General features: G+C 37.3%; 3 protein-coding genes and 1 long non-coding RNA gene across 6 annotated transcripts; 3 read left to right on the top strand and 1 right to left on the bottom strand.

Moving 5' to 3' along the window:
- The first annotated feature begins 2,039 nt into the window (after window positions 1-2,039).
- LOC123875252 lies at window positions 2,040-4,236 on the top strand. Its single transcript, XM_045920992.1, has 2 exons — window positions 2,040-2,734; window positions 3,463-4,236. The coding sequence occupies exons 1-2, from the start codon at window positions 2,209-2,211 to the stop codon at window positions 4,209-4,211; spliced, it is 1,275 nt and encodes a 424-aa protein (XP_045776948.1). The 5' UTR covers window positions 2,040-2,208; the 3' UTR covers window positions 4,212-4,236.
- An 11,932-nt stretch (window positions 4,237-16,168) lies between these two features.
- On the bottom strand, window positions 16,169-26,317 carry LOC123875240. The gene is made up of 3 exons (XR_006798105.1): window positions 26,307-26,317; window positions 18,861-18,873; window positions 16,169-16,273 (listed from the first exon to the last, which is right to left on the bottom strand). It is a non-coding gene; the product is annotated as an uncharacterized LOC123875240 (long non-coding RNA).
- A 1,678-nt stretch (window positions 26,318-27,995) lies between these two features.
- LOC123875316 lies at window positions 27,996-29,765 on the top strand. The gene is made up of 3 exons (XM_045921068.1): window positions 27,996-28,009; window positions 28,140-28,862; window positions 29,753-29,765. Exons 1-3 carry the CDS (start codon window positions 27,996-27,998, stop codon window positions 29,763-29,765), a joined length of 750 nt encoding a protein of 249 aa, XP_045777024.1.
- Window positions 29,766-40,451: 10,686 nt separating this feature from the next.
- LOC123875239 (sodium/calcium exchanger 3) lies at window positions 40,452-137,281 on the top strand. Of its 3 annotated transcripts, XM_045920969.1 has the most exons (9): window positions 40,452-42,158; window positions 119,564-119,655; window positions 120,241-120,273; window positions 133,099-133,256; window positions 133,635-133,734; window positions 134,359-134,451; window positions 134,868-135,026; window positions 135,317-135,488; window positions 137,072-137,281. In XM_045920969.1, exons 1-9 carry the CDS (start codon window positions 40,498-40,500, stop codon window positions 137,274-137,276), a joined length of 2,673 nt encoding a protein of 890 aa, XP_045776925.1. In that variant the 5' UTR covers window positions 40,452-40,497; the 3' UTR covers window positions 137,277-137,281. The 3 variants fall into 3 exon arrangements, with proteins under 3 accessions (XP_045776925.1, XP_045776927.1, XP_045776926.1); XM_045920971.1 differs by lacking the exon at window positions 120,241-120,273 and having other exon boundaries at window positions 133,132-133,256; XM_045920970.1 differs by lacking the exon at window positions 120,241-120,273.
- The last annotated feature ends 6,898 nt before the right edge of the window (window positions 137,282-144,179 follow it).

Raw genomic sequence — 144,179 nt, 5'->3', positions numbered from 1 at the left:
GCTACATCTACGATTAACGGCCAATCTGCCTACTTAGATAGTGGGGTTAAATACATACCATTCACATGTATATTCACATACTAGCTGATGCCCGCGACTTCGTTCGCGTGGATGTAGGGTTTTTAAAATTCCCGTGGGAACTCTTTGATTTTCCGGGATAAAAAGTAGCCTATGTGCTAATCCAGGGTGTAATCTATCTTCATTTCAGCCCAATCCGTCCAGTAGTTTTTGCGTGAAGGAGTAACAAACATACACACACACATACAAACTTTCTCCTTTATAATATTAGTGTGATACATATTCATTCTTTTATACCACTACCAAATTATATAATAGGTAAAGATGGATATTCAATGCGAATTCTATTTTATTTAAAGTGCAGGATTTTGAGTTTGATTTATAGTGGCTGGCTCATGCATAATGCAAAACAGTTTTATCTGCCCCAGCTCACGGGATCACTGCGGCTGACATTGCGTACACTACGTATTGAGTGCTTGTGGATATCAAAAATGGTTATGCCAACCGCATTTTAATGATTTTTAAACGATCATTTTCGTGCTCTATATTACTAAGCCTCCGCTGTCCGTCCGTCCGTCCATCTGTCTGTCTGACTGTCTATCTCTCTTCTTTCTCTCTTTCTGTCTCTGGGCTGGTTTCCGCACTTATAAACGTTTCCGTCTGTGGTGCGTGCGTTGCCCCTCCCCGCCGAAGTCTTCACTCCACCCATCCAAGCTCGCTCCAGAAGCCGAGTAGACCGCCCAGGTTGCCGAGGGCTTCATGGAGTGAGATAGTTAGCACTCTCGTTGTTCTGCCACGCTCGTGCACTCTAGGAGCCCGTGCGTCGGTGTTTCATCGACCTCCATACAGGACCTACACAGAAGACTGTCCGTGACTCTTATAACGAAAAGGTGTTGGTTTGAGCTGTCTGTCTCTCATACAAGCTGTAGACTATCATATGAACCGTAATAGGTAGAGAGTTGAAATTATCACAGAGTTACTTTCCTCGGGTTTCGTACCGAAGGGTGCCAGCAGGAGTCTATTACTACACTGTCCGTTAATCCGTCAGTCTGTGCGTGTGTTTGTCTATCTGTCTATCAGTCTGTCTCTCAGCGAATGGCGGTCACCCGCTGGTAGAGACCGAAGAGTTGCCGATCCCTTGTGCTCGTTGTCAGCGGTAAAATGGAATTTCGTGAGGTTTTTAGTCGGTAGGAGTCCGACACAACCACTGCTCCCCCCTGGCCGGTGGTATCCATGACGGATATTCCTCACGAAAAAAATGACATCACCGCTTAGCTGTAGTTCAACAGCAGTAGAATTTAAGTAAATCTATGGTAGATAGTTATACCTGCCTCAAAGCCAATATTAAAGTTCTTGGACGCGATTCCAAGCTTTTATTAGGTGATCAAGTTCTTTAGGACTTTCAAAAACTTTGATCCCTTCTTAAATAGTTCTCTACTACTTTTAGTTTCTTGTCGGTATCCGTGCTCTATCCTAGGTACCTACTTCTTCTAAACAAAGTTTTTTGAAATAACTTAAGGCATTATCATATTGATCTCTGTACCTACCTACTTAGGAACTATGAGTAGGTACTAATTTTATTTTATTGGGGCAACTTTTTAGGTACTAACTACCTCAGAATATATAATACCTACTATATAGGCTTAGAATTAGGTAACATAAGGTTCCACAATAAATGCTTCTTCGCATAGCACTAGATTTTATTTGCCAAAAGTAGTGTTGCTCGGTTAGCCTAGTCACATAAAGTTACTAAACGTGTACCTAAGTATAGGTATTTCACTGAAAGGACACCTACTCATGTTTTTTTTTATTCTTGATTTTTGGGAGTTTTTTCCATTTGGAAAATGCCACTCCGTAAGGCCATTATATACTTAACCACTTATTTGCGTAAGGCCTTCTTGTACAGCCGTAACAGTGCTCTAGTCTCATCCGACAGAGGTTGGGATAGGGCACCGTTACAGCTTACTAATGTGACATTACATTAAAAATATATAAGTACCTACTCAAGTATATTAAAAATAACCTGGGCAATAAAATATACTGCTAACGAGGTATATACATGCCTCGCACAGGAAATGAAATAACCACACGTTTCGAAATTTTATAGGCGCTACTATAAAACACTTTTATGACATTCTCATTCGATTCCTAACTCATTTTTACCGCTTTTTAGAGAAATGTAGACCCGAAATGAGAGTTGCTTTATATATCATCGTAATTTATACAACTATTATACATACGACATCGTATATTAACGTTAGAGATGGTGAAAAGTCTTCAATATACAGATATGATCAGAAAAATCCTAATAAAATTACTAATAATGACAAAAACGTACTACATTTTGGACTTGGGAAAAGAATAGAAGATCTTAAAGATGCAAAGGCTGCGAAAAGAAAATCCGAAGTATTGAAAAGATTAAAGGTTTATGAAAAACAACTTAACATGGCGGGCGATATTGAAAAAATTGTAAAAGATCCGGACTTAGAAAAGCAAGTGTACCACAAAGACCCTGTGTTGAACTACATGAAGGGGAGAAATTTTAGAAGAGCAAGACGATCCTCGGAGTCTTCTTATTTTGAGAGTGACTCTTCTAGTTCAAGCAGAGAAATTCCGGATTGGAAGGAAGAATGGAAACAGCATTGGCTGCAGAAGAAGTTAGAAGCAATCAACTCTTCTGTGCCTAAAGGCGATATAGTTAACATGGTTGCTGCAAGTAAGAAAAATTCAAATATTTCATTTTAGTTTCAGTTTAGTTCGATGAAAAAAAGTACCTACGTACCTCCATGGTGTGGCAGTGGCCGTTTCTTATTCGAATCTGCGATTGCGCGTTTCGAAAGCCTAAAGCTCTTCCATTATCTATTAGGCAGCTAGTATATACCTATAATTGTATGAAGAATACCAATTGAAACCATTTGCTATGCCCAAGCTATATACTAAAACTCTTAATATGCTAAGAGATATATTATGTATGCGAAAGTGTGTCTGTCTGTTATTTTAGAGACAGCTTACGTTCTGCAGACAACAGGCTACATTTTATCCCAGAAAATCAAAGAGTTTCCGTGTGGTTTAATAAAAGCTTAAATCCACGCAATGTCACAGGCATCATCCAGTATTCATCATCATCATCAAAAAGCCCTACCCGATCCTCAGCCTTCAACTTCATTCAGCCACTTCCTTATTATATAAGTATTATATTTGCATAAAACATAAAAGATAAAGGGTATCTATTTACTCGAACCACTTTAGCCAATAACTGGCTAACTAGATATGATCGCAATGTAATCTTAAGTTTAGTGCTAGGAGAGCTAAGTAATGTATAATATTTTATAGGCCGATATTTATGTCCAGCTGTGGGCATCCATTGAAACGACGTCGACGAATTTTATAAATTACAATTATTGGATTAGATTTCCTTGGTTATATTCAGTATTAAACTTTTAGGGCCATGGGGTGTGCCTTGTGGAGATCCAAATCAACATGATGCACCATGGGGATCTTGCATGTTACCGATGGAGTGTGAAGCCGAATACAGAATATATCGAGGAGATTACTTCTGTGGCCGTACCAAATTCATATGCTGCGCTCTGGAGGTGACAAACTACGATCTATACGCAGGATTTGATGTTTCATTTGCCGATTCGAGCTTAGCAACTGATACAGAAGAAAAGAAAGGTAAAAACAAAGGTTCTAAAGAGCGTAAAAGACGCAAGAGGGCAAGAGATAAAAAACGTAGACTGAGAGAAAGGTTGAAGCGTAAACGTAAAATAAAGAGGACCATTAGAAAGATAATGAGAGAAATAAGAAAGATACTGAATAGGTCATATCGAAATGGAACCACCGCAAGGAAGAAGAAGACAAAGCAACTAAAGAAATTCATCAAAGAGTTGAAGAAGCGTTACAGGAAAGAAAGAAAGTCTGTCAAAGACATCCATGAAATGGAGTTGATAAAAATTGATGCAGCGTTACAAAACAGATTAAACGAAATACGAGGCATGAACCGAGATTTCATAAGTAACCAAACTTTTAGGGATATCATTGTAAATGGAACGATAAATAGACAGAATATGAAAATGTTGATGAAAGCGTATCCAGATTTGGCTGATGTGTTCAAATCGAGGCGGAGTGGGACTGTCAGGAGTCCCCGGGATTATTTGGAATACGATATCGAATATGGATATCTTTATTACTGAGCAATAAAACCTTTTTTGGCTCCTTTTTATTTTATTTAACTTATCCATTCCAATTGAAGATAATGTAAATGGATTGTCTAGATTGACTAACTTATGGCCGCGACTTTGTCCGCCTGGACTACAAACATTTCAACCTCTACTTTATTTTCAAAAATCCTCTGTTAGCGGGTGTGACCTACGTAATATTAGTTATCTGCATGCCCAGCCCGATTCCTCCAGTAGTTTGAGCTGTACGTTGATAGATCAGCCAGTCAGTCAGTCAGTCAGCGTTTCTTTGATATTCCGTTTTTGACCATCACAAACAAATTTTTAAATTCATTTACCTACCTTACTTTAAAAATAGTTAATTTTGCGGAAATCTGGCAAACCACAGACATACTTGGATATTAGTTTCTAAAACGTGTCTACAAAATCACAATTACTAGCCAATAATTTGATTGGCTAGTATTCAATTGAGAGCCAAACTATGTTTATATGGAGCGAGTGACTCGAACCCAACGTGTGCCCAACGTTAGTTTGATTAGCTTTTCTATTATTTTTCTTCGGTCTATGATAGAGAGTTGCACTGCTGATATTGTATGCTGTGTTCTTTACGATAAAATATATCTAAACGTCAGTAGCCTGGCAACAATGTACACTGCACTGTTGGAGTGTTGCCAGCGACCGCTCGTACTACTGGAAAGTTGGGCATTTAATCATGTGGGGGTACAGATTTTTGGCTAGAGACTGCGCGTTTCAATATCTTGACGACGAGTTTTACATTCCCCGTATAAAGCAAGTTCAAGAAACTTTACTAAATTATGTGTGGGAATTTGTTACTTTGACTGTACAGCTTTTGCACATAAATAAATATGATTTTTACGATGGGTAGTCCTTATCCATACTAATCCATACTAGTTTATAATATTACTAGGGGATGGCTGCGGCTTCGCCCGCGTGGATTTCGGTTTTTTTAAAGGAACTCTTTGATTTTCCGGTATAAAAAGTAGCCTATGTCCTTCCCCGGGATGTATCCCAAGTTTGTATCTTTCATTAAAATCGGTTCAGTGGTTGGGCCGTGAAAACAGACAGACAGACAGACAGATATTATTTATCCCGGAAAATCGAAGGGAGTTGTCCCACGGAAGTTGAGATGAGGTATAGGAATCTACTCTTCACACAAAATCTCCTGCACTCCTGCACATCATCGATTTTTTTAAAAATTAATGTGAAATTTACCTACCTACTCAATAGTAGTCTCAGTTCCCTGTAGTATGCGACAGGTCGAGATGGCAATCGGGGTGGGGACGCCCCGCACACTCGCAAGCGAGGCCTGCAGCACTGCGCGCGACTGCAATTGCTTGTATAGTAGGTATAGTATGACATATTATTGTAAATTGAACACTTGAAAAGAGCAACCGCCGAGTTTCTTGATGGTTTTTCTCGGTAGGAACGGCATTCCGAACCAGTGGTAGTTTTTTTGACGATTCACAAGCACTTGTAAAAGTTTATTTGAATAAGAATCTATTCTATTCCATATCCTCATCTCGACCTGTCCGTACTGTACCTGGCTTGTTTCCAAAATAGTTGTACCTACCTATGTAGAGTATTGAACATTAGCAGCTGATCGTATCGGCACCGGGGCTATTCCGCGTGATTTATGTTGAGATAACTGCACCCGGCTCGTTGCTTGGTCTAATTACACTAACCACGAAAACAGTAGGGGTTGGAAATTAGTATCACTTTTTAGGTCTCGCTGGCGCATTGGTGGGCGATGTGGTCTTATTAGTGGAAGGTCTCGGATGAGATTCCCGACAAGGCTTTGGGATTTCTAAATTTTTGGTCTGAACTGGTGGGAGGCTTCGGTCGTGGCTAGTTACCATCCTACCCGCAAAGCTGTGTCGCCAAGCGATTTGGAGTTCCGGTACGATGCCGTGTGGGAACCAAAGGAGTAGGGGTTTAGTGAAAACTGCCATACCCCTTCCGGGTTAGTTTGCTTCCATCTTGGACTGCATCATCATTTACCGACAGATGAGATTGCAGTCAAGGGATAACTTGTAACTACTATCCCCCACCCACCTACTACTGAGTCCCGTACTCAGTAGTAGGTGGGTGGGGGATAGTAGTTACAAGTTCCTCCTCTCAGAATGAATAGAGTTTAGGCCGTAGTCTGCCACGCTGGCTAAGTGCGAATTGGCAGACTTTAGACTACTTCGAGAGCATTATGGAGAACTCTTAGGCTTGCAAGTTTCCTCACGATGTTTGCCTTTAGATGCAGTTTCAATGGACGTGTGCGATGTCTACGACGATGTAAAATTCCCCGTGCGAATATCCGTTCGCGATTTTTCACCAGATTTGTCCCTGTATAATAAAAGGTGGTTGGATTTTTCCAATTATTCGTAATTTGAAGCACCCGCAAACCGATTTTATATTCCGGGAAGAACATTATCACGGAAAAGCTATTGACTCGATTCGTATTTTTATTCTAATGTTAGGTCACACTAGCAACTTTTTGTTGCAAAATATTTTGCTGTCGCATGACGTCTTGCATGTATTTTAAACGTGTATAAAAATCGTTTCGCAGGAAGCCCTTGGATTCCGGCGCCGGCACCGTTAGACCGTGGCGTGTAGAAGAAGCGATAGATATATACATAGAAAGATAGATAGATAGATGTCTTTAAATTGTACACAAAAACAGGTAAAGGAACACAACACAGAAGGAAGAAAACACAAAAAACAATTGTGTGCAAAGGCGGCCTTATTGCTTAGAGCAATAAGATAGATAAGTATAATAAGAGGCTTATATCCAACTGTGGACGTCTATTGGTCGATAATGGATGATAAAGCCGATTAGTCGATCCACATGTCGCTAATGTGCGAAAGTCTTTTACGCCAATGTTGTTAGCACAAAAATGTCGTTGGAAATTAGTATAAAATGCAACAATTCTCTGTATTCCAATTGCACTCGAGTAAAAGGTGAAATGAGAGCTTGTAAATCGCTTGGCAACTTCTTGGCATGGAGTCAAATATCGACTTGGAAGGAATAAATTGTTTCCGTACTACTTCGAGTCTCGTCTCTCAGTAAAATGTGCAGAATTTTGAACCTTATTTTAAATTGGCTGTAAATTAATACAAAATACATTAATTTTGCGTAATAGGTTATGGTATAGTTGTATGTACATTTTTAGTACTTATTTTACAAAATATCACAATATTTTTCCAGACAAAACCATTTGGCATGCAAATGTGTTATATTTATTTAAGTACAACTGACAACCCGCCCTGGCTTTGCACGGGTGCAATGTACTGGCGGTAATCACTTAACATCAGGTGACCCGCCTGCTCGTTTGATCGCTATTTTTATTTAAAAACTAGCTGACGCCCGCGACTTCGTCCGCGTGGATTTAGATTTATCGAAATCCCGCTAATCCAGGATATTATCTATCTCCATTCCGAATTTCAGCCAAATCCGTCCAGTAGTTTTTGCGTGAAGGAGTAACAAACATACACACACACACACACACACACACACACACACACATACAAACTTTCGCCTTTATAATATTAGTGTGAAAAAAAGGTAAAGATTAATAATAAAAATTCATTTTATGTATAAAACTCTTAAGGAACTCCTTTTTCTTTTCGAATTCAAAATACAGTAACTATTTACGAGTTCACTATAGTTGCAATACATTCGTGCTGTCTCGTAAACATCGATATACGATACAACCCATAGATATGCTGCAGAAATGGACTAAGATATTGGCCATTTCCGTGCACTACGCTCGGCCAACTACAAATCTCATCTTCAAGATCGATACAGAAGCTGTTGGAATATGCTGGTTAAATTATGGAAACAATTCTCTAAGGTTCACTTGCATGGCAGGCGTTTAAAGTTACGTTATGATTACTGTTAAATTTTGACCTCCATTATAAACCAAAGTATGTAAGTAGTTTACGCAAGTATAATAAATACCCCATGATTAAGGTTAAATGTAAAATTTTAGTCAAACGTTCACAAACCCTGACTTAATTTGCTTATCATCATCATTATCAGCATGATCAACCCATCGCCAGCGCACTACTGAGCACAAGTCTCCTCTTAGACTGAGAAGGATTTGGCCATAGACTACCACGCTGGCCAAGTGCGGATTGGCAGACTTCACATGCCTTTGAGAACATTATGGCAGGCATGCAGGTTTCCTCACGGATGTCTTTAATTTCTTAAACGATGATAGCCTAGGAAGCGGTCATAGCTGAGGGATTAAGGATTCAGAGTATCCGAGCTCTGATCTCGGCTACGCATCTTAACTTTACGTTTCAAGACTGACGTTTGCTTAACATATTTCTCTGCTCCATCAATCATATTATGTACGAGTATAAGTAAGTATCATTGATATACTGATGAAGAACCTACCGTCTGAGGGACGACTATGTGTTTCGTTAAGTTGTTCGTCGTTTCGTTATCAGATGGGCTGGAGATTAAAATTAAGCCTCTAATTAAGAGAGATAGAAGCGCCGGTGATAGGGAAAGCCGATAAAGCTTCGCCCGAGCTGTTAAGCTTGTGGCTTAGCTCCCTTATTTAACAGGTATGTAGGTAGGTAAACATGCGGTGATAGCTTAATTAAGAGGTCGGCCTAGATTCGGGGTTCCGGCTTCGATCCCATCAAAAAACACGCATACTATGACTCCAAAAAATCAAAGGTGCGTACGTTTTTCGGAGTCATATCACTTGCTTTTTTAACGTTGCAGGAAAATAACGTGAGGAAACCTGTATGCCTGAGAGTTCCCCCTAGTGACAAATTTGCCAGTCCGCTCTTGGTCAGCGTGGCGGACTATGACCTAAACCTTTGTCATTCTGAGAGAAAATTCGTGCAGAGCAATAAGTCGGCGATGGGTCGAGATGAGAAGAATGACTCCTAATAAGAAAGGATTTTTAGCAATTCCATCCGAGCCCAGCCAGGGTGGGTCTATTCTGATAAATAATAATAGCAGGGTAAGCTTTACTTTAATAAAAATATTGTTTTCATCATTGACGGTAGCTAATCACACTTATTAAATCCAGGAACATGCTATATCAATATAGAAAAACTATGATTTTTTTGTAATATCAGCAGAGACATTGCAATCCAAATTCTGAGCTCGCTAGCCCATAAAATCGTTTTGTGTTCTCCTTTGAAGTAAACAATCGTGTGTAATCGTTCGACAGTGTTGCAGCGTCGTTTGTTCAGACAAGCTTGTGAACTTGCCAAAATATTATACATATAATACCTGATAATATTAGTACATATTAAATTTTTAAGCGTTCGAGTACATTCTTGGGAAGCTGGAAGCTTTTTTTTAAAGTAAATACGCATGCGTTAGTTTTAGAATAGAACGCGTCTTCCTAGATGGCGCCTATCGGAAAGAAAACGGCTTTTCTTTTCTATTAAAGAAAGGCTGTTCCAGTGACCTCTTTATTTGTCTAACTGTGTACTTGTTAAACTGTGTAAAATTGCATAGATTAAAAGCATGGAATTATACTCGATTTTTGCTAATTAAACACGCCTCGAAAGGCTCGGATATGTTGAGCTTTCAGGCTTTTGGTGAGCTAGAATTTGAGAAGCACGTACCTATTGCATTCATTCGATTTTGCTTTGAATTCAAAGTTGGCAAATTAGATCTGCGATTTTTGTTGAAACCGGGTAGATTTCACGCAATGGTTATCGAGTTTCATCACTATTTTCCAGCTACATTTCAAAGGAAAGCTGATTGGCTTTAGGTAGGTACATATTGAAATGTTTTCGTATATTTCGTTGGTTCTTCTACGGAATACATCTCTTCTGACTCCAGTTTGTTTATGAGATGATAAGTTCATAGTAATAATATTATTTAAATATTAGCTTAAGCCCGCGAATTCGTCCGCGTGGACTACACAAATTTCAAAGCCCTATTTTACCCCTTAAGTGTTTTTTTTTTACTAAAAAGAATATTAGCCATGTTAAATGACTAATATTCCCCTTTTCCTCTCCAACTAAGCGTCAGGCTTGTGCTAAGAGTAGATACGACAATAGTGCAACGGGTGGGGTTTGAACCGTCGACCTTTCGGTTTTCAGTCCACTCCTTTACCGGTTGAGCTATTGAGGCTCATCGAGTTTTCGAGTTTGAATTTTCAAAAATCCTTTCTTAGCTAGTCTACGTTATAATAGCTATCTGTATACCAAATTTCAGCCCGATAGGTCCAGTCGTTTGAGTTGTGCGTTGATAGATCAGTCAGTTCTAGATGGTTACCTACAGGGCACTAATACCTACCTTAAGTACCTAGCCTTAATGGTTAGTCACTTAAATAGCGGGTTCACCTGGATTGTTTAATCTAATGAGGAAGCCTTATATTTATTTTGTACGCTAAATTCCTTGGCGGTTTACGACTTTGTCGGTAGGGTCGTAATTAGCTACAACCAAAGCCTCCCTAACAAGCTCTACTAAAGTTGTATGATTAAAAAATTAAAAACAAGATTGCCCTGCCGAGAACTAACTAAAAATTAAATAAAACCGGCCAAGTACTTAATCTCACCTGGTGGTAAGTGATGATGCAGTCTAAGATGGAACTGCGCTAACCTGGAAGGTGTATGGCAGTTTTCATTAAACCCATAATCTTTTGGTTTTTACATCGTACCAGAACGCTAATCACGGCTGAAGCCTCCCACCAGACCAGACCAGACATTTAGAATGCCGGGAATCGAACCTGGGACCTGCCACTAATAAGAACATAGCCGCTTATCACTGCGTCAGGTAAGCCTCCTTCCAAAATCCTTACAATCTGTAGGTACTGTAAGATGTCCAATCGGTAGGTAACTTCAGAACTAACTCAATGCAAGAGAATTTTCTTTAATCATCGAATCGGAATACGGAAATAGGCAATAACTTCGGCCATCTCTGCAGTCTATCGATGTTTGCTGGACAGAAGTTGCAGTTTACTCGTAATATAGATCTGAATTTTCTTTCTAGACATAATATGTACATTAGGTAATACCTAGGTTACTAGGTAGGTTATTAGGTAGGTCTGGAAATGAAATTCAGGTAGGTATAGTAAAGAAAAAAAAAATCACGAAAACTGTGGCGGGAACGGAGCGGAGAGATCGCAAGGACATAAGAACTGGTAGCACTAAAAATATACTGAAATGTTAAGAGATATAAAAAGAAAAGTCCTTACTAAATCTCACCTGTGATCTCACTCATCAACGCTCATTCTTAGATTCTACGCCAAACCCTTGGACATAAAAAAACTCCAATTTTGCACAGAGGATCTCTATAATGTAGACAGGCAAGGAATAAGAACGGATACTTCGAAATTCCATTAAGAGTGAATCCACGGGCGATCGCTAGTAAATAAATAAATAAATAAATAATAATAGGAGCTTGTTCATATTCACGGAAATTGAAAATGCATTACAATGTATGCAATGGCGCCATATTCATAGTTGAAAGCGTTTGATGTATCGCTATTGGTTTTGTTTCGTTTATCGTATCGTGTCTCATCGAGCAATGAATGCACTGACCAGCTTTTGCCAATTACCTTCTGTATAGGTTTAGAAGTTCTATTTCACGATGATCGCTCAGTCTTGATTGTAGTAGTGAGTGTACCGAGCGTTAACGCATTTGTGTGCGTAACGTAAACCGCGTCGTCGAAAACGCACACTATAACAATGTGTACGTATGCACTCACAAAAACATACCAAACGGTCTTCGTGAAATAGAACGTCTGTACTGTGAGCCCTAATTCGCACGAGCGTTAAAAAACCGTTGCGTTAAAACCCGACGTTGCGCTGAAAATACAAAGTGCGCGTTAAAAAAGCGTTGACGTGTGAACAGATACTTGGTGATACTTAATGCATTTGTTCTATTTGAACGCTTTTTTAACGGACGTTAAAAAAGCTCTCGTGCGAATGAGGCCTGTCTATGAAAAAAAAAGTTCGATCCCGGGCACGCCCCTGTGACATTTCGTGTGGATTGGTAGACTTCACACAATTTTGAGAATATTATGGAGAAATCTCAGGCATGTAGGTTTCCTCACGATGTTTTCCTTCGACGTTAAAGCAAGTGGTTTTTAATTACTTAAACGCACATTTAACTCCGAAAACTTAGGGATGCGTGCCCTTGCGTACTGTGCCGTGTGTGCGTGGATTGAACTCCGACCTTCCGAATAGGAGGCGCCTATTGCTTGTTTGCTGGCTTGCTTTTCCTGCATGTTTAGCAGTGAAAAGGCTAGCGCGGCAGGTCAAATCGGATGTTGCCCCATACAGATATTTTGTCTTACTTATAGAAAACTAGAGGATGCCTGCGACTTCGTCCGCGTGGATTTAGGTTTTTAAAGATTCCGTGGGAACTGTTTGATTTTCTGGGATATTTTTATTTATTTTTATTTATTTAGTAATAGACTTAATTTAAAGAGAAACATTTTTCACCATTTTTTATAGACCAAAGCACTAGATAAAAAACAGACTGGTGTTTGGAATTTTGCAGCCCAAATAGACCGTAGTCTGTGCTAGGGCTGATAAAAAGTTAATTACAGAAATGCAAGCTACCTCGGTACGAAATTTCATACAAATCGGTTAAACGGATGGGTCTTTAAGAATCCCGTGGGAACTCTTTAATTTTCCGGGATAAAAAGTAACCTATGTCCATTCCCGGGATATAAGCTAACTCTATACCAAATTTCGTCAGAATCGGTTAAACTCTTGGGGCGTGAAAAGGTAGCAGACAGACAGACAGACAGATAGACACACTTTTGCATTTATAATATTAGTATGGAAGTATGGATTAAAAGCTTATGGTTCCTAGCCACTTTCTGTCTGTCCAGGCCTTTACCGCTATCAACAACAACGCTAGTTATCACGTAACAAATGGGCGAGGATCGCGAGCGCGGTTCCAGCCACGGGTAGATTTATACACGTTGGCGATCGAGTTGGCAGCCCACCAATTATTAGGTATCAAAGTTTGGCCCGGTTATCTCTTGAAAGCTACAACAAAATGCTCGTGTGAAAATGTCAGTTTAAAAAAATGTTGACAACCTCTGTGCGCCAAGTCCTTACTTGTAGAGATTATTTTTAACCCCCGGCCTAAAAAGAGAGGTGTTATAATATGTTTGACGTGTGTATCTGTGTATCTGTCTGTGGCATCGTAGCTTCTAAACTAATGAACCGATTTCAAGTTAGTTTTTTTTGTTGAAAGATGGCTTGTTCGAGAGTTTTCTTAGCTATAGGTAATCCAAGAAAATCGGTCAGCCGTTTAAAATTTATCAGCTCTTTTCTAGTTATTGTAACTTCACTAATTGTCGGGGGTGTTATAAATTTTTAATTTACACTTGTATACTTAATGATTAATAGAAAGAGAATAGGAATAATTGTATCTGTTGACTTTGGCTGTGGCAATTCGCACTTGTCCAGCGTGGTAGACTATGGCCTAAGCCGTTCTCATTTTCTCACAAGATCGATGACGATTATGATGATGGACGGTGAAGGAAAATATTGTGAGGCAACCCGCATGTCAGACTTTTCCATAATGTTGTCAAGGGTCTGGCCTTGATCCAGCGTGGTGGACTGTGCCTAAACCTGAGATATAGAACCTAAGTTCTGAGATATAGAAGGCTATAACTCAGAAGGGACCAACGTGGTTTACATGGGCATAGTTAAAGACCTGGAATGTGACATACGCTACTTATTATCCCGGAAAATCAAAGACTTCCCACGGGATTTTTAAAATCTTAGCTTACAAAATCAGACTACTAGACCTGCACTTTTGATAGATCGAAATCATATATTTTTTAAATTATTGTAGTTACGTAGCTGATAGTGATCAAAATATTTTACGTAACAGCCTAATAATAAATAATTAGACTCCAATTGAATATTGACTTTTTGATATCCTGGCAAATAACCTTTCAATACACCTAAGAATTATTATTTCATCCATCCATTTGTTCTGGTTTCTGTAGTAACAACACCTATCCTGTATCTCAATCAATTGAATAGGTACGATACGATAGTTGATAGGAATTCTTCGGTAATAAAATAATTTGTCGAAGCCCTATCCTACGATGGTAGAGCGGACTGAATTTCAAAAGGCCAGAAGCCAAATAAGTTTAAACTTCGGCTAATGGACACTGTACTGTCTTAGAATGCGTTGTAAGCACTTTATCCTACCAACATTAATATACTTACCTACGTACGAGTAAAAGAGAAATAAAGCGCTTAAAAACCTACTATTTTTTTTTAATAGAATGTTAGCCAAGTTTATTATGCTGACTAATATTCCCCTTTCCCCTCCAATTAAGAGTAAAGCTTGTGCTAGGAGTAGATACGACAATAGTGCAACGGGTGGGGTTTAAACCGGCGACCTTTAGGTTTTCAGTCTGCTTCTTTAACTATTGAGCTATCGAGGCTTAAACTGAGATTAGACTATCAATTTGATGTTGTGAAAAAAAAAACCAGAATAAATATTTAATAGCTAGATGATGACCACAACTTTGTTCGTTGTGGATTTAGGTTTTTTAAAAATTCCGTGGGAACTCTTTGATTTTTTGGAATCACACTAATATTATAAAGGCGAAAGTTTGTATGTGTGTGTGTGTGTGTGTGTGTGTATGTTTATTACTCCTTCACGCAAAAACCACTGGACGGATTTGGCTGAAATTCAGAATGGAGATAGATAATATCCTGGATTAGCACATAGGCTACTTTTTATCCCGGAAAATCAAAGAGTTCCCACGGGATTTTGAAAAACCTAAATCCACGCGGACGAAGTCGCGGGCGTCAGTTAGTAAAAAGTAAAAATGACCGTCCTCGGCGAATGCAAACTATCTGTGAACAAATTATTTCAACAAAGCAGACAGACTGACAGATAGTCAGACTTTCGTATTTTCGCATAATCTTCTGAGCACTTTGCCTTTAGGTAGGTACCTACTACATACCATGATTTGCTTGTAAGTAATTGTACTACCTCCTTATCATCATCATGATCAACCCCCGCCGGCCCACTACTGAGGGTCACATCTCAGAACAAGAAGGGTTTAGGCCATAATCTATCACACTGGCCAAACCTTATACACCTTTGAGAACATCACTCGTTGGTCCTACTCCTAACCAACGATTGGAAAGTTAGGAGCTAGTGGGTGGGCACGCAGCTTTAGATTGGAATATTTTTATCCCCGACGCTGTGCCTAACGGATAAATCAAATGTTTATTCTATAACATTACCACTTATATAACTTAGGGAGTGTTTGCGTGAATAAACAGTTGGTCGTTAAGGCGTTTTTACGGGCGATTGCCAACACTACGTTATCGCCCCAACGACGAACGGTCGGTGCACCAGCGACAGTGCGAGACAGGAGCTATAAGAGTGTAAATTAAAAAACCGGCCAAGTGCGAGTCAGACTCGCGCACTGAGGGTTCCGTACTCGGGTATTTTTCCGACATCTTGCAGGATAAATCAAAAACTATTATGCATAAAAATAAATAAAAGAAAATTTTGACGGCCCCCCATTTCCTTATTTTTTAAGATAAAAAAAAATTAAAATATTATCACTGAGCTCGTATATCATTAGTTCATTCGTTTCATCAGGTATCATTGTTTAGAGCTAAATGCTACGCTTTCTCCGGAAAACTAACCTTAGTGGCCAAAAGCGATTCCCAATGGGCTGTTTATTCGGCGAGGAAAATGTTCGAAGGTTTCCATGGGGATTAGGTTTATAGCGTGCGAACTGACCGCTTTATATCACAGCTTCGATATTTAACACATTTTTCTAATAAAACCCTCAAAAACTTATTTACGACTTCACTAAAAAATAAAAGGTGGGCAATATATGCAAGTAAATATATGAGCAAGTATAGTATATAAACAGAGTCCCTTCCCTCTGTAAGCTTAGATCATTTAAACTACACAACGGATTTTCATGCGGTTTTCATCAGTAGATAGAGTGATTCAAGAGGAAGGTTCGAATACGTCGCTGATCGTTCATCCCTGTGTTGTGGACAATACGCGGATAAACTTTCAGCTTTTATAAATTGATGAAGGTCTGGCACGCGCTGGCTCTTAGTCCATAAGACTACAGTGGCTAAAGCACTGCGCCAGTGACGTCATCTATACTAATATCATGAAGAGGAAACCTTTGTATTTTTGTATGTTTGTATTGAATAGGCTCAAAAACTACTGGACCGATTTCAAAATTTCTTTTACCATTACTTAGAGGCTTAATCCGTATAGGCTATATTTTATCCCGGAAAATAGATAGGATTTTTCGTGGTAGTGAAAATTGTGGCGTCGAAAAAACTGCCGTACGTTAATGATTCTCGCGAACGCTGCCTAAATGGTTAGAGATGTATGGCTGACTTCTATAGAAATAAATGTCCACCCGTGCGAAGCCGGGGCGGGTCGCTAGTCTCCTATAAAATAGTTATATTAATTTAGTTAGTTATTCATGACTTATTAATAAAATGCTTAATCACGCATGACTAATTTCCTAACACCAAAATTACACAGTAATCAATAGCTTATACAATAATAACTCTTATGTCACAGTTTAAATAGACAGACAGTAGTCCGACGCCTTTGATCTCGTGGTGAATAAATAAAATAAAATAAAAATTGTTTATTTCAAGTAACTTATGTTTACAGTATCTCTAAGAGGTTTGGAGCCTTCTTTTAGGAGTAGGAGAACTACTCCTGTCTCAGAAGACACCGCTCTTCCATAACAATATTATCAGCATTATTATCATGTATACTGTGTGTGTGTGTGTCGGTGTGAGTGAGTAAGTGTGTGGTGGTGGTATTTTTTTTAAAGAATATTAGCTATTTTAATCGTAACTAACACTACCCTTTCCCCTCCAACTAAGCGTAAAGCTTGTGCTAGGAGTGGGTACGACAATAGTGCGACGGCTGGGATTTGAACCGCCGACCTTTCGGACTTCAGTTCACTCCTATAACCGTTGAGCTATTGAGTTGAGGCTTAAATGACGACTATGACTACCCCTAAGGGACCTAACTACTACGTAGGGTCAAGTCGCTCCTTCGTCCCGCACTTACCGCACGATTGCTTTGTCCATAGTCGGCTTCGTCGAACCTCTGTATTTAATATCACATGCTTACTCAGCGCTAATGTCATGCAATAAATCACATCAGCACACTCACTAAATTGTGGTTAAGTACAAACAATATTTTAATATTCATCATTGAATATCCCGAATATTAATATTCCGAATATTAATTTTCATGAATATTCGTGTCGCCTGACGCGATGTACTCGTCGGCGGCTTAATAACAGATGTCATGTTGGCTAAATGTTATTTTAATATCGGAGAAATAAGGTTTCCAATATACATATAACCATGCTACATAATATTTTAGCTCATAAGTGCTATCCTTGTATCTTTCTCCTAAAACCGTTAAAACTAGCAAACAGACTGGCAAATACGCTTTTACATTTATAATATTAGTAGGTACAGATAAACTTATACCTATAAGACAATAAAATCTATTTACAAGCATCTTATATACAGGTTGGTCTTAAAAATAAAATCACATTTCAGTATTCGCCTATACATAAAAAATATGCAAATTATATAGTTACCATGCATAGAAAAGGAGTGATTTTGTTTTTAAATCAGTAAAACCGAAAATGGGAAACAAAATGCAAAGTTTCCACCCTATTTCTACCCTACCACGTGATGCGAAATTTCGCAAATAGGGCATGAAAGGGAAAGATTTTATATGTTTTCCCTTTCAACATCATAGAGGTGTCATATACTAGAAGCCGTGAAGTCCCAGAAAAAGGTGACAACCTGACTTGTCCCGTAGCACCAAACTGCCGTCCTATATCCAAAAATCCGTAAATGTGAAAAATAATTTAATAGTTAGCGCCAAAAACGGAAATTAAAAAAAAACTGAAAAAGTAGGATCAATTTTTTCATTTTTTTTTAAGGTTTTAAGTAAGGTTTTCACCTTGGTCTCACGTATCACTTTTTTTTAGAAACATTAGTCTTTAAAAATTCCATGTTTTTTGGCGATAACTCAAATTATATTTATTTTATCTAACCGATTTTGATGATTTTTCTAATTCAGTAACGTTGTCGTCGCTAGATCTGCGTTTACTCTGACAGTAATTATGCTATTTTAGTCATAATATGGCAACTCTTACAATAAGCATAAGGGATGGTATCTTTATGGCATCGCACTGAGAAATTAGGGTATTCTGTCTTATATTTAAATTATTTTGATCATTCAAAAGTACTTGTAAAAGTTTATTTGAATAAAAATCTATTCCATTCTATAAGATGTCTGCTTCTCTATGGTCTATAACTCAATGTTACACGTGCTGTTAGGGGAAAACGTGTCGGTGAAAAAATAATAATACAAAGGAATTGGTTTGGAGCGTGTTTCTGACAAATTGACAACGGGTCTATTTTTGATAACGAATGTTGTTTCCTATTTCCAGGATATTAATTGATTCATTAACAAGTGTAAATTAAAAATTTATAACACCCCCGACGATCCAAAGTATCAGAGTTTTCCAAAACATCATTTTCAAATAAATAATTATGTATTTAGGCAATAAGGGGGGTAAGGGGGAGAACGACAACAACATCTAGTCGGCCCCAAATGTCAACCTCACCTGCACGCGGTACCCCCTGCTGGACAACGGACGAGGCACTGACGACCGAGCTGTGGCGGGATAACCACTCTCACCTGATGGGGCAACCTGTCAGAAGAGGCTTCAGCAGCCTAGGGATCCAAATAATCCCGAAAAGGACTGGTGCAGAAGGCAACGGGAAACCACTGCAACTAATCTTCCCAAGAAAGTTATCATGAAAGTACAATCAGAGAGATCACGGACGCCATGTAATCCGCCTAGCAACCGGCGCCGCTTTGCTTCCGGGGCAAACGGTGGGAAATGTGCTACCGGCCATGGGGTAGCAGGAGACCAGGCTTCCCATGGAAATTCAGCTACTGGAATACCTGTTAAGTTACGCCAAATCCAAACGATAGGGACGTGGAATGTGCGTGGCTTACTTAGCACCGGAAAGCTTAACATCTTGGCAACGGAGGTCACCAGATGTGGCCTGAACATTTGTGGACTTAGTGAAACCCACTGGAAAGGTAATGGATACTTCCTCACTGACTCCTATGCCGTATACTTTTCTGGCAATGACAGCAGTAGCCAGAACGGAGTTGCTCTCTTAATACCCGCACACCAGAGGAACTGTGTGATAGGTTTTGAAGCAGTCAATGACCGGATTATCAGTGTCAAACTAAAAGCATCGCCAGTGAATCTCACTATAGTGCAAATATATGCCCCCACCAGCACTGCCAGTGATGATATTATAGAGAAGTTCTATTCTGAACTGGAGACCACCATCGCTAAGGTCCCCAATAGAGAAGCTCTGGTAATACTGGGTGACTTTAATGCTAAAATTGGAGTAAACTCTAATCAGCTTGGACAATGTGTGGGCAGATTTGGTCTTGGAGCACGCAACGAAAGAGGTGAACGTCTCATACAGTTTGCAACTGAAAATGACCTGGTGATAGTTAATAGCCTATTTCAGCACCATCCACGTAGGTTGTATACTTGGACATCGCCAGACAGTAAATATCGCAATCAGATAGACTATATCTTGATAAGATCGCGATGGAAAACATCTATCAGAAATGCTCACACTCTTCCTGGTGCAGACTGTGGATCAGATCACCAACTACTGATCTCGAAGTTCAAACTGAAACTAAGAGCAGCTCGAAGTCTCATTAAACAGCGGAGAATCGAAGTAAAGGATAGCTCAAAGTTTTACGCTACTGCAAAACAGCACTGGGCAGAATGGGGTGATGCAAACTCCGCCGAAGAGACGCCAGACGTGTTGTGGGAACGAACCAAAAAGCTAATTACAGAGTCTGTTGCAGCTTCTGGATTACCCAACATAGCACACAAACGACAACACTGGATGACGGATGGCACACTGGAATTAGTTCAACAGAGGCGCGCATTGAAGGCAACAGGGGCAGCGGTTGGTGACTTGAACAAACTGTCAGCGCAAATTCAAGCGGGATGCAGGCGGGATCATAATGCCTATCTTCGTAAAATATGCAACGAAATCGATGCTCACGCTAACAGACATGAGTCCAGAGATCTTTATCACAAAATCAGATCCATCACAAAATCACTCACCTCCAAGACCTGGGCTATTGAAGATAGTGATGGTATAATGGTTACTGAGCTAGATCGTATAACTGAGGTTTGGAAGAGTTATTGCCAGTCCCTGTTCCAGGACAATCAGTCGGAAAACTTTCCCAATACAGAGCCCGGATATGAAGACCTGGAGCCAGACATACTTAAATCTGAAATCAGAGCCGCCATTATGCATCTCAAAAATGGGAAAGCTACCGGAAGAGATGCAATCCCGATTGAAACAATAAGGGCTTTAGGCGATGTAGGTGTCAATATCTTCCACACCATCTGCAACAAAATATGGAGTTCGGGATCATGGCCAACAGAATGGACTCACACGGTTTTCATTCCTTTACATAAGAAGGGTTCAACCAAGAAGTGTAGCAATTACCGACTTATAGCACTTATATCTCATGCTAGCAAAATCTTGTTGCACATTCTAAATGAGCGACTGAAAACTTTCTTGTCTAAGGAGATAGCACCAGAACAAGCCGGTTTTGTTAAGGGAAAGGGTACACGTGAGCAGATCCTTATTGTTCGCCAGATCATAGAAAAGGCACGAGAGTTCAATAAACCAACTTACATTTGCTTTGTTGACTTCTCGAAGGCGTTTGATTCTGTGAAATGGCCTAAACTGTGGAATGTTTTGCTAGACATGGGTACACCGCAACACTTAGTTCATCTTCTCAGACGCCTTTACGAAGATGGAACGGCATCGGTGCGGACGGATGACGTTTTATCACAAAACTTTCATCCCAGCGCAGGCGTTCGCCAAGGATGCATAATATCGCCGCTATTGTTCAATGCTTACACTGAACTCATAATGCGCATTACTCTTGAAGACTGGACCGACGGTGTTGCTATTGGAGGCTACAAGATATCAAATCTGCGCTACGCCGATGATACTACCTTGTTTGCGACCAGTGCTCGTCATATGGAAGAGCTACTTCTCAAAATGGAGCGCGTCAGTCTCGAGTTCGGATTAAAAATCAACCGCAGTAAAACTAAGATGATGGTTGTAGATCGTGCCAACAATAATTCGCCCGAAGTCACTCGAATTGCGAACTGCGAGGTCGTCCAATCCTACATATATCTTGGTGCTTTAATCTCGAACAATGGGGGCTGCGTAGAAGAAGTAAAGCGGCGTATGGCGATAGCGAGAACTGCAATGGACAAGCTAAAGAAAATATGGAAAAACAAAAACATCACAAAAGCTACGAAGATCAGGCTCGTTCGGACACTTGTTTTTCCCATTTTTCTATACGCTGCGGAGACGTGGACTTTGCGAACAGTCGAGAAGAAGAAGATTGATGCTCTGGAGATGTGGTGCTGGAGGCGGATGCTAGGAGTCTCATGGACTGAATTTCGCACCAACGTCTCTATACTCCAAGAACTCGGCATTAAACAACGTCTTTCGGCGTTAGTACAGGGTCGCATACTAAAGTTCTTCGGACATGTCTCCCGGCGTGAGAGTGACTCCATTGAGCGTCTTGTCGTGCAGGGCAAGGTGGAGGGTACCAGAGGGCGAGGAAGGTCGCCTACGCGATGGACCGACCAAATTAAGTCCGCTGTGGGCGGTGCCGTGCACGAATGTACCAGAATGTCGACCAGCAGGGAGAAGTGGCGAATGCTCGTGAGGCGTGTAACATCTGCCCCCCAAAACGTCACTTCATGATGACCACGACCACTCTGCCAAGAGTGTAACGACAAAGAAGAAGATTTAGGCAACGTCCATCTTGACAGCTTGACATTTGTCTATTGACATAATATTATGAACCTAACGGTTATCTAACCTTCTTTTCTACAAGAAAACTAGAAAAGAGCTGATAACTCATAAGCGGCTGAACCAATTTTTTTAGATTATAGCTAAGAACACTCTCGATCAAGCCACCTTTCAAACAAAAAAAACTAAATTAAAATCGGTTCATTCGTTTAGGCGCTACGATGCCACAGACAAATACACAGATACACAGATACACAGACACACAGATACACAGATACACACGTCAAACTTATAACACCCCTCTTTTTTGGTCGGGGGTTAAAAAAAAAGATTCCGACGAATTGAGTACCTCCTCCTTTCTTTGAAATCGGTTAAAGAGGATTTAATTATTGCGCGAAACGCGCGTCAAGTGGTTTGGGACTTGTGTGGTGATATGGAGTTAGAGATAGCTTGTTGCATCATGGAGACAGACTTTCATCTAGGAAAATCAATGATTTCCCACGAGATTAGAATATCTAAATGAATACCCCTCCTCTCGGAACTTCTCTGATTTCCCGGGTAAAAACTAAAAGCTGCCCTATAACTGAGTACAGGATACAATTCTATTGTCTGTAGTAAATAGATGATGCCCGCAATTTTACTCGGATTTAGGAATCCCGGGACACAATGATTTTCCGGGACAAAAACAGCCTATTCCTTCCCTGGGTTGCAAGCTATCTCAGTGCCAAAGTTAAAATCGGTTGTACAGATGGGCCGTAAAAAGCTAGCAGATAGACAGACAGACGCAGACACACAGACAGATTATTATTTTCACATTATAATATGTAAAATTAGTATGGACTTAAGTATAAGATTTTTTTCATATCTTTCTTTCATTTAAATGATACACCCGGTCGATATATTTTATTTATTTGGATTACTTATACAAATTAATGAACAATATCGGGTAGCAAATAGTAATGTCGAATCGTGGGATCCCTAGGGTCTTTAATCCTTGTAGGTGTCTTAGGTCCATAGGTCATAATATGCAGCACCTGGGTTTTATAGGTTTAGAATAAGTACACCCAATTGCACTGGTCAAACCTCTTGTATTCGATTATTCACATCATATTTTCATTTTACATTGTCAGTCTACATCACACATTTCATATATTACATGTTTGGTAGCTTCGCAAAGGAGTGTTATGTAAGCACCGCACGTTTCGAACGGGAATCGAGAAGCAGACGAAGAAGGGAGCCTTTCTATATCTTACAAGTGTCTCATTGCGACATCGTGTATTGATCCTGATGCAGTTCCTTGTTTAGGGCCTGAAAGGCAACCATGTTTATTGCATTAACGGATAGTTTCGCTAAACTTTAATGAGATTTAAGGTCGTCATTGCCGGCGCATTACTGAGCACTTCTGTCAGAATGGGAAGGGTTTAAGCCATAGTCCACCGGGCCCCAGTGCGGATTGCCAGACTTCATGAGTTCACCATACCTACGTTTGAGAATATTGTGGAGAGCTCTCATACTTGCAGGTTTCCTCACGAAAGCAAGTGACATAAAACATATGAAAAGTTACAGGGGCCTGCCCGGATTTGAACCTGGGACCTCTTAAATTGGAGATCGGCGTCTTAACCAGTAGGCTATCACCGCTCAGTGTTTCGCCATCATCCAATCACCGACTAACTACTGAGCACTGGTTTTTTCTTAGAATGAAAATGGTTAAATAGTTTTTTTTTTAATTTATAGACTAGCGCTTGGCTGCAGTCAGACCTGCTAGCAAGTGATGATGCAGCCAAAGATGGAGCGTGCTTGCCTAGAAGTTGCCTATTCATTCTTGACTTGAAGGTACCCATACTAAAAGTGGAAGGGAAAACTGATTGCTCTTGTTTAAGAGCAAAATAAACAAAGACTGTTTCAATCATACCCCTTCTTGCTTTATCGTGGTCAGTTAAAGAGCCTTTTTTTTTTCGAGGGGGAAATCTTCATAAGATACCCGGGTTATGTGGGATTTATACCCACTAAAACCCCCTCGGTGGCCCTCCTCAGCACATATTGAGAGGCTCTGGGAACTCTGACGAACGTGCGCCGGTGCCTCTCTCGTGCGACGCCCATTGGGCTCCTCCTGAGCGATGCACTTCCCTGCCCTCATGCAGGCACGGCAGCTTGTGCCACGGCAAGCTACCGACTTCTCAGGGTCGCCGGCTAGGGCAGTTAAAGAGCCTAGAACGTACTCACTAAGTCGCTATCCACTCGCCAAGCGTATTGGGCTAATGTGTACTAGAGCCGTAATAAGGATGCGTTGTAATGTAGGCGTAGCGCATATTGAATTAGTTGTAGACAGTAGGTGCGGACATAGAGCAGTGATATTAATGTGCATAGGGCTTCGTTGAGGGTCGCGGAGGGCTGCGGTAAAGGGGAGGAGGGAAGGCTTAGCTGGGTTTACGATACCTTTGTAAGGGTGGGTGTACATACATGCCAATTAACTTGTAGTAGAGTTTTGCGATGATGTTTTATTCAATGACTAGGGGATGCCCGCAGCTTCACCCGCGTGGATTTAGGTTTTTCGAAATCCCGTAGGAACTCTTTGATTTTCCGGGATAAAAAGTAGCCTATGTGCTAATCCAGGATATTATTTATCTCCATTCCAAATTTCAGCCAAATCCGTCCAGTAGTTTTTGCGTGAAAGAGTAATAAACATACACACACACACAAACTTTCGCCTTTATAATATTAGTGTGAAGTGTGATTAGCTGTTGACCCAGTACGGCTTTGCTCTAAAGGAATTCTTGAAAATCGGTGATAGGGTGGAATTTCAAAAAAATCCTGTAACATCGATTTCATTAGGTATTTGGAGGTTTATAACCAGCTTTTTTGGTTCAGTAAACTGTAAGTAACTATTAATTTTTTATTGTCTGTTGTCACAAACCCCTTAATGAATCCATTAAGTACGCACGCTACACATAGTATAAATGCGAAAGTGTGTTTGTTTGTTAGTTTGTCCTTCAATCACGGAGTAATGGATTGATATAAGTTTATGCATGGGTATAGGTAAAGACCTGGAGAGTGACGTAGGCTACTTTTTATCCCGGAAAATCAGAGTTTCCACGGGATTTTTGAAATTCACGCGAACTCCTGGGCATCAGCTAGTAACAACATAAGATTGCGGATAAGAGATTGCGGTTTTTTCTTGAATAATATTTTGCGGTTAGCCGCAACAGCTAACCCCGCCAATGTATACGCCTCTTAACTCATACAGGGTTGTACTACGTCATCTCACAATGTTATTAATAACTTAATTTGATTTGGGAAATTAAGATGACGTACATCCGTTCGTCCGTACAGGACGAGGACTTGGTTATCAAATGTTACGATATCTAAAGATTTTAGGCCTTTTACATATAAATAATGGCTACATACCATGATTAACTTGAGGATTTTGAAATTGTCGAGTTTTTCGAAGACTGAAACAATATTTCCAGGTTAGTTAGATATTAATATTAGGTTAGTCCGAAGTTTGCTAACTAAGCCTCCGCTATCCGTTCGTCCGTCCGTTAAATAAATAAATAAATAAATCAAATCTCAATAAAATAATTAGAGTTAAAAATGTCACAAACACTAGTGTGTATTTTAATTGCAGCTATAACAATGAATAATAAAATTTCAAAATCATCACCATACAAATTAAGACAAAATAAAAAATGTTATTCCTTGTACGATGGTACTAAATAAACACTTTATGTGAGAGTCCGATAAAAAAAAATCTTTATTGACAAAGAAGTTTTACAGTCATTTTGCCTTTGGCCTCCACACTAAGGAACCTATATGTATACGCGCTTGATCGATTTTTTTACTAATTGAAAGTTTATTAATCCCTCTGCTTGTACAAAGGCTTGTAAAAATGTAATAAAGATTATTTATGGGATCATAAAAAGAGGTGGGGAGCGATTTGTTCGATTTTCATCGAAAATACCCGTGCGATATAAAGCAGATACCGTAATCCTGCATGGATGAGACTTCCGAGGATACTCGTAGCTAGCATGATAGGGTTGCCACTCGATAGGATTAGATGAACTAATAATTCACTTAAATGACCTGATCCTCACAGTTTAAGCGTGGTTTTAACCCACTTTTATCACAGTTCACACTTTTATTATAAAGGCGAAAGTTTGTGTGTATGTGTGTGTATTTGTGTGTGTATGTTTGTTACTCCTTCACGCAAAAACTACAAGACGGATTTGGCTGGGAATAGAGATAGATAATATCCTGGATTAGCACAAAGGCTACTTTATATCCCGGAAAATCAAAGAGTTCCCACGGGATTTCCTTCTAAATATTTTATATTCCTACCTAAATAATTTAAGCCTATCCTGTTTAAAAAGCACATTACACCAAAAAGTTAGAAGACGTGTTTGCCCAGGATCTAACCGCGGACCCTTCGAATAGGACGCCGAAGTCTCAACTGCTACGTACTAGGATACTATTTGTAGGGAATAAAATTATGAATAAAAATAAAACAATAATTTTCATTCATTTCGCTTTCAAAAGCAATCTTCAGATCGCCCACATTTCAAGAGCTATTTATTTATCATCGACAATTCAAAGAGCTTATAAAAATTAATCAGAATAAATTGTACGAGTAATAAAAATATTTGTACAGGTTTTGATTGATCTGATGAAAAAAACAGACTTTTGACCCGAAAGAGTAGGTTGAATTGACCCAACTTGAATAAGGTTAATTATATTTTGATTCAATTTCATTTGGCAGGGGTGTGTAATTCGCAACTTTAATCGAATTTATATACAAGTGTAAATTAAAAATTTATAACACCTCCGACAAGTGAAGGTTACAGTAACTAGAAAAGTGCTGATAACTTTCAAACGGCTGAACCGATTTTCTTGGATTATAGCTAAGAACACTCTCGATCAAGCCACTTTTCAAACAAAAAAACCAAATTAAAATCGGTTCATTAGTTTAGGAGCTACTATGTCACAGACAGATACACAAACACACAGATACACACGTCAAACTTATAACACCCCTCTTTTTGGGTCGGGGGTTATAAACCGTATCAGATCGCAAGCTGTGACAGCCCTATAAAGAATTGAGGTAGAATGGTACTTATCGGTGTGCGTGGGATAAAACTGGACTCTTTAGAAAATAAAGACAACATTTACGATTTCATACAGCCTGGAAAAAAAATTCCAAAAAGCACGCACACAAATAAGGTTTCACCTACACTGGCGTACCTAATGATGTGGTTTGAGGCAGCGAGAGTTTTAAATACTTACTATAATAATCGTTAATTAAATTATATCCTATATTACGTACTCTCACACCCGGGTACAAAATAGATATACAAGTGTAAATTAAAAATTATTAACACCCCCGACAAGTGAAGGTTACAGTAACTAGAAAAGAGCTGATAACTTTCTTGAATTATAGCTAAAAACACTCTCGATCAAGCCACCTTTCAAACAAAAAAAAACTAAATTAAAATCGATTCCATTAGCTTAGGAGCTACGATGCCACCGACAGATACACAGATACACACGTCAAACTTATAGCACCCCTCTTTTTGGGTCGGGGGTTAAAAAGCTAAAGGAAATATAACATACTTACATACAAAAATAAATAAATCTACATACACATTACATAAATACATATTTGTACCGGGCGGAGGATTACACCCCGGCAGGGGAGACCAAACGGCCGGGGGTCAGGGCGACAGGTTGACAAAACGGCGGACTATCCTAGCCGAGTCTAGCAAGACCGCCTTTTGCATCCTGGCTGCGAGCGAACTGCCACGGAACCCCAGTCGCCTCAGATGGTGAGCGAGGCTGACTGGGATCAACCCGTTCGCAGATATGACGATTGGGATGATTTCAGTGGACTCCACATGCCATATGTCGGAAACCTCGTAAGCCAGATCGAGATACTTGCGTTTTTTCTCCATCTTAGCTCTCACGAGGTTCTCGTCATATGGAATGGTGATTTCCACCAAAAACATTAATTAAATTAACTATATAAATAATTTATTATTTATATAGTTCGTATTTGGCAGAGGCTAGAGAAGCTTTCAATTTGGCATGTCCCAGTAAAGAGCCGGTATCTTTGTTTTCTCAAAGACAATGGGATGACGCACTTTGTGCGAATGTTTTGCAGGAGTTGATAAATTCATCAACTTCTGCAAAGGACCGCGCGCGTCTCCTCGCAGTGTCTACGAGAGAATCAAGCTACTGGCTTCAAGCTCTCCCTTCAAAACATATCGGCACTCTGTTAGACCACCTAACACTTACCATCACGGTTGGTCTTCGGCTTGGCGCTAGGATTCAGCAGCCACATCTTTGCCACTGTGGCGAGACAGTGGACGTATATGGTCACCATAGCCTTGCATGTGCCAAAAGTGCCGGTCGTTTCTCCCGTCATGCTTCCCTGAACGGAGTCATACGTAGGTCTCTTGTCACAGCTAAAGTGCCTGCAGTATTAGAACCAAATGGTTTGGCACGTAGCGATGGCAAGAGACCAGACGGTATGACTCTGGTTCCGTGGAAACAAGGAAGGTCGCTTGTATGGGATGCCACGTGTGTTGATACACTGGCGTTGTCTCACATACAGGTGACCTCTGTGGCGGCCGGAACGGCAGCCACTAAGGCAGAAAGGGCCAAGAGGCGCAAATATGAAAATATAGAAAATAATTTTATATTTGTGCCTTTTGGAGTGGAGACCATGGGTTCGTGGGGCGAGGATGCCAGATCCTTTTTTAAGGACCTGTCATCCCGTCTTGTGGAGTCCACGGGTGACCGGAAATCTGGCAGTTACCTTGGTCAGCATATTAGTCTGGCCATTCAACGAGGTAACGCAGCCAGCGTTCTGGGCACCCTGCCTCGTTACAGTAATTTGGATGATATTTTTGTTTTATAATTTTTATATTTAAGTATTTTTAACATTTGTGAAAATCTGTATTATTACTTTCTGAATAAAAATTTTCTCAAACATTTATTATTACATTATATTATAATATTATTATACTACTCAGATGAAGTTAGTTTTAAGTTGTAGACGAAGCCGAAGTAGCAATTATCTCAATCTCTCAATTGACCCGATTTGACTGATTGATTGAGATTTCCTATGTATTACTGAAACTTTTATTTTTTTGACTTTGTGTAATGAACTCCTTAAGTCAATAATGTAATGTTTTATCCATACTAATATTATAAATGCGAAAGTGTGTCTGTCTGTCTGTCTGTCTGCTACGTTTTCATGGCCCAACCGCTGAACCGATTTGAATGAAATTTGGTACAGACATGGGGTACATCCCGGGGAAGGACATAGGCTACTTTTTATCCCGGAAAATCAAAGAGTTCCCACGGGATTTTAAAAAACCGAAATCCACGCGGGCGAAGCCGCGGGCATCCTCTAGTATTATATATTTGGTAGAAAAGAAGCAGTCAATCTGTTGTTTTCATTAAATTTTCTTCGCCTTGTAATAGAACAGTTGGCGCAAAATAAACATTTTTCAATGTCTCAAGAATGCATCTCGGAAAAAGAAAGAAAAGTTCTTTGAACGCTGTTTAAATGATTTCATCTTCTTCGTTTGTTTATTCAGACTTCACTATCTTTCATTTTAACTATTTAATAAACATAACGGTGTCGTTACTAGGAGGAGTGCATAAACTTTGCTACGACTGTAATAAATAATGCAGATCTTGAAAAAAGAGCTTTCTTTATTTTTTACCCCCGTCGCTTAGATATGGGATGTTATAATTTGTGTAGCTGCAGGGACGGACCGTGAATTTGTTGGACCCTGGGCTGATACTAATTGGGGGTCTATCTAATTAGATAATCAACTAATTGGCATTTTAAGTACTAGGTATAGATACACGATATTGGGAAAATTTTATAGCAGCCTTTTTGCATTTTTGTGCTGCAAATTCCTTTCCTGGTACTTTATACAAGTAAACCAGTTGGTGTCAAAAGGTCTCCGACCTTGAACTTGTGCAGTGGGTGACTTATCAATGAAGGTATGGGAGAGTGAGCTCACCCACAGCGCGCGGTAGCGTATCACTGTTTCATTTCCACACAATCGAAGTGATAAGTAGAGTGTTTAATTTGGGAATATAACCCATTCATAGTTGATTCTATCGCTCGGGAGGTCAAACATCTCGTCTGAAATGAATCGATTTATTCTCTTGTTGGAACAATCCACTATTAAATATTGTTTTCAACTATCTTTACATTCCAAAAGAGTCATTTACGAAACGTACAGTGTTTCACAACGTCTGGAGAAGACACTAAAGAATACATTTCACTAATGAGAGAGTGAATGAAATGAGCGATGTCTTTGAATGTTTTTAAAACGATTTTATCTTTTTGATTTGTTTATTCAAACTCTTATGTTCTTGATTATTATTTGCCTTAGTCTTTATAGAATTTACGAATTATTGAAAAACTTTGGTATTTTCCAACCCATCTCTATTTCCAAATTTTCCATTTTTTTTTTAATTTTTATGTATCAAATTGGGTTATATTAGTTCAGAAAGATTTAGTAGCTGTGGTAGTAAAAGGTACGTAAAGGTAAGGTAAAAAGGTAGTAGCGGTCACATCCTTCCATGTTTTTATAAGGTTTTAAGGTCCATGACATCGGATTTATGTTTTTGGAAAAATGTTTAGGAATCCTTAGTTTTCCTGGGATAAAAAGTATCTTGTTTTCCCGGGATAAAAAGTATCTTAATAATATGTTCTTTTCCAGATTGAGTTTAAGTGAAGCGGAACACGGTGTAAATTTCCTTATCTTGGCGGGTGTCATTTTAAAAGCACTCAATTTGCAGGGGAAAATGGAAATGTTTGTCGATCCATTATGAGATTTTGTTTTACTTGTCTTGTTACTCTACCTACCATGATATTATTTTCATTGCTTTCATGTTATTTCATTTGGCCGTTCCAATAGATGATGATGCTTGAAATGTACTTGAAAGTTGCTAAGAGTAGATATGTGCGGCAACAGTCCAATGGATGTAAGGATTTGAAAAAGAAGAAAGAAAGAAGAAAGGAAACTTTCTTTTTGATTTGTTTTTTTTTTTAAATTTGATTTTTGCAGCTACGCTCTTTTGTATCTCAGTACTTCTTCAAAATCTGTGAGTTACTGTTAAAAGAAAAATACCTAGTAGTACTTTATTGCAACAGAACACCCAAAGTTTCTTAGGAGACATTAAAAAAACTTAAATCAACGTGGATGTAATCGTGCATATCATTTATTTGGGAGACGAACATAGGCTACTTTTAATCCCAGAAAATCAAGGAGTTCCCATTATTAAATCTAAATCCACGCGGACGAAATTGCCGGCAAAACCTAGTCACTCCCCATATTATATTACATACAGTGGTTGTGTTTGTTGATTTTTTTTCAAAGTCAAAGTCAAATAGGTATAATTTATGTACACTTTGTTGTTGGTTGGTTGAGCAACGGATTTTTTATTTTTTTATTTTAATTTTAAAAAAAGAATATTAGCCATCATGCTGACTAATACTCCCCTTTCCCCTCCAATTAAGCGTAAAGCTTGTGCCAGGAGTTATTACGACAATAGTGCAACGGGTTTAAACCGCAGACCTTTCGGAATTCAGTCCGCTCCTCAACCGTTGAGCTATCGAGGCTCTATCTATTTTGTATGGATGTACTATGTAGTTTAAAACCTGAAGAGTAATATAGGCTACTTTTTATCCAATAGGATTTTTACTCAGTCCACGCAGATGAAGTTGTGGGTATAGGCTAGTTGCTTATAAATGAAAGTGGCCGTGTATAAGAAATCCGGGTCATTAGGCACTGTTAACGACAAGCAGCTAATTATGTTGCGGCGCGGCTAATTTATGACGACGGGGCGTGTTGGGCCTGTTCCCGAATTGGGGTCAAGGGCGTATCGTGACAAACTTGTTGAGGACACCCAAGCATGAGTGACCAGAATGCGACATTTGTCTTGAGGCGGTCGTCATGCTACGTCTGCAGTAGTAAAATAAAACAGTACGACAGTGACGATAGCACGCTTTATTGTGTTTTTCCATCTAAAAAGAATAACAAAAGTCCCAAGGTTCCGCACGAACCTTCGCGCCGCCGCACGCCGAGGCAGTTGCAGAAGGATTGTACTACCACTACAAACAAGATAAAGTTGAAAACTAAAACCCAACTGCATTATAGTCTTAGTAAACGCTGAAATTATAGAGTTAAGTTGTTTTTCTGTCGCTAATGTATGTATTTTAATGTTATTGTATATTTATATACATGAGCTCAGAATTTTTGGAAAAAAAAATTTTTGGAGACCTCCACTTTTTTTGATGTACCTAACATCCGTTAGATCAATTTTTTTCGCATAAAATATAGCCTATGTCGCCCGGACCTTTACACCGAATCAATTGACACCTCATTCATCAAAATCGGTCCATTAGTTTAGACACTACGGTGGAACACACAGAATCTGGATACAAACATACATACATAGACTGCTAAAATCATAACCCGTCCTTTGGGCTTTGCCGCAGTCGGGTAAAAAATGATAAAAGTTACATGCATGACCAATGACCATGTTCCAGTAGAAACAGAATTAATAAAACAATGTTATAATAAAATAAAACAGGTTAAAAAAATGATTTTAGCGGCAATAAAGATAGATACACACTCTATGAAATTATCACCTCTCTACCCATTTACGTTTCATGAGATACAGCCCGCTGATGAGACAGACAGACGGACAGCGGACAGACAGCGGAGGATAAGTAATAGTGTCCCGTTGGCACCTTTCGGATTCAGAACCCTTAAAAGATAGATGGACTGAAAAAGACAGATTTAATCCAGTTTTTAACCCCAGACCCAAAAAGAGGGGTGTTATAAATTTGACGTGGGTATCTGTGTATCTGTTTGTGGCATCGTAGCTCCTAAACTAAACTTATGAACCAATTTTAATTTAGTTTTTTTTGGAAGGTGGCTTGATCGAGAGTGTTCTTAGCTATAATCCAAGAAATATCGGTTCAGCCGTTTGAAAGTTATCAGCTCTTTTCTGGTTACTGTAATCTTCACTTGTCGGGGGTGTTATAAATTTTTAATTCACACTTGTATATACCAAGGTACTACTTTTGATAACGAGGCTTTGTCAGAGAGAACTAGAGTTGACATAAATATAAGTTGAGACAAGGGCGAATAGTTGACAAACTTATCCTTATCACTAAAACTGCGACGCGGTGTGACGCATTTTATCGCAATTTTGCCCAGATATATCAATATACCTCGTGAAATAAGTTTTGTCACAGTATTTATGGTTGTGCTAGGTGGGCAGGGAACAGATGGTCGACACTCCATAATATTTTTTGTCAATGTTTTTGTTTATATAATAGATGAAAGTTCAACGCTTGACCACGATGTGACATGATTTATTTCTAGGCGCTATCGCTATTTGGTCTCCGATTTAGTGAACAAAATATAGGTAAGGCACCGTCAAGGATAGCTGTGATAACCTAGGCCTTAGAGTGGTTATAGTTAAGACCTTCCGCTTCCTACGCTGGAGGTTCGAAATCGATCCCGGGCATTCACCCCTAACTTTTCGGAGTTACCGCGTTTTAAGCAATTAAACCTGCTTTAACGGTGAAGGGAAACATCGTGAGGAAATCTGCATGCTTGAGAGTTCTCCATAATGTTCTCATAGGAGAGTGAAGTCTGCCAATCCGTACTTGGCCAGCGTGGTGGATTCCCAAAAAAAACAACCATTCTGAGAGGAGTATTGCTCAGTACCTAGTGAGTCGACGATGGGCTGATGATGATGATGACTGTCTATCACGATGTCTTCATATCTACAGAGAGATAAAAATTTAAATCTTTTCAAAGGATATTAAAATTCAAAAGCTGAAAAGGCAACCATTTGGGAAAATGAAATACAGCGATTAGGTAAATGGATTAGGTACCTAAATTTTTAAATACGATGTTATATTAGGCTATTAGGTCTTTTATTAATGTTCGATTTATTGTTTTACTTACTTTGTTGGTGAAATTCTAGCAACTAACTGCGATTTAACGACTTTTGGTCTGGTTTGGTGGGAGGCTTTGGTCGTGGCTAGTTACCACCTTACCGGCAAGACCGTGCCGCCAAGCGATTTATTTTATTTATTTATTTATCTCATTGCTTTCATGTACATTTTTTAGTTTACTTAAAGCTAAATAAGTATAGGTACATGATGCCCTGTCAGGGCATCGCAATTTACAATATTTACAACAATCATTAGAATATCTACGACAGTTATAAATTAATATTAATTTTAATGTTACATTATTATTAAATTATTAAATAGTAATATTATCAATTTTATTAGTAATAGTAATATTATCAATATTAATTTCCAGTCGATTTATTCTTATATACTTGTGTTTTTAATAAAATTAAGTTTGTTAATAAAATTTATAATATTACGTTGGTCATTATAAAGCGTTGCGGTACGATGCCGTGTAGAAACCAAAGGCCTATGGGTGTAATAAAAACTACCATATCCCTTCCAGGTTTGCCCGCTTCCACCTACCTGCCAAATTTCATGATTCTAGGTCAACGGGATTGATATGACTATAGATTGTCATGACAGACTCGACAGACGAACAGACGGACAGACAGACAGACAGACAGATAGATAGACAGACAAAGAGACAGACAGACAGATAAACAGACAACATAGTGATCTTATAAGGGTTCCGTTTTTCCTTTTGAGGTACGGAACCCTAATAACAGCACAAACGGATTGGACGTAACTAGGTATAGGTACTTGCTTGTTTTGCCACAGAACCCTAAAAAAGATATTCGTATTAGATTACGTAACGTAAAAGCTGCTGCACTGGAGTTTATATTTCCATTCTTTTTCACGTTGCGGTGCGATTTCGGTCGTTAGCGCTGTTATGTTACAAAACCGTTACTCTACCATTTGGGAATGCATATTTATCAGCTTTGCTTGTATATATATATATATATTTATTTTTCATGTACCAAAATTGTAGTTACAAAGTTAAGATAAATTAAGCTATGTACATAGGAAATGCTTATCTCTAAACAGAGATTTCTTCCAGCTTCCCCGTGCAGGTTGTGAGTAAGGTGCATAAATACGTGGAATAGGTCCCATGGTACTAGATTTATAAAATGGTTAATACAAGTGCTACACAATAATATTTACACAAATATCTTCCAATAAATACCAAAATAAAATACTTACATACAATAATAATATAATAATAAATAGTTATGCATAATATAATAAAATACGAATAAATATAATATATATAAAATATAATAAAATACTCTATTTACTTTTTTACCCACAACTTTTTTAGAGGAAAACACAGGTTTTGATACTTTAAAGTGCAAAATTGTAGTTTTACGTTTAGGAATAGATTTTGTCTAAGGCCTAGTCGACTCTAGGCTGGTGTTCAATATACTGGACAGATAATACCTTCTAGCGATGCGGAGGGCATAAACTAATTTTGCAGTCAAATTTATGACTCCAGTGGTTATTATAGGTATTAGGGATGGAGCATTTAGCATATGAAAAATCACGCAAAACCATAAATGTAGCTGTGAAAAGTTACGGAGGGAAATCTACGGAGAAAAGTTTGAAGGTTACTACATTTAATCTCGCTTTCTTTTTTAAATTTCGCACACTTTGATCATCGACCAGAGCTAAGATGGTAAAGAGTATGCGAGCGAGAACGATAGAAAGAGAGAAAATTCTAGTTTAATTTAACGATTGTAAGTGGGAAAATTCAATTGATTCTTTTCAATTCACGAGATCTTGATCATAATTCCAGCAAACGACTGCAAGTGCGAAAACTAAAAAATCACTTTCCGTTAAAAATTGCCTGTAAAATCACTGTGAAGAAAATAAAAATTCACTATATGAAAATGATTTAAAATGATTTTTAAGTAGCGATACTGCCCATCTCTAATAAGTATCAATATTTAATGGTTTTCGCGCTAAAAGTCCCTCGTGTTAGGTGGGAATTTACACAACCTTCCCGCCATTTTCCCACAAAGTAATTCCGATATATCACCAGAAAGTTTCTAACACTGAATTACCGAATACCGATCGATGTTAAAGTGAGAAGTCCTTAGGGAACTATACTTTTGTAAAGTAAATACTTTGCCGTGTTTTGAGGGTCATAAAAATCGGTGAAGTGCAAGTCGGAATCGTACACAAAGGGTTCCGGACCTACCATCGTACAAGATAATAACATTGTTCTAATATGCTTGGGGATCACATTGTTTTTTTTATTATTTTCTTGTTAAGTAAAGCGGCAATAAAAATACACGTTCAGTGGAAATTTCAACTTTCTACCTCTTCATGAGATAAAGCCCGCTGACAGACAGACGGACGGACAGACGGATGGACAGACAGGCGAACAGCAGAGGCTTAGTAATAGGGTCCCGTCGGCACTCTTCAGGTACGGAATCCTAAAAACTGGTCAGAATCTTCCCAAACAGGGTTTTCTGAAATAATTGGGTAACTATTTTGAATACGGAGGGTGCTACGTGGTGCTACAAAGGTGCTACGCGATGCTACGCTTGATATTTTTGGTTTTTGGGCAAGAAAGAGTAACAATAGAGCGCAGCGAACGTATATAATATGGTTATCGCCAGTCTATAATAATTCAGTACATGTGATTTATCAAATACTAGCTGATGCCCGCGACTTCGTTCGCGTGGATGTAGTTTTTTAAAAATCCCGTGGAAAATCTTTGATTTTCCGGGATAAAAAGTAGCCTATGTGCTAATCCAGAGTATACTCTGGATAGATTATAATCTATCTCCATTCTAAATTTCAGCCCAATCCGTCCAGTAGTTTCTGCGTGAAGGAGTAACAAACATACACACACACACACACACACACATACACTTACAAACTTTCGCCTTTATAATATTAGTGTGATCACCTACAAGAAATAAAGTGCCGTATTAGCCAAGCCAAAACCATGTTCCACAAGATGTCCAAAATCCTCTGCAGCAACAAAATACAGCTTGAGCTGAGATGCCGCCTTGTAAAGTGTTATGTCTGGTTCACCCTCTTGTATGGTTGTGAAACTTGGGTTCTCAAAAAGGAAGCAACTAACCGCCTACAAGCTTTCGAAATGTGGATCTACAGGAAAATGCTCAAGATAACCTGGAACAGTTTTACACCGAACACTAAGGTACTGGAATTGGTCCACAAAGAGAGAGAACTCATGTCCACCATCATGCGAAGGAAGCTCGCTTTCTTTGGGCATTTACAGAGAAGAGGACAATTCTCATTCCCAAGATTAGTTTTGGAAGGGAGAATTGCAGGCAAAAGAGCTCAAGGTCGCCAAAGACGTAAATGGTTGGACGATATAAGGGGGTGGACAGGGCTTAGTTACCCGAAGTTGAAAGAGGCGGCTTTTAATAGAGAAGCTTTTCGGATGATGATCGCCAAACTTCGTTTCGAAGAAGGCACGCGATGATGATGAATATTAGTGTGAAGTGTGATGCTATAGACTACAAATACATACTACTGCGATAGGAATACTGCTTTCCGTCATCATTCCATATACTGAAATATTCTTCCGCGATCTGTGTTTCCTGTCCATTATAATTCGTGTAACTTTAAAACAAGAGTGAATAGGCACCTACTAGGCAAACGCGTCTCATCTTAGGGCACATCATCACTTCCCATCAGGTGTGATCGTGGTCAAGCGTGCGCCTACAGTGAATATAGAACATTGATATAGAACAGAATTGGCTAGTAATTGGTCTTGTGCTCGGACGGGCTGGCGTTTTGTAAAATGGACTTTTCCCAATTCATTCCGTACCGGATATTGTTTAGATGAATAATGGTTCAGTCGCTTGAAAAATGACGAGGATCAAAAAATGGAATGGAGGAATCAGGCTCATATTAATTTTTCAATTTATTATCATTTTGATGGGGTACATGCGTTTTTTATTTTTTCTTTGGGGTATTATGTTTCAGGCTTCTTCTTATCATACTTTCATATTGTTATGTTAGGGTTCCGTCCCGAAGGGTGCCAACGGGATGTCCTATTACTAAGTCCGTCCGTCTATCGTCCGTCCGTCCGTCTGTCTGTCAGCGGGCTGTCTCTTATGACTCGTAATACTCGTATAGTACGCAACAGGTCAAGATGGCAATCGGGGTATGAGGCGGGGGGACGCCCCGCACAACCGCACGTCACCCGCACTATCCCGCACCGGGTGCGCAGGGTGTACCCGTACGTATAGGTACAGAGTTGAAGTTTTCACAGAATGTGTATTTCTATTGCCACTACAATAACATAATTAAAAACTCAAAATGGCCGCCATGTTAAAAAAATAATTTAAAGTACATAATATTCTACGATGGTACGGAGCCTTTTGTGTACGAGTCGCACACACACTTGACCGGTTTTTTATATTTCTTTAGGTATTATGTTTCTTATATAGGTATTAGGTTCTTTTTACCATGCTTTCAAAATTTTGCACGTTTTACTTACTTATTTTCCTGAAAAAAGATGAACGGGCATCATATTCTAGTATTTACTAGGTAAGTACAGTTTTTAACCTCCGACCCAAAAAGAGGGGTGTTATAAGTTTGACGTGTGTATCTGTGTATCTGTCTGTGGTATCGTAGCTCATAAATTAATTTGAAAGGTGGCTTAATCGAGAGTGTTCTAAGCTATAATCCAAGAAAACCAGTTCAGCCGTTTGAAAGTTATCAGCTCTTTTCTAGTTACTGTAACCTTCACTTGTCGGGGGGGTTATAAATTTTTAATTTACACTTGTCCTGAAAAAAGGTGAAGACGTTATGGGCATCATATTCTGGTATTTACTAGGTAAAGTTTTAAATTAAGTCTTCAACAGTAAATATTACATTTCATAAACAAGTTAACAATATTAGATCACGTTTTTCCCTGAGCATAACAATTTAAATAACAAAAGGGAAACTAATGTTAAATGTTGTATGAAGTCACCATTGTAGTGAACAATGGTGTTACTTTAACAGTTGTGTTTTACAAATGCTAACAATACAACAATAATATATAAATAACTCCGTCTCTACATTTCAATCCGTCTACTGAATATATTTGCAAATATTTTTGTTTTCTTAAAATAAGGTTAACTCATTTTTTTATATGGTTCTTTTTTTCTTCTCTCGCCTGGCTTTACAAAGATGCCAGTTAGCCAATGTCAAGTTTGTAGTTATTTACAAGTTACAAGTATGGACTTCGTCTGTGCCGGCGCTCACCGACACACGCACGGCGCTCCTTTAGAACTCTTCCCAGTCAGTTCCACCACCACCAAAAACACCAGTGAAACACAAAAACCGGCCACTTTTGACAAAAAAACACTTCAAAAAGGCACCGCACGCAAACGTCAACACAGACGAAGTCCGAGCATGGTTCTCGGAGAATGAGAAAGAGTTAGGCTATAGTCCACCACGTTACAGCTGTCTCAGTGCGGATTGGCAGTCTTTACACATCTTTGAGAACATTACGGAGAATTCTCAGGTGTGTGGGTATCGATGCATAAACGATGTTTTCCTTCATAGTTAAAGCAAGTGTTATTTAATTACTTAAAACGCACATAACTCCGAAAGGTTAGAGGTGCGTGCCCGGGTTCAAATGCCCGTTTCGCCCTAGGAATTTTTCCATAACAGGAAAATCACTAAGATTTTAAGAAATTCAAATAGGAAAACTTAATACCATGCAGACGAAGTCGCGGTAAACAGTTTGTAGTAGTAAAAATTATTAAATAATTCTTCAAAAAATTATATTTGTATCTTTATAAATATAAGTAGGTAATTAGGTACATAATAAACACAACTTTACCGTTTAGTTAATTTGGTATCGTTTGTCGTTTAGTATCCACGGAGTTCACATACCTAAAACTTTGAATTTTTATCGATCTATTTATTACGCAAATGGCTGTGTAAATGATTCATGACCCGAATTTGTTTATTGATTCAAAGTGATTGGGTACTTTTAGGCGGCGCGAGTGATCAATTACAACAAACCTCGCATGCTACTTTGCGTGACCCAAACAAATACAAAGTAGCCTTTATTGGCACGTTCCTAGCTCTACTGAGTACAGTCCTCGAAATGTGGTTTCTGGGAAAGGTCTCAAATCCCCGGCTGCTTAGATTTAAAGCAAACATACGCGCACCCAACTCAAAAGTTTAATAACTCAGTGGGGCGTTAATAAGTTTTTCCTCGCCGCCCGCCCAACTTTATGACCCACGACGCCAATAAAACTTGATCAGAGGTACGTGCGAGGACTGATCCGCAGCGGCTTTGAAGCCTCGCGAGGGGGACGAGGCGTCGCGACGCTCAGTCGGGCGCCGGCCGTTGGCAGCGCCGGTCGCACACATGGCACGCGCCAGGTAGAGGGCATGCGGCCCGCGCTCGCCGCGCTCGCGGCATGCTGCGTGGTGGCGCGCGCCGAGCCCGCCGCGCGCCTCGCCGCGCACAACCTCACCCCCACGCACGTGCTCAAGTGCGAGGACGGGCTCGTGCTGCCCGTCTGGCTGCCGCTCGAGGACGTGCCCACGCTCCACATCGCCATCCGCGGGCTCGTCTACTTCGTCACGCTCATGTACCTCTTCATCGGAGTCTCCATCGTCTCCGACAGGTTCATGGCCGCGATAGAAGTGATAACGTCCAGGGAGAAGGAGGTGCGCGTGCGACGCAACGGCAGCGACCACATCATAGTCGTACGAGTATGGAACGAGACCGTAGCCAACTTGACGCTCATGGCCCTCGGGTCCAGCGCCCCGGAAATATTGCTGTCGGTCATTGAAATCGCCGGTAAAAACTTCGAAGCTGGAGAGTTGGGACCCGGTACCATCGTCGGATCGGCCGCATACAACTTGTTTGTGATTATTGCAATATGTGTTGCAGTGATACCTGATGGAGAAGTGCGAAAGATTAAGCATTTAAGAGTGTTTCTAGTCACCGCAACTTGGTCAGTATTTGCGTATGTATGGCTCTATCTCATACTAGCAGTGATATCGCCCAGTGAAGTGGAAGTTTGGGAGGGCGCTGTCACGTTCTTGTTCTTCCCTGCCACGGTGTTGACGGCGTATATTGCGGATCGAAGGCTATTAGTTTACAAATACCTGAAGAAAGGTTATCGAGTTAACGAGCGTGGTGTGATCGTAGAAGCTGAAGGTGACGGTTCAGTTGAAATGGCATTGAAACCGAACGCCGATGAGTTTGCCTCAGACGATGAGGAGGGTCGAGAGTTGGAGAAGTCTCGCAAAGAGTACATCAAAGTTTTACGTGAATTAAAAAGACAACACCCTGAGGAAGATCTGGAAACAGTGGAGAGAATGGCATTAGAAACATTGATGGCTCGCGGTCCAAAGTCACGCGCGTTTTACCGAGTATCAGCAACACGAAAAATGATAGGTGGAGGAGATTTTACTCGAAAGATACATGAGCGAGCCCAGAGTGATTTGAGTGAAGTTAAAGCGGAGTTACAGCGACGAGAATCAGCTTCTATTGTCGCTGAGCCCAAAGGTCCTAATGTTCGTTTCGATCCGGATCACTACACTGTGATGGAGAATTGTGGATCTTTCGAAGTGAGAGTGGTCCGCCGAGGAAATTTAAACGGGGAAGTAACCGTGCAGTACACCACAGAAGATGGGACGGCAGAAGCTGGATCGGATTACGTTGCAGCTCAGGGTTCTCTTACATTCGGTAGTGGGGAGACGGAGAAGAAGTTTACCGTCCAAGTGATTGATGATGACGTATTCGAGGAGGATGAGCATTTCTTCGTGCGTTTGAGTTCACCAAAAGGTGCTTGTTTGGCATCACCGTCCACAGCTACAGTTGTGATTCTGGACGATGATCATTCCGGAGTGTTCTCGTTTCCTCAGAGGGACTTCGAGTTGACTGAGTCGGTTGGGACTTACGATCTGCGAGTGGTGAGGACGGCTGGTGCTCGAGGGAAGGTGCGCATTCCGTACTGGACGGAAGATGGCACTGCCAAAGGTGGTGCTCAGTATGAGACCGTGCAAGATCACGTCGTTTTCGAGAACAACGAAACTGAGTGAGTACTAATGAATAATTCAATTAGTAAAGTAAGTTTGAATAAGACTAATTTTCTGTTTCGAAGTTACTGTTTGATTAAAATTCCCTGAGATAAAATTCGGCACTAGCTTAGGAGCTGGTGTAAAGAAAATAAAATTTTACAGGAGCAGCAATAACTTTGACTGACTTTCCAAAGAACTTTGGGCTCAATTTTAGCACAGTTTTAGGCCATTTTGCTTGGAAATGAGTTCAAGTTGTATTCAATGATCGAAACCGAGAACTTAGGACTCAATTTCAGTATAGTCTTAGGCCGTTTTGCTTGGAAATGGGCCATAAACGTCCTGATTAAAGAAAGAAAAATATTTTAATAAAACCTGTTTTTATATCGTTTATTTCGCCAGTTCCTTAACTTTACTTGATTAAATCTTTATTACGTAAACTTTTTAAAATTGAATTTACCTATCTACGCTCAGTATCTTTCATGGAAATACCGCTCAATATTCTGGCGACGTTATACCTATTAAAACATAAATATTTATTAACCAACAAGTTTTCGCAAATTTCATTAAATGGAAAACTGAGGCCCGGTCAATTTTGCGCGCCCGTGGTGCTAATAATAAGTTTTGGAAGTAATTTGTTTTGCAAGTTCTTTTAATGAGAAAACTCTGATACTGATATTGGGCTTTCCATAGAGTTAAGACTTAAGAGTACGCTTTTTAAGTTCATTAACAGGGGTTTCAAGGCGCTCCAAAAGTAGTTTGGCTCTCAGTTGAATACTAACCAATCAAACTCAATGAAATTTTGTGGATACGTTCCAGTACGTTTAATGCCTATGTTTGTAATTTTTCAGATTTCCCTTAAAATATTCAGTTTCAAAGTTACCTACACGGTCTCCAAGAATTTACATACAAATCTTTAAACCCGTGTAATTTTAAAACTAGTTATTTTCAAAGAAAACACGGATGGAAAACCACGGATCGTGTCTAGAAAATTACATTGAGTTTGATTGGTCAATATTCAAATGAATATCTAACTACATTTGTATGGAGCGAGTGACGGAGAGACGACAAACTTGCGCGAACTTGTATCGTTAATATTGAATACGTGAAATACGCGAATAGTCAGCTCATCTCATGAAGTTTAGACCAATGATTATATTTTGGATTTCAGTCTACCTCATACTATTAACCAGAACTAAGTATGCAGTAGAACTAAGTATGCAGTTATGGTCTACTGCATACTGAGCTTTCTTCTCTTTCTTCTTTGTATAAGTATATCATCAATAGTATTGTATGTACTTATCATCGCGAAACCGTAAGCACAAAAAATTTGTAATATTGTTTCCAAATGTCTAACCAACATAATTATTTTCCTTGAAAACCCTGCAATTAATTATTTTTACATGACTTTGTAAGTTTCCTCGAGTCAAAATCGAAATTTCTGAGTACGTAAGGTACAATAAGCTGAAGTCGTTTATCAAGCATTGCGATAACATAGTAAATCGGTTTTAACAGACGACCCAATTACGTTGGCATCATCAATTTTGCCAAGACATTTGTTAATTTGAAATGGCTAAGGCTACAGAACATTCAAAATTACCACACATTCTTTATTAACTCACTCAATTACTGATCCTGATAGCAACTAAATTTTGAAGTAGGTATACCTACGGCATTTTGTCAGACAAACTTGATTAAATTTAATACTGTGAAAAGTCCTGATTTAAGGTATCAGTCTTGAACGTAGTGTTTTAAGTAGAGCAGAACTTCTAGAGTCGTTAATTTTTTTTCCCTCCTTTTTTAGCACTATCATAAAAACAACAAGTAGCAATATTAGAAAGAAAAGGATGCAGATAGATATTCTCTTAGTCTAGAGAAAGACATCAGAATTGACGTCATTATCTTCATCTGGTTTTGGTCGGAGGTTGGCTTCAACTAAGTTGGGTCGTCTGTGAAAAGCGTTAATCATCGTTCATTTTAATTGACGTTTGGAAAATGTACTCGTACGTTATTTGCCGTCGACTCGGTTCGCGAAAACAAATAACGCTTCCACTGGAATTACGTTATTTCAACATAATAAATTATATCTACTTATATACTCTACTAAGTACATATCTACTTAACAGTAAAAATGTGTGTTTGTTTTTCCTTTAATCACGTTGCAACGGAGCAAGGGATTGACCTGACTGAAAACCGCGAATTTGTGGTTACGTCATAAAAAAAAATTAAAATGTGTTTCAATTTTCAAAATAAGATAACTATACCAAGTGGGGTATCGTATGAAAGGGCTTTACCTGTACATCCTAAAACAGATTTTTATTTATTTTTATGTATTATAGTTTTTGATTTATCGTGCAAAATGTCGGGAAAATACGCGAGTACGGAACCCTCGGTGCGCGAGTCTGACTCGCACTTGGCCTGTTTTTTTGAGACCTGACATAATATGATCTTTTACTCCAGAAAATCCAAGTGTTACCACAGGATTTGTGAATAAGTAAAAACCTACATCCACGCTGATGAAGTCGAATGAGAAGGGTTTAGGCCATAGTCTGCCACGCCGGCCCAGTGTGGTTTGGCAGACTTCACACACACACAGTATATGCAGGTTTCCTCACGATGTTTTCCTTCACTGTTAAAGCACATGATATTTGATTGCTTAAAACGCATATACCTACCTAAATTCGAAAAGTTAGAGATGCGAGCTCGGGATCAAACTCTCGACCTCTCGATTAGTAGATCGACGTCTTAACCACTAGCACTAGGCTATTACCGCTTTATTCGTATTATTAGCTGATGCCCGCGACTTCGTCCGCGTCGACTTAGGCTTTTTAGGATCCCGTGGGAACTCTTTGATTTTCCGGGATAAAAAGTGCACCTTTGCCACTTTCCAGGTCTTTAACTATATCCCAGTAAAAACACGTCGATCTTTTGCTCCGTTGCGACGTGATTGAAGAACAAACCAATAAACCAACAAACTAACACACTCACATTTATAATTTGAGTAATGATTATACCTAGCACCTAAATAGTCCTGTACTCTACTCATAAAATTGGTAGGTTACCGTTACTTTATTTGAAGTAGGTATTGTATCTTATACATAAAGAGTTCTCATCCCTTTTTCAAGGTTGTGGAGAGCTCCTTGTAATATTTATTTTTAGAATACTTCGGAAGTGATTGCTTTCTGATTATAATATTTTTGTCTTTATATCACCATAAAATATGTTTTTTAAGATAAATTAAGGTAAGTATACGATTGTATAGGTATATAGTATATAAGAGCAGGCATTATTTTGCAGAAGTTATATACAAGGAATCAAAAGTTCAATTTGCTATAGTTCGCTGCAATAGATAAATCTGTTTGATGTTACATGCAGCATGCGATATGCACCACCCGCCCTTTCACTACTAAACATACGGAAAAAGCCAGCCGCCAAGCAAGTAATACGCACCACTACCACGCGACACCACACAGATTCCCAACCCCAACACACATTAGGCCAAAAACTTAACTACTAGCGCCGCTTTTACAATCCATATCCATAGGTACTAATATTATAAATGGACATAGGTTACTTTTTCCCTGAGAAATCAAAGAGTTCCCACGGGATTCTTAAAAACCTAAATCCACGCGGACGAAGTCGCGGCCATTATCTAGTATTACAATATCAGCATAATTAAATCCTCACATAAGTGATCGTGTATCTAATTTCATCCGCTAAGCAGGCAAAAGTCCATTACATAATTATATAAAGTAGGTTTATTTAATATTGCCGTTTCCAGAACATTGTATAATCGCGATGATATTGTGTGGTTTCCCTAACCTTTAGAATGCCAACTAGTCGGGTTTCAGTTACTAGCGTGGCCGTAACTCTACAATGGATCTGTTATTTATTTAACGACACAGCCCCGTATTTGAGTCCAAGGATATGCCATAGTTCATAGATATCTATGTAGTACCAAAGTACCAGAGTGAACTTTATTGAGTGAAGTACTCGTTCACTCTGGTAGTGGTTCTAGATCTCAACGACTTCCGAAGTGCTACCGAGCACCGTCCCGCGCATGCAAAATCCACTATGTATTCTTTAGGATTTTCATTTTTGATCTCATATTGTTTGGTTTTGAGAGGCGTGTATATGCTTTATTGCACCACTAAACACAAATGACAGGTTACAAAAAAGAAAACTTAAAATGTAGGTACAACAGGTGTAAATTAAAAATTTATAACAGCCCCGACAAGTGAAGGTCACAGTAACTAGAAAAGAGCTGATAACTTTCAAACGGCTGAACCGATTTTTTTGAATTATAGCTAAGAACACTCTCAATCAAGCCACCTTTCAAAAAAAAAAAATAAAAAATAAAATCGGTTTATTAGTTTAAGAGCTACGATGCCACAGACAGATACACAGATACACACGTCAAACTTATCACATCCCTCGTTTTGGGTCGGGGGTTAAAAAAGAATATTTAAAATGTAGGTTCAAAAAGGCGGCCTTATCGCTAAATAGCGGTCGCTTCCAGAAATCGTAGAAAATGGACAGTGGAAGTGTGTACATGTAGAAACCCGTTCTTTAGCATGTATTCTAGTTCAAAAGATAACCTTTTTATTTGATACTAGCTGTGCCCGCGACTTCGTTCGCGTGGAATAGCTCTCAGCGCGCTTTATATAGCCACGGACGCTCAGGCGCGAGGCGTGTAGAACGTACTCTGTACGTTAAAAATGGTCGCCGTGATTCTTTAAATTGACATAACTTTTTTATTTATGAACCGATTGACATGAAATAAACACTAAATGTTAAGTGAAGCTTACTACAATATATTAGTGAAAACCGTATCTAAATCGAATAAGCTGTTTCTGATATTAGCGTGCACAAACACACAGACAAACAGACAAAAAAATAATAATTACAATTTCGGGTTCGGCATCGATATAATAACAACCCCTGCTACTTTTTTTTATATATTTCCATTGTACAGACACCACTTTTCTACAATTTTATTATATGTATAGATATTTTTTCAAGTTTAAGTTTAAAAGAGTCTCCTGAAAACTTGTGATTTTCCGCATAGCGGAAGTTTCATTCGCAGCGACGATACCTACATTTTGAGAACGTACTCGCCACCACTGCCACCACCACATGGTCCACCTCTAATAAAAACGGTTACAGTTCATTCAGTTACGTCAGGCATAGTCACCATTTTATATTTTTACTCCTAAGACCGCTAAAACCATTCCGTATGGTTTCACCGAAGCCCCAAAAGGTACACGATTATCCACGGCCGAGCAGTTCCGACCTTCTTTATAATATAACAACTTAATCTCGGAATTTCGGCCATCTTTGCCACCTTAAGCGCCTTACTATGATCGTTGATCAAAGGGAAACCATTTTAGGTGTCAGGATTTACGGCTGTGTATTTTACCTATCCACCTTTTCGTAAACGATATATAGATTCGGTAATAGAGAAAGGTTGTGCTCTTTTTAGGGTTCCGTAGAAACAAAGAACCCTTCTCCTTAGTTTTGTCCAGTCTCTTTGTTCATCTATCCGTCTATCACAGTCATTTTAAAAATTAAAGAGCTGTATAGTTGAAATTTAGCACAGTTATAGACTATATGACCGCTAAATATACAAAGGAAAAAAAAATCACGGTAAGTAGGTACCAACTGCAGGGGAAAAAAATTTGGTTTAACCCCTCGAGGGTCACTTCGTTTAGTAAATATTTTAAAATCATTGTGAGGTTTTAATTAGTTGGATAAAAAACTACTGTTTAAAAAATGATGACTGTCAAACTTTTTACCAAAATTAACATTACTACGGAACCCTACCTTATGCACGTACTGACACGCACTTACCCAGTTTTTTTTAAACTGAAAATGGGAACTATAAATCACGTTCCAGAGAATTTTCCTTTCCTGTTCCCTGGGGAAAAAAGGTACATATTACAAGATTTTTTATTTATTTGGGCAAAAAAGTTGATAGCATAGTGGTTAAGACTTCGGCCTACTATTATCGGGTTCGATTTCAACCTTTTGAAGTTATGCGCCTTTTTAACCTCCGACCAAAAAGAAGGGTGTCATAAGTTTGACGTGTGTGTCTGTGTATCTGTTTGTGGCATCGTTGCTCTTAAACTAATGAACCGATTTTAATTTAATTTTTTTTGTTTGAAAGGTGGCTTGATCGAGAGTGTTCTTAACTATAATCCAAGAAAATCGGTTCAGCCGTTTGAAAGTTATCAGCTCTTTTCTAGTTACTGTAACCTTCACTGTCGGGGGTGTTATACATTTTTAATTTACACTTGTATGTAAGTAAATATCACTTGCTTTAACGGTGAGGACACTTGCATGCATAAATCTTTCACAAATGTTTGAAGTCTACCAATTCGTTTACCCCTTTCCTCCTGAGAGGAGACCCGTACTCCAAGGTTGCCAGAAGGGTACGAAATGTACGAAATTGGTACCTTTTGTGCCGTTACATTTCGTGCCTCCAAGGGATTTAGGTACCGTTCGGGTACATGCGGTGTAGAAACCAATCAGAGGTATAGGTTTAATGAAACTGGGGTAGGTATGGCAGTTTCATTAAACCAAGTTAGCCCGTTTCCAAGTTGGACTGCATCACCGCTTAGCACTACGTGAGATCGTAGTCAAGGACTAACTTGACACTAGAATAAAAAAAATCGGTCAAGTGCAAGTCGGACTCGCACACGAAGGGTTCCGTACGATTAAACAAGAAGTAAGACTTTTTTAAATTTTCATGGCGGCCATTTTGAATTTTTTGTAATTTTTTTGTTATAGCGGCAACCAATTCTGATGCATATTCTGTGAAAAGTACTCTTCGCCTATCAGGGTTCACGCGACACAATATTATGGAGGGACGGACGGCGAGGCGTAGATATAGGGTTGATAGGTAGATGATAATTTGTAGGATATTAGGTAATTAGATTCAGCCAGCTATTGGTAAGTTATATTTGAACGGTTTTAGTAAAAAAATACGTAGTAACCAATATAATATTGTCGTTCCATTTATATTGTGATCGGGCGGAGTTTGCTAGCTTATTGGTATTCCTGCCTCCTGGAGCCGATGCCATAATGAAATCAATTTAGACTTAACAACTTTGAGCGCAAGTTTATGTAACTTACGGACTCTATTGCGGAAATGAGATTGTCTTCTTTCAGAGAGAGTTTATTGAGTGCGCCGCATATTATATTGAATTCTTAAGTTTTTCCGGCTTACGTGTTTCCTGCACGTTACTTAATACCTTCAAGGCAAGAGCGAATAGGCATCTTCTAAGCAAGCGCACTCCATCTTAGGCTGTATCATCACTTGCCAGCTGGTCTGATTGCAGCCAAGCGCTAGTCTATAAATTAACTAGTGTAAATTAAAAATTTATAACATCCCAGACAAGTGAAGGTTACAGTAACTAGAAAAGAACTGATAACTTTCATACGGCTGAACTGATTTTCTTGGATTATAGTTAAGAACACTCTCGATCAAGCCACCTTTCAAACAAAAAAACTAAATTAAAATCGGTACATTAGTTTAGGAGCTACGATGCCACAGACAGATACACAGATACACACGTCAAACTTATAAAACCACTCTGTTTGGGTCCGGGGTTAAAAAATTGAAGTAGCACAAATATGGCATGCCCATTGTTACTTTGTACACCTTCTGATGGTGGATCCAGATATTTGATATGCAACTATCTGTCATCTTATTAGATGGTAGGGATGGTAGGTTCATTCAGTAATAGCAGTTATTATAGCAAGATTGATAGCAAAACCTATCGTCTAATGGACGCCTTAACAACATAGCAACATTGACACAAGCGGTCACCGCACAAAACCCATTATAAACTTTGTGTTTTTACGCTTCACAGAGTAGAAAACATTTAGACCCCAAAATACGCAATTTTAAGCTTGGTCGAAAACACGCAATTTTCAGCTCGACTGAAAACCATTCCATCAACAATCTGCCTTAAACTAAATGTTAATAAACATAACATCTGTTAGAGATGTAACATTTATTGTATTGTCTGTTGTTACTATTCTACATCAATGGTTGTATACTAAGAATTAGTACTTCCATGATTGTCTGTTAGGCAATACTTATATACTTTTATTATAGTATGACAGTCACTTTAAATGTATTCTTTTTGGTCATTCGTATACATTTTCCATTGACCTTTAGTGTCTACTGAGTCAGTGTTTCTTCGATGCGTGCGATGCAGCTGAACCTGCTGACTTTAAACATATTTTCAGTACCTATTGAAAATTGCGTTGTGTTACGGCCGCGCGTGGGCAAGGTTAGACAAAGTACGTCCATAGTTGTAATTGTACTCGTAACAATATCAATAGTGTCTTGTATGTCTGCCAAACGTACATTCAAAAATAGCCCCACTTTAATTAGAATTACCTACATTGATATCTTACGGGACACGATCGCTAACTATTGGCCTCATAAAAAAGCTTAAAGTCGCTTAGCGGGCGATGGATAGGTATTTGGAGCTGCTTCTTTATGTGATCAAATCAGAAATGAGGAGATCCGTAGGAGAGCCAGAGTGACTGATTTTGCTCAACGGGTTGCGAAGCTGAAGGGGCAGTGGGCAGGGCGCATAGTTCGAAAATCCGTTAGAAGTTGGGATCCCAAGGTACTAGAATGGCGACCTCTTACTGGAAAGCACAGCGTTGGCTAATCCCCCCACTAACTAAGTACGTGGACAGACGAAATCAGGCGGGTTGCAGGGAGCCGCTGGATTCGGGCGGATACAAGAGACCCTAGAAGTGTAGTATAAAATTCTATTCCTGGGGCCCTAAAACTGTTTATTATGCAACACTTCTCCATCTCTTTTTTGGTACTGTGGTAACTATCCTTCTCACATTTTCCAAAAAAGTTAGTTTCGATAAGGACCATTAACAATACCGGCCAAGTGCGAGTCAGACTCGCGCACTGAGGGTTCCGTACTTGGGTAATTTTTTCGACATTTCGCACGATAAATCAAAAACTATTATGCATAAAAATAAATAAAAATCTGTTTTAGAATATACACTATACAGGTAAAGCCCTTTCATATGATACCCCTCTTGGTATAGTTATCTTACTTTGAAAATTGACTAACTAAAGTACAAATTCACGGTTTTCGGATTTATTCCTTTAAGACAGACAGACAACAAAGTGATCCTATAAGGGTTCCGTTTTTCCTTTTGAGGTACGGAACCCTAAAAATGGCTTATTAAAATTACCGCGACTGTACATTATAGCCTAGTGACTAGTCTATTGTTACTATGGCATTAACCTAGTGCAGCAGCTCCGTTCATCCATAAATAACTATCAATATTTACGTTCGAGTTCGCCTTGAAAACACTGTGGACGTCTCTTGGGCATCAACACGAGCGTTTAATGGTTGTCGTTAACTATAACTACTTAGTAGGTCTTCTATAGTTTAATACTGAGTGACTTTGAAAGTGTAGAGAAGTGGAATTTTGAAAAACCCTGCATGTCTACATGTCTCTAATAATGTAGTTACGGAAATAAGGTGAAAAGCGAAAGCATACCTAAGTCCTCTTTATTCCTTACTAGCTGATACCCGCGACTTCGTTCGCGTGGATGTAGATTTTTTAAAATTCCCGTGGAAACTCTTTAATTTTCCGGGATAAAAAGTAGCCTATGTGCTAATCCAGGGTATAATCCTTCTCCATTCTAAATTTCAGCCCAATGCGTCCAGTAGTTTTTGCGTGAAGGAGTAACAAACATACACACACACACACACACACATACAAACTTTCTCCTTTATAATATTAATGTGATACTCAGCGCCAAAAAAGGCGAGAATCAAGTTGTTTCCAAAACAGGTCGGCAATCGCAGGCCCAGCACACTTATTGGCAGTCACGAGGTATACCTACTTATTTAAATAACTCTAAACAATGACTCTTCACATGCTATGGTAAGATTTTTCTTACGGCTTTATTTTCCTGTCCCGTATTTTCACTAGTTTTTTTTAAAGGCAAAATTTTCCTATCAAGAAGAACCAGCAAGAAACTCGGCAGTTGCTCTTTTCAAAGATTTGATATACAATATTATGGCATGTATAAAAGTAATTGAAGTTCCGCGCATTGCTGGAGCGAGCTGCAGGTCAAAGCCACAGCAACGCATACAATTAAACTATTCGACCGTTGCTGTAGAAGGAATCTCTGTTCAACCCTTTTAAGGTCCAGGGTTGCTTTTTAACCGACTTCCAAAAAAGGAGGAGGTTCTCAATTCGTCGGGATCTTTTTTTTTTTATTTTTTTTTATTTTTTTTTTATTTTTTATGTATGTTCCCCGATTACTCAAAGACCCCTGGACCGATGTGGAATCTTTTTTTTTGTTTGAAAGGGTATACTGTGCAGGTGGTCCCATATAAATTTGGTGAAGATCTGATGAATATCTTCGGAGATGGAGAACAGAACTCCTCAATGGATAAGAGCAAATTGCTCGCGATCACTGTAATAGCTTAGTAAACAGTAGGGTTTTAACTGGGCATAGCATATTATAGTACAGTGGGGCCACTAAAAATTGTGAAATAAAAAATTTTCAAAAGAAAAATAAAACCGACTTCAAAAACCAAAAACACTAAAAAGTAGAAAATAATTTTTGTTTAGCTACACATGTAATGTACCTAGGTATGAAGTCGGGCGAGCTTCACTCTTGGATTTCTAATTTTGTTTTAATATGCTCGCTCGACTTCATACCTAGGTACATTACATGTGTAGCTAAACAAAAATTATTTTCTACTTTTTAGTGTTTTTGGTTTTTGAAGTCGGTTTTATTTTTCTTTTGAAATTTTTTTATCTATCTTATTGTCATTTGCCAGGCAAAGCAATTTAATATGGAATCGCGCCTAGTTCGACATCTTGGCGCTAAAGCTTGACGATAACGCTATAATCATAAAAAAATAATAATATGTGTAAGCTTGACATAAATAAACATCCCCTAATGTTATAAGTCGTTACCACGCGACGGTACGAATGTTCACATAATATTGCCGTAAATTTTTATTGCATTCGTGCCAAATATGTTTTCGATATCATAAACGCATGCAACAACATTCTACTTCTACAATGATACAATGTGTATTCAATTGGGATAAATTCTCTTTTAAGTACCCATTAAGTTAGATGAGTTATTTTGATTTCATTTGAATGAAAAAATGTGAAGAAATAATAATAATAATTAGCCAAATCAGCGTTATACTGGAACTTGAGATAATTTGACTTTACTTAATCGCACCGCTAATTCAGTGATCATCACGGTTCATCTGGCAGCTTTCTAGGTTCAATAATTTTGACATCGATTCATCTAAGCACATACAGGTGTAAATTAAAAATTTATAACATCCCCGACAAGTGAAGGTTACAGTAACTAGAAAAGAGCTGATAATTTTCAAACGGCTGAACCGATTTTCTTGAATTATAGCTAAAAACACTCTCGATCACACCTTTCAAACAAAAAAAAAAACTAAATTAAAATCAGTTCATTAGTTTAGGAGCTACGATGCCACAGACAGATATGTCAAACTTATAACACCCCTCTTTTTGGGTCGGGGGTTAATAAAACATACGCACTGACTGATAGTCATTTTATATGTATTGATGAATCGATGTAAATATCATTACAGTATTATCATCAGCATCAACCCATCACCCGGGCACTACTAAGTACGGGTCGCTGCTCAGAATGAAAAGGTTTCAGGCATAGTCTACTGACTAAGTGCGGATTGGCAGATTTCACACACCTTTAAGAACTTTATGGAGAAGTTTCAGGCATGCAGGTTTCTTCAAGATGTTTTCCTTCACTTATCCATAAATTACAGTTACATCCGCAGACATTATATTTAGGATGATTCATTCGCCTTTCGTGACCCATTCGTAAGTTGGAAAATGTTATCAGCAAATAAATTGAAGCCTTGCGGACTCACTCGCATCGATTATACATTAGCAACAATGTACAAGTTTCGCCAGTCGCCGGTCACTACTGGTAGCAAAGACTTATCACTTGGTAGGTAATTGCTACAACCGCATGTGTTCAAATTATAGGGAAATGCCTGTGGTTACTTACCAACCTGCCTACATAATCTTAGTGCCATGGTTTCGTACGGAGCGATTATACATTAGCAACAATGCTTGCACAAAGTTACTCGCCAGTCGCCGGTCACTACTGGTAGCAAAGACTTATTAATTGTTAGGTAATTGCTACAACCGCACGTGTTCAAATTATAGGGAGATGCCTGCAATCACTTACCAACCTGCCTACATAGTCTTAGTTCTATTGATTCGTACGGAGCGATTATACATTAGCAACAATGCTTGCACAAAGTTACTCGCCAGTCGCCGTTCACCACTGCTGCACTGGTAGCAAAGACTTATCACTTGGTAGGTAATTGCTACAACCGCACGTGTTCAAATTATAGGGAGAGTCCTGCGGTTAATTAACCTGACTACATAGTCTTAGTTCTATTCATTCGTGCGAAGCGATTGTACATTAGCAACAATGCTTGCACACAGTTACTCGCCAGTCGCCGTTCACCACTGCTGCAATGGTAGCAAAGACTTATCACTTGGTAGGTAATTGCTACAACCGCACGTGTTCAAATTATAGGGAGAGTCCTGCGGTTAATTAACCTGACTACATAGTCTTAGTTCTATTCATTCGTGCGAAGCGATTGTACATTAGCAACAATGCTTGCACACAGTTACTCGCCAGTCGCCGTTCACCACTGCTGCAATGGTAGCAAAGACTTATCACTTGGTAGGTAATTGCTACAACCGCACGTGTTCAAATTATAGGGAGAGTCCTGCGGTTAATTAACCTGACTACATAGTCTTAGTTCTATTCATTCGTGCGAAGCGATTGTACATTAGCAACAATGCTTGCACACAGTTACTCGCCAGTCGCCGTTCACCACTGCTGCAATGGTAGCAAAGACTTATCACTTGGTAGGTAATTGCTACAACCGCACGTGTTCAAATTATAGGGAGAGTCCTGCGGTTAATTAACCTGACTACATAGTCTTAGTTCTATTCATTCGTGCGAAGCGATTGTACATTAGCAACAATGCTTGCACACAGTTACTCGCCAGTCGCCGTTCACCACTGCTGCAATGGTAGCAAAGACTTATCACTTTGTAGGTAATTGCTACAACCGCACGTGTTCAAATTATAGGGAGAGTCCTGCGGTTAATTAACCTGACTACATAGTCTTAGTTCTATTCATTCGTGCGAAGCGATTGTACATTAGCAACAATGCTTGCACACAGTTACTCGCCAGTCGCCGTTCACCACTGCTGCAATGGTAGCAAAGACTTATCACTTTGTAGGTAATTGCTACAACCGCACGTGTTCAAATTATAGGGAGGTGCCTGCGGTTACTTACTAACCTGCCTACATAGTCTTAGTTCTATTGATTCGTACGGAGCGATTATACATTAGCAACAATGCTTGCACAAAGTTACTCGCCAGTCGCCGTTCACCACTGCTGCACTGGTAGCAAAGACTTATCACTTGGTAGGTAATTGCTACAACCGCACGTGTTCAAATTATAGGGAGAGTCCTGCGGTTAATTAACCTGACTACATAGTCTTAGTTCTATTGATTCGTACGGAGCGATTATACATTAGCAACAATGCTTGCAGTAGGTTACTCGCCAGTCGCCAGTTTTAACTCGTAGGTTATTATTTGGTAGGTTGGTACAACCATTCGTTATGTGTTCAAATTATAGGGATATGCCTGCGGTTACTTACCAATTAGACTACATGGTCGAGATTCCATGAACTCGTACGAAGCGATTAGCTTTCTTGTTTTTAATATGCACTGCTACAACATGGAATGCCTTTCCGGCTTCCATTTTGCCCGCTAGCTATACCATTGGATCCTTCAACCGAACAGTGTATAAGTAGGCACCTTCTATGTAGGTAGCTGCGCTCTACCTAAGACTGCATCATCAACTACAGGTTGATGTGGTTGCAGTCAAGTGCAAGCCCGTACAACGTGTTTAACAAATCATATTATAACACGACACAAGTGTAAATTAAAAAAAATTTAACACTCCCGACAAGTGAAGGTTACAGTAACTAGAAAAGAGCTGATAACTTTGAAACGGCTAAATCAATTTTCTTGGATTATAGCTAAGAATACTCTCGATCAAGTTACCTTTCAAACAAAAAAAAAAAACTAAATTAAAATCGGTTAATTAGTTTAGGAGCTACAATGCCACAGACAGATACACATGTCAAACTTATAACACCCCTCTTTTTGGGTCGGGGGTTAAAAATGAGGCATGTAGTATTAACCAAATAGTGCCACACACTCTTTTGTTGTTTTGCGACTTGACCAACGTTCAAACGCTTCTCTGAGTCCATAGAACTTTTTCGCTCAAGTCCCAAAGAATGGGATATCTTTGATTTTCCGGGACTAAAAGTAGCCTACGTCATTCTCGAGGTATGCAAAAATCATTTCATTGATTGAAGAACAAACTAATACACCAACGAGAAAACACACTTTCCTATTTATAATATGGTTAGTGACTCAAGTTTAATAACAATAATTTGTAGCAACCCTATTGCGGCAAGCCCTAATAATATGCAACCTATTGCTGCGAGTGCAGCCCGGTGCCAATTCTCTTGGTCTCCGATGCATATCTAATCAATGCGAGCGGCGCCAAGTATTCGACCATTCATTACTCGTTTGGACAATGCTTATTAAAATGCTTTGAAATGTCGTCTACCATATACTTTTTAAGTTTCTTGTAAAAAACACCTTGCGCCTATATATGTAAGTTTTGCTTTGCTAGTCGAGAAAATCTGACAGACAGACAATCGTATTTACAATATTAGCACAATATATATTACAGACACCAATGGCAAATGTAACAGATAGCAATGACTAACATCAAAAGCACATTACAAGCTTTAATAATATTTAAAAAATATTTAATAATAATAATAATAAATACACTTTATTTGCACAACCACAAGAAGGATTACATTAAAGAATACAAAACACAGACAGAGGGAAGATACAAAAGGCGGCCTTATCGCTAATTAGCGATCTCTATCAGGCAACCTTAAAGATTGGAAAGGATATTTCTAAAAAATACAACTACAGAAACAAAAAAAACAATAAATATTACTAAGGTTTGAATTATTGCAAAGATGCATAAAAAATCATAGTGTTTATTTATGTATCTTGGTTAGACTGTTGCAATTGTGTAATCTAAGCTGATTCCTAGTTCCTTGCAATTGTAGTTGGATAAGTACCTACTTGAGGACGATCATATAAACGGCGCTATTATGTCTGGAAAGAATGGCAACTGTTGATGCATAATCGATAACCGCCATTTGCTGCCCCCAAATACGTCAAAGGAAATGGCCGTTTGATTTGCTAAAGATAACTTGTCCATATAAATCTAGCTGAAATATACTTTATTTAATAAAAAAATAGCGAGCAAACGAGCAGACGGGTCACCTGATGTTAAGTGATTACCGCCGCTCATGAACATTTGCAGCACCAGAGAAACCCCGATGCGTTGCCATCCTTTCAGGAATTTGTTGGTCCGCCCCTTGAATAACCCCATGTTGTAATCTAGTGGAAATACTTGCTGAATCTGTAGCCGTTAAGAGGGATGCTTCGGCCGGTACTAGCTTAGCTACCATATCGGCAAAGCTTTGCCACCTACCGATGCGTTCCAGTACGATGCCGGAATTGATTAAGATCATAGGGTTGACAAATATAAACACTGCTCCCCTGGCCCTGCCTGGGAAAGGAAGAATCAATGGCTATGATTTGAATAAAACGTTTTAATTTTTTTATTTTCATGGCGGCCATATTGAAATTATTTGATGTTATAGCGGCAGTAAAGATACGTCATATTCTGTGAAAATTTCAATTCTCTACCTACCTTTCATGAGGTTCAGCCCACTGAAAAACAGACAGATGGACAGACGGATGGAAAGCGGAGGCTTAGTAATAGGGTCCCGTTGGCATCCTGCGATTACGGAACCCTAAAAAGGACTTAAAGCAAGATGTCAGGTTGAGTCCTTTATGGAGAGTATAAATTGAAAGAGGGCGTGGTATTTCATTAAGTCCAGACGTAAATATGTAGCCTGGACGCAGACAGATTAAAGACATGAGCCCGGAGAGAAATGCGCAAATTACATCGTGAGGATATAAAATGTGTGGAGGAGTTTCATGGTTTCCTTATGTTCTTGAGTTACAAAATGGTTTTTATAAGGTCCATAATCCATACTTAATATTATAAATGCGAAAGTGTGTCTGTCTGTCTGTCTGTCTGTCTTTTCATGGTCCAACAGTTTAACCGATTTTGACGAAATTTGGTACAGAGTTAGCTTATACCCCGGGGACGGACATAGGCTACTTTTTATCCCGGGAAATCAAAGAGTTCCCACGGGATTCCTATAGAGCCGTCCGCTCAACCGATTTGTGTGAAATTTGGTACCGAATTGATATAGACATATTTTTATCCCGGAAAACCAAACAGTTCCTAAAACCTAAATCCACGCGGACGAAGTCGCGGGCATCCTCTAGTAATTAATAACGTTATATACACATCTAAAAAACAGGAAGTAACTGTACGACTTTAAATGATTTGCGATGGCTATAAATTAATTGCAGTTCCAAGTAGTTATTGTAACTTTAATTTAAGTAATGATAAGTTAAAATTAAGTAAGTTAGCATAGAAAATATTCCACGACCTTTTTCCGTTTAAATTATACAAAATTAAGTAAGTACTTTTAAGTCGTGTCTTATTATTTGCAATTCTCTCCAACTAGAAACAGCCTGTGAGGAGTTTATCTGTATCTGCATCTGTTGTTTGTAAAAAAAATTTGTTGATATATTCAAATGAGAACCAAATTACGTTTGTATGAAGAGTGCTTGGGAGCACTAGGGAAACTTCTCTTAAGCCTCACAGTGCAAGCTGCTAACCTACTTATAGAAAGAAAATCCAAAGAAAGGGATTTAAGAAGACGAAAGCTTTTCTTAACAATAGCGTCTCTATTTTGCAACTTCATTTTAACGTTGGTAAACGGTCTTTTGAACAAGCGATTGTGAATCTTTGACAAAGAAATCATGCTTTTGTGCAATTGTTTTATAGAGAAAGGTGTCTCAGCAAAAACTTGAATTTGAAATGATCGCTATTATTTTCGACTATAAAATGATATTTGAAGTGAAAATTTCTTTAGGCAAGATGGGTGATTTTGGATTGGGTAAAAGAATAAAAGGTATGAAAAGGTCGCTTCACCGAAATACTAATGAATTATCACTCTAATAAAAATCTACAATTTTTGTGTAACCTAGTTTGTGATAAAACTTACCGTTTAACTGAAAAATGCAAAACACCCATTTTGTGAACTTTGACCTTGAATATATATTTTTTGCAAATGTGGGATCGATGGGGACTTTTCACAGTTCTTTTATATTATATTGGTGTTCCCAACAATTATACGATTTTTAGCTCTATGCGAATTATTGTATCCTGAATGTCTATTTTGATCGGACTATAATATAATATATATCCCATAGTGAAAAATTTGCTTTATAGTTGGCGGAGAAAACGGTAGCCGGAAGGGCGTTACATAATCTAGCAGTGTGTATTAAGGAATACGAAAATTATAAAGAAAATTATCACACTTCACACTATCTAATATTATAAAGGCGAAAGTTTGTGTGTATGTCTGTGTGTGTGTGTGTGTGTGTGTATGTTTGTTACTCCTTCACGCAATAAAAACTACTAGACGGGTTTGGCTGAAATTTGGAATGGAGATAGATAATATTCTGGATTAGCAGATAGGCTATTTTTTATCCCGGAAAATCAAAGAGTTCCCACGGGATTTCGAACAACCTGAATTCACGCGGGCGAAGTCGCGGACATCGGCTAGTAAAAAATAAGGAAGCAAATCGCTTCGCGCGAGTCCGTGGAATTTCGACTAGACCTTTACAATGCCACCCGGTCCGATCGTAGAACTCACCTAAGCCTGTATATTATTGGAAAGGAGAGGCACTAAAATTGTCGGGCGCAATCCCCAATCAAGAAAGACGCTAAAAGTTCGAACAAAAGTTTGACACGAGTTTCCCGAACAAACTCGCAATCCAAGAAACGCGTTAGGAATAAGTGAGTCCTATTTACGCTAAGTTATATGTAATAGAAAAAGAGAAACTTGGAAAAGAAAAATCTATAAGTACGTATAAAAACACTTGTTCTGACTGAGTGATTTATCAATGAACAGGGAACTCTTTAATTCTTTGGGACAAAAGTAGTAAGGTAATGTCTTTTCCCGGGTTGCAAACGATCTTTGTGCCTTTCGTCTAAATCGGTTGAAAAGATAGGCTGTAAAAAGTTAGTAGACAGACAGACAGACACACTTTAGCATTTGTAATTTTACTAGCTTATGCCCGTGACTTCGTCCGCGTGGACTACACTCAAACCCTTATTTTACCCCCTTAGATTTTCGATTTATTAGATTTTAGATCATCTAACTATAATATGATACTTTGCATCCCATGGTCGCCGTAAACATTGAAACTGGCTAGGGACATTCAATTCAAGGATCGGTCGAAATCGCAAACACTCTAAACGCTTTCCCATGTGCCTCTGATTGCATTTTGATGGATATACCTACTCAATTTAAGGATGGGTGGTTACAAATATGCGTTCACATGCACAGTTAAAATCATGAAATAAACGTCCGTGATTTTTTAGAGTTCCGTACTCGAAGGGTGCGAATGGGACGCTATTATTAACTCTCCACTGTCCGTGCATCCGTCAGTATGTCTGTAAGCAAGCTATACTTATCTCTTGGACTGTAATAGGTAGAGACTTAAAACTTTCATAGAATTGTTTATTTCTATTGCAGGTATGTTTGAATAAGAAAATTTTCAAAATAGCCGCTTTGAAGACTTGTGCGATGGTACGGAACCTTTGATGTGCGAGTCTGACTTGTACTTGACTGATTTTTTCTATACCGTAAGCCCTAATTCGCACGAGCGTTAAAAAAGCGTTGCGTTAAAACCCGGCGTTGCGCTGAACATACAAAGTGCGCGTTAAAAAAGCGTTGACGTGTGAACAGATACTTGGGAATGCATTTGTTCTATTTGAAACGCTTTTTTAAGGGATGTTAAAAAAGCTCTCGTGCGAATGAAGCCTAAGTTTGTACTGATTTGATTTACATAAAAATACGCCGAAAAGTTTGTTTTCCTGATAATGTATTCACAGCCTTCTTGAAATCTGTCAAATAATTTATCTGATTTATGGATTTTCTGCAGTGCGAATGTAAAGTTGTCAAAACAGGTTATGAGATTCATCACCCTACCAACGACTAAGTATATGTCAAATATTTATATACATGGTTTGTCTTTTTGGTGAAAATTCAAGGAAAGAAGGGTATATGATCTTGTGTTTTTGAATCGAATAAGAAACAAAATAAAATTTTCGCGAATAAAAAGTTTCTCGTGTATTGGTACAAGTAAAAGCGATTCGCTTCAGATGTTAGTAGTGCAATGCATTTGCCAGCTGTGCATGCTGCAGTATTGCAGCTTAGTACTCACATGAGATTGTACCAACTTCACATTAGGTACTTACTTATTTTATTCCCCAAACTAGCTGATGCCCGCAGCTTCGCCCGCGTGGATTTAGGGTCTGAAATCCTGTGGGAACTTTTGATTTCCCAGGACAAAAATAGCCTATTCGTAATAGCCTGCCCCCGGGATGCAACGTCTTTCTGTACCACGTAAAAACATTTAAATGCATGATCCTTTAAAAATCCTGAGGGATCACCAGGATTTAGGAATGCAATTCCTTACAGCATCAGGGTTGAGGAGTTGGGTTCTCGAGGTCAACTACAAAGTCTTTACTTGGTACAGACACCTTCAATATCAATCAATTTATAACCGACAGTTTCTAAATCCCATCAGTATTAATGGTGAGGTCCCCTGCAGCATCAGGATTGAGGAGTTGGAATCCAATTTTTTTATGAAACAATATCACAAAGTTCCCCTATCGATTTGTTATCTGGCAAGATAGAACGCGTCTGCCCAGTAGATGCCTATTTACTGTTTACTTGAAGGTGGACTGGAGGGGACGCTGATGCCAAAACGGCGTTCCATCTTCTAGCCTTTCAAATTAGAAACGGGGAGGCAATTCGCTTCGTATATATTCGTGGCATTTCGGCTCCGTACGGGTGTAGAACTGACGATGGCTTGCTATTCGGTAGAAAGGTGAAGTAGGATCCAGAACAAAAATTTTTGGGCACACTCTCCAAAACATTTAGTTAGTCTTTCGGAATAAAAGTGAGTTTTATTAACTTTTGCCTACTGTTACTATAATTTTTCATAAAAAGAAGAAAGAAAAGAAGAAAATAATATACAACAATAGTATCAGAACCAAAGATGGCAGAAGCAATTCACGTGCCATTACGTTTTTATAACTCCGTTCCGAAGCAATACGTTACCCTTCAGTATCATGATGTGTTTGTTAACTCAACAAAAAGTGCCTCCCATCGTACGTAGCACGCTGGGGAGTTGCGATTTAGAAATTCATATCTTAATGTTTGCAGAATCGGGAGCGAAATGTTTTTTATTGCAAGAAACAAGATGTTCAAAAAATATGTTCGTTCCTTCCGCATACGATTCGACTAGTACGATGTCGACTTTTAGATTACATTGTAGATTTTAGTGATAATAATCGGCATAGCGGTGATAGCTAGTGCTTAAGATATCGGCCTCCTCTTCGGAGGGTCCTCGGTTCGATACCGGCCACGCATCTTTAACTATTCGGAGTTATGTGCGTTTAAGCGATAAAATATCACTTAGTTTAATAGTTAAGGAAAATATTGCGAAGAAACCTGCATGCCTGAGAGTTCTCCATAATGTTCTCAAAAGTGTGTGAAGTCATGTGAAGTCTTGGCTGGTAGACTATGATCAACCCCTTTTTATTCTGAGAGGAGACCCGTGCTTAGTAGTGAGTTGGCGATGGGTTGATGATGATCACACTAATATTATAAAGGCGAAAGTTTGTATGTGTGTGTGTGAGTGTGTATGTTTGTAACTCCTTCACGCAAAAATCACTGGACGGATTTGGCTGAAATTCAGAATGAGATAGATAATATCCTGGATTAGCACATAGGCTACTTATTATCCCGGAAAATCAAAGAGTTCCCACGGGATTTCAAAAAACCTAAATCCACGCGGACGAAGTCGCGGGCGTCAGCTAGTGATAAATATGCTGGAGCTATTAGGCCAGCCTCACAGGTTAATGTCAGATCTTCAAAAATATGTATTTGACGGACATGTCTTGTACCTTCGCAAATGTTGGCACAAAACCTTCCAGGAGTAAAATTATTGACTGAATCTGAGTCTTGAAGGCTTAAAGGAGTAAAACCCAAAACAATTTTCTGTATGACATATTGACCCATCAAATATTTGCAAAACCGGGCCCGAGATTGGCAGCAAACAAGGAATAATGGGTGTTGCGCACAGCCCTGGTATAGGCGTCGGATTAAGCGGCAAATCCTTTTAACCTTGAGTCTTATAGGGCAGTATATTCTATTAGGGCTGTCACGTTTGTATTGAGAAAGGTTAGGCCGTTTCATCGGTTGTTCGTGAGAACTCTGCCGATTAGGCCCCCGTTTCACGTCGTAATTAATTGAAATAACTAATACCTATCTGTTCAAATAGAAACTCGACCTAGCTTATTCTCATTTTTTTTGGTTCCGTACCTAAATCAAAAGGAAAAAGGAACCCTATTAGGACCTGACTTATTTGTCTGTCTGATCTTACTGTCAAAACTCTTTTTTTAGAAACGTATCAAGTTGAGAAATAATGTAAGTAATAAGATGCAACAGTTATGTAAGATACGCGCATCCGATTCAACTTGGTGGTAAGTAAATTATATTAGGGTGTGAAGTTAATCTAAACATATTACTAATTAATTTATTTAAAGCCATTTAAAGCATATTACTATTTACAAAATATTTTAAAATATCACTGAGACTGGTTGACAGACAATGCGCAGCCCTGACTGGTGGACCTAGAAATTTAAAATTAGAGGACATAACAATTTTTGAATTGGTAGGTACTACTCTCTACTGTGTAGTATGGAAGAGTTTTGAGAAATTCGAACGGGATTTTAAAAAATAACGTAAATCCACGCAGACGCGGGAATAAGCTAGTAAATAATTAATAATAATTAATTATTATAAAATCTAAGTACATATTTATTATATTATTTGACTTACTTATAGTTATTTAGCGATTGCCATCAAACCTTTGAGAGTAACCGTGTTACCCAGATTTGAATAATCTGATGTAGCTTGGAGCACTAAGCTAGACCTAAGTTTTAATTGGGGTTTTCGAAACAGAGAGTTTTGATTAACTTGATAAAGTGCCTAACTAGGAGGATTGACGTACCTACCTAATCCTTTTTAACGATCTATACGGGGCGATTCGCTAACTCAGTGATCTATATACTTACTAATAAATAAAATTGGAGTGTCTGTCTGTAATTTCGAAATAACTACCTCATATTAAGCTCATAGGGTTATTTGAACGATACCTTAACTGAATCACACGTTTTTAAAATTTTTGTCTGTCTGTCTGTCTGTTTGAAAAGGCTAATCTTTGGAACGGCTGAACCGATTTTGACGGGATTTTCACAGACAAGTGGAGGATTGACCAGGGTGTAACATAGGCTACTTTTTTAACCGACTTTCAAAAAGGGAGTTGTGTTTTTCTACCTATGTACACCGAAATCTCTGAGATTTCTGAACCGATTTGCGTAATTTTTTTTTTAATCGATAGAGGAACTTTGCGACATTGTTTCATAAAAAAAATTGGATTCCAACTCCTCAATCCTGATGCTGCAGGGGATCTGACCAATCCACGCGAGCGAAGCTGCGGGCATCAGCTAGTTAACAATAAATGAGAAAACCTTCAATGGGTCACTACTCAGCATCCATATGTTGGTTTATTGGTTTGTCCTTCAATCGCGTCGGAACGGAGCAACGGATCAACATGATTTTTTGCATGGGTAAGTATAGTTAAAGATTTGGAGACTGCAGCGCATTGAACTGTGAATTTGCTTAGCTTATTATAAGTGCAGCCAATTACAACTTGCAAATACACCCTGCAGGCTAATGCATGCAAGGATGGAAAAAGTGAAAAAAAAAGATTGTTTTTCTTTAATACAATAGGTATTAAAAACATATTGTTTAAAATATCGTAACATTTTATCCACATACCATCCTTTTTTAAAAAGCGGTTAACTGCAAAAAGTAGTTTTTGCAGTTAACCCCTAGTTAACAAATAACTATGTATATTAAGTAGTTAGTTTTTAGCTACGTGGTAAACTTATTTGGGAAACATCAGTTTTTCCAAATCCCCATATTTTTTGGCATTCATAAACTACTTTTTCAGGCTAGCCTCTTTTTAGCAAAACGCCCGCAGTATTATTTACTTGCTCTCCTATAATATAGTGAATAATATAAATAGTACGCATCCGTCGTGCCCAAAATAAAAATCTCAACAGTATAATAAAATTTAATATTCCATACCAACATTCATGCAACACACAGGTACACACCAGGAATTTAATATAATATTCTCACAAAATAATTTTCCTGTATACATTTTGGTAGCGATTTAATAAGTAGATAGCTCATAATAATATATAAGCCCTGTCTCAAAGAGATCTCCGTGTGGCGTCCAAATAGTTTTGTATGCAGAGCCGGTGTAGAGAACGAGTAAAGGTTGACGCGCACTAACTGAATATTTCTTTATTAGAAAGAAGACTAACATCTGTTGTTAAAGAATTAGAAGACATTAATTATCATGGAATGAAATGAAAATATTGAATGCCAATACAAGAAGAACAGTTCTACAGCGATCAGGAAACGTCGTTAAAAATTTTGAATTGACTAAAAAGTCTAAAAAATATTTTTTACATAGATAAGAAAAAAAAAATTGTGGTGAAATCTAATTAGTTAAAGCTTTATTACTTACTAGCTAAAGATTAATTTTAAAAATTAATGTTTTTAACTGATGTACTTAAATACGTAATTCGTATCTAAGTATACATTTCTCGCTAGGAAATTTTCTTCATTAGCTCAACAGGTTGTAAAGCTAAAGTAGCAATGGGCAGGACACATAGTTTGAGAAACCGGTAGACGTTGGGTTCCCAAGGTCTAGCACTTTGGGAACCCAACGTAACACTGTAATGGCGACCTTACACCGGAAAGCGCAGCGTGCAGGGTTGAAGATCGTGGATAGACGATATAAAACGATTTGCAAGGAGCCGCTAGATTTAGGCGGTGCAAGACCATAGTGTGTAGAAGTTTCTATAAGAGGTTTATGACCAGCAGTAGGCGTCTATCGGTTGATAATGCTCAATATCAATTTTTGACGTGACAACGTCTTATAATTCGATAGAGCCGGCTGCACGCACGAAAAAACATGACTCATGCGGCGTTACCTCGCTCTGAGGCGTTCCATGTAAGGCTTGAAGTGCAAGCGAGAGCGCGGAACGAGCGACAAAGAAGCACAATCGGCCTTTGTTGTCACGTTCAACTATCGTCAGTAAACCGACTTTACAGACAACCAATTTTTTTTTCTTCCATAAAACACGTGTAAGTGGGCGTCAACCTGAAAAAACAATACACAGCACAGTTTATAGAGCTCTGAAAACATGGCTTCTATATTTCTCCAGAGGGTTAGCTTAAACTTAAAGAGATTATCTTTTATATTTATTTTATTCTCTACCACTACTACCGCTTTATTCGGGTTTCTGTTATAGTAACAAAGATATTTTATTTTATTTTATCGTTCTTACTCGTATATTTAGAACGTCCGAACTGAGATTTTTATTTTATTTTTCGATCTGCTCTTTTAACCCCGACCCAAAAAGAGGGGTGTTATAAGTTTGATGTGTGTATCTGTGTATCTGTCTGTGGCATCGTAGCTCCTAAACTAATAAACCGATTTTAATTTAGTTTTTTTTTAAAGGTGGCTTGATCGATAGTGTTCTTAGCTATAATCCAAGAAAATCGGTTCAGTCGTTTGAAAGTTATCAGCTCTTTTTAGTTACTGTAACCTTCACTTGTCGGGGGTGTTATACATTTTTAATTTACACTTGTTTCTCGGATTATGGGTGTTGGATTTAGGGCTGATTCGAATTTTACTTTCGAATACCTAAATCTTGTTATCCTGACAGATATATAATTACAAAAACTTCTTTATTACCTACATACTCAGATGTGTATCTGTTATCTATTAACAGAGTGAACTAGAGCGAGGGATCTCTCAGTTTGATCCTGAATCGACGATATGTCAAATATTAGCCTATGGGTGACGATAAATCAAAGAATAATATGGGCGATTCCTAGGCTAAGGTATATGTGAGAACATTTGACGCCTACCAGTGACGTCGCAGCATTGACGTTTTGTGACAAGTTCTCTACCTGTGGTCAGAGTGAACTAGAGTGGGGGAACTCTCGGTATGATCCTAAGTCAACGATAGGTATGTTAAATATTAAGCTATGGTGACGTGAAATCATAGAAATACCACATAGGGCTACCTACGTAAAATGTGCGACAGCTGCCAGTGACACAGTTGACACAGACACTCAAGTATTATAATATTGTTGTAAATTCCTCCCCTAGGGGATTACACAGGGGATGAAAGTTTGTATGAAAATCCGTCATTTTTCAAGTTATCTCCATGAAAATTAGTATTTGGCCTCGGTCAAAATGAAGAAATAAGTTTTTGAGGATTTTTGGAAATTCAACCCCCTCACATATTTTAAAAAAAATCGACTCAAATAAAGTCAGGGTGGGTCAGCTAGTTAGAGATATTTTACGAAAGAATTATTTTAAGGAAATCTCTATTGCTTTTCGTGAGAGATTGCAATTTGATAGCGTTTTAGCAACACTAATGTAAGGTACCTACCGTTGAGTTGAACGCTGATATTTGACACGCGACGTCAAATGTAATTTTAGTCTAGCAACACTGAAGCTCCCTCTAGGTTTACCCGAGAACTAAATAAGGTTTACCTGAAAATGTCAATCCAAATTATCTGCAAAAGTGATAGATACTAACTACAGTCCGTTCAGAGTTATTTACCAATAGCTATCGAGTTAGTCAAATTGGATAATAAAATTTATTACCATATTGGTGCACGAGTCTTTAAGAAGTTTGAGGGCTCTCTCCGTCACTCATTTCATACAATCGTAGTTCCAATTTCATTTGAATATTAAGCAACCAAAGTCCATGAAATTTTGCAGACATATTTTAGAAACTAATATCTATGTCTGTGGTATTCCAGATTTCTGTTAAAATATTCGGTTTCAAAGTTACGCGGTCTTAAAAATTTACATACAAATCTTTGAGCCCCTGTAATTTTAAAACTACATATTTTTAGAAAAATCTAAAACACCACAGACACAGATATTAGTTTCTAGAATATGTCTGCAAAATTTCATGGATTTTGGTTGCTTAATATTCAAATGAAATTGGAACTACGATTGTATGAAACGAGTGACGGAGGGAGCCCTGTTAATCGTAGTGCGCTTCAAAGGAACGTAGTTTTGGTCATATTTGAATAGCCGATTAAACGAACCAATCAAACTAAATATTTTTTTTGCAATAGTTCCTACTAAAATCTTTGCCTGTATTTTTCCAGATTTCCGTTAAATTAATATAAGTACCTACCTACAGTTTCAAAGTTCACAATATCAAGAATTTAGATACAAATTTAATTTAGATAAAAACCCGCGTAACTTTAAAACTAGTTATTTTTACGGAAATCTGGCAAACCACAGATATTAGATGCTCGATTCTAGAATGTGTCTACAAAATAATGTACATCGCGTTTGATTGGTTAATATTCAAATGAGAACGAAACGTTTTACGTTTGTGTGGGCCGGGTGACGGAGAGACCAGCGTTAAGAAAGTTTTAAAGAACTTTACTTTTAATGGCTTGAGTTTCTAAATAAATGTAGATATCAATCATTTTAATCAAATAAATCAAACGCAAACTCAATCCGTACTAAAGCGTTCTTCCAAGGTTTTACAGCAATCGTAAATTACGTGATTAAGTGGAAATTTTCACTTCATTTATTTTTTGTCTGACTCTCAATTTCCTTCTTTGTTCCCTTTATCAGAAACACTTACTTTATTCTTTTCTTTGTATCTTTTTATACCGTGAATGTAAAAAGGCTCAAAAGAACTTTTCTTTGAACGTGAGATAGGAACATGACCCGTTTTAACTATATAGCCGCGTTCACAAATGTCATAGCCTCAATAGCCTGACCAATTTAGAGAGCGGAATTTCATACTGTGCGTTCTGGTTATGCTGAGTGAACGTCTACTACGTATACCTACTTAGAAATACAATGCTCAAGAATAGAAATAAGTACTTCAAATGCGGCCCGAAAAATAGGAACCAATCATGGTCCTTATTTCAAATTACTCAAATTTTAGTATTGCTTAGATGTTAAGTGTTATTTTTTAGAATAAAAATTTACCTATGTTCTTATTTAAAAAAAAAAAAAACAAAAATTCGATTTTTTTAACCCCCGACCCAAAAAGAGGGGTGTTATAAGTTTGACGTGTGAATCTGTGTCACTGTGTATCTGTCTGTGACATCGTAGCTCCTAAACTACTGAACCGATTTTAATTTAGTTTTTTTTGTTTGAAAGGTGGCTTGATCAAGAGTGTTCTTAGCTATAATCCAAGAAAATCGGTTCAGCCGTTTGAAAGTTATCAGCTCTTTTCTAGTTATTGTAACCTTCACTTGTCGGGGGTGTTATAAATTTTTAATTTACACTTGTGACTTTATTAAATTTACTGTCGATAATAAGATGTCTGAAATATAAAAATGCAATCAATATTTAACTTTATATTCAAGTGTTAAGGTTTATAATAAACTGAAGTTGTTGATATTATAAAACTTTTTTCTTCATTTCGTAATAAGAAACACTTATCACTCAAAATGCATCGCTCACTTGCTTTTTTGTCTTCGTCATTTGTATGGGATTATGTAACAGAGAGACAGAGAGAGAGCTATAAGAATTTTCTCATAAAAAATTCTAACAAAATTGTAATAATGGTTATTATTATTCCTTGACAGTATAACAGTTTCAGCCTCCAAAGACGCCTAAGGCTGATTAAAATTCCCTTTCAGTTTGATGAGTTTCATTGATTTTAATTGGCTAAGTAAATGGTGGTGTAATTTCAGGATATTTCGGGGTGGAATTGAGATATTACCGTTTTTGCTTGTATTGTAGGTACTGAAGCGGTGCTAGCCAAGTGGTTAAGGTATTCGGGGGGTCCGGGGTTCAATCTCGGGCAGAAAATATCGTGAGGAAACCTGCATACTTGAGTGTTCTCAAAGGTGTGTGTGAAGTCTGCCAATTTAGAGCCTCAATAGCTCAACGGTTGAGGAACGGACTGAATTCCGATAGGTCGGCGGGTCAAACCCCACCCGTTGCAATATTGTCGTACCCACTCCTGGCACAAGCTTTACGCTTAATTGGAGGGAAAAGGGGAGTATTAGTCATAATTAGCATGGCTAATATTCTTTAAAAAAAAAAACCGAACTTAGCCAACATGGTGGAAAACAGACAACATGGTGAAAAAAATCTGTTTAGAAAACTGTGGTCTAAACCCTTCTCATTCTGAGAGGAGATCTTTGCTCAGTAGTGGGCCGGCAATGGGTTTATCCCGTTGAAGTAAATTCAGGATGTTGGTCGGGATGAAATTGAGATTTTACCGCTTTGAGGTCCAGGGTTCTATCCCTGGTACTCTTACATGTAAATTAATGTGCGTTTTTTAGCAATTAAAATATACTTGCTCTATCGGTGAAGGAAAACATCGTGAGGAAACCTGCATACTTATGAGTTCTCCATAATGTTCCCAAATACAGGTAACCAGAACGCTATCAAAAACTTTTTTTTATGGTACCTTATGAGTAATTTATCAGTACTATCAACTATCTTAGTTTTTTCTTATTATTAATTAATTAATTATTAATTATTAATCTTAGTTTCATCCTGTATATGTAAAGACTGCCAATGCGCCCTTGGCCAGCATGGAGGCCTCTCAAAGGTAAGTGAAGTCTGGCGTCCATACTAAGTCAGCGTGGTGAACTATGGCCGAAACCATACTCATTATTCTTTTCGATGTAAGCCTAATATAGCTTGCGTTGGAGTGCGTAGGATTAAGTACAAGTTGTTAAACGGTTGCAATTTATTTGAACCTACGACCTTTCGGATTTCCGCCCTTTATCTAATCATAAGACATTACTAAATGTATCAAGAATCTAGATAACGCTATAACTCTGTCAAGTATCGAGAACACTCGTGGGCCGTTTTATAAAGTGGCTAGCTTATGCCCACGACTTCGTCCGCGTGGACATTTTAGCCCCTTAGGGGTTGAATTTTCAAAAATCCTTTCTTATCGGATTCATAATTATAGCTATCTCCATGCCAAATTTCAGCCCGATCCATCCAGTAGAGTGGGATGTGCGTTGATATATCAGTCAGTCAGTCAGTAAAGTTAGTTTTTCCTTTTATACATAGTGTGAAGTGTAGAAATAATTTTTCAATTTTTGCACTTAGAATCGTTTGCTAATACATATCAACTAATGATCATGGTCAAAAATGCTAATATTTCACAGATGCTTTTGAGATGATCAAACGTAGCGAACGATTGTTTTCTACAGCAATTAATTGGATTAATAGATGAACTTTCTAATACGCAGCGATACCAGTGTTCTCACTCGCACGTTCTTTAGCGTCTTGGCTCGGGTCGATGACCGTGTACGTGCTTTTAGGTAAACAATATCGCATTATTGTTCAAATCTTTCAAACTTTGTGAGATTTTGTTTTCGTGATTTTTCACAGGCTACTTTGAATAAGGTAGCAAGTGTTACATGTGAAAATGCTTTTCATGTGATTTTTTTACTTGGAACCTGTGAAATGGTCCGTGTCTATCTACTTAGCGCTATGTCGGTTACTCCGGACCTTCTTTGGATCTCATGGATCTCACCATTTCTGATTTGCTTATTTAGAGAAAATTTCAAGGGCAGCTCTCTCTATCGCTTGCTGAGTTTCAAATAGTTGCAAAAGCAAGTGCCTACAAGCATTATAGTCATCATTATAAGATAATCCAGACCAGCCGTGCATCGCCCTTTGAATTGACAAGTCTATTTGCAGAGCCGTTCGTCACCTTCCAACCACGTGGTAATCACTGGCAGTAATGGCAATATGTCGTTTTATCCTATTAGTACTTAGTAATAAGGTAATCGTTGATAAAGGAAGCCGAGAATTCCATGCAATGTCGTAGAAAGAAACTAGGCGTGACTCTTTCTTGTCACACTTCACATACTAATATTATAAAGGCGTAAGTTTGTATGCCTGTGTGTGTTTGTTACTCTTTCGGTTTGACTGAAATTCGAAATGTAGATAGATTATACCACGAATTAACACATTGGCTAATTTTTGTCCCGTAAAAATCCATGGATCCCACGGGATTTCGAAAAATCGAAATTCACGTTCCCCCATTGATGAACCGATCTGGCTGTGGAGATAGATCACTTGCTTTAACGGTGAAGGTAATAAGTATGTTCTCAACGGCGGTGTATTAATGTTATTTTACAAAATACATCAATGTAAATGATCAATATTAATTATTATTAATGAGTGAGTGAGCGATACTGTGCAACTGATCAAGCGAATATAATTTCACTAACTTCATTGAACTCGACCAAAAGGACAATCAGATGCATTAATTCTAATTATAACGAACAGCTGAGTTAATTTGGCTCACTCGTGATTCGAACTGATGCCAAACTGAATTTACACGTACTCATATCTAATGCGTATCACTGCTGATATAATAAACACGCCATTTGGCAAATATTTAGCATTGATTGCAAATTAAAATGTCTACATCACATTTTACAAGCAAATTAAACTATGCTACCTTGTTTTATTGTCAGCACCACAGAAATCGTAATATTATTCCTAATTCTGTGGTCAGCACCCAAAATCTTATTAACAAAGCTGGTCAAGTGCGTGTCAGACTCGTCCACCGAGGGTTCTGTACCTTGGAAGGATATTCGTAGTTATTTATTTGCTTAAATTACAGGATCGTTTAAAAAACAAAAATACTTAACATATTGTAAATGCAAATGTGTGTTGTTTGTAGGTTTGTCCTTCGCGGGCATCATCTCTTAGTAAACAAAAATTTAATCTATGTTATAAATATTATGTAACTATTTTATGAAATAATTTAATAGTTATTCCATTCTGCACAAATAAAACGAAATATGCGTTGAATATTTGGATGAATTCCGGATTTGCACTAAAATACAGTGGGCAGCTTGGAATTCGGTACGCAGCGTCCAATAACGGCAACATGTCCCGATATGTCGGAGTCGAGATTTGGGACGAACGTGGACATTTCAGAATGAATTTCAAAAAGGCGGACAAGACAGAGCAAGGATGTTATTCTGTGGGCAAGAATACTCGGCTAAGTTTGTTGTGGGATTCTTCTCAGACCAGCGCGGCGGGATGTTTCGCTAACTCAGTGTTCATCCATTTTGGCCGGAGCCAAAAGTTTGGCTGAATGTGGCCGAATTTGAAGACGAACGCTAAAGGACATGGAGTATAGCTGAATAACTTACTACTTACTAATAGTAACTTTGCTTAACTAAATGTCATAGCTCATTATAGTCATCCGACACCCTACCAGCACCATCTCATCGTACGTCGTCCACTCGTTCTCGACAAGAGGTCCACGAGTGGACCCTGCATTGCCACCAGTGAACCTCGCGTGGTTAACAAGAGAACGTAGGGTGTTCCACAAATTTTGGATTAATTTTGGATTTGTCAGTACTTGTCACTAGGTATTGTCTACACTCTACACGTGTGTTTCGTTATGTAGACAAACCGTAAATTACAAACACAGCTGTCGCACTTGAAAAAAAAAAAATGAAAAACGCAACAAAAATTCACTCTTGCAATAACTCGATGTTCTTTTTCATTATGAGTTGCCAATAAATAGGTTATCTTCTTAGGTCTTCGCACCTTGGACACTGGGCCACTGGGCCCCTTGGGCCACTGTTCGCAAGGCAAGCATGCGAGCAGACTCGCCGTCCGTGAGCGTATGCCCATAGAAGTCCATATAAAGAATACTAACCACACGAGGCGAACTTGGCACCCGACCTGCACCGCTTCACTTCGTCCGGTTGACTCTAATGAGCTATGACCTTAATCCAGCCCAATCGACTAATATACGTTACCACTTGTCACCGCTACACCACACCCTCGACACTATTCTGGATTGAACTTCAAAAGGCGGAGCAGGTCTATGTGAGGTCTATTCAGTGCGATCCAATTAGTGCAGTGCCACGAGAGTGTGTAGTTAGGTGTTACGCATTTTCTCGTATTTTTTTAAATGCGGCTGTGAAATGTTTTTTCGCGTGAATCAAAGGACTGTGCACTGTTATACAGGTGTGTAGAAATTTTTTTTGCGACGTCAATGAAAGAGAAGTAAATATATATTTATGACTTACTAAATTACTCACACTCACGCTATCACACTAATATTATGCACAAACACACACTCATACGCACACACACGCACACACACATACACACACACACACACACATACACACACACACACACACACACAAGCACATACATACAAATACACATCACCCAACATAACAATCTTGTGTGTGATTTGATTTAATCAATCCATTTGTATGGGAAGGCAGTGGCCGCTATAATACGGGCTGTCCTAGTGAAGGGCAGGGGCCAGAACTCCATGAAACTCGAATGTAAATAATAAATTTTCATTTAACTTCATTAAAAAGGCGACAGTTTGTGTGTATGTGTGAATGTTTGTTATACTCTTTCATGTTTTAGTTATAGATATAGTACAGCAAATAACAGAATAATAGGCGAAATACGTTCGTATGTGTGTGTGTTGTTATACATATTGGTAAATGTGTTGATTGCGTAAGAAGTATGTATAACCTTAATGAAAGTAATCATTACCTACTCCCTGAAACTTAAGCGTGCAGAGAGAGAATGAATTAATGTGAAGTGTATAAGCACCCTTATTGTAAGCACGAAGGGAAGTTTTTCTCTGAGTTTTCCGACACAATATTTGGCTTACAATGTTTGCGTGGCTTATTAAATTTCATTATTGGACGACCTTTTACGAGTTGTTTCTCTTGTTTGGCGCATTTAATGGACGGGATTCACGATATTAATTACAGTCCATACGAATATTTTATCTCTCATCCTTATTTCATTTAGACGAAAAACTTTAACTATCTCTTTGTCTCTACATTTTTGTTTTTTTTTTTTCTTCTTCTCTGATCTGGCTTTAACACTGATTAGCCAATGTCAAGTGTGTAGTTATTTACAAGTTAGGAAAACTATATGTATAAGTATGGACTTCGTCTGTGCTGGCGCCCGCCGACATACACGCGGCGCCCCTTTAGAGCGCTTCTCAGTCAGTTCCTCGGTCAGTTCCACCACCAATAAACACCAGCGGGACACAAAAACCGGCCACTTCTAACAAAAAAACACTCCAAAAAGTCACAACACGCGCGCCAACAAACGCCACCACAGACAAAGTCCTACATTTTTGTTTGTATTTGGTTTAAATAACCGCGTAGTGCGTATAGTGCGTTTCATCGAATAGTACCTATAGCGTTATGTTGGCTCCCCTGTCTGTTGGGTGGTCATTGGCACCATATTGGCATGAGAAGACGCAGATTTTGTTTATTTTCATTTGATTTTCATTTCATTCATTCAGGAAAATCAAATGAAAATAAACAAAATCTGCGTCTTATGCAAATATGGTGCCAATGACTTGGACAGATAGGGGAGCCAACATAACGCCATAGGTACTATTCGTTGAAACGCACTATAGTAAGACGAGTTATACAGGGTTACTGGTAATATGTCGGCAATCCGTTAAGGGGGTGTGGGCGAAGTAATTTGCAATCAAATGACCCCTAATGACCCCTAGGCAAATGTCAACCATTTTCGAGTAATTTGACTTTTTGTGTTTTTTAGAAGAATTTGAGGTATGCAACTTTGAAAATTTATAAAAAAAAAACCAATGCATGAATTTTTTTATTATTATTATTATTTGCTTGCTAACACTTCAATACATAATAATCAACCATAAAATGACACTTACCTTTAATAGTTTACAAATCACAGCTACAAATCTGTACAAGTTTCATAATTTACACCAGGTGGTCTGACAAAAATGGCCGATTTATGTAAAAAATTACTGAAGAACTTTATCGGCAGAACACATGAAAAACATGTACAACTTCTTAGCTATCCAACGAGATACAATATGGTACCAGAAATCAGAAAATGGCCGAAAAAAAATACAATTATTGTTAAAAAGACGTAATCGTCTGCAATCAAAAATTACAATAATCGTTTAGGAAGTTTAAAATAATTACGTAGATAAGTTACACTAAGCCATTAAAACTAAATTCTAAAGTTCATTTTCAAAATGTGATCCTCTATTTCTTATGCACAGGCGCATTCTTTTTCTTAATTGAGATTTTACTACATTACTTGTCAAATTGGTTCTTATTGAATTAACTGCATTTATTATTCTAATTTTCAATTCTTCGACTGATGGCACTGGTGAGACATCGTACACTAGGTTCTTCATATTATGTCCCCAGACATAATAGTCCATAGGTGTCAGGTCTGGACATCTTGCTGGCCAAGGAATTGGGCCTCCTCTGAGGAGGAAATCGGCGAAGATATTCACGGCGAGCGGCCAAAGCATTGCCGTCACAATATCCATAACAAAAAAGGATATTGGCGTATTCCTCATTGGAGTACTGGGTTCTTTCTGCAGCCATTAGTCCTTTTGACGCGCCAAATTGTCGGGAGAGCAATAAATCAGAGTCCAATCACAAGCCAAATCACAGAGTATGCCAGAAACAGTCCATAAGAAAAAGCCAGGTCAATTCACTTCCAAATTCACAATGATGTAGGTACCAACTTAGGTAGAGATGATCTGTACAGTACGAGTGGCACAACCAAACTGTAAATTTTTGCAGTTTTGCGCAAATTATGAAACATTTTAAATGTCTTATCTTTTAAGTCTAAGAATTTATAAATACAATACAATTAAATAAGTTAAGGATCCCACCCTTCACCTAATGTTATTGTACTTGCCAGTGCTTTAATTATTATCCTATTCTCTGAAAAATGTTAGGCAAATCTGGCTATTTATGCCTTTGTTTTTTCTATCCAGTCACTAGATAAAGTTTTTAAGCTCTTCTTATCCGAGAGCGCTGATTGGTGCACGTATTCACACAAAGGATTAAAAATGTCATTCTTGGAACTCTCATTATTTTTAGAGTGTTATTTTTAGAGTTTTATACTTCGAAAATGAATTGTAAGATTAATTATAACTCATTACTCATCCTAAATAAGAAATAAGAATATTACCATAAAATTCGACGTTGAGATATTATTTCGTATTCTTAAGACGATTTCATTTTTTTCACAATAATTGCATTTTTTTCGGCCAATTTCTAATTTCTGGTACCATATTGTATCTCGTTGGATAGCTGAGAAGTTGTACATGTTTTTCATGTGTTCTGCCGATAAAGTTCTTCAGTAATTTTTTACATAAATCGACCATTTTTGTCAGACCACCTGGTGTAAATTATGAAACTTGTTCAGATTTGTAGCTGTGATTTAAAATCTATTAAAGATATGTATCATTTTATGGTTGATTATTATGTATTGAAGTGTTAGCAAGCAAATAATAATAAAAATAAAAAAAATTCATGCATTGATTTTTTTTTATAAATTTTCAAAGTTGCATACCTCAAATTCTTCTAAAAAACACAAAAAGTCAAATTACTCGAAAATGGTTGACATTTGCCTAGGGGTCATTAGGGGTCATTTGGTTGCAAATTACTTCGCCTACACCCCCTTAACAGATTGCCGACATATTACCAGTAACCCTGTATAAAAAAAAAGTTTTTTACTTTTAACTTGTTTATCATCAAATTAGCAAAATCCGTGCAAAACAAAATGTCCTCCTATTAAATTCCCAAAAACAAATACCTCTGACATTTTCAGTTTGCGTATAAAATAAAACGGCAGTCACGCTAACTGCGATATGAATATTTGAGCCGTTAAGCAAATACGTATATATGCTTTTTGTCTTTGTCATAAAGCTCATTTTGTAATTTACGTTATTAATTGGGATTTGTTAAACTAGGCATTGGAATTTAACTTGCTTTATTAATTATTTTAAGTCTTAGTTAATAAAACAATTGTGATTTATAGAAGTTTTCGTTTTCATTAAACCTACACCACTGATTAGTTTAATGGGGGTAGTTTATGGTGATTATTGTCGGACGAATGAACACGACTACTTATATCAAACGAGTCGCAAGGAGCCACTGCATTCCATGGTGCAATACCATGGTGTACGGAAGTCCCTACAAGAAACGTATGTCCAGCGGTGGACGTCAATCGGTTGATAATGATGATGATGAAATAGGACTATTCATAGGTGTGACTATTATTTTAATCTCTTGTTTTTCTTCGACTAGCGTTGCCCATCTAGTCGAAGTCATGGCGGCCATTTTGAAATTTTATTATTTGTTGTTATAGTGGCAATAGAAATACACATTCTGTATAAATTTCGACTATTACAGTTAACGAGATACAGCCCGCCGACAGACAGACAGATGGACAGCGGAGGCTTAGTACTCTTCGATTACGGAACCCTCAAAATCTGCTGCTTTAGGTACGTAGGTATGTATACGTTCGAAATCCCAGGATATCTAGCTAGTTAATGTGGTTAATGCCAACATTAACGAATTCCATTATCTAGTGGTAACAAAGATAAGCGAACAAAGACAAATACATATTACAAATTTCAACATCACAAAGTCCGTAGTAATCTGTCCGCGATCTTTATTCAAACCCGGCGTCCGCATTTCCCGGCCAAAGTTTTTCGAGCATTAACACAAGCCGTATTAAATCAGTAGCGAAACTTTTCTCTTCAAATGTTATGTAACAAAATCTTGTTAAGAGGGGTCTCTCCGTCACTCGCTCCATACAAACGTAGTTCGTCTCTCATTGGAATACTAACCAATCATACTCAATGGAATTTTGTAGAAACGTTCCGGGAACTAATATGGTGTGGTGTTGGTTTTCCAGATTTCCGTTGAAATATTCGGTTTCAAAGTTACGCGGTCTTAAAAATTCACATATGAATCTTCGAGCCCCTGTAATTTTTTAAACTACATATTTTTAGAAAAATCTTAAAACACCACAGGCCACAATATTATTTTCTAGAATATTTTTATTTTTATTTATATTTTTTATAAATATGTCTGCAAAATTTCATGGACTTTGGTTGCTTAATATTCAAATGAAATTGGGGCTACGATTGTATGGAGTAAGTGACGGAGAGAGCCGTGTTAAATGCTATACGAGCCTCGAGGTTCGCTTTTAGCGGACTTGAAAACTCTAATGTCAGTCGACCGCAAAATTAGTGCCCGTTTGTAATTTGTGTGTAGGTTTAGTAAAAGTTTGCTCATCTCGACTACGTTGATAGATTTCGAGTATCAAAATCTTTATAACCCCGTATCACGCCTAGTGATAAAAGTCGATAAATGTCGTAAATAATAATTAATCTGTTGTAAAATGTAATTTTATTTTGTTACTAGAGGATACCCGCGACTTCGTCCGCGTGGATTTAGGTTTTTAAAGATCCCGTGGGAACTGTTTGATTTTTCCGGTTTGATTTCTTCGGGATATAAGCTAACCCTGTACCAAATTTCGTCAGAATCGGTTAAACTAATGGGTCGTGTGGGTGTGAGACAGACATACAGACACACTCTCGCATTCATAATATTAGTATGGATTTAGTTGTAAGATCTCTCTCACTGTCACTCTCTATTTGCATGTTGTGTTTACTTATAGTTATCTTATCATTTTGCATAAAATTGTGATTGGTGTTAGCTATTGATAAACCTAATAAAGAAAAAAAAAAGTAAAAGAACTTGAAGCTTGATCTAATGCATTCATGTCGTGATTATTAGTAGATTCAAAGATATAGATTCTGATTCGTAGATTTGTTTCGTGATTTAACCACATAATATTAAACTGTCATTATTTCGACCCAGATACATGGATCGTGGTCACAATGGGAATGCTGTGCTGCGAGACGTGAAATTGAAGCTGACACGGATAGTATCTAACAAGAAAATTTCACAGTAACGTAGTCGCGTCGTGACCATTACCGAAAGATCGATGTAACTGGATCGAATTATAACTGTCGTCAATTTATCAATCTATGTATATCCATATCCTATCCATATCTTAGCGGTTTGGATGAAATGAGGAAGCAAATCGCTTTTGTACGTGTCCAAGGAATTTCAACTACGTACGGATGTAGACCTTGACAATGCGTTGTAGTACTATGGTAGAAAGAAACTTTTATAAAAGATTGGTTTTTTAAAGTCGATTTTACACAGTCACAGCACAAATAATTTTACAAAGTTCGCACGTTCACACTGTGAATGTAATAGACTAACTTAGACCTTATACCATGAGAGTTCAGGTCCATTTTACTTTAACGTTATAACGTTTCGATGCTCGAAATCTGAAAAAGTTTTCGCCATGTGGTTTGTACTAAGCTCTCTGATGATTCCCCATTCCCCAGGCGGTATTATGTCTATGTTACGCTATGTTATGTTCACTCCCTTGGCAATACCGACCGTTTAGTATAAGACGTATCCCTAAGGGGTGTAACATCCTGATACATGCCTGATACAATGTTAGAGGTTTCCTCTGTTTTCCAAAAAGTTAGGTATTAATGACTCGGAAAAGATTCTCGAAAACGGTACACCTACTGGTTTTTCACCACACTGTTTGATTTTTCAGGAGGTTAGGACCGAGCTGAGACTTTAAATAACAAGCGCATTTAAAATTGTTCTTGCCTAATCACTATTTCATAGATATTAATAAAGCCCCTTACCGTGAGCCAAATCTAAAAGTATTATAAGCACAGTTATTTTGGGGGTTGACTGCATATAGCTTGTACCGAGTTGACTGTGGATTATCTTGGTCGATTTTAATTAACCAAGAGACCGAGGCCTAGGAATAAATATATCGTGAGTCAAAAGACCTCCGAAGCACAGAGGCAGAGTGAACTATATAACAGTAAGGGAACTCTCGGTTTGATTCTGAATCGACGATATGTCAAATATGTATGAACCATATAGTATCTAGTAAATTATCGTTAGGAGTTGTGAAGTTTGGGAACACTGCAATGTACCGGTCTTTATGCCGGTAAACTGGGTTTTAAGACTGAGGGATTTTACTACCCACTACAAAATGTCGTCATTGCGCCATACAAAATTATAGTTTTGTTTTAGCTTTATAGTGGCGTGCATTGTTTTAACCACGGAGCAGTTTAATATTGGCCTAGGAATGAAATTAATCAATGTTACTCCTTAATAAAATTATGTAGCGCATTTTTAGTAGCGCCACATTTTTTGTGTGACAAAATGTACAGCACCCTGAGTCGTTAAATTAAATAGGGAAATGGCTTATGCACACGATTCATATTCGTGCGATTTGCTACACTTTCCACCCCTATTTTACCCCCTTAGGGATTAAATTTTCTTGGCGGATGTCTATATACATCCTTATTCCTAATAGATATCTGGATGCCCAGCCCGATCCATCCAATAGTTTGAGTTGTGCGTTGATGGATCAGTCTGTCAATCATTCAGTCAGTCACCTTTTCCTTCTCTATATTTGAAAGAAAGAAAGAAAGAAAATTCATTTATTCATCTTGTTAGTAGGTTAGTAGTTTTTAATAATTACTTAATAATAATCGAAAAACTTCCTGCACCCACATGGCACAAGATGAAAAATTTGGACTACAGAATTAATGTAATGGATTTCAATTCATTTCTCTCACCAAAAGCTTTACCTTTGATTTGAGGCTCATATACGATTTACATGAAAAAGCTAACCAGAAAAATATATTATCTCCAGTGCCATACTCTTATCTACTCTGTACGCTATAGTTTCAGGCTTCAGCCTTCAGCATCGGATTTTATCACCCACTTCATATATTCATTACGCAAGTAATGAGCTTTATGGAGGATAGACCAAATAATCGTTTACATTGAGTATCTCGATAACAATGAGTAACTCATCTAGAAGACTACATAGCGCTCTTGTTTGAAACTAGTCATTTAGTTAAATCATTTCATTTCAATCAAAGTGATTTTACATGCGATTTTTCGCGGACAGTGATTTTTCAGTTTTCACGCACAATCGATTGCTACATTAACTTCACTTAGAAATTTGATCAGGATCACGCTGACATTTCACAGATGGTTTTACATAGAAAGTGAATTTTCGCACTTAGAAACGTTAGTTTTAACTAGATTTTGGCAGAACACTAACAATATTTCTTAATATTTAATGATAACTAACCCACGTTCGCAATAAGGTGAATTGATGTTTTTCTCTTTCTAACAAGCAGCGATTAACAAGCAGTTCTCGCTCGGACACTCTTTAGCGGCTTAGCTCGGGTCGATGACCATGCATGCTGAAACTTTAAAAAATAAAGTGAGACTAAATGTAATGATTTCACTTTGTGTGATTTTGCTTGGCAATTTTCACAGGCAACTTTAATAGGTAGCAAGTGTTATATTGTGAAAAGGCTGTTCACGTGATTTTTCACATGCTACCTGTAAAATGGTCCTGCTCTAGTGTTTTGTGAAAATACAATCTGTTCCTATACGATGCAAAGGAAAACAATATTTTTCCACTTCTACAACACCTGTGAAAATGTACGACTAAGTTTTCGGTCCAGGTGGTCAGGGTGTTTGTCAGAAGGGAATTTCAAGTAGAGGCAGTAGGCATGTCCCTACGAGAGAGATTGCTGCTTTTTGCTCGAAAATGATTACGAGCTTTGCCGCAGAAGAGGTTTAACGATTAGGAATAACGTTCAAATTAACACGTCTGGAATTCTCTTGGCTGTGTTAAGTTAAAATGGACCATTATTTTTACACGAGCAGTATCTATTTGTTTTAATTTTGGAGGAACTTAACTGTAATTAGTTAATTTAAACGTACCTTTATCTAAATGTTAATTAATTTAATGATTGTCACGCTGTATTTTCAGTTACGACACTTCGATATTTTTTTACATTCAAGAGGAGTTTATTTGTAACTCAAAAGTTGTGTTTGGACTTTATACATTATTGTATATTTTATTTTCATGAGAAGTTTTAAAAGTACCTACTTTGAAATTTTTTATTACTTTTAATTTATTTAATCTGGTTTAAAATGTTTCCAGAATTTGCAATTGAATTTTGTTTTTTACTAAGTATTCGATGACCGTAGTCTCTTTGTAAGACTGGGATTTTTCTATACACGCTCCTGAATTGTCCGATATATCACTTTTATTGTGGGCAGGACTTTTTCATTAGTTTAATAGTTTTTATTACGGTCTTTTCTCGTATCTCGTATTTTTTCGTATTATCGTCTTTTATCAAAGCGTCGTACGTACGACGCTTTGATAAAAGCGTCGTACGTGTCAAAATGGGATCGATTTCTTAACCACTACCCCTATCACCCCTAAAACTAGCTAGGTACGATAAGTAAAATAGTTGCTTATTTGACCGTCGCGTTCAACCACACTTGCGTATGTAGAGAAATTATTAAACTAAGAAATGAAGACACAAGCCAAGCATAAATAGTGTTCGTGGACCGCAAAACTCTAAACTCAGAACTTTGGCCGTGGGTTTGAGGCTTTATGGAAATTGCAATTTAAGCTTACATTTCGAAGTTGTGGAATACCTACACGCAGTAGTTCTGTGTGGTATCAAGTTACATCGTTAGGTACACGTTTCTGCGATTTGGTGTTAGAGAATACTGGATAGTAGCCAATTCGGGAACAAGGAAACATTGAGTGTTTGAGTATTATTATTTACTAGAGAAACCGAAGTTCTTAAACTCCCATACCTCTTACTAGTTAGCCCGCTTCTATCTTAGACTACATCATCACTTACCACCAGGTGAGATTGCAGTCAAGGGCTAACTTCTATCTGAATTTAAAAAAACTTCGGTCGGTTTTATTTAGAATGCGAAACTTGGTTCTAGAATTCAACCATTATTAGAAATCCTGAAATGTCACTTACATTCCCATCCATTCATCCATTCGTTGTACATAAAAGGAGAGGTCCCTACGGATTAATTTATCAATGTCTCCTTTGAAGTCTGAGCTGAAAGACTTCTGATATCGAAATAATCCCGATTATACTTTTTCAGGTAACTCAAGATTAAAGATACCTTTTAATAATAGATAAGTTTTAATCTACGTCTAAAGAGAAATGAGGGGAAAATGTGTCATGAGGTGTTAATCTGACGTAAATCTTACGTAGAGCTGATAGTAAGATACTTTGCTTTGTGAGATTAGTGAAACAAAAAAACTGGATAAGTTCGAGCTGAACTCGCGTGGAGAGGGTTCCGTACGATGAATAATGAATATTTAAGTTTATACACACAATATTGAGAGACTAGCTGACGCCCGCAACTTCGTCCGCGTGGATTTAGGTTTTTCAAAATCCCGTGGGAACTCTTTGATTTTTCGGGATAAAAAGTAGTCTATGTGCTAATCCAGGATATTATCTATCTCCATTCTGAATTTCAGACAAATCCGTCTAGTGGTTTTTGCGTGAAGGAGTAACAAACATACACACACACACACACACACACATACATACAAACTTTCGCCTTTATAATATTAGTGAAATTTATTAGTGTGATTTACTATGTTATTTTACGACCATAACTTCTTATAGGTTTAATTTAGTCCTTAAGTAAAGTTTTTATTTTCCTCAAAATTTTAGACTCGTTAGTTTCGAAGAAAAAGAGAGGGGGAGGTGTGAATAACTTCAGAATAATTTGTTTTAAAGATCTATCCCGTTTACCGATTTTGACGATACAAACAGTTTTTTTTAAAATCTTTATTTATAGGAGTTTGGTCACAAAGTGAACATGTCACCCCTGTAGAATCTAATCCGTATACAAAATTATCTTTAAAAAAAATATCATACTCTCTACACCTTAGCCCTCATACTAATTTGTATAGCATTCGAGAAGGCAGGAGAATTATTAATACTCGTACCTCGGGAGACAGACGTAGGCTACTTTTTATTCCAGAAAATCAAAGAGTTTCTACGGGATTTTATAAAACCTAAATCTATTCTGAACCAGTGGTAGATTCTTTTGACGATTCAAAAGCATAGTTTATCATATGATAGTTACCAATCTTTAACAGGGTTCTCTCCGTCACTTACTCCATACAATCGTAGTTCCAATTTGATTTGAATATTAAGCAACCAAAGTCCATGAAATTTTGCACACATATTCTAAAAACTAATATCTGTACCTGTAGTGTTTTAGATTTTTCTTAAAATATGTAGTTTTAAAATTACAGGGGCTCAAAGATTTATATGTGAATTTTTAAAACCGCGTAACTTTAAAACCGAATATTTTAACGGAAATCTGGCAAACCACAAACATAGATATCAGTTTCCGGGCTGGTTCTACAACATTGAGTATGATTGGTTAGTATTCCAATGAGAGACGAACTACGTTTGTATTAACCGAGTGATGGAGAGCCCCCTCTTAAGGTAGTAAGTATTTATATCTATTGTAGTAATCATAAACAGCATCGTGTTGTGTTTAGAGCTTTAGAGTGATTATTCGGCGACACAGCTGCTACATAATTCGTGCAGGAATCAGGATTGTCGCGTTACTCGAATGCAACGCAATCTGTGTCAAGTTATCACGGTCTCTTGTACCACACTGATTAATAAGTTTGGAAACATTTAATTAGTTGAGTTGAGTTTGATTAATGCGGAAATTTCTCTACAATATTGTAATTAATTTATTCGAAGTAATTTTGGTTTTGAAGCTGAAAGCTTAGACGTTTAACTTAGACGAGAGTGTGACTAGCTGAATACATTTATTTTGTAATTATGTCAGTACATTTTCAAAGCGGACTTTATTAATTGGAAAACATATTAGGATTTGTGCATATTTCAGGATTGTCGCATTACATGAATGCAATGGAATTTACCTCGCAATCTCTGTCAAGTTGTCGTGGTTTTAGTACCGCACTGATAAATAAGAATTTAATTTATTTTTATCACACTTCACATCACACATAAAGGCGAAAGTTTGTGTGTGTGTGTGTGTGTGTGTGTGTGTGTGTGTGTTTGTTACTCCTTCACGCAAAGACTACTTGACAGATTTGGCTGAAATTTGGAGTGGAGATAGATAATATCCTGGATTAGCACATAGGCTACTTTTTATCCCGGAAAATCAAAGAGTTCCCACGGAATTTCGAAAAACCTAAATCCACGCGGGCAAAGTCGTGGGCATCGGCTAGTGCATAATAGTTTTTGCTTTATAGTGAAAAATGTCGAAAAAATACGACTAGTTCGAAACCCTCGGCGCGCGAGTCTGAATCCGACCTAATGTGAAACAATAATTAATTATTCTCTTTTGATATAAAACTATTTATTTTAGGATTACAGGCGGTGAAATAAATCAAAGGGGTAACCTGTTAATCCAATGGGGGATATAGGAGGTCTGTTTTCACCCTGATACGTGATAGGTATTAACAATGACGTGATAATATTGTTACCGCATCGTTATTATTACTACGTACCTACGTGTTATTATTACGTTTAAGAATAACTTACTTTAACTTGAAACAAAATACATATTACTTACTTATTTAATATTCATGTAGGGGTTGATAAAGATAAGAGATAAAGATAAACTTATTTGGGTCAGCAACAAATGTAACATAAACGTAACAAAACATATTTCCTTAATAATAAGTTATAATAACAAACATTACTGTGCACCTGTTTCCCGAACTAGTAAAAACTGTGTCTCGGAAAAATGCTGATGCTCAATCCGTAGAAGTATAATAGAATAGAATAGATTTTTATTCAAATAAACTTATAAAGAAATACGTGTTTCAAGATTTACGGAAATTGGTGATGAAAAGCCGTTTCACGATTTTACAACGATCTTCAAGATATATCCGTAAAAAATTTACATAATTTATTAATTAATTTATTAATCCGTAAAAAAATTACGTAATTTAAATTTGGGGTTTGGGTTAAAAATCAATAAATAATACGTATTTCAACATTTTTGGAAATTCCATTCGAGCGAAGCAGATCAACTAGTTTTTTTTTTACAATCACGTAGGTACAATGAAAATTTAATTTCAGATTTTATCCAAGATTTCTCGTATTTTACTAACACTTCGAATAGGAAGCAATTTATTCAGTTGGAGTGACAAAGCAATTACCGATTCTCTACCTTCAATTTAAATGGAGCATTCCACGATTCCACAACATTATCCCTGGGGAATACTAAGCGATCGACTGAATTCGAATCGATAAGTTTAATAAAGCTGATAGCTAGGTACAAAGAATTTCTAGAATATCTTTAGTAAAGTTTGATTAATATTAGCATGGTGATAGCCTAACTTTTTTTATTTTTTATTCAGATACATGTTAGCCCATGACTGCAATCTCACCTGGTGGTAAGTGATGATGCAGTCTAAGATGGGCTATTAGAATGGTGATAGCTTAGTTTTTTTTACTCAAATACAAGTTAGGTGAGATTGCAGTCCCCATGACTGCAATCTCACCTGGTGGTAAGTGATGATGGAACCTAACCTGGAAGGGGTATGGCAGTTTTCATTAAACCTCCTCCTCCTCCTCCTCCTTTGGTTTCTACACGGCATCGTACCGGAAACACTAAATCGCTTGGCGGCACGGCTTTGCCGGTAGGGTGGTAACTAGTAGTTAATACGTCTTATTCGATGAATCAGGGGTTCGATCCTGGACAAGCAACTTTAACTTTTCGGAGTTTTAGTGGATAGAAATCTCACATAACCTGATCGGGTATCTTAAGAAGACAATCTCATAAAACTCATTCTGAGAGAAGATCTGTGCTCAGTAGTTGGCCGGTGATGGGTTTCCAGGTTTCCTCACGATGTTTTCCTTCGACTGTGATGAAGGAATGTCCTTCAACCATTATCATTATTAATGAAGGGTTGTCCTTTGTCCACGATCATTATTAATGAAGGAATGTCTTTCAACCATGATCATTATTAATGAAGGGATGTCCTTCGTCCACGATCATTATTAATGAAGGAATGTCTTTCAACCATGATCATTATTAATGAAGGAACGATCGTTGAAAGAGAGACTAATTGTCACAAAATATCTAGAATAACGAGAACAACGAGAAACAATTAATGTACCGAAATAGTTCGAGAACAATCAAGTTGAACTGAACTAATTTAATATTGCTCGAACTTATTAATAGAGGCCGAGACAATTTGACAGAGATTGCACGCAGGGTAAATTCCGTTGCATTCAAGTGCGACAATCCTGATTTCTGCATGAATTAATGAATGAAAGAATATACTTTTATTGTACACCACAAAATATAAATTAATTAATGAATTAATGTACCTAATAGGCAATAGCTATGTCTTCGAATTAGGGTTGATTTACATTGGCAGCGTATCGAAGCGAAGTTCTAAAATTTTACATGGCATGTTTATACTTATATCTCTACCACGTAAAATACAATTTCTTGCCAAAATTAAAAAGCCGGTGAAGTTCGAGTTGGACGAGCACACGAAGTGTTCCGTAGGTAATACCTAAGTATGTCTTACTTCTTTGTTATGACCAAAACACGCCTTTGGGGTCTCAAATACACGGATAACAACTTTAACTTTACTAGGAGCAATCATCATCATCATTATCAAACGATAGACGTCCACTGGACATAGTTTCTTGTAGGGACTTCCACACGCCATGGTCTTGCGCCGCCTGAATCCAGCGGCTCCCTGTGGAAAAAGATAAAGTAAATTCAATATTTATTTGGAAAAATATGGTATAGATTTAATAAATATTATTATTAGATTAATAACATACCCATAAATTTTATTGTTACTGAAGTCAAAATATTACGTCTATTTTATGAATTAAAGAACTCAAAATTATATGAGACTAGAGGATGCCCGCGACTTCGTCCGCGTGGATTTAGGTTTTTACAGATCCCGTGGGAACTGTTTGTTTTTCCGGGATAAAAAGTTGCCTGTGTCAATAACAGAGACGCAAGCTACCTCGGTACTTTTCATACAAATCGTTTAAGCAGATGGGTTTTTAGGAATCCATTGGGAACTGTTTGATTTTCCAGGATAAAAAGTAGTCTATGTTCGTCCCCGGGATATAAGCTAAATGTGTACCAAATTTCGTCAGAATCGGTTAAACTGTTGGACCGTGAAAAGGTAGCAGACAGACAGACAGTCAGACACACTTTCCTATTTATAATATTAAGTATTAAAGTATTAATAGGTACCTAATTTTAGAGATTGTGTAAAAGAATTAGCCAGCAGCCAGTTTTTACCCTAATGATTCCTTACTCCTTAGTGAACAATAAAGCATTAGGTCTACTCTACTCTACTACTTCCTTCGTAGGTGTGTTAATTACAAAGCCAGGCAATTAAACTCAGGACTCACTGATTTATGAGGAGCTACATTATTACAGATAATTAGGTGTGGGAAGCATTCATCTTGATAATGCATTAATGCTCTGCAATGCCCTAAAGGTTTCTCTCTTATTTTCCGGTACAAAAGTATATCATACGTCTCATACGAGTACAACATTGATTTTATTTTTCCATACCTACTAACTAATCCATATTAATATTATAAATGCGAAAGTGTGTATGTCTGTCTATCTGTTTGATAGCTTTTTACGACTCATCCGTTAAACCGATTTTGACGAAAGGTATAGCGATAGCTTCCATCCCGGGGAAGGATATAGGCTACTTTTTATCCTGGAAAACTAAAGAGTTTCCACGGCATTTTTAAAAACATAAATCCACGAGTTCGTACGAATACATGATCTAGTTAGTATAAAATATGTACTTTTGTCATATTATGATTGCTATATACCTATATACATTTTATTGTAATAATAATAGTAGGCAAAGGTAATAGGTAAAGCGGTTCACGTGTAATATTATCAAGATTAATGCACGCCGCAAATTATTATTATCCTCCCTAATGTAACACCTCATAAATCAGGACTCGCAGAGTGAGCTGTGCAATTAGTTGATGCCGAAATATATCAGCCCGCAAGCCCGCAATTTAGGTTTTCAAAAATGTCGTGTGGACTCTTTGATTTTTCGAGATAAAAAGTAACCTCCATTTCCCTCTCCAGGTTTTTTTTATTGCAGGATAGGTTTGAGATTAATGAATCATGCCAATGATGAGGATGCGCTAACTCGCCAACAAACTGCGACGCAGTTTGGCGAGATATATTTCATAAGGTTTTTTTGTACTTTAAATAAATAAATGAAAAAAAAAGGTTTAGTTTGGACGATTGCTTAGAAGACTTATATCCGATATCCGAAAATCCATGAAAAATCACGTTGATCCAATAAAAGCACAAAAATATATGAATTTTGGTATTTATAATTTTAGTAGAAGGAAAGTAAGGAAAAACTTTTATTGTTTAACCCCCGACCCAAAAAGAGGGGTGTTATAAGTTTGACGTGTGTATCTGTGTATCTGTATATCTGTCTATGGTATCGTAGCTCCTAAACTAATGAACCGATTTGAATTTAGTTTTTTTTTGTTTGAAAGGTGGCTTGATCGAGAGTGTTCTTAGCTATAATCCAAGAAAATCGGTTCAGCCGTTTGAAAGTTATCAGCTCTTTCTAGTTACTGTAACCTTCACTTGTCGGGGGTGTTATACATTTTTAATTTACAATTGTGAAAGCTGTACCACACATTTCCAACTATACCTATGGGTTAGGTTATCCCGGTGCCTCTAATACTTGATCATTAAAGTCAAAAGATCTCAAGCAGAAGAAGCGCCGGAATAAACTAATTATGTCATGCGTAGCACAAGTCCAAAAAAAGGTCCCAACTCAATGTAGTAGGATATATATACCGGTAGTAGAGTTACTTTTAACGTGACAGACTCGCGTTTTGCATACTCTTAGGCAAAAATTCAAAATTAAAAATATTTTTATTCAATTAGATTTTTACACGTACTTTTGAATCGTCAAGAGCATCTACCACTGGTTCTGAATGCCTTTCCTAAAAAGTAGGTTTCCACCAGACATATACACATCGCTTATAGTTGCAAGTGGCAAGGCAATTATTTTGCAGGCGATTGCAGTAAAACCCCGTGGATGAAGCCGGACGGGTGCTAAGTAAATCCCATTACGACGGCCGGTGGATTATTCGCCATGGCGTCAATGTTATTACGTCAGCAAGGCTAAACTCGGTATAAACACGTAGGCATAGCGCAGCAGTTTACGAAGGCCCTTGCAGACTACGACTTTTTTTAGGGCTCCGTATTATTAAAGGCACACTTATAACGTCATTTATCCTTCTGTCTGTCACAGCCATATTAAAAATAAACTATGATAGATGTCAAAGAATACAAGCTAGCAATTGTCTTTTTATCGTTACATAGGTGTATTTAAATTTTGCAATGTCCTTGCCTGCAATCTCACCTGGTGGTAAGTGATGATACAGTCTAAAATGAAAGTGGGCTAACTTGGAACCTGGCTAAATCGTACGTGATAACGACTTTGTGGTTAATTTCATTTAATCGGGGTATTCGATCAAAGGATTTAGTGGATTGAGTTATAACCCGGTCACGCGAGCGGGCGGAGCGCCGCGGGCCATGGCCGACTGACGTCACACCATCGCTTTGAACTCACATTAGAACTATCGCCTAATATTTCCCCTCCGGCCGTCTACGAAACCATTGCTCCATACCTAACCAGTTTCGTGCAAAGAATATTTTGTCTTATTACGAAACCAATTACGTACCAATACATTTTATTCGTACGTAATTGGTTTCGTAACTGTGACGTATGGAGCAGAAACGTGGACACTGACAGTTGGCCTCGTGCACAAACTAAAAAGCTCGCTATAGTGCGAGCTATGTTGGGTATCACTCTTAGAAATAAAATCCGGAACGAGGAAATTCCTAGAAGAACAAAAGCGACCGACATAGCTCAAAGGATTAGCTAGCTGATGAGTCTGTCGTAGAACCGACGACCGATGGGGCAGACGTGTTCTGGAATGGAGACCGCGTACCGGTAAGCGCAGTATGGGACGACCTCCAGCTCGCTGGACTGATGACCTGAAGAAGGTGGCGGGGAGGTGGATGAGGAAGGCGGACTGTGTTTGATTGCGCGCTCTTGGAAAGGCATGTCCAGCAGTGGACGCATACACGCTGATGGAATGGAACATTTTATTCTTTGTATGATACCAGATACTATTAGCAAGCTGAAGTGGCAGAAGGCAGACCATGCCTGTCGTAGAGGCGATGGCCGTTAGAGCTGGAAAGTCCTTGAGTGGAGACCGCGTATTAAGCTAGCGTAGTGTGGGACGCCCTCCAGTACGATGAATGGATATAAAGAGGCTGGCGGGAAGTGGCTGGATGAGGAAGGTTGAGGACCGGCTGCGTTGGCGCTCTTCAAGCGGAATTTACATTATGAAATTAGTGGCATGAAATTAGTTTCACGACATTAGTTTCATTATCAATTGCACGTGTAAATGTCTAATTTCGTAATGCATGCATTGCAAAATTAGACGTTTACACGTGCACTTGATAGTGAAATTAATGTCGTAAAACTAATTTCGTGGTACTAATTTCTTAATGTAACTCCCGCTTTAGAGAAGGCTTATGTTCAAAAGAGGCCGTCCACAGGCTGATGATGATGATGATATAGTAAATCAACTCGCACGAAGTCGTATGCACTAGCTAGTTTCTTAATAAAGTACACTAATTTAGAAAATCAGCTTATATGTATGTACGTGTAAGTTGTAAATTGAAGCACGTAATATATTGGAAATTAAGTCTTGAAAATATACATGCTCAGTACCCGCATCGCGATTTCGTGTAAAGTAGTTTGCATAATGTAGTTTGTACGACTACCATGAGTTTTGTATAGTTTGTAAAATCGAAACATACGATATTGTTATTAATTTTGTACAATCTGCATTTGCCCAGCGTGGTAGACTTATGCCAACCACTTCTAATTTTGAGAGGAGACTCATGCTCAGTAGTGTGCCAGCCCGGGTGCGTGGATGATGAAATAGTAAATAAGTAGAGTAGTGCTAATTCAGCTGTGCACAAACTCTTATTAATAAAATAAAAGGGTTATCTCTTTTACAATATTAATATTACTTAAATATTGTATTTTTTTGTATAATTCTGTTGGTAGTCCAATAAAATAAAATGAATAAATAAATATTCTTTGCGGAAAGCCCCCTCTCCCTGTTCATTAAAATATTTCGACGTTTCGTTGGCTAGATGTTGAAATGTCTCAACTGCGTTGCGTAGGCACACTGTAGCAGATCTCGTAGCAGCCCCGTAGAACCTCGCCGCACCTCACGCAATCAATTTTTCTTCTTTCATGACATGCTTCTTACTGATATAAAGCTAGCTGTAAAGCGACGTTAATAATAACGTTTCTAAAAGAAATATTTTTAGATTTGAAAAACTTAAAGCTTTTGTATTCACAAGTGTAAATTAAAAATTTATAACAACAGTGAAGGTTAGAGTAACTAGAAAAGAGCTGATAACTTTCAAACGACTGAACCGATTTTCTTGGATTATAATAGCTAAGAGCACTCTCGATCAAGCCACCTTTCAAACAAAAAAAACTAAATTAAAATCGGTTCATTAGTTTAGGAGCTACGATGCCACAGACAGATACACACGTCAAACTTATAACAGCCCTCTTTTTGGGTCGGGGGTTAAAAACTAGGTTACAAGACATGGTAACTATGAAAAAGGTCTTTTCTAGAACCGTCCTGATAAAACGTTATTTATGGTGCATCTATTACACAATGCTACTATCAAACTGATTTAGTAGTACCCTCTAAATCCTCTTACACTCTCCAACTAAGTTCAAAGTTTGTACTAGGATTGGTTACATGTGGTTGGAACAACAACTATTTATATCGAAACTACTAATACTAATACCTTTACCTACCTACCTACTAATACCTACTAATACTAGTACCTTTATAGCCTAGGTACAACTGGTGACTTGTGGCACAATTTTCAAAGAATAAACTTTTTTTCTTTCATTATTTTTTCTACCGTATTTGTAAAAATCACACTCATAATATTATAATGGCGAAAGTTTGTATGTGTGTGTGTGTGTATGTTTGTTATTCTTTCTCACAAAATCTACTAGACGCATTTGGCTGTGGAATGGAGATAGATTATGCCCTGATTATTGAATTAACACATAGGCTACTTATTATCCCGAAAAATTGAAGAGAGCATGGGTCTCCTCTTAGAATGAGGAGGGAGAGCTGTGTCTAATATAGTCCACCAGCCACGCCAGATTTACGTAACTACATACATAAAAGTACATACTCGAGAGTCTCAGGTCTGAAGTCAATCACTCGTTTTATGCTTAAAATGTTTGCTATAACACGTGAAAGGCTGTAAAATGTCGATGTTGAGCGGCTACCATAATCGGCCAACAATCCAATTAACTATGTAGGTCGCCGGTAAGCTGACAATCGCGGATAACGAGGTGAAACCAATTTCGTGGCTCTAGGTGACATGGTTCCTTCAAGAAATAAGACGTTCATTAAGTTAATTCCGTTTATTTCTTAAAAGAATTGTCGCAAAGAAGATACAATTAAAGGAACGTACTTAGGTACCTACTTCATTACACATACATTCCATTTAACAGTGAAGAACGTAATTTACATAACTGTACTCAGTGATAACCTAGCCTCCTATTCGGCGTTCGGGGATTCAGCCCTGGGTATGGACCTTTTTTCGGAAAAAACGGAACGGACTTTTTAGAGCGGCTACTATAATCGGCCAACAATCCAATTACGTAGGTCGCCGGTAAGCTGACGATCGCGGGTAACGAGGTGAAACCAATTCAGTGGAACTAAGTGACATGGTTTTTCTCAGAAATAAGACCTCCATTAAGTTCATTTCTAAGGAAAACTGCCGTAAGTACATACCTACAAGGAAATATGAATGAAAAACGGAATTTACATTACGAAATTAGTGGCACGAAATTAGTTTCAGGACATTTATTTAATCATCAATTGCACGAGTAAACGCCTTATTTCATAATGCATGCATTACGAAATAAGACGTTTACACGTGCAATTCATAACGAAATTAATGTCATGAAACTAATTTCGTCCCACTAATTTCGTAAAGTAAATTCCGCTTGCTCGCGAAACTACATCGAAATCACCGAAAGAGCGTGCCAGCCAATCAAAAGTGATTGCAATCGTCACACTGAAACTGTCAAACAACGGCGGTTGGCCGCTTTTTTTTTGTAATCCTGAAAAACCCACAGCCATTTGTAGCTGTTTGGAAAAATAAAAACTGCATCGTTTGTAACGATAGCACTCTTGAAGTATCGTAAAAAGCTAACGAACGTGTCTATTGCCTTGCAAATTGATAACGTTTTGCGATGAGAAGTGAGAGCTACTACGAAATGTCGATGCGACTTTATGGAAATGGTAAAAAAATTGATACTTTGATTTTCCTTATTTTTTCTTATTCCAAAAGATGTCTGTTGGAGATCGCTAATATCTTTTGTGTCGTTCTTTTGTATGTGTTTTTGTTCTTTATCTATTCTGTTATTTTCCTTGTGGTGATATACTCGTAAATAATAATAATACTGGGACCCCCATATCGTCAATCGTCATTATTTAAAATTTTGTGCTGAGTTTATCTCAATAAAAGACAGAAAATGCCAAGAAACTGTAAAAAAAATACGAGCGCCATTCGTCTAGTAGTTATACATATTTGAAGTCATTTCAGCTTTAGGGAATTTTTTTCAGAACTTATAAGGAAGATTAGGGTTTCGTTCGAAGGGTGCCAACTGCCAACGGAACCCTATCACTAAGCCTCCGTCCGTCTATCCATCTGCCAGCAGGCTCGTGAACCGTAGGAACCGTAGATTTCTATAGCCGCAAAAACAACAACTAATATAAAATCCGGGTGGCGAATTTCAAATAGCCACCATGCAAATAAAACATATTAAAAAAGTACATAACGGAATCCTTCGTGTCCGAGCCCGACTCGCACTTGACCGTTTTTTCTAGAAAAGCCGACAGAAAACTTTCGACGTCAATAAAACTTTGTAATTAAAGCCGGATGCCGAGTCTTTTGGAAATGTTTGAATTAGACGAGGCGCTTTGATTTGTCGACTTTCTTTACCTTTGTAGCATTTTCCACGGCTTTTTTACCTTGTTAACAAGGTTATTTACAGAGGTCCTGACTTTTCTAAGGGTAAATGGAGTAACAGAATCGATTTTTTTATCACTATGCCGACGTTCTATATTCTGACCTTCTCAAATACTGATAACAAAGTGATCTAGAATGAGGATTTTTTTTAATAGACTAGCGCTTGGCTGCAATCAGACCTGCCAGCAAGTGATGATGCAGCCTAAGATGGAGCGCGCTTGCCTAGAAGTTGCCTATTCACTCTTGACTTGAAGAATCTCTATGTGATCCTGAATCGACATCTGCCAAACACCTTTTAAAAGAGAATTATTATTATAGGTAAAGGTACCAAAATTTATTATTTAAAGAGAATTACGCATTATACCTAAAGATAGCGCCAAATGTAGATAACATTTGACGCCTGCCAGTGTAGGTGACGCCTTTGTTACAAGTCTCATAATTGACGTGAATTGTTGGTGATAGTGATTATCTTTTTTGCGGACGGCCCCTCCTTAGTATTGCCTGCCCCATATTGCGCTTGAATAAGAAAGTTGTTATTAGTTTAACAAATTACAGCCAGTTAAAGTTAAATTCAGCCAGTTATAAGGAAGTTTAATTGCGTGACTGCATTTGACAGCGCAATTTAGTTTCTATGAACTAATGCTATACATCACTATAAAGTTGACCTTTCCGACTACGTATAAAAATCCTGAGGGAACAAAGTTCACACTTAGTTGTTTTTTGTTTTTCTAACTTTTGGACCGTTGTTTTCAGGGCTCAATACCCGAGAGTGCCAACGGAACCCTATTACTCAGGCTCTGTCGTACGTCCGTATCTATCCATCTGTCTGTTAGGGGGCTGTATCTCGTGAACGCTAATAGGGTATCTAGAAAGTTGAAAATTTCACAGAATATGTATTTCTGTTGCAGCTATAACAACAAATACTTAATATGTAAAAATTTCAAAATGACTGCCATGAAAATTAAAAAGTGTCATTTCTTTAAGCCTCAATAGCTGAACCGGTAAAGGAGTGGACTGAAAACCGAAAGGTCGACGGTTCAAACCCCGCCCGTTGGACTATTGTCGTACCTACTCCTAGCACAAGCTTGACGCTTAGTTGGAGAGGAAAGGGAAATATTAGTCATTTAACATGGCTAATATTCTTTTTTTTTTTAATCTTGTATATTATTTCCACGATCTGTATTTCCTACTACTTAATTACAATCCGGGCATCTACATGAATACAAAAATGAATAGGCATCTTCTAAGCAAACGCGTCCCATCTTAGACACTTTCTATCAAGTGTGATTGTGGTCAAGTAAATAGAAAAGACGTATTTTGTACATCGAATATTAAAATTAAAAAGAAGAAAATTAACCAATACCTTTGCAAACCTTGGCGTATTGAGTGGCAAATGGGCGGCCGGTATTCAAGACCTATTCACCGATAAATCCTTCAGATACAGGTCGAATGGAAAAGCGTTATAAAAGGAAGTAAAATGCAGTTTAAATTGAAACGGGCAGCCGTTTCCACTATAATTATGTCGGGAGCAGAAACCGCCAATTACGCTCTGGCCTCAGCCTTTTACAGTTAATTTTTGATATAGCCTTTTATTGTCTATCCGACGTAGAACCAACGATTCTTTTATACTTTTAAAATTTAAAAAGATAAACGTTGCGATTCTATAAAAGAATTTGCTTTGGCAAAGATTTCATGGTTTCACGTGTGAATTTGAACATTTAGCTCTATATATTATGTGTTTTGGACAGGACTCTGATAATAAGTATAGGTACTGGACGAAAGTATTGCTCATAGAATAACAGTTTTGTATTTCACATAGGTACACAAAGATGTTGTTTTTCATTGGAATATATTATGGAGTTTATATGGACCAAACTCTTTTTATTGTAAGAGGGACTTTTCATTGCTATTTTTGGTATATTTTAGCAGCCATACGCAAAGATTTCTACCACAATTGTATCTCCGAAACATGTTCAAAAAAGTGTCTACAATAAAGATGTTAAACTAATATTCTTCAAACTATTATACGATAGGTAGTTAGTTAAGTAGCTAAAGATACAAGGCTCTAGTTGATTAACTCGTTAACATTCCGTTCGACGCGCGATCATTCGGTTCGAGTGCGGTCGTTGAGCGGTCGCTTTATCGTGTTTAACAAACGGAACGTTATATTAGTATAGGAACTCAGTTATAGTATGCGACAGGTCGAGATGGCAATCGGGGAGGGTGGGACTATAACTTAACAGGCTTACCCAGACACCCCAGACACAACCTGTTCTTACTTGCAGTTTGCATCTTCATCAGAACAGATATTGTAGGATACTGGAACAGTTATGAAGGCATAATCTATTTTTAACCGACTTCAAAAAAAGGAGGAGGTTCTCAATTCGTCGGAATCTTTTTTTTGTCTGTCGATTCAGTCAATTCGTGTTTTTTTTTTCAATTTACTAAGTAATTTGTTTTTTTAACTCATTTTCTTGGAATCCACGAAATTGGACTACGAATTTAGCTTGGCGCTCGCGTGTCATTCTGGCACACTAAAGTCAAAAGAATTCACGCTACGAAAATCCAAGGTTGGAAATCACAGTTTGGTGTGTTACAAGGGCTTTTTAACCCCCGACCCAAAAAGAGGGGTGTTATAAATTTGATGTGAATCTGTCTGTGTATCTGTGGCATTGTAGCTCCTAAATAAATGAACCGATTTTAATTTAGTTTTTTTTTTGTTTGAAAGGTGGCTTGATCGAGAGTGTTCTTAGCTATAATCCAAGAAAATCGGTTCAGCCGTTTGAAAGTTATCAGCTCTTTGCTAGTTACTGTAACCTTCACTTGTCGGGGGTGTTATAATTTTTTAATTTACACTTGAAATGTTATCATTATAACTTAACAAATTATTATTACTATAGATATATTTAAATATTATACGTACATTCCAAGTCCAAAGCAGTGGTTACCTAACGCAAGCCCTTTACATTTTTAAAAGAAATCAAGAAAAGAAAAATCACTCTCATTTTCTTTCCACTTTTACACACTTTTATGTAAAAAATTGAACAATTATTTTTCTTTTAACTTTTGAAGAGACTTCATTGAGTATCTTTGGGTTGAATTTGCAAGTCAATAACTTTCTCAATTGAAGGAAATCGCTAACTCACGGAGCTATCACAGGGCACGTTCCCGCCTTATCGGTGCTTTAATCTTTCTGACTTTGACTTCTCATTCTCCTGCCGACTTTGCAATGCTTGCCATGCTATAGAAAGCTAAGCGATTATGACGGCCTCCTTGGCATAGTGGTAAGTGCTGTGGTCTTATTAGTTCGGTTCCCGGCAGGGGTTTGGAATTTTATAATTTCTAAATATCTTATCTGGTCTGGAGGAAGACTTCGGCAGTAGCTAATTACCACCCTACAGGCAAAGCCGTGCCGCAAAGCGATCTAGCGTTCCGGTACGATGCCGTGTAGAAACCAAAGCCATACCCCTTCCAGGTTAGCTCGTTTTCATCTTAGACTGCACAATCACTTACCACCAGGTGAAATTGCAGTCAAGGGCTAACTTGTAAGTTTTATTTGAATTTAAAAAAACATCATGGAGAACTCTCAGGCATACTGGTTTCCTCATGATGTTTTCCTTCACTGTTAAAACAAGTGATATTTCATTGCTTAAAACGCACTCGCACTGAAAAGTTAAAAGTGCCCAGGATCGAACCCCAGACCACCAGAACAGCAGGCCGACGATTTAACCACTAGGCTATCACCGCTCTTCTATAATACATTACTCGGCATTATCTGTGGTTTTTGAAACCAAATACTCCTGAGTCCTGAGTATTTCGTTACAAAAATCCCTCGCGACTTGCAAACTTTTTTACTCTTTCCGGCCTTACACCCTTGTTGCTAAAGGCTCTTGTCTCGAGAAAGGGCGCGGAAAAGGAAAATAGCTCGCAAAGAGCGTAAATACTCGCTAAGAGGATACTATTATGTATTTAAGGGGTAGTTTGGTTAACCCATTTTTCGTGTATCACATTTTTGTAATTGTAATTTTGTGCACCTGATATCTGGTGATCATGGTTACAATCACACTAATATTATAAAGGTGAAAATTTGTGTGTGTGTGTGTGTGTGTGTGTGTGTGTGTGTGTGTGTGTGTGTGTGTGTGTATGTTTGTTACTTCTTCACGCAAAAACTACTGGACGGATTTGGCTGAAATTCAGAATGGAGATAGATAATATCCTGGATTAGCACATAGGCTACTTTTTATCCCGGAAAACCAAAGAGTTCCCACGGGATTTCAAAGTCGCGGGCGTCAGCTAGTAATAATCATAACTGTGATAACTAATAACTGAGTTATACTATAACTACATGATGCCAACGACTTTGTTGACGTGGGTTTCGTTTTTTGAAAATCCCGTGGAAACTCTTTTTTTCCGAGACAAAAAACAGCCTAGCTATATCCATTCCCTGGGATGCAGGCTATCTCAAAATCGGTCAAACTGTTGGGCTGTTAAAAGCTAGCAGTCAGATAGGCAAACTTTTTTACTCTTTCCGGCCTTACACCCTTGTTGCTAAAGGCTCTTGTCTCGAGAAAGGGCGCGGAAAAGGAAAATAGCTCGCAAAGAGCGTAAATACTCGCTAAGAGGATACTATTATGTATTTAAGGGGTAGTTTGGTTAACCCATTTTTCGTGTATCACATTTTTGTAATTGTAATTTTGTGCACCTGATATCTGGTGATCATGGTTACAATCACACTAATATTATAAAGGTGAAAGTTTGTGTGTGTGTGTGTGTGTGTGTGTGTGTGTGTGTGTGTGTGTGTGTATGTTTGTTACTTCTTCACGCAAAAACTACTGGACGGATTTGGCTGAAATTCAGAATGGAGATAGATAATATCCTGGATTAGCACATAGGCTACTTTTTATCCCGGAAAACCAAAGAGTTCCCACGGGATTTCAAAGTCGCGGGCGTCAGCTAGTAATAATCATAACTGTGATAACTAATAACTGAGTTATACTATAACTACATGATGCCAACGACTTTGTTGACGTGGGTTTCGTTTTTTGAAAATCCCGTGGAAACTCTTTTTTTCCGAGACAAAAAACAGCCTAGCTATATCCATTCCCTGGGATGCAGGCTATCTCAAAATCGGTCAAACTGTTGGGCTGTTAAAAGCTAGCAGTCAGATAGACACATTTTAACCTCCGACCCAAAAAGAGGGGTGTTATAAGTTTGACGTGCGTATCTGTGTATCTGTCTGTGATATCGTAGCTCCTAAACTAATGAACCGATTTTAATTTAGATTTTTTTGTTTGAAATATGGCTTGATCGAGAGTGTTTTTAGCTTTATAGCTAAAAAAATCCAAGAAAATCGGTTCAGCCGTTTGAAAGTTATCAGCTTTTTTCTAGTTACTGTAACCTTCACTTGTCTGCAGTATGATAAATTTTAATTTACACTTGTCTTCATAAGTAAAGTCATTCTTTTCCTGAATGTTCATCTTACGATAAAGCATGAAAAATTGCTTGGAAAGTGCGCAATCCAACCAAGGTATACAATTACGTATTTAAGGGGCAGTCACAGACTCCCAGTACCATTATTTCGTGTCTAGTTTTATATTTTTATTATTTTTAAGATTGCGTAACTCAAAAGGAAAAAAGGAATCCCTACAGGATCACTTCGTTATCAGGGCTCTCTCCGTCACTCGCTTCATACAATCGTAGTTCCAATTTCATTTGAATATTAAGCAACCAAAGTACATGAAATTTTGCAGACATATTCTAGAAACTTATATCTGTGTCTGTGGTGTTTTAGATTTTTCTAAAAATATGTTGTTTTAAAATTACAGCGGCTCAAAGATTTGTATGTAAATTTTTAAGACCGCGTAACTTTGAAACCGAAAATTTTAACAGAAATCTGGAAAACCACAGACATAGATATTAGTTTCTAGAATATGTCTACAAAATTTCATGGACTTTGGTTGCTTAATATTGAAATGAAATTGGAACTACGTTTGTATAAAGCGAGTGACGGAGAGACCCCTCTTAACTGTCTATCTGTAGTGTCTGTCAAGAAAAGGGAATCAAAAACGGGAGTACCCTATAGGGTACCTCCCGTTGACCTAAAATCTGAAATTTGGGTGGTAGGTAGGTAGTAAAGGAAAAAATCAACGTACAAGATGTATGTTTATATGTCAGTCAGCACAGCTCATACTAGCTCTAGGTCTTGAAATATTGCAAAAGGTTTTTTTGCAACACAGACAGGATTTAACAGAGATTCTATATTTCAAATGAGTGAAGTCAAGAGCATGCACTAGTGTTAGAATAAATTTATAATTAATTAGGTCTTGCATTTTATGTGTTTTATGAAGGCATGCTCCGGCCATAAAATGAATAAACTATGGTATTTTAGACATAAAAATTTTACGAACTCTTTTATAAGTTTAATCCACATAAAAGCCATAATAAAACTCGATCTAATGATACGTCATGGAACCACAAACCCTTTTATTAGAATGTTTCTCACAAATGATTTTTACCCGAGCACAGTACGGTTCATAAAATAGCTTCGTAAAAGCTTCAACTCTCGGGATAGGATACTATTACGTTGTTAAGGGGCATCTTCTACCTAACCAAAGAAACTCATACAGAAACCTCAGCAAAGAATCTTCAATATCATTTTTTATTTTGAATGAATAAATAATATACTTTTTCATCTCAAGACTTTCTTTATCATTCGAAATCTTTGTGGAAACGTTATTAGAAATCCAAGGGTATCCAAAGATATAAAATTCCAGCAAAGTGATTCGCTAAATCATTGTTCAACACTGAAGGATAACCACCGAGCTCCTTTAACATTGGTTGGTTCTACATTGCTGCTTCATTGAGTCATATTAAAATATTTTTTCGTATAAAACCTTCAATGGATAAAACCTTAAAAGTAAATGTCAAATTAACTCTGAAAATTGAACACTGAGTTGGAGAATCACTCTGCAGATAGGCAAAGTTCAAACAATTGTATTATAAAAAGTGAAAAAAATATTCGTACGTAATTCGTCGCTACGAATCTAAGAGTATCTGCATCTTTTTCTTTTAAATATAGCTAAAAAAGGACGGAATACATACATCGCTCTGTAGCGGCGTGATTGAAGGACTACTTATTACTGCGTCAGAGAGGTATTCTGAATAATTAGACTTATTACTTAATTTTCCTAGTCCATACTAATATTATAGATGCGAAAATGTGTGTGTCTGTCTACTACCTTATCACCGCCCAACAGTTTAACCGATTCTGACGAAATTTGGTACAGGGTTAGCTTATGTCCCGGGGACGGACATAGGTTAATTTTTATCCCGGAAAATCAAAGAGTTCAAACGGGATCTTTAAAAACCTAAATCCACGCGGATGAAGTCGCGGGAGTTCTCTTGCATAGGTAATATTTTTTCGCATTCGTACACAGAGCTAGACCTTAAGTGGGTCGTTTGTACCCTTTGTTTCAGCGGCGTGGGTGGAAAGTACCCTGCGTGCGTACACCAGGGTATCGTTTAAACGCTATATATCTCCGCCTCTACAGAGCAAACCTCTAACACGGTAAAAGCCAGAGTTATATGGGTCATGGTTACTATAATACCTAAGTTTGTATTTATTTGCGCAAACTGCGAAAAATTGAAAAAAACCGGCCAAGTGCGAGTCAGACTCGCGCACTGAGGGTTCTGTACTCGGGTATTTTCCCAACATTTTGCACGATAAATCAAAAACTATTATACATAAAAATAAATAAAAATCTGTTTTAGAATGTACTTACATGTAAAGCCCTTTCATATGAAGCCCCACTTGGTACTTCTTACTTTACTTCTATCTTACTTTGAAAATTAAAATACGTTTTTTTTAAATGATGTAACCACAAATTCACGGTTTTTAGATTTATTCCTGTACTAGCTGTGCCCGCGACTTCGTTCGCGTGGTATAGCTCTCAGCGCGCTTTATATGGCCACGGACGCTCAGGCGCGAGGCGTGTAGTACGTACTCTGTACGTTAAAAATGTTCGCCGTGATTCTTTAAATTGACATAACTTTTTTATTTATGAACTGATTGACATGAAATAAACACTAAATGTTACGTGAAGCTTACTACAATATATTAGTGAAAACCGTATCTAAATCGAATAAGCCGTTTCTGATATTAGCGTGCACAAACACACAGACAAACTGACAAAAAAAAAATTAATTACAATTTCGGGTTCGGCATCGATATAATAACAACCCCTGCTACTTTTTTTTATATATTTCCATTGTACAGACACCACTTTTCTACAATTTTATTATATGTATAGATTTATATAAGACCTACCTACCTGCCAAATTTCATGATTCTAGGTCAACGGGAAGTACCCTATAGGTTTCTTGACAGACACGACGGACAGACAGACAACGAAGTGATCCTATAAGGGTTCCGTTTTGCCTTTTAAGGTACGGAACACTAAAAATATCACTAGATACCCAAATTATAAATGCGAAAGTGTGTGTGTTTGTTAATTTGTTCTTCAATCACATCGCAACGGAGCAACATCGACTTCTTGCAAGACTGAGAGTTCTCCATACTGTTCTGAAAGGTGAAGTATGTCAACCGCACTTGGCTAGCGTGGTAGACTGGCCAAACCCCCTTCTCAATCTAAGAGGAGACTCGTGCTCTGTAGTGAGCCGGCAATGGGTTGGTCACGATGATGATGATGATGAAATAATTGCTTATTGATATTTTAAGCGTAACTGCATCAACATCCCAAGTCTTAACTGAACATGTTTGTAAATAGCGATGTGGCACTAAAGTGCCCCGCAAGCTTCATAGTGATGTCAGCCATCTTTTTCAGCGGGACGTGCCGATTTTTTTTTATAAAGAATATTAGCCATGCTAATCATGACTAATACTCCCCTTTCCCCTCCAATTAAGCGTAAAGCTTGTGCCAGGAGTGGGGACGACAATAGTGCAACGGGTGGGGTTTGAACCGCCGACCTTTCGGAAATTAATCCGCTCCTCAACCGTTGAGCTATCGAGGCTCTTAATTTAAAAGTATGCTCCTGAAAAAACCTTTTTTTTTACATTTACAGACTAGCGCTTGACTGCAATCAGACCTGCTAGCAAGTGATGATGCAGCCTAAGATGCCTAGAAGTTGCCTATTCACTCTTGACTTGAAGTCTACCCTACTAGAACACTACCCAAGTGGAAGGGAAAATTGAAGGGAACTCAAAAACTTCTGAACATATACGCGAGTAACATAGGCTATATTTTATTTGCAAAAAATTAGAGATCCTTATGAGAATTGTAATAATGTTATTTAAGTCGGGACAATCGGTTCATTTGAGAGCTTCCGTGGCGTGCGCTGAGTAAATATGTAATTAAAGTTCCATGAAAATTATGTATGGTGACATTGTTTCTCTCAAAAAGATAAAAAAAGTCCGTAATAGCATGTATCTATCTATATTTAAGGGTAGTCCACATTAAAAGATAGATTTAGAAAAAGAAAATTGCAGTCGAAGTCACGCCAAAAAACTAGGCTTTTAAATAAAATGTTCGTCCCGATTTTCAGGATAAACTTGTACAACACTAGTAAACAGCACCATAGTCGTTTCGACTGGCGGTTTGCCAACTTTATAAAGTACATAAGGGCGAACTGCAATTAATGCCTGAACACAACTAGGGGAATAAGTGGAATTATTAGGGCTCTGAAAGATCATGAACATAGATATGAGATGGGACGGCTCTAGGATTTAGATTTTAGACAGGTCATTCCAAACAAAAAATTTACAGGCTGCAACCATGGACCTCTAAACACCTGCAACCTGGTTTTTAACACCCGACCCAAAAAGAGGGGTGTTACAAGTTTGACGTGTGTATCTGTGTATCTATCTGTGGCATCGTAGCTCCTAAACTAATCAACCGATTTTAATTTAGTTTTTTTTGTTTGAAAGGTGGCTTGATCGAGAGTGTTCTTAGCTATAATCCAAGAAAATCGGTTTAGCCGTTTGAAAGATATCAGCTCTTTTCTAGTTACTGAACCTTCACTTGTCGGGGGTGTTATAAACTTGTCTTGTAACGTGATGCCAATGTCCTAGGATCTCTATGTATATAAATTGCATTGTAAAACTCTTTTGGCCTTTCGTATTCAATAAAATAAAACTTTGTTCTCGCACTGGTTGTGCCTGTATAAGCATAGATATAGGCATGGTAGAAAATTCTAGGCCATTTTAGGCCATTGAAACTTTGAAAGGCTGTAGGTAATTATGCCATGGAATTAGCAAGGGTTATACTAGGTGCTAGTCTAAATATATAAAAGGAAAAACTGACTGACTGACGCATCTATCAACGCACAGCTCTAAATACACGGATCGGGCCGAAATTTGGCATGCAAATAGCTGTTATGACGTAGACTTCCGCTAAGAAAGGATTTTTTGTAAATTCAACCCCTACGGGGGTAAATAGGGGTTTGAAATTTGTGTAGTCCATGCACATGAAATCGCGGGCATAGGCTAGCAATTAACAATTATATGAATTATACAAGTACTTATTTCTCGATTATTTTTTGGTACCTACCTATAGGTAATACCCATAGGTAGGTACCAAAAAATAATACCTAATAGGTATGAATGTGAAAAAAATCTGAGGTGGAACAAAGTTATTAGGCCTAGGCAGTCAAAGGCCTTAAGTCGTGTAGCACCTTAGTGGTCATAAATGCCATAATATTCACGTGGCATGGTTATGCACACGCGTTAGGTGTGTGGCGTGTTTATAGAAACAGGTCATAAGTGCGACAGGATTTTGATGCAATAGTTTTGTGCAATAGCTACTAGAATTCTGAGGCCTTACTTACATATTAGTACTTACTTACTTACATTATCTAAAAGAACATGACGGACGCAGTAATACTGTTGTTAACAGAAAGAATTGGGGGTGAGTCGGATCCAGACGGCTATCATTTGTTACCCGTCAAGTGAAGAATGGATAACCATTCCCCTTCTTTTGTCAATTGTACGAACGGAACGTTTTGTATGCGGTGTAGGTTTCTAATAGCTCTAAAGGTTTTAGGGACAAGTTGACTATAGGATATATCCAACAAGATGAAGTTAAATAGCACTAAACCCGACTACTACCGGCGTAGCTTTTTAGCGTAGCAGCACACACGTAGTATGACTGAAGACTAAGAAATCAATTAATCCGTAGAACTGAGAACAAGACATAAAGTGCGAGTCAGACTCGCGCACTGAGGGTTCCGTACTCGGGTATTTTTTCCAACGTTTTGCACGATAAATCAAAAACTATTATGCATAAAAATAAATAAAAATCTGTTTTAGAATGCACAGGTAAAGCCCTTTCATATGATACCCCACTTGGTATAGTTATCTTACTTTAAAAATTTAAACACATTTTTTTTAATGATCTAACCACAAATTCACGGTTTTCAGAATTATTCCTGTACTTGTGCTATAAGATCTACCTACCTGCCTGATTCTAGGTCAACGGGAAGTACCCTATAGGTTTGACAGACACGACGGACAGACAGACAGACAACGAAGTGAACCTATAAGGGTTCCGTTTTTCCTTTTGAGGTACGGAACCCTAAAAATTTTAGACATGGCCCACCCTTGCTGGAAACCATTTGTCAGACGTCACCTATAGAATGGGCGGGAGTGGTCCTTCGTTTGGTCAGTACATAGTATGTACTTTATTATACGAGATGTAAGCTTTGAATAATGGTCCACTCCTTTTATCCACTCCTAAGTACAAAACGTGAGAGCTTTAAGAGATACAAGCTCTTACGTAAGAGGTGTTTGTATTAGATTTAAAATGCTGTAGAATGTTGATAAAAGGATATAACTTGAAATGTGTTCATGTCCTATCTGTGAAATGGTCCATGTCTTTATAAAAACTATACTTACGGTGGATGCGACGGATCTGCCCGCGAAGTTCAAATTTAAATTGGTTTTTCGCAAGAGTCCAGTTTGAGAAATTAGCTCTAGTATCGACAATAAGTCACAAATTAGTCGATACTAGAGCTAATTTCTTGCAAGTAAAGGTTTTTTATAAACCTGTGAGGATGATACTGCCATTGGCGCAATTAAAGTGCCATAAGCCTACGTTGTCGTATTAGTTTACAAATTGCGAAAAACCAGCTTAAATTTGAATTTCGCGGGCAGACACGTCTCATGCCCCTTAAGTTGATAGCATTAGTAGTTACTGAAATAAGCAGTTGTGACGGATGGACAGACGGATTTAGTTCCCATTTCGGCACAGAACTGTAAAAGGTTTTAAAACCATTGAACTATATTACTAGCGTAGTAATACCTCAATGTTTAAAACATATTTAATGTCTCTATTTTTTTATTATTTTACTCATGTTCCCTTCGCGAAAAGTGTAATAATAAATATAATTTTAGCGAAAATATAATATAATTTTGCATTTCTGCATTGCAACAGAATTTCTCGTGGCTACCGTGTAATTAGATTGTGAGGTTGTCTCACAGAATTCTTCCGCGGCAGTTATCCTATTAACTTTCATCCGAATGAAAAAACATGCAGAGAAAAACTGAAAACATTTTATATTTTTAAAAGAATACCGGGTATCTTTAAAACAAGAGTGAAATAGGCATCTTCTAGGTAAACGCGTCCCACCTTAGGCCACATCATCACTTTCCATCAGGTGTGATTGTGGTCAAGCGCTTGCCTATAATGAAAAAAAGAAACTGGTAGATGTTCGCTCGTTAAACTAATGTTTGCCAACCGCACCTGTCGCGCGTAGAAGTCCCTACGAAAAACTTATATCCGCAGTGGACGTGTTTCGGTTGATGATGATGATAATGATAATGAATTACATACTAAAATAATTATTAGGTACTAGAGGATGGATTTCGGTTTTTTAAATCCCGCAGGAACTCTTTGATTTTCCGGGGTAAAAAGTAGCCTACGTCCTTCCCCGGGATATATCCCAAGTCTGTACCAAATTTCATTAAAATCGGTTCAGCGGTTGGGCCGTGAAAACGTAGCAGACAGACAGACAGACACACTTTCGCATTTATAATATTAGTATGGATTTTTTAAGCGTCGTACCGCACCCAAAGCAAATAGTGACATTGTTAGTGTATCTTGCCAGACAACCGTTGATTGGGCGGGACTATATAAATGAACATGCGGCATCTATTTACCAACTCGAAGTATGTGGTGTGCACATGTTCTTCCAAATATATAAAAGCAAAAGCTGACTGACTGACTGACTGATCTATCAACGCACAACTCAAACTACTGGGCGGATCAGACTGAAAGGCATGTAGATAACTAATATGACGAAGACATCCGCTAAGAAAGGATTAGGGGTTTGAAATTTGTGTGGTCCACACGTACGTATTTACGTTCATAAGCTAGGTAGTTAAATATAAAATGCATGGCCCTGACCACTTAATAACTTCGTAAATAGAATTACGATACCTATAAAATGTATGACTCTAACCGCCTATTATCCCGTACAGATAATATCTAAACGCAAATTAATATACCTGTAAAATCGTACCTACACATAATATCTAAAGGCAAATAGGATTAAAGCACCTGTAAAATTAAAGTTAACACTGTTCGTCGTTACCCCGTTTTGCCCCGTCATAAATAACAATGTATCGACGCAGGTGTGTGAATACAATGGGTAACAAATGCCCCTCGGAGGGCTTCTTTGTTGGCTTCCACTTGCGGGCAAAATACATGAGGGTAGGAAAAACTGCGACCGCGTTAACCCTTTCGCGGACTGGAAAGAATGTTCAATGTATTTTGTAGCTTTTATAAGGAAAACTATTTATTGTAAGTACTTTTGTGTTATTTTTTAGGGTTCCGTACCTCAAAAGGAAAAAAAGGAACCCTTGTAGGATCATTACGTTGTAAGTCTGTGAGTCTTTTTTACTTGCGTCCTAAATAGGTGCCTATAATCCCGTACCTACACATAATATCTAAAGGCAAATGGAATTAAAACACCTGTATTTAGGTTGATACTGTTCGCCGTTACCCCGTTTTGCTCCCTCATAAATAACAATGTATCGACGCAGGTGTGTGAATACAATGGGTAACAAATGCCCCTCGGAGGGTTTCTTTGTTGGCTTCCACTTGCGGGCAAAATACATAAGGGCAGAAAAAACTGCGACCGCGTTAAGAGAGCTCGCTCCGTCACTTACTCCATACAATCGTAGCCCCAATTTCTTTTGAATATTAAGCAACCAAAGTCCATGAAATTTTGCAGACATATTCTAGAAACTAATACTGTGCCTGTGGTGATTTAGATTTTTCTAAAAATATGTAGTTTTTAAATTACAGGGTCTCAAATACTTGTATGTGAATTTTAAGACCGCGTAACTTTGAAACCGAATATTTTAACGGAAATTCGGAAAACCACAGGCATAGATATTAGTTCCCGAAACGTTTCTACAAAATTCCATTAAGTGTGATTGGTTACTATTCCAATGAGAGACGAACTACGTTTGTATGGAGCGAGTGACGGAGAGACCCCTCTTAACCCTTTCGCGGACTGGAAAGAATGTTCAATGTATTGTGTAGCTTTTATAAGGAAAACTATTTGTTACAAGTGCTTTTGTGTTGTCTTTTTTTACTGGCGCCGTAAATTAGGATTTAAAAAGATAAAACCTTCCTGTTTGTGTAATCGTGATAGTGTTGTATTAGCTCAATTTAAAGAATAGGTATAGAGTTTCTTTTGCGGAAAACTACTTAAATATAGTTTAAGGAAAAGCTTTAGTAATGTAAATGTATTATTTGTTAAAAAAAAACTCATTCAGTTGCGTCCTACTTGAATAAACTCGAACTTGGTGTTTTGAAAATATTTTTTAATCCCCGACCCAAAAAGAGGGGTGTTATAAGTTTGACGTGTGTATCTGTGTATCTGTCTGTGGCATCGTAGCTCCTAAACTAATGAACCGATTTTAATTTAGTTTATTATGTTTGAAAGGTGGCTTGATCGAGAGTGTTCTTAGCTATAATCCAAGAAAATCGGTTCAGCCGTTTGAAAGTTATCAGCTCTTTTCTAGTTTCTGTAACTTTCACTTGTCGGAGGTGTTATAAATTTTTAATTTACACTTGTGTTCTTAAAAAACAATGGCTAAAATAAGTAATGAATATTTTTAGAATTACCTCATGAAGCCCTTACAATTATTTCCTCACATCACACGATAGATTTAAAAAAAATGTAGTCAGTGGGAATTTGTGAATTAAGTCGAAAAAATCGTCCTATTTGAGCTTCTGTGGCGTGCGTTACGTAAATAGTTAAAGTTACAAAAAAAACAATATACCTCTATAGTGGAAAGTTCCTTTCAAGCTACCCATGCTAAGCTGAGGCGGGTAGCTACTGTATATAATACCTATAAAAACGCAAGAGTAAAGATTTCATGACAAAACACCCTGTGTTATTTTATTCAAATTAAGTGGCTTCATCTCGCTTTATCAACTAAATTATGAACCGAAATGATGTAAAAAGTGACATTTCCTCGAATCTGCAAACTTGGACGGCTGCCAGAGGGGACAATTTAGGATGAAACTTCGCTAAGAGTACGGCCCGAGATGGTAAAATGACGGTATTAAATATTAGGAATGTATTAGGAGGCTTTGCTTTATAAGTTTTTTCACAAAGTTACCAAGTGCCGAGGTAATTTATCGCTTCAAAACCTCAACGGGATAGAAGGCTACTTTGAACTTACAACTATTAGCACTATAGTCGAAAAGTTGTACTGTTGTACTAAGTTCAAAGGGAAAGATTGAGGTTTCAGTTAGCGGGTAAAACTAAAGTTGTTTCCTAATTATCCCCATTATGGAATAATTGATCTGGTGTTAAACAAGATAACCTATAATAGCCTATACCTAAGCTGCAAGAGATAAATGGGTAAAAACATAGCCTTATAAAAATATATAGGTATAGCAGTATTTACAGAAGGAACGAGTCACAATAATCGAGTAGAGTTGAATTGTTAAAACGACATGATACCTGCAAGGAAGAACATTGTAAATCGTTTTTGTCAATTATAAAGGACAATTCTTTAAATTTTTTAGAATTATTTATTTGGCTATTTCTGTTTAGACTTGATATACAATAACCTTGCAAAATAGAATCAGTGGGGATATTATTTAATGTATTACATGGTTATTTTATCATAAATCACGGTTTATAGTGTTTTTTTGGGAGTATGTACTTACGTTAAAATTGTACTAAATAGAATTATTGGATTATATGGATAGGATTGGATAAAATGACACAGAATATCCATTAAAGTATTTATTCTATTTTAAAATCTTTGTTGCACACAATATAATACACAGAAGAATAGAAACCAAAAATTAGAGTAAACATTACTTAAAAAAATTCCACGTTTCTAATCTGTAACTTAAAAGAATTATTAAGATACTTACGGGAATAAGAGCTAAAACATTGTAAAATTCTTTCTGATTTAAATATAATCGTAACTCAAAATCGCAAAAAATTGAGATACACTGTTCTTCATTGCAGGTGTCGAAAACACGAACTCATTACCATAAAAAACGAATGAATGAAAATCAATGAATACGATTCGTTCGGTGAGTTTCGATCATAATGGTTTATATTTACATCCGTATAAACAAATCGAATGCATTCGTAACAACCGACGCAATTTGCGAACGCTCAACTATGGGTAGACAATTTCAATAAACGGAGCAAATAATGATATTTTTCGTGAATTTTTAATCAAGGGAGAGAATACTCCATTTCACATGACTCTGATCTTTCCCATTGATGAGGGTCGTGACTCCTTTCCATCCATACTAATCCATACTAATATTATAAATGCGAAAGTGTGTCTGTCTGTCTGTCTATCTGTCTGTCTGCCTGCTACCTTTTCACGGCCCAACAGTTTAACCGATTCTGACGAAATTTGGTACGGGGTTAGCTTATATCCCAGGGACGGACATAGGCTACTTTTTATCAACGGATTACGGATTATTATTTACGGAAAATCAAAGAGTTCCCACTGGATTCCTAAAAACCCATCCGCTTAACCGATTTGTATGAAAGGTACCGAGGTAGCTTGAGTCCCTGTAATTGACATAGGCATTTTTATCCCTTAAAATAAAACAGTTCCCACGGGATCTTTAAAAACTTTAAAAACCTAAATCCACGCGGACGAAGTCGCGGGCATCCTCTAGTTACTCATATATTAGTAAGAGGTTTCTGAGATAATAATGTAGTGAGTTCCCAGATCCGTCCACATACGACTCGACTAAGGTGCAAGACACACCGGCAGAGCTGAAGCGCGGCGACTTTCTTGATAACAACTCAAGTTTACTTAGTTATCACATTAATATTATAAAGGAGAAAGTTTGTATGTGTGTGTGTGTGTGTGTGTGTGTGTGTGTTTGTTACTCCTTCACGCAAAAACTACTGGACGGATTGGGCTGAAATTTAAAATGGAGATAGATTATAAAAAGTAGCCTATGTGCTAATCCAGGGTGGATTAGCACATAGGCTACTTTTTATCCCGGAAAATCAAAGAGTTCCCACGGGAATTTTAAAAAACCTACATCCACGCGAACGAAGTCGCGGGTATCAGCTAGTTTTGGTATAAAAGTGGTGATGTGCAGTAAGCTTAGATGGGCAAAAACGCGGCGCGCGTTGCCGTGTTTTGTTTCTGTTATTACAAAAGTATGTTAAAGTACTTAAGCTGAGTTTAGGTAGTTATAAAAAACTCGAACCCACTCCACTGCGTCTGTTTGCGCTGGTCCTAAGTTACTGAGATCAACGTTGCTTACCCAAAACAAATTGATATCAACTATATGCTGTGACTTACGTCCTTCGCTTTTTTTTAAATAATATATATGGTAATGTATAATTTTTCAAAGTCGAATAGGTGAGATAGGTAGGTAACGGTGATAATTTAATGTCAACTAAAACTATGGCTACGTGGATCCCAAACGCACCCTGCTCTGAAAAGACGCCCACAGGAAACTCAGAAGGGTATTCCTTTTTATTATTCTCATATCCATTTCATAATAATATTACATAAAACTTATAAGAACTGTCGAATCTTAAATTTCCCGACATGTCCAATTTCACGATTTGACGGATAGGTTGTCTAGTAAATAATTTTAGCTATAAATAAAGCGTTGGCATTCTGAAAGTTATTTATTCAGACCACTTTCGAAGAAGTGCCTCTTACTTACAAATCATGCATCGAAGGACGCCTAAAGTTAGAACTGTATGAATCGATACAGCTGTTATTGATGCATAAAGTGACCGTCATTTCGATCGACTCAGGCATGGCTAGCGGTCAGACGGAGCGAAGTAGAACAACTGTAGAACTCTTTGATTACAACTTTAATTCATCCTTATGCATGTTGAAATATGGTTGGAATTGGTATACCAACTGAAAGCAAAAAAAAGAGGATATTAAATTTAATGGACGCACTGCGTGCCTGCAAATTGAAAGCCGCGATTTTACGTCTATATGCCAATATAAACAAAAGTTAGTCTGTCTGTGTTGTTATCAAGATAGACGCGACGCGCCTTGGCTCCACTCCTCGGTCGGTGTGCCTTGTGCCTAAGTAAGAATGTTCTCATATTTCTTAGTTTAACTTCTAGCATGTTCTTCGTATTAAACTGGTGGATAAATTATATCACGCGGATAAAATAGAGGGAAAAAGCTAGTGTAGATAATATAAAGTTACGGATGAAATATGTTATATTTCATCTCTATTAAGCATCAAAGACCGACTTAATGATTATTACTTTGTTAGATGTTGGATTAGTTTTGACCAACGTGGTCAAAACTTTTTCGATATAAGGTTTATTTGGGTCAGTGAATCGTAATCAAGAGACTCGTACCAGTTCTCAATATATATTACTTCTCAAAGTTTGATGAGAAATACAGACCCGTTTGATGTTTCATCTTGAGAAAATTTGGAATTTGTGAAAATTTCGCGGAATATTATTAAGTAACAGAGAGAGCCCTTTGTACTAGCTGATACCCGCGACTTCGTCCGCGTGGATTTAGATTTTTCTAAAGCTCGTCGGAAATATTAGATTTTCTGGGATAAAAAGTAGCCTATGTGTTAATCCGGGCTATAATCTATCTCCATTCCGAATTTCAGCTAAATCCGTTCAGTTTTTGCATAAAAGAGTAACAAATATACACACATATATACATACACACAAACTTTCGCCTGTATAATATTTTAGTGTGATTATTAAAAAAGTATCTGTAAACTGTACAAGAGGGCGATCGTAAATATTTCAAAGTCAGAACGTGAGCAAAATTAAAAATAAGACGATGCTCTTGTACCGTAAAAATATAAGTAAGATACAAGTAAGTACTCCTAACAAATACATGGTCTGTATTTCAGTAAATAAGAGCACGTATCAACGTAATTGAAGCACGTCCATGTCTTCGATAGAAAACATTTAAAATAAGTCCAAGTGCTTATAGGTATTATTTCGTACAATTTATTTATCACGTTTGGATTTGGTGCTAATGTGGGTTTTTATTTTTAAAGTTAAACAAATGAGTTCCAAACTTGGAAGAGTGTAGTTTGACTTTGTTCATAAAACGAGATGTCAGACACGTAAATCTGACTTGTCCCTATTATAGTTCATGAGATATGTACTTGGGTACAGCTGGACAGATGGACAGCGGGGGCTTCATGGAGTAATAGGGTCCCGTTGACTCCCTTCGGGTACGGAGCCCTAAGAAACATGATTGATTTTCTTGTTAGTCAGGTTTAAGCAGTTTTGCAGGATTTTGGCAGTCTGTGTAGGTATGTATGCAATGTATGTATCAGATTCTGTGTGTTCCACCGTAGCTCCTAAATTATGAGCCGATTTTGATGAATGAAGTGTCAATCAATTTGTTATTATGGCCCGGGTGACATAGGCTACGTTTCATACGGAAAAGATTGACCTGACGGCTGTTACATCCCAAAAAAGTGGGGGCCTCAAATATTTTTTTGCTATTGTATCGAACGGGATATCACATGAAAAAGGAAAAAAATCTGAGCTCATAAATATAAATATAGAGTAGGTAGGAACAATGTTAAAATACACCGAGCGACAGAAAAACAATTTTATACTATATCTATCGCTATCTATCGGCAGTTCGCAGTAAAGTTTTATTATTATGAGATAATGCTTACGCTTGACGACAATCAAGCCTGAGAAACTGAGAACTGAGCAATGATGAGGTTGCAGAATAGAATGAAGGAGTAGGTTGGATCACTTGCCTAAAAGATGGCTATTCACTCTTGTATTGAAGGTATTCAAGTTATGCGTGGCCTCTAGGAATATGACATCTCTCTGGATGGAATATTAAGCAACGTGAGCGAAGATTAATGCCTGTAGGATATCAGGGATTTACGCTTCAGAGGCGTCGCTGACTAAACGGAAAAAAAGGGAGCGCTGAACGCTGAATTTGCAAGGGTTCTGTATACATTACTTTTTAAGTAATTTGCATTTATATGAGCTGTGAAGGTGATTTATTTTAGCAATTTTAAGCCTTGCTTTAATACTTAGCAAATACTTTAGTACTTGCTTTGTTTTGTTGCTTATTTAGGTTAGTCGTAAAAAATATACGGGTAGGTATGTGATTTATTGCAAAGAATAAAATATAAAGGAATAGTAAAACATACTTACCTTCATTTATAAAGTTTAAAATTTTAGTTAAAAGTTAACTTGTGTAACGCATTTAGCTAAAGTTTAACTAGAACCATAATCTAGCTTTAACCACCAGTCATGTAACTGGACTTTATAACATTGTCTTAAAAGTTTTAACGGAATCCTAAGTGCCTAATGTCGTAAAAAGCTTTGAGTGCGAAAGTTTTCTTGAAAATTGTTACTTAAGCTCGACTAATGCAAATACGACTTTATTCCCTTCAACTAATGTATGTAATTCTGTAACGGATTAATTCTTATTTCAAAGAGTTGCTATTTTTCTTTCTAATCTTTTCGTGAGAAACTATTTGCTGAGTGTGAATTTTATTTAACTGCAATTTTTAAAAGGAAGAAAAAAGAAGTTATTATTCTTTAGTCGTATTTCGTATATCTGTACGAAATATTGCCGTGTGTAAAGGCTGTAGTATAATTACAAAACCGGCCAAGTGCGAGTCACACTCGCGCAAGAGTTCCGTACTAGAGTCCTATTTTTTCGACATTTTGCACGATAAATCAAAAACTACTATGCATAAAAATAATATAAATCTTTTTTAGAATGGACAGGCCAAAGCCCTTTCATATTATATACCCCACTTGATATAGTTATCTTACTACGAAAATCACACTAATATTATAAAGGCGAAAGTTTGTATGTGTGTGTGTGTGTGTGTGTGTGTGTATGTTTGTTACTCCTTCACGCAAAAACTACTGAACGGATTTGGCTGAAATTTGGAATGGAGATAGATAATATCCTGGATTAGCACATAGGCTACTTTTTATCCCGGAAAATCAAAGAGTTCCCACGGGATTTCAAAAAACCTAAATCCACGCGGGCGAAGTCGCGGGCATCGGCTAGTTGAAAATACTTTTGAGGTACCAAAAGTCATGGAATAATAGCCAGACCTTTAGAAAGGAGCTAGGACAAAGAAGGATTAAATTTGAATGAACTAAGAATTGAACCCTAAACTCTACCTAATTATTTGCATTGACTACTCCAAAGAGATCGACAGGGATATAATTAAATTCTAGCCTTATTATAGCCAAATTATGATAACAAGATGATAATTTATGGGAGAAGGGTCGGGTCTACAAAACCTGCAAGAGCCCTCTTAAGTCTCTGAAAGATGCTAAGATAAATTTACATTAACATAAGTGATTGATGGAAGAGTTTATTAGACCGATAGGTACCTATAAAAGCTTATGTCCGTGACTCTACGTAGATTTAGGTTTTTAAAGATCCCGTGGAAACTCTTCGATTTTCCGGGATACAAAGTAGCTTTTTTTAAAGAATATTAGCCATGCTAATCATTCCCTTTCCCCTCCAACTAAGCGTAAAGCTTGTGTTAGGAGTAGGTACTACAATTTAGTGCAACGGATGAGACTTGCACCGCCGATGGAATTCAGTCCGCTCCTCAACCGCTGAGTTATTGAGCCTCTTTGGCAGAATCAGTTTGTGAAACTTTTTAGATAATTATTATCGTGTTCGGTATAAAAAATCGGTTTCGTATGAAAACTGTACAAAATCTAGTAAAAATGTATATTTTGAAGTTAAACTTTTTTGGCAATAGCAATTACTCAGATCCGATGGTTTGAACGATAGTCACTTTTATACGTCACATCCGGTGAAAATAGCCGCAAAGCTGAACAGCTGTTTTGAGGCCGCATATTTTGGTTTTTAAAGGATCGTTGCCATAGAGTAAAAGCTTTATTTAAACTTATAGCCCAGTCAAATAGTAAAGAAAAAGTGTAAAGACAATTTTTATATTAGCTGCATGATCTACAATTTAGTTTGACCTATTTTTATGATAAAAAACGTTTTTCTTTTGGCTATTTTTCTACTATTAAATATTTTTTCGTTCGTCCCATATTTACGAACTTTGATCTGAAATAATTTTTCTTGTAAATGTCAGATCGATGTGGACTTTTCACATTTCATTTATAATGGTGTTCCAAACATTCGCACAAATTCTCAGCTCTATGCGAATTAATGTAACCTTACCTCTATTTTTTGAGCTAAATAAACTGGGCTATTACTATAGTATACCATTAAGTAGATTTCAAACTACGGAATATAATATAATATATGAATATCGCTCACCCTACTTTTAAATGTCACTGTTCACACTTAGATGTAATATTATATTTCCGTAGTTTGAAGGCAACTTTAACGTTTGTTCGTTACTTTCAAAAATGGAATTCCATGCTCATCTACTATTCAACCACTTTGGCACTAATTTTTCAAAGAGTTTTTTTATTTGTTTCAGAAAATTCATCCCCCTTCATATAATAGAGGAGGACAGCTACGAGAAGGACGTCCTTTTCTACGTTAACCTCGGCAACCCCGAACTGCTTGGGGGTATGTAAGATTCCTATCGAATACCAGCACTAGACTTGTGAGCAAAGATCTGGACACACTAGAGATGTATGGACGCGGTATTTGAGCGTGCAGCATCTTAAACTTTTCAAATCTTTGTGCACATGTGTGGTAACTCGCTTTATATTACCTACACACCATCACAGTTTAATGAGCATACAGTTGCGAATGTCTTCTGCGCATACGTGTAGAGCAAACGCGTAGTCTTTTTGAAGGCGTGTTCCATGTTTCATCATAAAACTTGTGTGAGAAATGTTTATGATCACAACTGTATGGTTGCCAAACTGTAACACTAATGTAAATACATTTTCAATGTTATATTTTTTTTTATCTGAACAAATATTGTTATAGCTGCTTATGACGATATGTAGATTGGCTTTAAAAATTTAAATGTATGAAGACGATATTTTTTATTATTTTAAGTGTACAAAATTATTATTTTTTCAAATTTTATTTTTATATCATTAAACTTGAATATATAAATTAAAAATGAACAAAAAGCACAGAATTAAAAATAACTTTATTAAAGATATATCTAAATAAATAAATTTAATTCTCACCGAATAGGTAAGAAGTTGGCAACACGCAACAAAATTTTCAGTAAGTAAGTTTTATGGGATGTGAGTGTGACCCTTCCTAACACTCATAATGCATGTCAGGTCCCCGACAAGGTCGCCCCTTTTTTGCTGATGGGGGGAAATCTTTTTAAGATATCTCACATAACCTGATATCACCATTTTACCACCGAACCGCAAGACGTCGGGCGAGTTTCCATCCTTATATCGTCGACATACCATCTACACGCACAAAACGTTTTGCGTCTTCATTCCTCATACGCATGGCTAAGGTTTGGAATACTCTTCCGCGATCTGTGTTTCCTACCAATTACAATCCGGGTATCTTTAAAACAAGAGTGAATAGGCACCTTCTAGGTAAACGCGTCCCATCTTAGACCACATCATCACTTTCCATCAGGTGTGATTGTGGTCAAGCGCTTACCTATAGTGAATAAAAAAAAAAAAAAATCTCCAAAGAGATCGGGTTAATTATTTCTACCTACTAAAAGTCCCTAGTGGCCATCCTCGACGCATATTAAGGTTGAAATCTACAAAGTGTACTTTGAATTTGCTCATACTTAAGACACTGTTAAAACGAGATAGATTTATGGCAGCTATATAACGCTGTCTCGTTTTAATAGTGTCTTAAGTCTGAGCAGAGTCAAAGTGCGCTCTAGCTCAGCCTTAGAGGCTCCGGGAACTCTACAGAATATGCTCCGGTGCCTCTCTGCGACGCTCATTGGGCTCATCCTATAGAATGTACTCTTCTGGCCTCATGCACGGTCATCGACATGGTCACCCTACGACAGATGGATGACCAGCACTTCTCTATGTGTATTTCTTTTTATAAATCAATTACTTCCGTCCTCCTCGTACCACAGTAATAATTTCGGTTATTTCCAACCACTATGTACTAAAATTTTGCCCAAGTAATGTGGATGACCAGGTCATGAGCATGTTTTTTCAGTACTTAGAAACTTAGCATGCTGCGTGAGTGTTGTGATTGTGCGATTAGGTCAAACCGCCTGCTACATCACAGAGGTAAATAAATACTAAAACCAGTTACGTAAGCGGTAGCAGAAGGATTTTTGAAGGAAACGAAGACGGATTTTTACTAAATTTATCCTAAAGTCCTTACATTTTAACCTAACCTAACGTCTGCATCAATATAGATGCAGAGTTTTACATTATGATGACTTAAAGCTAATCTAACCTAACTAGAAACTGTGGTGAGGTATGACGACCTTAAAAGCACGAATGTAATATTATTTCTTATCTATATTAACAGGGCTCTCTCCGTCACTTACTCCATACAATCGTAGTCCCAATTTCATTTGAATACTAAGCAATCAAAGTCCATGTTTTGCAGACATAGTCTAGAAACTAATATCTGTGCCTGTGGTGTTTTAGATTTTTCTAAAAATATCTAGTTTTAAAATTCCGTATGTGAATTTTTAAGACTTTGAAACCGAATATTTCAACGGAAATCTGGAAAACCACTTTGGCAGAGATATTAGTTCCCGGAACGTTTCTACAAAATTCTATTAAGTATGATTTGTTGTATTCCAACACTATTCCAATGAGAGACGAACTACGTTTGTATGGAACGAGTGACAGAGAGAGCCCTCTTAATAAATCTACTTCAAATTGACATCCTTCTACCGTTTGTAGTTGGTTATTTGAAGAAAAGCTTGACAGCTGTTGACTTTCGACAAACATTGGAAAATGGGATAAAAGATTTTATGCCCAACACAAATGCGCGGGACACTACCTTTGTCGTACCATTTGACCTTTTGAAGAGCTAACATAAAGGCTGGATTGCGTTTGCCCTGATGAAGTTCCGCCAATGACATAAAAACCTAAGATACACTCAGTAATTTACTTTTAATAAAACTTCAAAAATGAGCTCTGGAATAGACAAAGTTATTGTTTTCATTTAAAACATTTTCAATTTCGCCGTCTGTCGGAAAATAATAAAATTTTGATCAAACAATAGTTTACACAAGTGTAAATTTATAACACCCCCGACAAGTGAAGGTTACAGTAACTAGAAAAGAGCTGGTACATTTCAAACGGCTGAAGAGATTGTCTTGGATTATAGCTAAGAACACTCTCGATCAAGCCATCTTTCAAACAAAAAATAAATAAATTAACATCGGTTCATCCGTTTAGGAGCTACGATGCCACAGACAGATACACAGATACACGTCAAACTTATAACACTCCTATTTTTGGGTCGGGGGTTAAAAAAGTGCCCATCTGCGTCAAGCTACGATAATAATGCTAGGGGTGGGATTCGCGTCCATTGCTTGACCGTTGAGCTATTGACGTTCAAACAGATTTCTATAAAATGTTATATACTTAAACTTAATTTTAAAAAATTGACAAACGGAAAAAGAAATAAGCGTGGATAATACATAACTTAGTTAGCGAAATTGTTCATTTGTGTCGCTCTAAAAATCTACAACATCTTGGTTTTCGCATATCGTTGTTTCCGTTGTATTCAATTTGTCAATTTTCCGCTCCGCATTTCGTTGGTAGAGAATTGCGAAGAAATGCTCGAGACGAGGGTAGCTGGTAAAATTAAATTTGCCAAAATACAATTGGTATGCCATACAAATAATATGGGTAATGTGGTATGAATTCTAATCATATTCATTCACAATCCCGAATGGTTCTATTTTTCGGCTTTTCGAACTATGTGCCATGCCTATTGCCACTTCAGCTTTGTAACCCGTTGAATTATGTATGTCTATGGTTCTCCTACGGAACTCCTTAGTTCTGCTTTGATCACGTAGATAAACTCCAAGCATAGCTCTTTCCATCGCTCGATGAGTGACTCTGAGGTTTCCATGAGGCCTATAATTTAGGACCATTTCTCATATGGTCACTTTTATGTATACATATTCAATGATATAGGCACTTTGATTAATCCTAGCTTCAAGGTTGATTGATGCAAGAAGCAAGCTACAAGCCATTTATTTTCCCTGGTCTACTTTATCTGTATCGGTACCCACTGGTTTTCTGGGAGTTACAAATTTATAACGCGAATTGATTCAATTTATCGTTCCTTTTTAACCCCCGACCCAGAAAGACGTATAAGTTTGACGTGTGTATTTGTGTATCTGAGTATCTGTGTATTTGTGTATCTGTGTATCTGTATATCTGTGTATCTGTGTATCTGTCTGTGGTATCGTAGCGCCTAAACTAATGAACCGATTTTAATTTCGTTTTTTTTTGTTGTTGTAGGTACTCTATACCTAACCTTTTACTACTATAAAATATAGTACAATAAGTTAAGACAAATGCCTATAATAACCGTGCAAAACTTTAATACTATAGCTCTTAAAATGTGTCCGAATAACGGACATACTGACAAACTTGATGCACTACTCTTGTGTTTGATATACATAAGGAAAGATTTCTTGTTTTTAATATGTACTTACCCAATATTATATTTTAAGAGTTTGAAAAAAAAAAACAGTCCTAAAATGCGTCTGCATAATGCAAAATTGGTATAGAATTATATTCTGTCAACACGAATTACCCAATAGGTTTTTTTAAAAATGTGACTTATAATGCCAGCCCCATCGGTACAAACTACATTAAAATTAAACTAGTTAACCCTAAAAGTACAACAATTTGAGAGAATCACTAACAAATTCATACGCTTTCATTGCCGAAATGCTCAAAGGTTTGTGTAAAATACAGTATTCATAAAATTTAAATTTGGTTCACACGTTAATGTTTCTCTCAAATTGTGATTGCGAACACATGCTATTAGCAAGTGTGAAACATCATCTGCGTGGATTCCCTTGAGGAGTCTTGACAGACGCGACAGACAGACAAGCAGACAACGAAGTAATCCTAAAGGGTTTCTTTTTCTATAGAGATACGGAACCCTAAAACGGAAAAAGAAAAGTGTATTAGTGCATTTCTGTAAGACCTAATTTCTATAAGGAAATTAAATATGAAAGGAAAAATTGAACGGGTAAAACTTTATATTCGTGTAGTGTTCGGTCTAGTTCAAAGAATTTCCTGCAAGAAAATATAAAGACCGGGTTTTCATAAACTAGGTGTCAAGCTAAAGTGGAATTTGTTAAGTTTGAGTCACACAAAATGCGCGATAGTCTTGTTAACAGGGCTCTCTCCGTCACTTACGCCATACAATCGTAGTCCCAATTTCATTTGAATATTAAGCAACCAAAATTTTGCAGACATATTCTAGAAACTAATATCTGTGCCTGTGGTGTTTTAGATTTTCAAAAAATATGTAGTTTTAAAATTACAGGGGCTCAAAGATTTGTATGTTTTTCAAGACCGCGTAACTTTGAAACCGAATATTTTAACAGAAATCTGGAAAACCACAGGCATAGATATTAGTTCCCGGAACGTTTCTACAAAATTCCACTGAGTATGGTTGGTTAGTATTCCAATGAGAGACGAACTACGTTTTTATGGAGCGAGTGACGAAGAGACCCCTCTTAAGTCAAAGTTAAAACGGGCCAGTTGGATGAGTGCGTTATAACGTTGTCTCGTTTTAATAGTGTCTTAAGTCTGAGCAAAGTCAAAGTTCGCTCTATAGATCTCGGCCTAAAACGTCCACGTCCTAATCGGAAGGTCGGGGGTTCAATCCCGTGCACGCATCTCTAAGTTTTCTCATCTAACTCATCTGAAACCTGCATGCCTCAAAGTTCTCCATAATATTCTCCAAGGTGTGTGAAGCCTGCAAATCCGCACTTGGTCAACGTGGTAGACTATGGTCAAACCCTTTCTCATTCTGAGAGGAGACCCATGCTGGTATGCCGGCCATGGGATGATCATGATGTTATCACGAATACCGTGCCGCCAAGTAATTTAAGGTCACGCACTTGAACTGAACTGCAGCTGAACTGCGCGTCGCGGCAGCGCCCCGCACGATATTCTCTCCAGCCGCGACGCGCGGCAGTGACGTACGCGCGTCGCAGCAGGAGAGAATATCGTGCGGGGCGCTGCCGCGACGCGCAGTTCAGCTGCAGTTCAGTTCGAGTGCGTGGGCACCTTTAGCGTTCCAGTACGATGCCGTGTAGAAACCAAGGGGGTATGGGTTAATAAAAACTGCCATATCCCTCCCAGGTTAGCTCGCTTCCATCTTAGACTGAATCATCACTTACCACCATGTGAGATTGTGGTCAAGGGCTAACTTGTATCTGAATTAAAAGAATGCAGCTCTATGGAATGCTGCAATGTCGCTCTTCGTGTCTATCCAGGCTGTAAAAGTATCAAGCTAGAGAAAAATTTGTTATTCAAACCTTCGCTGAATAATTTAAGAGGTCACCCTGTTCGCGGGAAAATTATAATTTGTGCGGTTTTTTTTTACTTTTTCGCGTCTCTCCTACATTCCTTTAACGATCCTTCGACAAATTTCCACTGTAATATCCTTCTGACATAATACAAATCTGTTGTAGAAGAAATGAGATATTCCTTTTACTATACTGTTATCTTTACAAAGATTGAAATAAAAATAAAAAATATCCGAGGAGTTTTTCTTTGAGATAGGGCTGGGGCAAACACATCGAAATTGGACGTATTATACGAGTAGGACGTTCCCGGCGTTTCGAAGATTTAATCATCTATTTTGATAAAGACGGTGCTATACGTAAATCGAGCGGGATAAGGACAGCGCTTAACTACTAGACGTAGGCACGTTTTACAGGCGTAGGGCGAGTGAATATTGTGATACTTAAAATGGATATCTCCGAAAAGTTAGAGGTGTGTCTTGAACCCTCGACCTCCCCATAGGCGTCTAAACTACTAGACCACAGTTCACAACATCCGGTCACAACTAGTCAAATCAGTATCTTTTTATCAAACGTCAAAAACACGCGCTTAGTATGCGAGCTTCTATGAAATACTGGCATGTGATGTCACAATGTTTTTTTTTAAAGTTTAATCGATAGTTTAAAATGCTTATTACTCTTAAAACTCACAAAGATCGTGGATTATACGTATTTTGGAAGACCCTCCATTTAATAATCACTAAGAAATAATTTGCTTTTAAATACCGTATAGTGAATTTCTAAAAAAACGTCGAGGCATCGACGTCTCTGGCAAGCGTCAAATTTTAGTGATGTAGGTAGCCCTAAAGCAGCCCTGTTTTTCTTTGATTTTACGTTACCATATAGCCCAAAATTGCCTTCAAACTACGGAAATATAATATAATACAGTGACATTCAAAAGTAGGGTGAGCGATATTTATATATTATATTATATTCCGTAGTTTGAAATCAACTTAATGCTTGATATATCGTCGATTCAGGATCTAACCGAGAGCTTCCTCACTCCAGTTCACTCTGACTAGGCTATCACGGCTTACCTATATATTTTATAATGCGTGACATTAACCAGCCAGGCAACCAGAACAAACGAGTCGGGCGCCGCTTCGCCGAAATGCGACAATCAAATTACCCTAATACCGCGGAATGGTGTAATAAAACCCATAACCTCGATGGATGTAATGAGCGACCATAATAAGTGCTGCGTCGTGCCCTAGTTCTACCTGATAATAGCAAAACCTGGTCAATTGCGGGTCAGCACATACATAAGGAGGATTCCGTAGAAATGATAATGATTGAGTCCTTTTATTCCCCCGTGGAACTTAGGGCTGCTTCAGTGGTTTTCTTTGTGAGGACATGCAATCATAGTAAGTACTACATATATAGCGACCTACCTGATACTTAATAGCAAAAAACTGGTCAATGCGCGTCATATCACGAACAAGGTAGGGTTCGGTAGCTATGCTAGTTGGTAGTAATTTTGGCGGTCATAATTAACTCTTAAACTGGAGTTTCTTTTCAAAAAGTCCAAAATACCTATTCATCGAGGTGTTAGTGTCACTTAAGGAGGGAAAACCATTTTTTTTAACTCTCACTTTTATCAAGAGGTATCTTTCTTAAACTGTTTTTTTTTTAATTTCAAATAATATGTGTATATGTATAGCGGTAATAAGTTTCTTTAACTGTGCTAAATTTCAACTTGACAGCTCTTCTGGTTCATTTTAAAAATTGCTGTGACACAAAGACAAATCGATTTTTATATTTTTGGACCTAATTTTGTTCTCCTAAATATTGCTGTATAAAACTATGTTTACCGACACAATGGCGTAATGACCACTTGCCTGAAAGCTCATAAAATACCAAACTTCCACTCTCTTTTATCAGGAAGTAAAAGAGTAATCGGCGCACCATTCCGAACACTACCGAGTAAATTGAGTTAGCTATATAATTCAGAGGAGGTGGTTTACTGCCGAATTTACTCTACCATATATTACGGGGCGAGTTAAACTATGTAATAAAATAAAAGGTAGGTAATAATACCACAGAGTATGGATACATCACATGATATTACATACAGTAGCCGGCAGGAAATTGTGTCTATCACTCATACCTACGCGACGTTTTGAAATGAAATGAAATGATTCTTTATTTTGCGAAATGTGAGTAACAATGATGGTAGGTATATTGACAGGTCCTTGGTCCTTCACATTTTGCCATTTGTGTATGGCGTGCAAAATATATAGTTAGACTATTAAATACAAAAATAACCAATAAAAAATAAGAATATTAATTGAGATTGAAATGAACACGCGACCCATGACAGTAAGATGTTACAATTGGCCAGTTTATTATTCTAAGAATTACAATATCAAAGTCATTAATATAAATCTATGTCAAATAAGTAAGTGTTTAAAGTTAAGGTAAGTAAAGTTATAAGTGAAGCTAATATAGATCGTTTAAAAAATTATACTGAGAACGTTTATTGGTTTATTGTGTTTGTCATCACTTAATCATAATTATCCTTTTGTCGATCTTAACGACAGAGACAACGCTCTACGAAACTGGTATCTCTTTCTAAAGGTCGATGTACAATATTTCCTGCCGTGTACCTACTGTACAGAAGTTCGACGAAATCGTCTAATACGTAGTTAGGATATGTTGAAGAGTCGTCGTGGTCGTCATTTACCACGATATCAAAGGTGTTGGACTACTATGTTTCTTTTTAACCCCCGACCCAAAAAGAGGGGTGTTAAAAAGAAACATATGTGTATCTGTCTGTGGCATCGTAGCTCCTAAACTAATGAACCGATTTTAAATTAGTTTTGTTTTTGTTTGAAAGGTGGCTTGACCGAGAGTGTTCTTAGCTATAATCCAAGAAAATCGGTTCAGACGTTTGAAAGTTATCAGCTCTTTTCTAGTTACTGTAACCTTCACTTGTCGGGGGTGTTATAAATTTTTAATTTACACTTGTTATACTGTGCTAATACTCAGCGTTGATGTGAGCAAACTGAGCACCCTAGGCGAATCACTTGATTCACGCCCCTTGAGAAAAAAATTCGTAACACAATAAAACACAAAGGATGACTATTCAAATAATTTATTTAAAAAACTCGTGTAAAATTAGGTTTGATTAAGCGCTATTAACATTTTTTTATTATCCAGGTCTGAAGGCCTTATGTGTGGCATTAAATGGTTTTGAAGCAAGCATGATTTTTTTTCTTAAATTCGAAGGATATGTTTAAAACTTATAAGAAAAGCAAACTGGAAATCAGATACAGTACTGATTGCAAGCGCTTGATATCTTATAAGTTTGCAAAATAAATGCTTTCGGTACTTAGCCTAGCTTACCTATTACATGCGAAAATGAATACAAAATAAGTAATTACCTTAGCTTAATATTAAAAGCGCGAAAAAAAAATATAGCCTCAAAATAATAAAAATAAAACCCACAAAAGCATGCGACAAAAATAATACCTACCTGAACCTACATATTTTTAATTCATAAATAATTCGTCATAAAAGTGTTGTGTCTTTATATAAACTAATAAATATTGTACATAAACTAGACATATTTTTTCTTTTTTTGGTGTAATTTTTTTCTATATTATGCCTTTATATACCTTTATAAATGTTAATATGCCTTTTGTAAATATGTGAATGCTTTTAACACACGCACAAATTATTTATATAAGTATGGATTGCATGTATTTATGAATTATCTAATATAATATCTTTTTCCTCACTCTATCGCACGCTTGACGGATGGACTCTCTGTCTGTGTCAAGTAAGGATTGGTTTGAATATTTTTTTCTTGTAGATTTTGTATGGCTAGATGATTGCTATACTGCGTTTTTATCGAAAAGGCGCCATCACCATGGGCGAGAGTATCGCGACGAGTCTACTATCGGATAATCTACACATTACAACGATAATTTCGCCAGCGTGTCGTCGCGACTCGTTTCATTGGACCTCTCAACTGTGGCGTAACGTGGCGGAATCACAGCGAGACCTAACGATATCGTCAGGAGACGTGTCAAGTCCGAGACGTTGTACTCGTCCAGAGTCACTCATAGTATCGCCGCGATAATATCGCCCTGTTGAGATAGGCCCATAGTGTTTGTATCGGATTTGGTGGCACGGAGACCACAGTTTTACGTTCTAATCGTAAAACTGTGGTGAGAGTATGTATCACCGTGATACTCTCGCTCGCGGAGAGAGTATCGCCGCGATACTCTCGCTCGCGCAGAGAGTATCGCCGCGATACTCTCGCCCGAGGAGATGGCGCCATAGTAGCAAGGTAGAGCTGAGATTTTAATCATGAGATCGAGGTAAGGTAAGGTTATGCATATGGATGAAATACTGTATATTATGTAATAAGTATATATCTATATTTGGAATGAGTTTGCTATTTCCTACTAATGGTAGGTAATGCTTGGCATCATTAATTTTATTGTTAGGTTAGAAAACGTTCGATATTTTAGATGTCTGGTAACTGGGTTATGTTAGAGGTGATAGTTAAGTCTACGAACAATTCTGTATCGATACAAAGTAGAGAAATTTTTATTTATAACCGACATGAATATTAACACACTTATTTTATTTATTTTTACTCATAATTCACTCAATAAATAAATGAGCATTTAGTTTTAGCGAGCATTTTATATCGTCATCAATATAGTGCCATATAATCAAGTGCCATTCTACATTTTATATACCGGTAGAATGCTTAAATAATAGAAAACATTCCGCCTACATTATTCATACAGCTTATGATTTTTATTATGTTTAAGTTTAGTTATTCAAAAGCCAGAAAGTAATTTATTAAATCTAATAAACATATCAAAAAGTAAGTATCATTATTACTCTGTATTCAACGAATTAGTAAGAGAAAATCGGAAACAAGATAATTTTATTTACTTAGGTAATCAAAATATACAATGGGTTCTTGTTTACAAACTAGGCACTTGGATATAACATGATTGGCAATTTCTAAACGATCAAAGCGTACACCAATCCACACAATACCCTACTTCCTAGACAAAGGCAATTTACCGACCGCAGTACATAAATCCCAAATCACGCTGAAACTTGGCATTGCATTCTACTACCATAATGAAGACTTGCCCCTTAATCAAAGTGTGTGTGTGATTTATGACCCTAAACAATATGGGACTACCCTAAGGCCGCACGCACTTTGCATGCGTTTTCGTGCGTATACGTAAAAAACCGGCCAAGCACGAGTCAGATTTGCACACAATGGGTTCCGTGCCATCGTACACGAAGTAATTTTTTAATTTACATGGCGGTCATTTTGAAATTTTTATTATTTTAGCGGCAACGGAAATACACACTGAAAATTTCAATTATCTATCTATTATGGTTCAGCCCGCTGACAGACAGACAGAAAGACCGGCACATGGACACCGGAGGCTTAGTAGCTTCGAGCTTTAATGAGGTCCCGTTGGTATCCTTTGGATACGGAACCCTAAAATAGACATGAATGATTCCGTCCCTTCAAAGATATGGAGCGCTCACACACTCATGCGAATTATCCTCTGTCATGTATAACTCTAAAGAGCGTACTTTAACTTTGCATAGACTTAAGTTTCAGTTAAAACGAGACAGATTTATGCAAGCGGTATAACGCTGTCTCGTTTTAACAGTGTCTTAAGTATGAGCAAAGTCAAAGTGAGTCTATAGATCTCACACCATGTGTGAGCGCTCCCATAGTACTCGAAGGATTGGGATCGTTCGTGCATTTTCGCACGTGCTCGCACGACCAATTTTCGTATGTGAACGCTTGCAAAGTGAACGCAGCCTAAGCTCCCTTCACATTGTCAGTAACCACAGAATCCTAATCCTAATCTCTCCATAGTATACAATACAAGGTCGCTTCCCGCTGTCTGTCCCTCTGTACGCTTAGATCTTTTAAACTACGCAACGGATTTTGATGCGGTTTTCATCAATATACAGTGATTTGAGAGGAAGGTTTATACGTTTACTAGTTTAATATTGTTTTGTGTTAATCTATTGAAATATGACAACAATTGTTAAAGATATCGGAAGCCGACTGAGAGCTTTCGATTTTTTGAGAGAATTAATATACTTACTTACCTATAACAAAATAATTACACTGACACCACATTAGTACCTACATTGCCAATGAAATTGCCGCAATAAATATAGTAATAAAGTTAAACGGGCAGCGTTTAACATCTATCATATCCATTTTAATTACCTCCCTCCCAATAAACGTCATCGGTCAAAGCGTTAACTTAATTTGCGCTTTTAACGGATAATTAATTCAATTATCATAATTGAACCCGCAGTTATAATATTCTCTGTTTATATTAATGGTGAGTTTTTTTTTAAAGTTGGCCTTTACTGAGACTTATAGTCAAAGTCAAAGTCAAAATCATTTATTCAAAGTATGGTCAAAATTGTTAAATTTGTGTGATAAAGTGGTGATAATTATGTAACTTTAAACTAAAGCTACGAGGGTTCCAAACGACTAGGGCCTAAGTCTGAGAAGAGCCCACAACAAACTCGGCCGGGTATTCTTTTTTTTATTATCACCACTTTACAAAACTTTATCTTGCAGTCTAAGGCTGACAATTGAGAGCGTATTTTGACCGACTCACTACTGAGAACGGGTATCCTCTCAGATTGAGAAGGGAGCCATAGCCACGCTAGCCAAGTGCGGATTGGCAGACTTCACTTTGAGAAAATTATGGGAAACTCTTAGGCATGCAGGTTTCTTCACGATGTTTTCTTCAAACGTTTTACACATTAAACTACTCTTGGACAGCGTGGCGGTCTATGGCCAAAACCCTTCTTATTCTGTGCTCTGTGGTGAGCCGGTAATGTGTTATGATGATGATGGTAAACGAAGCTCGTTCATCAAGCAAAGAAGGTAGGTATTATATTTTAATGGCGAATGCCCGCAAAATTGAAGTAAGACTTCGTGCTCAATCTAATTAACTTTTTCATTACTCCAAGCGTTTACAAAAAGTAATTACACTTGTTCAGTTACGTTGTCGCGTGGCGAAATTTGAAAAATGTTAGGGTACTTTATAAACGGTGTAATAAAAAAAATTGCTTTTGTTAAGTTTAACTGAAACCATTTTTTATCCGACTACGGCAAAGCCAAAAGGGTGGGTTATGATTTTGGTAGTATATGTGTAGCGCCTAAACTACTGGGCCGATTTTGATGAATGAGGTGTCAATCGATTTGTAGTTACGGTCCAGATGACATAGGCTGAATTTTTTTTCCGAAAAATCATCATGACGGATGTAGCACCCAAAAAAGTGGGGGGTCTCCAAAAAATTATTTTTTTGCTTTTGTATCGCTGTCTCTACTAATCTTATCCAACGCTGCGCTTTTCGGTGCGAGGTCGCCATTCTTTAGCGCCTTGGGACCCCAACGCTACCGATGAAATTTTACAACTGGTTACATAGGTCTCTTGTAGGGATTTTTTACCCTCCACAGTCTTGGGTCAAAGTTTAATAACAACGTCATACTAGGGGAACTGATTCCAAGGTGTCTTTCGCAGATGACAATCGTCCTGTGGTGCCTGGCTATGAAGTTGAGCACGTTCAGAACCTCACCACGTTGCCTGAAGATGAGGCAGTAGTGGCAATGATGGGATGGCCACGCGCAGGGGAGATCACCCGCGCGCAGCTTAGGATTAAGGAGAGCAAGGAGTTTAAGGTAAACTAGAACTTTTTATGTCCTATTTTATTCCACGGAAAGAAGTTAGTATGGTTCTACTACGTAACGCAATCCCGTACCTACTTGAAATGACAGAGCCATAAATCTAAGGCACTTATTACGCTTTGCTGACTTTGATACCTAGGGCGGCAGGAAAATCGTGCTAAGAGAAATGTAATAAACACAACTTGTGAAATGAAGTTATCTAAGCCACTTAAGTTATCTTAGAATCCACTGGATCCGCATCAATACAATCAATTCACAATTTAGAAAATAGAATGAAATTTTTTGAATTTCTCGTATTGAAATCCTCACACTCTTATTTCGTTTAACGAAAATTTAAGTGTTTTTCATGTTGATAATGAATGAATTTTTCAGAACACTGTAGATAAATTAGTGCAAAGAGCGAACGCATCAATCATAATCGGGACGTCATCATGGAAGGAGCAGTTCTCAGAAGCTTTTTCGGCGAACCCTGGTATGTAACATGTTTTATCAATAATGTTGGAATGATTCCCTAATTTATCATCATTTCGATCATTAGCAGTATCCAAAAAATCGAGGGAAAATACACTTTGAAGAAATTAGTGCTAAGTACAAAATTTTTATGATACAATTCACCATTATCAAATCTCTCTGGTGACAGAAGCTAATTTATTTTTCCTTCAAAATATCAGCCTAGCTGTCCAGTGCGGGAATGCAGCTGTATTCTTGAAACCATTCCATGTGGGCGTGATTTGCACAGTAATTAGATAAGGCTAGTTTTAAGTGTAATTGTAAAATTTTCAATAAATTGGAGATATACTTATTTGTAGAAGCTTATCAATCTAATTAAGGGTCTTGATATTATCAGAGTACTAGATAGGCTAACTTTAAGTTTTATTGTATCTATCTAAAAAAAGAGTATTCTTAAAATATCGTGTAGTATTTCAAATTTACATCAACTTAAGAGTTTTTTTTTTAATATAAAATAAACTTACATCTAAATTAAAACTAAAAACAAATAAAATTAAATTAAATACCAGGATGAACTAAATTAAATCTATTAAATTGATTTAAGTACGTTAAAATTTGTGGTTCTTACATTACTTTTCTGATTTAGATAACCCCGATGAGCCTCCTTCAATTGCGGACTACGTGCTTCACCTTCTCACAGTTTTCTGGAAAATTATATTTGCTTTCGTACCACCAACAGGTAATTTACAACTGATTATGATTTTAAATAATTCTTATCTAGTGTTTTGCTTGTATCTGTTTGGCTCTTCACATTTATTTTATTTATCCATACAAGAAAAATCTCATTGCCTTATTATCTAACTTAATAAGACCTATTCTACCTAATTATAAGCAGCATCTTTTCTATGCACTGTTATTTCTTGTCCTTTGCTTTTCTCATCTACGCCTTTAATTGGTTTCGCTGTTGGCAAAATATAATTTAGTGCTATCTTATTACTTACCGGGTATTTAATTTCCTTTGATGTTTTAAAGTACCTATTCTATGATTTTTTTGTAAATTAAGTATCCGCAATCTTGTCATGCGTTAGATCTAACTTCATCAAGGCCCTTTTTATACAAACATCTGATTTAAGCCTCTTATGTGCTTCTACACAGACATCGGCGGTGGATACCTCTGCTTCGTAGTGTCAATCGTCTGCATCGGCCTGGTGACGGCTGTCATCGGCGACGTGGCCTCGCACTTCGGCTGCACCCTCGGCATTAAAGATTCCGTTACTGCCATCTTATTCGTTGCTCTTGGGACGAGTATACCTGGTAAGGCTTCGAGTTTAAAATTATAGTGACTTTTTTGTTCGTTTTCTCTCTTTCTGTTTTAAAAAGAATATTAGCCATGCTAATCATGACTTATACTCCCCTTTCCCCTCCAATTAAGCGTAAAGCTTGTGCCAGGAGTGGGTACGACAATCAACGGGTGGGGTTTGAACCGCCGACTTTTCGGAATTCAGCCCGCTCCTCAACCGTTGAGCTATCGAGGCTAAATTGGTTCAGAACTCGTCAAAGCAATTGATGTTATTGTAGTTAGTTAAAAAGCCTGTTCTTTTCAGATACCTTTGCAAGTAAGGTTGCGGCCATCCAAGACAAGCACGCGGATGCATCAGTGGGCAACGTCACAGGGTCCAACGCTGTGAACGTCTTCCTGGGCATCGGCGTTGCGTGGACTTTGGCCGCCATAGTCCACTGGAGTAGAAACGAAACGTTTCACGTAGAACCTGGGAAGTAAGTATTGGCTGTAATGCTACGTCCCGTTTGAATTCTTATTTCATGGAATGCCCTTCCGACTTCCGCTATCCCCGTCAATAACAATATTGTCTAGCAATGGATAGCTATTGTGTTGTGTGTGTTGTGAGCTTATGTAATAAACGTATACCTACCAGCTACCTTAACATTTTAGAACAAAAATTTTAATAGGTACCTATATTTCATTTCCATGCGGTTTCAATTTTAACCCCGACCCAAAAAGAGGGGTGTTATAAGTTTGGCGTGTGTATCTGTGTATCTGTGTATCTGTCTGTGACATCGTAGTGCCTAAACGAATGAACCGATTTTAATTTAGTTTTTTTTGTTTGAAAGGTGGCTTGATCGAGAGTGTTCTTAGCTATTATCCAAGAAAATCGGTTCAGCCGTTTGAAAGTTATCAGCTATTTTCTAGTTACTGTAACCTTCACTTGTCGGGGGTGTTATAAATTTTTAATTTACACTTGTCATTTGTGAAATGCCCTTATTTAATGTTTAATAAACTTGTGCAAGCAATCGCACCTGAATGCATGATGATGCAGCCCAATGTAGTGCGCTCTTGCCTCGGAGATTTATTACCTTGAAGGTACATTAGGAATGGAATGGAGGACGAATTTTCGAAGGATGTTAGGAATGGAGCGCTGAGCGTAGGTTATATTCTGGGAATTTCATAGGTTTACAATTGGATTACGTGTGTAATCTGCTCTGGGATATAATAAGCTTACATTATTAGATTAGGTACGTGTTTAATCTGCTGTAAAGGATGTCTAGTTATACAGGGTGTAACTAGAACACTAGCAAATACTTAGGGTTATTATTATCCCACCAAATACAATCCAATGCCAATAACCATATGCCTTATCTTGTAGTTTTAGTGATTTAGTATTTTTCAAGCCCGCAGTGTATAACGTGCAGAACTCGGATCAATGCTTGGATTACGACGCGGCATTGACTCCGAGTGGCCTATTTACGTAACGTTCGTTGACCTCTAGCGTTAGTCAGGTGTTTTATTTGCAATGTGTTGTGAACTTTTAAAAATCCAGTTTTTTTTAAATCCGAGTTTTTTTTTGTGGTACCTTATCAGTAATTATCGGTACTATCACCCATTTCCGTTTTTATCCGTATAAACGAGGTACTGGATACATACGAAACCGTGTTCTGTGAAAATCCATGCTCTGTGGACGATTGTTGGTTAAAATGACGATAAAGATGACTGTATTCAAACTGCATACGTAGTCAGTGAAATAAATAATACCGTTTGCGTACTTAATTTTTAAAATTAAAATTAAATTCTATGTCCCCCTTTTGGAGCAGAAACCCTTCTCCAAGCTGATTTATTTTAGGCATTTTTTTAAAAAGAATATTAGCCATGCTAATCGTGACTAATACTCCTCTTTCCCCTCCAATTAAGCGTAAAGCTTGTGCCAGGAGTGGGTGCGACAATAGTGCAACGGGTGGGGTTTGATCCGCCGACCTTTCGGAATTCAGTCCGCTCCTCAACCGTTGAGCTATCGATGCTCTATGTTAACAATATGTTCCTATTTTAATTAATATTTTTTTTACAGCTTAGCCTTCAGCGTCACCATGTTCTGCTCAGAAGCAGCGCTCGCTGTCCTAGTTCTAGTATTAAGAAGGAGAAAGTCCGTCGGCGGAGAGTTGGGAGGACCCCGCGGTATCAAAATCATTACATCTATGTTCTTTTTCTCTCTATGGCTCATCTATCTTACTATGTCCACTTTAGAAGCTTATGGTTTTATTAAAGGGTTTTAAATCTATTGAAATATGTTTAATTGATGGTAAAAAGTGCTGTTCGTAGTGCTATTCTCTAACACAGCTTCGACAACGCTGACACAACGATCTAATGAAACATCTTAGTTTAGCCAACAGGTTTTCACACTATATTCAAATTAAGTGATTATATTATTCGTTGTCACCGAACATAATGGGGAACTGACTAAATTAAAGTAAATGAATTTGATGTTAAACTAAGTAGATAATTAATTTTTGTCGCCAAATCGTCCATCATTGCAACCCACTTAGGAAATTGTGATATTTTATATTCGGCATGATTACTAATTTGATCGTCGAATAACATTTCAGGAAATGTGTATCGACGGCAAATTCAACAATAATTCAGTGTTAGAGAATAACACAGATTAAATGAATTTGCAAAAAGAACATATGAAATGGTTTATGGGGTTATATGGGGTAGATATTTTAATAAAGTGTTTTAGAATAGAACGTAGAAGGCATTAAAATATTTCCTATTTGCATTGGGCATCTAATTATTATCGTTGACGAACTAACAGTCTATTTTAAAACGAGACATTAATTAAGTTCTTGTAACTCAGCAACGGGTAAATAATAATTCTTGTGTCAATTCACAAGAATTAGCAAGCAAATATTGCTTGTAACTGCATAGATGAAATATAATTTTGACCAAATTCAAGGCGAAAAATCTACGAATGACCACTGAAATGGGCATGATATACAAGTGCACTGGAAAAGGTGTGTCATACAAATTGACAGTTATTTTTTGTGCCGATTCAAAGCGCCACACCGAGCGTATCGGGAATTAAAATTGACACTTAATTTGAGTCAAATGGTCTTCGTATATAAATATAAAGTAATATATAAAGCAAATATTTATTTATATCTTAACACTAATTGATGGATTATGCTTGTAGCTCAATGCTAAGCAATTAATTTTTGTGCGTCTGATAGTAATTGGAAGCTCAAATGAAAATAGGAAATACGTTTCCAGAGCGAAAATTGAGGCAATGTGCTCAAATGTACAGGTGTAGAGTCCATTCATGTTCCTTCTTCCTCTAGACGTTTCTCTCTTTCACATTTCTGATATTATTAAGTGTATATAGCCTTGAAGGCTGTGGTATGAAGGTCTAATTAGATTACAAAATAAAATATATAGATGTATGTAATTAAATGTTTTAAGTATACATTTGAGTTGACGTAGCCCATTTTTAGAGTATTTATTTAGGATTCATATTATGAGAAAAGATTTAACGATTTACTGCAATTCGAGACTTATAAGCAAAGGGCAGACTTATACAAAAAAAAAAAGAGTTAAAGATGAGAGAAAGAGCGTATCAAACGTTTTATAAATACAATAAATACTAAAGTCATCTTCAGAAAAAGTTTGAGTACCTTGTAAAAAAGATCTGAAGCTCTATGTGACCTTTGCTTTAATTAAGCCCGTGGTATTACAGAATTGATACTTTTGTCTAAAGATACATACGTTTGAAGTTAATCTAATGTACACATCATATTTTATATTTTGGTTAAAATTTTGTTTTCGTATATTTACTATAATAAAGTTTTAAAGATATATAAATAAATAAAATAATATGAAAATGAATATTTGTCTTTCTGTAGTCTATGCTTTCGCGTATCGTCCATCCGATAGAGTTGAAACTTTGTAGGTACAGTTATTGTTGACACTTCTGTGAATTTTGGTGACAAAGTAACATCATCAACGTACAATAGGTGGAGCGTGAGTTACATCGCAACCTTATGTCGGGCATGAAATAATATATTATAATATTATATCAGATTAAATATTCATATTTTGTGTTCATAAACATAGTGTAATATCTAAGTGATATATCACTGAATTAAATGGGGTGACCTAATTTGTAACATGAATATAAAAATAGTTGTGTACTCTAGTTAGCTTCAACATATTTAAATAACAAGCCATTATAGGTGATAAGGACAACATCGTCGATAGATTTAATTAAAATTATTTATAGCGAGAATATGTGACGTTAATATGTGTTTATAAATAGTGTTTTTGTATATAAGTGTCATAGATATACCGTTTAGATAGATTAAAATATGTACGCTAATAGCAACTGAGTAGGCTGAGGTCTAAGCGTACTTTGGCTTTGCTCAGATTCAAAACACTTTTAGAACGGGACAGCGATAGAAATGTAAATCTGACTCTTTTCTGAGCAAAGTCAAAGTACGCTGTAGATTTTAACCTTAGGCTGATAACTATGGAGCACATTTTGACTTTGCTCAAACTCAAGAGTCAAGATACAGTTAAAACGCGACAGCATTATATCGCTAACATAAAATATGTCTCATTTTAAACTTAAGTTTGAGCAAAACCAGAATACGGTCTATAGCTCTTAGCCTTACATTAAGCGAATATAACATATTGTGGTTGGTGTGTTCATTTTATAGAGTTTTTGAATCAATTAGCGTCGTCCTTTTCCTGTGGGCTTCACAGATTGCATTAAATATAAATTGTTTTTATATTTTATTATTCACTATACGAGTAATTTCATTTGCCTATGTATTTTCACTTAATTGACTTATATTACAAAATGTTGGAAATATGTATGAATATAATATTTTAAAAATAAATTGTACTGTATTTTCAGCGGACTTAATTTTATTAAAAATAATAATATATGCATTGTATAAACTTTAATTTCTTTTTACAGTTCTTATCATAAAAAGGTTTTAAATAAAAATTGGTCGCTTCAATTAAGTAAGTATATTTATTTTTACGATTATAGCTAATATAATTATTTCCGTAGATAGGATTTTCTCCTAGAGATCTTCAATAAATACTATTTCCTATTTCAAATAACTGCCTAATAGTAACGAACTAGTATCTGCAAATAAATAAAATATGAAAAAAGATCGTACGCTTTATAATGTATAGAGATAGAATATTAAAATGTTCACTATGACTACGAGTAAATAAAAATTCTAGAATTCACTGTCAAATCACTGTTACATTTTATAAATTGCATCGAACTAATTTAATTTTTTTTTGTGTACCTATAGAACTTGTAGAGATCCCTTGATAAGTGCTGTCAAAGGATCTCTACAAATGATAGATAGTCCTCTGCCCACTTCTTATCTTATAACAAATTGTTGGTAAGAATAAATAAATAAATAAATATTAATCTTTGGCAGAACTAAAAATCAAGTGGTTCTTTCCCGAAAAGCCACACAAAACAGGATAAATTATAATCCAAAAAGATAAAGTGCTCAGAGTGGCGATCATATCGCATTAAATGATATTCTCCGCATATTTTCCTTTCTTTTAATTTTTGAAAATTTCTTTTTTTTAAATTAAGTTTGTTTTTTCATAAAACAGATTATTTGTATTCATTACTACTGCTTTTCTATGTGATGTCGTAATAATAATTGCTTAAAGAAAAGTTTCACTAATTTCCTATCACCCAATCTGTAGTTACCTAGGTACACCAATATTCATTAATCTAAGCCAATCTAAGCCTTGCCTAATTCTCATTAATTATCATGTCAAAATTAATTTTTAAATTTTTTCACTTTGTTTATCGCATCTCGCTGTTAAGTGTTATAAATGAACATGTTCCGAAAAATATTTTATATTTATGCTCTGAATTTATGAATTTTTAAATCTGTACTCTACTGTTTCAGAAAATTTTAACATTTGAGACCTTTGAATTTGACAGTCGACACTCAATATTGAAAATTTTAATCAACATTTTTTGTGCCGGATTTTATACACTTTATAGTCTCTGTAGCTTTTTCACAAAATATGGACTTTCTATCTCTGCCTGGTTTGGACCAAATCTCTTTTTGAATTTATTGATCTACTTATGTATCTATTGTTAAATCCCGTAATATCTTTATTAGTGTTTCTATGATATTCTAAAAGTTTTAAACTATGAAATTTTATTCAAAAACTTCGAAATTTTTTACTCTTCACAGAATTTTAAACTGTTTTGTACCGTCTTCTATCTTCTACACTAAGTATTTATCTGTACTGAAAAAATTGGCGTTCAAATTAAGAGATTGCTATTTAGATGATGTGTTATTTTGCATAGCACAACTTAAAATGTGCTTATTTTGATGGACTTGGTTTTTGATAAACTATTCTAGTCATACCTTACACAAAATATATCTTAATAAATGTACCTTTAAATAAATAAGTAATTGATTAACGGTTCTAGGTAACTCTCGAACCCATTCCTAGATTTGAAAAAAAAATATCATTCTCTTTTTATGTGGCATGTTATTAAATTTCTATTTCAAATTAATTCTAAAAGAATTGTTGATTTTATAAATATTGAAATTCTATTTGATATTTTTTTTGCCGTCCGCTTTTAGAGAAACTAATATTTAAAGCTTAAATTATATATAAAAATAAATACATAGCCAGTACACATCGAATTAGTATTGATAGAGCAATAGATAAACATGAAATGCTAATTTACCGTTTTTATTTGTTTACAACTAAAGTATTAGAAAAAGACGTTATAAGTGTTGTAATAACAACATTAAATTAGTTACAACTGGGTATAATAGGTATTATGTGTGAAAGTATACATATATTGTGTCGTATGTATTATTTTCTAATGAAAAATTAAATATTACATCAATATATTTTTATATATTAAGTATATAGTTTTTGTTACAAAATATAGTAGATATATCTTATAAATTGATATTGTATTAAATATAGTACCTATCATATAAATACTGTCCCAAAGGAACTAAAATATTATTAACTTTAATATTTTAATGAAGAAAGCGGAAAATAAAACTCTAGAAAGCTTTTAACTTTTCAAACTTTATTCGAAGCTGTGGGGCTTGTTAGAAAGTGTCAAAGTATTTCCAAGTAGGTATGTTCAAAAGTACGTAGTCGAGTTCGTTTTATTGTGCCTATTTTAAAATGATTAGGGCTACTGGTCGATTACGGAAAACCTACTGTGGAAATCATTGCTACAACTAAAAAATAAAGTTTAACTATATTTGTATAGTTAAACTATATTTTTTTTTTAAATATTACAATAAAACTTAAAGCTAGCCTTATCTAATTACTATACAAAATTATGTACCTATGTTAATTTTATTTATGATATTTGTGTTATGTAATCGAATTAAGGAATGAATGGAGTAGTAGGTACAAAAATGTTAAATTTTTGCAATTAAATAAATTACACTTTGGTGTAAGAACATTATTATTTATTAATTAGGTAATTGTTGTATTTTTTATTATTGTAAAAAATGGTAGTGCAAAAATGTTAAATTATTGCAGTTAAATAAATTACACTTTGGTGTAAGGATATTACTTATTAATTAATTGTTGCTTTTTTATTATTCTAAAAAATGCTAGTGCAAAAATGTAAAATTATTGCAGTTAAATAAATTACACTGATGTAAGGATATTAGGTACTTATTAATTAATTGTTGCTTTTTATTTTTGTAAAAAATTACAAAATTATTTTATCACCGATATATGATCATTATTTTTACATTAACATTAGAAAAAAATTAACTGATGCAAAAAGTTTAGTAACTTATTACACGATCAATCAATATATTATAATAATAAGAATTCTTTGCTATAACGTTGACCCGCACTAAGAAAAAAGTTTGAGAAATTCCGTAATAAATCTAAATTTATACAGACGATGTCACGGGAATAAGTTAGCTTCTAATTATATAATTATAAAAGTATATTGTTAAGTTTTATATACATGCAAGAAAACGAAGAAGCTTCATTATTTTTTTTTATGTAGGTAGAATCAAAGTAGTAGATCTAAATTAATTATGTACAAATAATCTTCAACAGACTTCAAATAAACTTTTATACAGAGTTTTCAAATAGTCAACTAAATCTACCACTACACTGGCGCTGGCACTGGTTCGAAATAGCCACATTAGAAAATAGAACCATCAAGCAACTCGGCGGTTGCTCTAAGGCTGAGATCTATAGTGTGCACTTTGACTTTGCTCACGCTCAAGACACTGTTGAAACGAGACAACGTTATACCGCTGGCATAAATCTATCTCACTTTAACTGAAACTTAGGTCTTAACAAAGTCAAAGTGCGCTCTATAGCTTTCAACTTAACTCAAAACTTTATGCCTTCGGTGAGCGTGGCGCTTACAACGCGTGCTGAAATACACATCAAACATTACTTACATTATTAACTACCATTTCACTATCTCACATCCGCATTTCAAACACAATTTCAGTTCAGTATTACAAAAAATTGGATAAGACACTCTATCTAATAAATAAATACTTAAATAAAATAAAATATGTAAAGATTCTCTATACGTTTTCTTGTTCCTCCTAAATACGTAGTTTTACTCGTACCTATTAGTGATAAATTTCGGATTCCTGTCATTTCCATTTATGTTATGAAAGCGCCGATTTCTCAATCGCCTAATAAATTTTATACGATGAATAAATTTGACATTTTGACAGATTTCCAATATAATGATGTCTATTAGGGTTTATCAAAATATTCGAACTAAACTAGGTGATTTGACAGGTCTAAAATTAGCTCTATCCTTTTCAAACTATTTGGCACCAATACCTGTCCAAATGTTAAATTTATTCTACAGTGGAACATTGTATTGGCAATTGAAAAATCGGCTGTAAAGAAGTATTGCTTAAATTATAACTTGTAAAATTTATCCTTGATGTTGTAAAATGTGTGTTGTAATTAGGTATTATATGAACGGCACGCCAATCAATCGTTGTAGTTATTTTGATAATTATTATTGTTATATATAAATTAAAGTGTTTGTTAAGTACTTAGAGTGGAGTTTTATTTTGAGGCGACTTTATTCGTTTTTTTGTCCTAACAGATGAACCAGTTCCGTACCCAATGAAACGGAGCCCTATTAATTAATG

This window comes from Maniola jurtina, chromosome 19 (assembly GCF_905333055.1).
Source record: "Maniola jurtina chromosome 19, ilManJurt1.1, whole genome shotgun sequence".
Classification (NCBI taxonomy): Eukaryota; Metazoa; Arthropoda; class Insecta; order Lepidoptera; family Nymphalidae; genus Maniola; species Maniola jurtina.
This window is presented reverse-complemented; position numbering and strand designations above follow the sequence as displayed.

Coding starts and splice junctions, on each gene's coding strand:
- LOC123875252 (XM_045920992.1), top strand. CDS start 2,209: ATGAGAGTTGCTTTATATATCATCGTAATTTATACAACTATTATACAT. Junction 2,735..3,462: donor AGTTAACATGGTTGCTGCAA/GTAAGAAAAATT, acceptor TTAAACTTTTAG/GGCCATGGGGTGTGCCTTGT.
- LOC123875239 (XM_045920969.1), top strand. CDS start 40,498: ATGCGGCCCGCGCTCGCCGCGCTCGCGGCATGCTGCGTGGTGGCGCGC. Junction 42,159..119,563: donor TTCGAGAACAACGAAACTGA/GTGAGTACTAAT, acceptor TATTTGTTTCAG/AAAATTCATCCCCCTTCATA. Junction 119,656..120,240: donor CAACCCCGAACTGCTTGGGG/GTATGTAAGATT, acceptor CTCACCGAATAG/GTAAGAAGTTGGCAACACGC.